Source organism: Prinia subflava, chromosome 17 (assembly GCF_021018805.1).
Source record: "Prinia subflava isolate CZ2003 ecotype Zambia chromosome 17, Cam_Psub_1.2, whole genome shotgun sequence".
NCBI classification, from domain to species: domain Eukaryota; kingdom Metazoa; phylum Chordata; class Aves; order Passeriformes; family Cisticolidae; genus Prinia; species Prinia subflava.
This window is the reverse complement of record NC_086263.1, coordinates 2,943,864-3,054,271: the sequence shown is the minus strand read 5'-3', so window position 1 is coordinate 3,054,271 and position 110,408 is coordinate 2,943,864. Positions and strand designations below refer to the sequence as shown.

General features: G+C 50.3%; 7 protein-coding genes across 9 annotated transcripts; 6 read left to right on the top strand and 1 right to left on the bottom strand.

Moving 5' to 3' along the window:
- The first annotated feature begins 8,497 nt into the window (after positions 1-8,497).
- MPG (N-methylpurine DNA glycosylase) lies at positions 8,498-22,983 on the top strand. The gene is given in 4 exon segments (XM_063414825.1): positions 8,498-8,604; positions 13,316-13,541; positions 16,505-16,709; positions 21,624-22,983. Coding segments are annotated over 3 exon segments (822 nt in total). The 5' UTR covers positions 8,498-8,604; positions 13,316-13,319; the 3' UTR covers positions 22,019-22,983.
- A 943-nt stretch (positions 22,984-23,926) lies between these two features.
- NPRL3 (NPR3 like, GATOR1 complex subunit) lies at positions 23,927-65,246 on the bottom strand. Of its 2 annotated transcripts, XM_063414823.1 has the most exons (14): positions 65,076-65,246; positions 63,516-63,585; positions 58,565-58,603; positions 55,061-55,190; positions 51,814-51,888; positions 49,628-49,781; positions 48,754-48,835; positions 42,506-42,643; positions 41,557-41,713; positions 39,666-39,772; positions 38,370-38,499; positions 30,733-30,922; positions 29,417-29,609; positions 23,927-24,615 (listed from the first exon to the last, which is right to left on the bottom strand). In XM_063414823.1, the coding sequence occupies exons 1-14, from the start codon at positions 65,191-65,193 to the stop codon at positions 24,450-24,452; spliced, it is 1,749 nt and encodes a 582-aa protein (XP_063270893.1). In that variant the 5' UTR covers positions 65,194-65,246; the 3' UTR covers positions 23,927-24,449. The 2 variants fall into 2 exon arrangements, with proteins under 2 accessions (XP_063270893.1, XP_063270894.1); XM_063414824.1 differs by lacking the exon at positions 58,565-58,603 and having other exon boundaries at positions 23,928-24,615; positions 65,076-65,245.
- A 5,331-nt stretch (positions 65,247-70,577) lies between these two features.
- Positions 70,578-72,502, top strand: LOC134559612 (hemoglobin subunit pi). Its single transcript, XM_063414532.1, has 3 exons — positions 70,578-70,672; positions 71,589-71,793; positions 72,338-72,502. The coding sequence occupies exons 1-3, from the start codon at positions 70,578-70,580 to the stop codon at positions 72,464-72,466; spliced, it is 429 nt and encodes a 142-aa protein (XP_063270602.1). The 3' UTR covers positions 72,467-72,502.
- Positions 72,503-74,832: 2,330 nt separating this feature from the next.
- LOC134559552 (hemoglobin subunit alpha-D) lies at positions 74,833-75,769 on the top strand. The gene is made up of 3 exons (XM_063414420.1): positions 74,833-74,991; positions 75,104-75,308; positions 75,591-75,769. The coding sequence occupies exons 1-3, from the start codon at positions 74,900-74,902 to the stop codon at positions 75,717-75,719; spliced, it is 426 nt and encodes a 141-aa protein (XP_063270490.1). The 5' UTR covers positions 74,833-74,899; the 3' UTR covers positions 75,720-75,769.
- A 2,551-nt stretch (positions 75,770-78,320) lies between these two features.
- Positions 78,321-79,159, top strand: LOC134559530 (hemoglobin subunit alpha-A). Its single transcript, XM_063414366.1, has 3 exons — positions 78,321-78,480; positions 78,626-78,830; positions 78,932-79,159. The coding sequence occupies exons 1-3, from the start codon at positions 78,386-78,388 to the stop codon at positions 79,058-79,060; spliced, it is 429 nt and encodes a 142-aa protein (XP_063270436.1). The 5' UTR covers positions 78,321-78,385; the 3' UTR covers positions 79,061-79,159.
- Positions 79,160-86,525: 7,366 nt separating this feature from the next.
- PGAP6 (post-GPI attachment to proteins 6) lies at positions 86,526-103,670 on the top strand. Of its 2 annotated transcripts, none has more exons than XM_063414141.1 (13): positions 86,526-86,697; positions 90,711-90,888; positions 92,385-92,592; positions 92,703-92,803; positions 93,159-93,424; positions 94,558-94,877; positions 95,583-95,676; positions 96,257-96,380; positions 97,043-97,179; positions 99,034-99,212; positions 100,008-100,154; positions 100,535-100,651; positions 101,080-103,670. In XM_063414141.1, exons 1-13 carry the CDS (start codon positions 86,610-86,612, stop codon positions 101,374-101,376), a joined length of 2,256 nt encoding a protein of 751 aa, XP_063270211.1. In that variant the 5' UTR covers positions 86,526-86,609; the 3' UTR covers positions 101,377-103,670. The 2 variants fall into 2 exon arrangements, with proteins under 2 accessions (XP_063270211.1, XP_063270210.1); XM_063414140.1 differs by having other exon boundaries at positions 92,670-92,803.
- A 652-nt stretch (positions 103,671-104,322) lies between these two features.
- Positions 104,323-107,722, top strand: MRPL28 (mitochondrial ribosomal protein L28). The gene is made up of 5 exons (XM_063414142.1): positions 104,323-104,664; positions 105,326-105,478; positions 106,130-106,264; positions 106,847-106,933; positions 107,351-107,722. The coding sequence occupies exons 1-5, from the start codon at positions 104,377-104,379 to the stop codon at positions 107,432-107,434; spliced, it is 747 nt and encodes a 248-aa protein (XP_063270212.1). The 5' UTR covers positions 104,323-104,376; the 3' UTR covers positions 107,435-107,722.
- Positions 107,723-110,408: the final 2,686 nt, after the last annotated feature.

Sequence of the window (110,408 nt, the reverse complement as noted above, 5' to 3'; positions counted from 1 at the left end):
CCTCAGGCAATAGGCAACTGCTCTTTGAGTTCCACCGTGGGCAAAAAGAGCAGATTATCTGTGCATTCTTTGTAAGAAAGCTGTAATCATCAGGCTTGTGAAAGATGAACATTTCTGCTGGAGCAGCAGTTGCCTTTTTGATGAAATCAAGAAGGAAATCATTGCTGGTGGGATTTTTGCAGTAAAGGGCCTGCAAGCTGCAAATTTGTGTGCTTTGAGTTGGGCAAAGTGGTGATTGTGACTGACAGCAGCAATGGACTGCTTGATCCTTAAGTCACACAAAAAATTTACTGAAGGATTTTGGTGGCACAGGAGCTCTGGAGGTCTCCTCTCCAAGGTCTCTTCCTCCAAGAAGGACTGGCTGCAAAGCCAGAGCAAGTTGGTCAGTGCCTTGCCCAGTTGAGTTGAAAAATCCAGGCCCTGTCTGGTGCACAGCAGTCAGAGTTTCCTTGGTTACTACCAGTGGCTTCCTGCATTTATGAGGTCCTTGTAAGCTCCAGGAGCAGTTCAAGGTATGAGGTCTCCCTCCCTCACCTCCTCCAGGGTCCAAAACCACTGTCCCAGTGGCCACTGGACTCTAACTTTGTCCTTGTCTCTCCAGTGCTGGTTGGTTTACTGTTCAGAAGGGTGGAGAGAGAAGTGAAACAAATGTGTTGACTGCACTAAGGCAGTTTAATTTTTTTTTCCCTCTGTAGACATGCTGAGGAATTCTCTAGCAGTTCAGATCAAAAAAGAAAACCCCAAACCCCAATTCTGGTCATTTTATTTACAAAGAGGAATGCAGGAATTCTGACTTACTCCCAAGTATCTTTGGTTACCCTGTGTCACTACAAATTTGTTAAGAGTAGAACTAACCCACAATCCCACTAAAGACACAACTCCAAGTTTTAATTCAAATAGCTACTGCAGCCCACAAAAGTAGCAAGACACAGCTCCTGCTGTACTTTCAGAAACACATCAGCAGAGAGAAAACAGGTAAGTAGGAAAAAGCCATGAGCTAGGCAAGTGTGATAAATTTTCAGGAAGCAGGAAGAAATAAATTGGGAGTTTAGCTCTTTGCAAGTAATTCCTATTTTTTCAGTGAATATTTATATTGGCTCTGTGTTCCTATCTTTCCAGTCAAAATTCTGTTTTCTCACCACGTGATGATGTATTTTAACATGAGGCCAAAAGGGATTCATATTCCAACTAAAGCAACATAGATGTGCACATTGTACACACATGATTTGCCTTCAGTGAGGCTGCCCAGAGAAAGGCAAGAAAGTTTCAGATCATTGCAAGCAGATGTGGTGTCGATCTCAATCAGCTCTTAGACCAGAAAGGGAAACCAAGCTCTGATGGGCAGCAATCTGCAGTAGGGAAAAGGGATTCCTGCCTGGAAAGAGAGCACAGATTACATCCCTTATGGAAATTCACATATGCTGCTATGGGAATCAAACCTGCTTCTGATGCCAGTTCTCACATGTCCTCTTTGGCCACCCATGGCACTGGGAGGACAAGCAGATGGGGCAGAGGCAGACTCAGCAGCAGTGGTTAAATCAGCTGCTTCATGTGTGTCAAGACCTTTGGTTAGGGTGCAGATCTGCCCCAGGGAATTGCTGATTTCAGTATAAACACCCCCACCTGCACAGGAATGCCAGGAAAGGCTGCCTTAGCCATAGCTCTGCTTGGCAGAGGTGTTTTGGACTTAATCTTGGTAAACTAGACAGGGTCATCTGAAAGGTGGTTGCAGAGAGGCTTGGATGTCCCAAAGAGCTGGAGCCCAGTCACCACCTTTGCCCAATTTCAAGAGCTGTTGCTCAGCAGAGGTGATTCCTTAGGCACTTGATTTACCTCCACAGCTGGATAAAAACCACTTACACAGAGATCAGGCTTATACTGCCAAGAAGCATTCCTGGTTACTTTGGAGGAATTCGTACCTCAAAGAGAGTAAGATCCCTTAGCAAACGGACTCATTTTTCATTATCAATTACATTTGTGCTGGGGCTTTCCCAACATGGTTTTATTGGTAAGGATATGATCTTTTCTTTTTTATTTTTTTTTAATTTATTTTTTTACATTTCTAAGACAGAAGGAGAAGACAACTTTGCTGTGTTGCAAAGCTGCAACACAGACCCATCCTGACTGAAGCAGTGGGTGAGGATGGAGATGTTAGAAATGAGTGAGCACTGCAGAAAGCATTAGTGATTTACATGCAAAAGGAAACTTTACCTATATTGTATTTATGTCCCCAGACCATTTTTTTTCCCTGGGAATATGTGAGTTCCCATCTCTTCAAAAGGAGGAGTTTGTTTTCAGTGGCAGTTCTTGGAACTGGAACACTAAGTCTGATGCCAACCATAAAATTGATATGCAGAGGGTGCACCCTGCTGCTTTCCAGTTACTTGAATTCTTACCCTGGAGCTCTGGCTGCCTGTGCTTTTCTGGGAAACAAATAATCACATCAAACCTAAGGGATTTGTTTGAAGACAGATTTGAGGGTTCAAGAACGCTTTTGTTTAAATGGGGCCTGAGACAGAAACTGGAGATCCTTCATGTTTAAGTTGCTCTTTGAGGAACAGAACAAAGTACAGTTTCCTAGACTCCTCATTCCCGTTTCCTGTCCCTTCCTTTCCACAATACCCTCTGTCTCCTCTTGCTTTCCTGAGGACCTGGTGATGCTGACAGTTCCCCTGTCCCCAGCCCTGCCACATCAGCCACTCTGTGTCCCACAGGCTGGATGCACTGGCTGGCCAGCTCTGATCAGCCAGAACACCTCAAACAGTGTAGGGAACTACTGAGCACATTCGTGTTTCTTTTTGGAAGGAGGGAGGAAGATTCCAGATATTTTCCCTCTATCCAGAAACAGGTTTTATTACAGAAACAACAGGAACCCAACCTGCAGATTTAAAAGAGAAAGAGATAAACAAGGTGAGTGTGTAAATTTTCTTACCCTGAGAAATAAGGTTAACAGTGAAATGTAGCAGCAATTTTAGTTACAATAACTAAACTTGAAATGCAGACCCCAAGAGAAGCAGTGTCTGTCTTCTGCTCTGCCTTGTGAGTTTAGACGAGCTTGTCTCTTGCAGTGTTTTAATTTTTCTTTTAACCTAGGAGGACAAGCAGGATGGAGTTACAAATTACTCCAACTATAATTAACTTACAGTGTATGCAGAGCTAATCTTTGTGTTGCCAGCACAGATACAGGCAGGAAAGCCTTTCTCAGCCTTGGTCCTATGTGCCAACAGTTCTGGTCAATGATTACCCCTTGCAAAAAGCCTGTGACATACTCCCTCCAGTCACCTGTTTACATCCCAAATGTTCTCAAGTTCTGCTATTTCAAGCTTAACTCTTGTGACCTTACTCCATGATATTCAATCCAAGTCTCTTTACCATATCCTGCAAGGCAAACAACTTCAGGTCAGTTTTAGTAACCAGTGCTATGTCATGCCTGTGGTCAATGACTCTAAGTATGCCCACGCCCATACGTTTCCTAAATTTGGATGTCTGTGATAGCAAACACCAGGGGCTGGGTGGGCAGTCCTGTTTCACCAAAGAATTTGAGGCATTTTCGCTCTTTGAGCATTCTCTTTCACCTTTTGAGCATTTCCTGGATGAATTCAGATTTACTAGAAGTCATCAGCTAAGCAGGATGAGCAAACCAATTGTGACTCCTGCAAAACGTTTCTAAGAGGTGAATGAGTCAGATAACAGATCCACAGAGCAGAAGATATCCACCCCCTACAGCAGCCAACTGTCAAAGCTTACAGACAGTATGAAAACAGGTCAAGTATGGGGTAATATTTCTCCTAAATTCTCCACCAGACCCAGTGGTTTGTGGCTCAGGGACTTCCTGAAGCAGAGATGCTATGTCTGTGTGTAATAGCCTGGGCAGACTTTCCTTCCTGGTATTTCTTCAATGGGTTCTTGAACCCAAACATTTTTGTACTGACAGTGTCCTATGGAAATAAGATCCTCAATCTATGTGTGAATTGTCCTTTTCTTTTTGATTCTGGCACTTTCTAGACCACTTTCTTTCCTTTTCAGTCTTTGCTGACTCTCCATGCCAAGTTTTGTAATGAACCTCTAAGACAGAGAGTGAGCAAGTCCCACTCACTACTTAATTTCTGGTCTGCTTTGGAAAATGCTCTGATGTTTTATCCCAGGGGAGCAGTAAGTATGCGACCAATTTTTTTCCCAGTACACTCATACACATAAGCATCACCTTTGAAAGTTCCCACCCAGCAGCACTTCTGTATTGCAAAAGGTACAGGATTACTCCTGTAAAAACAAATTATCATCATCAGCTCAACTGTATCCCAATTTGCACAATTTTCATCTGTTAGGAGACACTGGTGGAGCTTATCTGAACTGCTGCTATGTGCTGGCATGCTGACATTGTACAGGATGCAGAAAAATGGTGATTCCTCTGTGTATTACCCTGAGCTCAATTTTACACCCCATTTCTGCCTGTTTCTGCTCTTACTGCTCCAGGCCACCCATGCCAAAGGTGAGCTGCTGCTCAGTCCAGAGGGCACGGACACGGCAGCAGCAGTGCAGGGAAGGGATGTGAACCTCCTCCAGTTCAGGGAGCTGGTTTAAGCACAGCTCTGCACGTTACTGAACTGGTACCGTGGAGATGAAACTATTCTGAAGGAGAGGCAAGAATAAGTGGTTAGGGGCAAGGAGCCAGAGGAATTTCTTTAATTGGCTTTTTCCCTGCATCCAGCACATTCTGAGCACTGTCAGCAGAGGGGCAGAGCTGGAAATGGCTAGCAGCTCTCAGGCTTGCAATGCTCTGACTGGACAGACATAGACATATTTCTCCACAAATCCCTCCAATACTCTCATGTATACTTGTTCTCTGTTCTGACTGATTTATAAGCATGCTTGCATCTTGATCTAGAAAACACTGAATGAACTGTCTTTAACCCCTTCAGAGCAGGAAACTACCATGTTTAAAAAAGCTCTGTCCCATCCTTCCTCACTTTCTGCTAGTTCAGCTGAGCCTTTGGTCTCACTCTCCAGTTTCCCATTGCTCCTGTGCAGCTTGAGAGGCTCCCAGGCATGGCTGTCCTATGGTACCACCAAAACCAGTTTTACCAGGGATACCACGTAAGTATCAGTCAGTCCTACAGAGGAGCAGAGCCCAGCAGTTTGCCCTGCTCACTTGGATTTTAGCTTTTTTGGTTTTAATGGTTTGGGTTGGAAGGAACGCTGCAGCCTGCCCAGTTCCACGTCTGCCATGTGCAGGGACACCTTCAGCTATCCCGGGTTTCTCCAAGCCATGTCCAACCTGGCCTTGGACACTTCCAGGGACAGGGCAGCCACAGCTTCTCTGGGCACCCTGTGCCAGGGCCTGACCACCCTCACAGGGAAGAATTTCTTCCTAATATCTAATCTATTTGTTTCTCTGCATTGAGCAATCCTGTGAAGCCAACCGTTTCTGTCTTGTCAGAGAACAAAAATGTCTTTCACACAAAACAAACAAACAAATAAGACTCAGTAGAATCCATTAATAGGTTACTAAATAGGACTTGCCTGTCCTCTCTGGTCCAGAGCTGAGGCTCCCAGAAGCTGTATTGCTTTACTGGGTTTTCCCATTGCTTGCAGTGCACTTGGAAGGATTCTTTGCACCCTGAGTGCAAAGCAGGTGGACTGGTACCTACCATGGATACCCCCAAATTTAGGATAATACACACACATCTGCTTACATAACGAATTGAATGGACTTGGTTCACAGAACTGGACATTTGATCTGTGGCTCAGCTTGGGTGTGGGAGATACCAAAGTAGCCATGAGCACCTCTCCCTTCTAGCAGCGGGTTTGTTCTGGTACTAACTGGAGTGCTGTATGTACCTCAGGCGCTGGCTGGAAATAGCTCTGGATAAGACACACTGGCAGTTGTGGATAAGTAGGAGGCAGCAGCCAAGACTGGATGTCAGGAGAGGCCAGGAGGGGATGTCATAAAAACTCTGTGCTGTTTGGAGTGCTTTCATCCACGGGAATTCTTCAGGAGTTGGCTCATGAAGTGCTGCAGCTGTCCCACACTGTTGGCAAGAGCAGCGTGGCCACGTGAAGTGTCCAGGCCATGGCCGGTGGGGAATTCCGTGTCTCCTCCTAACGGGACAGAGGAGGCTTTCAGCAGGCGCTGCTGAAGCTTCATTTGGCACCTTACAAAGAGAAAACTTGAAAATCTGCCCCTACTGCTTTGTCCTGCTTCCATGCTGCTCTGCTGTCCTGGCTGTAAAAGGATGGTAAGTCAGGGCTCTGCACAGCCTGGGAGCTGCAGGGATCCACTCTGTGAACAGTTTTTGCTCCAAGAAAAGCCTGGCACACTGTACGCAGCCATTGTGCCGCAGACCCCAGGGTCTCCACCAGCCAGATTTTTTAACCGCAGATTCCAAGCCATTCCTCTCACATTAAAAAGTTTTTGCCCCACAGGGAGGGGAACTTTAAACTCCTCAAACAGATCTGCTTTTACAGGAGGCTATTTTAGGCACTGATTCTGTAACAGTGAAGTTATTGGACAAATGAAGAGCATGGCATATGATGCTGCTTGGAGCAGTTTGCATTCCTCAGGTGCTAAAGGTTTTAAATACTTCCTTTGGGCATGAAATAGATCTGCTGCCAAAGAAGCCAGCATTCCTGAGAGTGCCTGTCCCACAGACTCCCACAGGGGAAAAGTCTGCAGAGCTGAACTAGTCTGACCCCAGGAAATCCTTCCCACAGCTCTCATTCTTGCTCAGTTTCTCCTTTAAGTTTCATAATTCACTGAAAGATCAGTTTGATGTTTGGTTACCTTCCCTTTCACGCACTTTCTTGGTCTTCCTCTTTTTTATTAATACCACATTAAAGCTGGGATGTGAACCATGCAAGTCAGGAAGTCCGAGATGCTCTTTCAAAGACACTCAGTCAACATTGTTAATCATTTGAAAACGATTGTTGTCTTTGCTAATACACAAAGGGCTTGTTCCAGACTGGAGCTAAACACATCTGTGCAGCCAGGAGGTAACATCCCTCCAGGGATTCCTCACTCTTGTGAGATTATTTTTATCTATTTTAACTAAAACATCATACAGAGATCTCCAGTATCAATACCTTTAAGATTTATTCATGTTTCCTTCCCCTTTATTTTTTTTACACCATTACAGTAGCAGTGCTATCATGCTTTACAATGATTTAAGGGCTTTTCAGTGCATTCTTGAAGCTGCTTTGGGTTCCAAAGTATATCAGCTGTTTTTTCATGGTCAAAAAGAATGAATATTGTATGACAGGCTCTATGTCTGCTCCATTCATGGTTTGTGTGGGTATTTTTTTACACCTTCTTATTAAACTGGAATCGTAACATTTGGAAATTCTGGGCTCCTTTCATGGTTTACAGCAATGTCAGAGTTTTTCATCTGCCCCACTCACATTTGAGCATGACTCCATGCTCACATGAACTGGTCCTTATTTCTGCCTCCATAAGAACCTTTAGCAACTCCTACTCCTGGCTGCTCCTCCGAAGCTGTCAATGTCCCCTAAAATTATAGCCAGTAATTTATCCTTCTCCCTTCCAAATTCAAAAAGGGGTAGACAGTAAATGCCTGTTCTCTGCATCACTGGGTCCTAGCTGGTGCTATTCTGGTATGAGTATTTTATTACACAAATGGGAATAAATCCACTTGGATTCATCAGACATTCCCTCATACCCTTTGTGCAAACACTTGTTTATGAATCAACGGCCCCAACTGCATGTCCCCAGAATGGTTGTGAGGAAAATCGTATTTTGACCCCATTTTGTCCATATGCTCCATCTGGATAAAAGCTGAAGCCAAGAAATTGTTTCTGCAGGCCAGACACTTGTTATTTGGGGAACTGAGGGAGTAATTAATGTAGCTCTCTATAAAGCCAGCTTGTGACCATGCGTGTCCATCAGAATGTGTGTTCACGACCTTTTTGGAGTAGAATCACAAAATAATTTGGGTTGGAAGGGACGTTAAAGATGGCTCAGTTCCATGTCCTGAAGTGGGCAGGGACACCTCCCATCATCCCAGGTCCTGTCCAGCCTGGCCTTGCACACTTCCACGGATGGGGGTGCAGCTGTGCCCCACTTCTCCGGGCAACCTGTGCCAGGGCCTCAGCACCCTCACAGGGAAGAATTCCTTCCCAAAATCCCCTCTCCAGTTTGAAGCCATTCCCCCTTGTCCTGTCACTCCAAGCCTTTATCCAAAGTCTCTCTCCAGCTCTCTTGAAGGCCCTTTAGCCACTGGAAGGGGCTCTAAGGTCTCCGTGTGTCTTCTCCAACCCAGACTGAACACCCCTAATTCTCTCAGACTTCGTATTGATGAATTAATGACTAACATGAAAGACCGAGGAGTGGATGCTGAAAACCAGCGAGAGTTCAAACGCTGTTTTACAGCGGGTCTGTGATCCAGAAAACAACACCCTCGACGAGACACCACTGAGGGAAAAGAATCCGTAAACCGGGGCCGCTGCGAACGCCGCGCCACCAGCGGCGCCTCCCCCTCACGGCCGCGCCTCTCCCGCCGCCCCGGCCCGCCCCTCACGGCAGCTGCGGGGCTTCCGCGGGGCCGCGGCAGGGGCTGCGCGCCCCGCCCGCCGCGGGAACCGGCCCGGCAGGTGCGTGAGGGGAGCCCGGGAGAGACCGGGAACGGCCGGGAACAACGCCCGGGAGAGACCGGGAACGGCCGGGAACAACGCCCGGGAGCGACCGGGAACGGCCGGGGCGGGCGGAGGAGGGAGCTCGGAGCTGGGGCTCGGCCGCGGCCACAGCGCCCGAACGGGCCCGGCCGGCCTTGCCCAGCACTGCCGGGCACGCCCCCCGCTGCGGCCCAAATCACGAGTGTCCTCAGCCAAAACGGAGCGTAATTCTGCTGTGGAGGCTTTTTTGTTGTTTGTGTTTTGGGGTTTTTTTTCGTCATTGCTCGTTGTTTACTTTCTTTGTTCTTTACAGAAGGATGAGTTAAGTTTCATCCCAGAAAAGCTCAGGTGCCCCATAGGGAGTAGGAGCGAGGAATTGCAAGGAAATGAGATCCCCAGCACTTAGTAAGGTGAATAAAAGCATCCCTTTTGGCATGTTTCTGAGGTATTAGGATTGCACGTGCTGTCGGATTCTGTCCGTGGAGAAATTGACTGTATGGTTATATTGGCTCATGCCTGCACTCTTTTTTTTCAAGGTTGGTTTATTTTCCTGCTTCTCACACTGTTGTCCAGAAAACTATACATGATTAACTTACTTCTGGTTACTAATAGGATAGACTAGACAGGAAAGGCAGGGAGACATCATTCATGCTGAGAACTCGCTGAAGGATCTGCCTTAAAATGTCTGTTTAAGAGGTTATGGAACAAAAAGACAGGAATAACAGGCAGGAGCAAGTTGCCAAACTGGCAGAAACAGGCAGGAATAAACTACCAAACCAGATGCAGCCCCCAAGGACAGTGTTGCTAGTGATGGTTTCAGCAACAAATGTGTCACTAATTTTTAAACGGGATTCTAGGGGAAAACCAAGGACAGCAGAGCTGGAAGTTGGACCACCAACAAATGAATTAATAGAAAATGTAGCAAGGTAGGATTATATAGGATTATTATTATACTATTTCCCCCTCTACATACTTACTGCATAAGTATCTACGGGGAAAAAATCCATGTGGCTTACAAGTGATGCCTTAAAAAATGCTGGAATTTTCTGCAGGTCTAAGTAAGCATGTTGAGATCTAGCTCACAGTCTGTACTCAGATTTCAGGGAAGTTTTAAACAGGAGCCCTTTACCTGAGCAGCCTGGACATAATAAGGGAGTTCCCCTGTCATAACTACACAGTTGTTACAGAGATAGGAAAGAGGATGTGAGTAAATGGGCAAATCTCCTGGTGGCTGGAGGCCACCGTTGGGGTGCTGCAGGGAGGGTATGTAGGTGACATGGAAAATCAGTGTTTCCAGCTGGCTTTGCCTTATTTAAGGTGGTAAAGAAGAGGGCTGAGGGTGGAGAAGTGCAGGTGTAAACTGATTCATATGGGTGGGGAGCAGTGCAGTATCCCCACAGAAAATGAGGGAGGTTTTGGAGCAGTCATAACTAACTCTGTGAAGTTTTCTTCCCTGCTAAAGTCTCCCTTTGGCTACTGTCACAGAGGTTCAGGGGAGACTGTGCCTGCCTCAGAAGGTTCCAGTGCAGAGAAATGGAGGATGTTTATTCTGTTCTTCCCCAGGCTCCTGCTCTTGACCTGGGCTGGAGAGCAGGATGCAGGGAGAGGTATCCTTTGGGCTGACCCAGCATTGACCTAGCATGTGCTCCCACTTAAAATCTGTACAGCTGGGAATTGCTGTGAGGAATTGTCTCTCCAGAAGTGGCACTGGTTTTATGTACTCTTCTTTATTATTCTGTCTGAAAAATTGATGTACCTGAGGAAGCTTTTGCAGGTATCTGGATCTGGGAGCCAAAAGTACATGTAAATTACTGGTGGGGTTTTTTCTTTTTTTTTTTTTCCCTTTTTTTTTTTTTTTTGGCCTTCTTTCCATAAAAACTCATTAAATACCTAAAGAAATGCCTGCAAATGCAGTCTTGTTAGAAGGATTAAAGGATCCTCTGTAGACTCTGTTGTGCCTTGACTACAAGGGTTTATCTGCTGCTGAGCTGGGTTTGACACAGACTTACAGTGTCTCTCCAATTCTGGCTTGCAGGCTCCGGAATCACTTGCCTGAGATTAGCCCCACAGCCCTGAACACTCCAGGCAGTTGTGCTGACTGATTCAGCCCTTGATCTTCTTTTTCTGACTTCCATGCCTTTTTTTTTTTGGATGTGTTTCCCAGATGTGCCTAACAGCTTGTAGTTAATTTGGTTACAACAGGATTAATAAAAAGTGATTAAACCCACAGCTCATTATTTGAGGCCCAGGAGTAGAATTTGTTTATTATACAAGCAAGAAAATCTAGATAGAAATGAAGAGCTGTTGAATTTGTGTGTAGACTTAGAGAAGAGGTCGAGCCTCTTTTTGCTTCCCAAATACACAGGGCTTGTATCCATGGTGTGTTGCCTTCTACAGTGTGGTTTTTCTTGGGCAAGAAGAGATTTATATTTACAAGCAACATCCTTTCCAGAAAGTGTAGATGGCCTTTGAGGCATAGAGCTGTGTGTTTCAGATCATGCTATGAACAAGCAGAGGGACAGAGGGTAGAATGTGGGGTTTTTTCTGGGTTTTGAAGCTGGTGTTGCAGCCCCTCACTCTGCACTCGTGTTTCTGTAGTGACCCATTTCTCCTGGCTAGAAGCATTTCCTGCTGCTGTTTCTGCTGGAGGTGCTGAGCTGTGTCAAGGATCAGCCCACAGCAATGAAGTTCCAAGTGCCCCGCGGCTGCTGCTGTGACACGTCAGTAAGAGCAGTAGCAGCTTTCAGGGTTGATTTAATTGGGAGTGCAGGAGGTGCCAGGCAGCTCAGATCCTGTTTCTGATGTCGCATTCCATAAGAGCACAAATTACCCAATGAGTTAATGCTCCACTCGAGTCAGCCATGTTTGCAGCATGTCTTTATGTGTGGCTGATGAGCTGGAAGTTCCAGTTAACACTGTCAGAGAGGTCTGGAGGTTTTGTCTTCAGTGGAAGTCCTGCCTTGAGTGTTTCAGAGGGTGGGTCTGAAGTGGTGAAGTGTTCCTTCTCTGGCCCCTCCTTCCTGCAGCACTTTCTCCTAGACAGGACTCATTTGCCCAGGCCACCAGACAGTTTTGTCAGAGGCAGGCTGATGAGTTCTGACAAAATTTTTAAGAATTCCCACCAGCTAAAAGCCACAGTTCAGAGCAGAGTACCTGGCATGGAGCTGGTGGTTCTATGGCAAGTCTCTGACACCATCAAACTATTGCAATAATTAAGTGTTCAGGAAAAAAAACATCCTACCTCTCTGCCAGTCATGCCAATGTGATTTGATTTTTTTTCCTGTCTATTTTTATGTTTGTGTCTGGATTCTTCTGTAGTGAAACATAACACTGTTGGGGAATTGACACTGGTGATTCAGATTGTAGCAATGCTGAAGTTGTTTCTCTGTAGTGAAAAGAAACTGTTGCTGGTGGAACTCCATTGTAAGAATCATCAGACCAAGATGAAGATTAGTTTGGATGTTGAAAGTTTTTGTAGCTTTAAATGCTGATGGTCTGGTGAAAATTAGCAACAGCTAATTACTGATGTATGTACTTGCTTGCAGATTCAGCTGTGTAGAGGACTCTTTCTCCATTTCTAAATCTCTATGATGTTGGACCCTTGCATCTATATGTGGTTGAATTTAGAACTGGTGTCTCTGCATTCTCTTGTAAAAGTCTTTTTTTTTTGAGGCTAACCCTTCCCACATTTAGTGCCAATGGGGGCATTTCAAAAGTTTTGTTTCAGCTTTCTGTGTATTCAGTATAGGGAAAATGCATTCTCCCCTGAATAACAAAGCTAAAGAGCATCTCCAGCACTGCCCATCTGGGAGATGGGCTTTTTCTGGACCAACAGAAAACTGCAAATTATTCTGGAATTTGATCTAGTGGGGCACTCCTGGTATCACATCTCCAGAATCTCTTGGCCTCTTTCAAAGCACTTTATCCAGGGACTGAATGGTTGTACCTGTTCAATAGGTGTAAGGACTGCACTGAAAACCAAACTCTGGCTTTTGGAGTTCACACAGGAAAGTGGTGATGAGCCAGAAGAACAATTGCAGGTGATGTAGGTGCCTCAGGTCCATGCTGTGGGCTGGAACAGTAGGTTGAATCTTTCTCATAAGTTGAATCATTCTGGGGAGATTCTAGCACAAACACTTTTACAGCACAATAAACAAGTTTGTGACTGTGAATAGAGCATCTCCAAATTTCCTGTGGAGATTTAGATTCTGATCCAGTTGCATTACCTTTGAAAATGATTGATACACAACTTCTGTTGGCTTTCTGAGGCAGCACAGTTTTTGAAGTGCTTGTTTTCTGTTTTCTCTGTCTGCTTAAAAGATTATGTTAGCTTTAGGTAAAAAGTACATACTACTGGTTCATCTTTGCTTTTACTTTCTGAGTTTTCTAACCTAATGAGCAAACTTATTTTCAATACTTAGTGGAGTAGAATTGCTTTTATCTGCAGTCTTTAAAAGATGAATATTCAAACTGCTGTTTTCTGTTTGCTCATCAGTGGTGCCCAATATTTGCCCAGCCTGGTGCAAACAGAGCTCAATCTGTCACCTGCTGCAGTCTGCACAGGTTGTCCATGTAGCCATAGCTTTCATGTGCATTGTTGTGGAGAGACGTGTAAAAACAGAAGTTTGTGGAAATTAGTTGCTTTTAAATTAGCTTTATAATCCTAATTATACTTCTATCCATTTTCTAGAACTATGCCAAGAAAAAGAAAGCTGTTGGCTCAATTAAGTGCTCTTCAAAACAGCCCCAGCATCCCTCAGATCGATGCCGTGAAGCAGCTGAACACTACACCTGGAGCAGATCCTTCTCCAAAAAGCAGCAAATATTTTGTGACAGAGAAAAAAAACTCTCCTCAGCTACAAGAAGATTTTTTCAACCAGCCCTGAGTTAGTCTGGCCAAGTCCTTTCTGGGACAGGTAAGGCACGAGCACTGAGATTCTTGTACTGAGCACGAGCTCGCTAATAACTTGGTGTAAAAGGATGAAATTCTGGTTTTGCCATTTGACTCCTGGGCTTGGCTATTTTAGGAATACAGCTCTCATTCCTTCTCTTGCTAAGTGCAGTGCAATTTAAAGACCAGTAGCCAAATCTATTCTAGATGAAGTCAGAGGAATAATTTTTCAGGTTTAGTCTGTCACATTTTTAATTGGGGGTTTTTTGGTGGAGTTTTCCTTCCTTTTTTCTGTTTTCTGTGCTTAGCTGCTTGTGGTTTGAAGGCTGTTTCAGGCCCATTATTTTCCTTTCAGTAATTGTATTACTTGTTTTTGTTTCTTGTTTAGCCCAGTGGAAAGTAATTGTCTGCAGTGAGCAGCATCTTCCTTGCCTCCATTTTACTGTCTTGTTATGCCAAGGATTGCACAGTCCCACAGTTAAGCTCTCTTCACTCCAATTATTGCTGTTCCTATCTTTTGTTTCTGAGTTTCCAAGTTCATGCAAGGACTTCTCCCTTAGCCCATTGCATAAACTTTGAGGAGTCTTTGGACTGAAAGCTTTTGGAAATAAATCAGAGTGGTGAAGAGTCACTTTTCTGCTTAGTGAGCCCCTCAGAAAACTCTGGCTGTTTCCAGGGAAGGGAGTTCCCTCAGCGTTTTCCCTATAAAAAGTCTGGGACCTTCTAAACTCAGCTACAAAATGTGTGTTCAGTTTCACTGCTGTGGTCTTATCTTCTCTGAGTCTTTTTATACCTTTATTGTCTGCAGGGTGAGCAGACTCTCTGGGTTCTCATGGCTTTAGATAACTTCAGGAATTTGTTCCACAAACTGTTGCTTTTGGCCTGTTTAGCTGCATCCAGCCTTTTTTTATTTTCTGAGGATATCTTGCTTGTAAGTGACGCCTTTGCTCTGCTTTTCAGCCCTGCTGGGTTTCTTTCTGGTCTGCCTTCACCTCTCCACATGTGTTGCTATCTTTGCAGACATCCTGCTAGAGGTTTGCCTTTCAGGCCTTAACCTTTGGCTGCCTCTAAAGTTCTCCCCAACAAACTCCCTCACTTTACGTAGTTTCCTCTTTTTGCTGTAGGCAGGGCTCTGATAGATTATTTTTGGACTTTCATGCTTGTGAAAAGACACTGAACTTCATCCTTCCCTTAGTCACGATACTAAGTTGTTTTTCAGGAATAAGTCTTTGGAAAAGGCTTTGTGTTTTGCTCCAGATCTGAGAACTGAGTCTTTTCTCTGGAGGTTCCTGATTCCTCGCTCTGCACAACATTTGATGGTGACTAAGAAAACATTGCACATGTCTGGGTCTATCTGAGAGTGCCTGAAGTCTCCCATTACTGATACATTTTTGTTTTAATGCCTCCATCACCCTCGTGCCTTCAGTTACTCCAGGCAGATGATTTTTGAGTCCTAATTCTGTATTTTTCCTATTTAGGCCTAGTATTACAAACCACATGATTTCTGTCTTAATTTTACATTTTCTCTAAAGTATACCCCCTAGTCTCTCATGACCCAGCCTGTTCTCTCATAAAGGTAATTTAGTGTTTCCCTCATTACCCGCATTCTACCAAATTTTGGAGGCATCTGGTATATTAATCTTGCTTAGAAGATACCTGAGTTCTTGGGCACAAAAAAGATACATGCAGTAAATGGCTTTTTAGAGGGAAGTGCCATAACATCAAGGTACATCCTCAATGAGAAAAATCACATTTATGAAATGACTTACTGTAAGGTGTTGGGAATTATCACGATTTTTCTAGAATATTTGGTGTGTCTGAAGACAGGGAAATGCCTGGATGCTTTTAAACTTGTAAACTAACTATTGCATTTCATCATACAGAGGGAGAAATGTGGCCACCTGGCTCTGTCTTTGGGGTGTTCCCAGGCACCTGCTGAACACCAGTGATTTTTTTTCATAAAAAATAATAGATTATTTTCAACTATTTGACAAGTGCTGTATGGAAACTGTGGTGCACTGGAGCTGCAGCTTTGGAAACCAACTCCTGGAGCATCCATTATGGATCAAATCAATGTCTGCATTGGAAATCCAGCACAAACATCTGTTAGGAATTAAGCTTTGTTTTCTGAAGGTCATTTTTGAATGGCTGCATAATTAAAGTGTTATAATTAAACTGCTAGTTGGTGCCCAAACAAGACCCTGCTGGAGTATTTCATACGCATTAAGCAAAGCATGAAGTTTAGAAATCAGGTCAAACCACAAATTCCTTTGTACAAAGTTTAGTGGTTGTTTTATTTTTAAAGAGAATCTTTTGACTGTCATGTTTTGTTTCCCCTGCATCTGCTTTGTTTTATTTAAGGAGGAACCAGCAGCAAGAACACACTGTAATAACAAAGATCTGTTCTTGTCTGCCTGAAGCCAATTCCCAGGTCTCCTGCACTGCCCTTCTCTGTGGTGCAGAAAATACTGAAATAGCATTGATGCTCTCTCCAGAGCTGATTATCTCTGTGATTTGGGACTGGGACTTGTTTGAAACATCTCTAGGGAGAGAAACTGTCTAATCATAGCAGTTATTTAATTGTGCCAGTGTCATATTTCTTCTGATCTAAAGATTATACATTCATGATGCTTCAAGGTTGATATCAGTGGTGAATTTTGCCTTAAACCTGATGGATTGGAGTGGAGAATACAGAAAATAACCACAAAAGCAGCTCCATGAGCTTTAGTATATGTAGGATCATAAATTGATTCCTTTTAATGCTGCTTCATCTAGACACTCCAGGCATTTTGTGGGGTTAATGACAGGTAGGAACTGGGCTGTGGCCTGAGCAGTGGAAGCTGAAAAGGTGTTAGCTTACAGACTGCTAACTGGAGAAGATTTAGTACCATCAGGTCCTTTCTTTCCAACTTCTCTGTTTCCACAGCTCTTGCTGTGGTTATTTTGTACTGAGGGCTGGTAACTGATGCACTCTGACCTCTCTCTCAGATTTTAGTTCGCAAACTTCCTGACGGCAGAGAGCTCTGGGGCAGGATTGTTGAAACAGAAGCTAATCTGGGTGGGGAAGATGAAGCTTCCCACTCCAGAGGTGGGAAGCAAACACAACGAAACGCAGCCATGTTCATGAAACCAGGAACTCTGTACGTGTATCAGATCTACGGCATTTATTTCTGCATGAATGTTTCCAGCCAAGGTAAGCTGAGGCTGAGAGAGATGCAATGCCAGCAGGATGGGGCTGACATTTCAAGCTACACTGGGGCTGCGAGTCACTTGTGAGCTCTCTGTGGGCTCTCTGATGTCAGAGACTTGCTGTCATCATCCCCTGGGACCTGGGCTTTGCCACTGTGAGCAGGGCGTACCTCTGCACAGGCAGCACAGCAGGCAGGGCCCATCTCCAGCTGCCCAGTTTGTCCCAGCTGGAAGCTGTGGGAGCTGCCAGGCACACAAAGATTGAGAAATGAGGGGGAATCTGGATAGGATGGGGCTTTCAGTTTTGATGACCTGGGCTGCTGCCTCAGTCTTGTGATGCAGTGAACCTTGTTCCTCAAAAGTGGTGATGTAGAGAAAAATTGGGAGTGACTAATGACAGCCTAAATCTTGGTGTCTGTTGCCATGGCAGGAAACTCCTCTGTCTCCTACCTTTATCTTCAGAGGCTGAATAAAATGTTGGGGAAAACAAAGAGTCTGAGATGTCCTAAGCTTAAACAAGAAGTCAGTTAGGAGCATTTTAGCTGTCTAGCTGTATCTAACAGCCAATAAAACACACCCACATTGTTGGGGATTGTTACAGAATCTTTAGACTTGTTTTATTATTCTCAAGAAAAACAATCAAGATTTAATTAAATTATTATGGAATTTACTGAAACTGTCCTTCCACATTTGAAGACTTAACAAGTAAGTGTTACTGAAAACTTCCTTTTTTTCCTTTCTTGTAAGAGTGACAGTGTTTGCCTTGCAATGAAGCTGTTGTTTAATTAAGACACCTTGAAATGGCTGCAAGTGTTTCCCAGGTAACTGCTCACTGTTAGAAAAAATCTCAAACCCAATTTACTTTCTTTTTCACTGTTTCAATGATAAAGGTTAAAAAGCTTGTGTATTCCTGAGTGGAAACCAAATGTAACTGTGGCCATTAATGCTCAGGTTTTGGCCCTTGGACAGAAGCCCAGCAGAAAAACAGTGCCAGGTTACAGTGTGGGGGAAGAGCCTGACTTTCAAATGTGGGGCTGGAGTCTGGGGCATGGACACACGTGAACTTCATTACATTGGCTCTACCCGGTCTGTTCAGATAATGAAAGCACGTGGTTCATTTGTCAGGATGGCATTTGAAATACTAAGAATAATAGTTTTTACTAAAAAAAAGAAAAATATGTTTAGCCTTTGAATTCTAGAAAGGTTTTTTTGAAATACACACTTTGGGAAATTTTCCTTATATACCTTATATTTTTCCTTATATATTTCTTTATATTTTTCCTTATAGATGTGTTTAGTTTTGTAGCAAAGCAGTAAAAAGGATGATGATGGAATTCATTGGATTTTTGTTACAACTCCCTCCCCATCACCGTGTCACACCAGTGACACCAGGCAGAGCTGTCACTGCCAGCTTTGTCAGGGCACTGCAGTCAATGCCATGGCTGTGCACGCTGTGCATCACTGATGCAGCCACAAAACAGGAGCTGCTCCCTCCCACATGCAGGAGTGTTGAAGAAATCTGGGAGGAATCACACCCAAGATGTTTTTCTCGTTAGAGGGAGGAGGAGTTGTTGGATTGTGCTGTTGTTTAGTCTGAGGGAAGGATTGAGGGAGTCATCTTTGTGGTGGCACCTGGGCAGAAGGCAAAAGCACTTCCTGCTCTGGATATGGGATAGATCTTGGAAACTTTGTTTTGACTCTGACTGTGAAAAAACACAAAGAAACCCTGGCATAAACCATTGCTTGTGGCACAGCTTGGTCCCTCTTCATAGCATAGACCACACTCTGAGGGCAGGCAGCTCCAGGAGACAAGTGTGTCCTGTGAAGCAGTGGAGCTCTGACTCTTTAGGGATCACTTGTTTTGATACATGAGCTCACAGCCTCTGACTCCAGGTGGAATAAACCTTCTCTGTTTAATGGTTTATGCTGGGGTTCAGGCTCCAGTATCACTTAGGGGTGGGAAGAGTGTGTAGCCCACAGCTCTGTGTTCATAAAACCATAAAGAGATGGGGGAGGCTCCAGTGTTCTTTGTCAGTGAGGAGGGGGAAATCTTTGTGCACATCACTGAGATAAGGCTACATCCTGGGGAATTTCACTGTGAGAGGTCCTCCCATCACAGAGTGAAATACCGCAACTGCCTGAAGCCATGGCATCACTACATTTGGAGAAATCATGGGTGGTAGAGGAGAAGAGCTTATAGAAAAAATACAGGCAAAGTCTTTTAGTGTGCATGAATCCTGCAGTACATCCTGAGCAGCACAATAATCTCAGTGTAAGAGCTTTTCCTAGAGTTAAGAGAGATCTGGGGCTTCCCTCACCTTAGGGAGAGGATAAATGCCAGTCATGCTTCTCTTTGACTTAGCTGTGATCTGTTTCTCTGGGATTTGCCAACGTCTGTATTTTGCTGCCAGATCTAAAAGAATAACTTGTAAAATTGAGAGCCCAGTGATGCTCAGCACAAGGTCACACTGCAGGGACTTCTCCCTAGGATTCTCCCTAGAATCCTAGACTAGGGTTTTGAAGGAAGTATTGGGGAACACTGAGTCAGGTGGGTGAATGGAGGAGAAAATTCTCTTCTCTCCAGTGGCCAAGAGCTGTTTCCAGTGGGGGCTGGAGCTGTTTCTGGGAAGAGGAGGAAGCTGTGCCATGGGGCTGCAGCACTCCACAGCCCTGTTCTGATTCCTGGCTGCTCAGGGATGGAGTTGGCCTCTGCAGTGTTGTTAGATCCCAGCTTTTAGTCCTAAATGCTGCTCATTATATGGAGTGACTCCTAGCAGGGGAGATAAATGCTCAGCATCCCCAGCTGGCCCTGCTGCTGCTGGTGTGTGCACACTGGGCAGATGCTGAACCCAGGTGACCCTTGAGAGTGAACTGCTGCAAGCTGGGAGGGGGAGGAAGCCAGGCTGAAGCATTCTAGAGTTGAGTCAAAAGGATTCAGCCACTCTTTGGGAATTAAAACTAACTTTCTAATGTGGAAGTTTGCTCAGGAGGACCCAGAGGTGTGAAAGGAAGGAGGCAGTAGCTCATCGTGGCATCCCTGCACTCTTGCCCTGCCTGCTGTCTCCACCTCTTCCCAGGGCTGCTCTCTGTGCAGAGCGTTGCACACAGCTAGAAAGAACCTGGAAACTTGCAGCTGGAAATGCAGAAAGAGCAGCCAAGACAGAAATTCCCAGGACCCCCTGGCTGGGCTCTGTGCTGCTCCGGGAGCACCTGCAGATTTCCAAGTGCTCATCTCTCTTCATGTGAACTCCCAAGGACTTGGTTCAACTCAAGTGTGACCACAGTCTCCATGTGCACTTGAGATGGATGAAAGCAAGTAGTGTAATTAGTGATTGCTCAGACTCCCACAGTTGTTCCTGGCAGGGGAGGCAGCAACATGATGAGAAGGATGTTTCTTTGTTCATCGATAAAACACAGAATTAGGACATGAAACATGTTCTCAAAATTCTAAAATGACCTTTGAGCTCCAAATCACTGTGAGGCCAGGGAAGTGGCTTTTGGCTGCCAGATTAGCATCAATCCCCCTCCTTGGAGAAGGGAGTGCCTGGGAACAGATTGCTGACAGCTGTTGGAATTCAGGCTGTTGACTTCACCGAGCTGTAGTGGGGGCAGCAGGGGCTCCGAGATGGTTCAGGGCAGCAGGCACACCTCAGAGCCAGGAACCAGGACCTCACTGGGAACCCAGAGGGGTAATTTAGTGTGGGATTTGTACAAAAGATGAGAGGGATTCTATTTTGGGACATCACAGGTCCTCAGAGATCTGCCAGTGCCTACAAAAAAAGCCCTTGCCAGGCATGAGCATGGCTCCAGATGTTTGAGGCTGGAGAGAGAGAGGGGATTCTTGGATTCTTGGGGAGCAGCACGGTGCAGATGCTGCGGGAGGAAAGCTGTGGGTGGCCAGCACAAGGGAACCTGTGTGGGGCTGCACACAGGCCCTGTGCCAGTGCTCTCCTCACCCACTCAGGGGCAGGAGGAGACCTCCCTGCTGGCCACTGGAGAGCACCAGGGAAATGTCTCCTTGTCAGACAGAGAATGTCTGCTCCAAGCTGTGTCTTTTCCTCACTGTCACTTGGCTGCAACAGCTGGGAGGGTGGGAGACCTAAGACTTCTGAGGGTGGCAAATCACATTTGAGAAAAGAATTTGTCAGTTTTTTCATAGGAAGAATGAATCTGCTAAGTGCTCTCTGCTGAGTGCTGCTCCCACATTGCATCCCACAGCCAGGCTGTGCAGCCCTGTCCTGCCCCAGGTCCCTCCTTGGGAGAGCTGGCCTGGCACGTGTCCAAATCCCACTCTGGGAGCTGTGCAGTGACCCAAGGTCATGCTCATCCCACCCCTTACTCCTCCAGAGGGAGTTCAGATTGGTACCAGCTCGGGCTCCCTCTGCAGTGTCTGCTCCCAGTGCCTGCAGCTCCTTCCCAGGCCTCTCTGTGCAGCCTCACTCTGCCTCTTTCTGCTGGCAGCATCCACACTCATTCCTCCTCGCCTTGTTAGCCAGAGTTCTTGTAATCAGAGTTTATTAGAAATCCACTGGGTTTGGGAGCAGCTTTGGACACTTCTGCCAAAACTGAACCAGATGTATATTTATTCCTGAACATTGTGCTGACGTAAGAAAAAGCTCTTGCCCTCTGGCAAGCCTTGGAGCAGCAGCCAGACTTAGCAACATCAGGTGGAGCTGGGAAAAGCAAGTCAGCACTGCAGAATGAAGGGCACAGAGCTACAGGACACTGGAGCTGTGGAGGAGGGAAGGGAGAGCCCTTGGAGCAAGGACAGGCCCCATGGCTGGGTGCACCAGGCCATTCCTTCCCCTATTGGGCTGAGCCACAGGCTCAGAGCTGAAGTGCTGCTGGCAGAGGGCTGAAAGATGAGGAATTCCCAAGGAGCAGCCCCACACTAACACCGGGTTCTTGTTGTGCACAGGGGAAGGGGCTGCAGTGCTGCTGCGTTCCCTGGAACCTCTGCAGGGCTTGGATGCCATGAGGGAGCTGCGCAGGGCCTCCAGGAAAGCGCCCAGCAGGCTGCTCAAGGACTGGCAGCTCTGCAATGGCCCCTCCAAGCTGTGCCAGGCGTTTGGCATCGACAAGGCCTTTGACCAAAGGGACCTGAGTCAGGACGCTGCCATCTGGATGGTGCCCGGGCAGGAGCCGCCGGGGGAGCAGGACGTGGTGACCACCACCAGGATTGGCATTGGCAACAGCGGGGAGTGGGCACAGAAACCGCTCCGGTTCTATTTACGAGGAAACAGATTTGTGAGTGTTGTAGACAAGAAAGTGGAGAGAGAGATGGCAGCAAGGGGACACTCCCCTGGCAGCTGACAACTCTGACAAGTGTCCCAGGAACCAGGACTTGAGCTGTGCTCTGTACAATGGCCCCGAGCTGCATCGTGGCAGAGAGGGGCTTGGGGGGTTTTAACAATAAATGTACTTTGTCAAAATTAATGGGGCAAGGTAAAGCTTTATTTGCAGGAAACTGGCATGGACTTCCCAGCCAGAACCAGAGGCTGGTTTTGGACACATTGGACACTGAAGGCCACTTTCTCCCTTGCCAATGGATCCAGGCTTAATTAGGTTGGGTGAGAGGAGAAGGGTCACAGCTCTGGGCTGCTCCCATCACTTCAGCCCCCAGCAGAGGCCAGGGCTTGGTTCTGCAGGGAAATTGTGAAAAAATTGTGTGGCAGCAGAGCAGACTGAAAGGATGGGAGCTGGGAGAGAAGGAAGTGGAGGGAGGATCTTACTGTTGTCTGCCACTACCTCAGGGGAGGGGATGGAGAAGACAGAGCCAGGCTGCTGGCAGACAGGATGAGAGGCAATGGGCCACCAGCTGGAAAACAGGAAGTTCTCATTAGCTCTGTGGAAAAAAATTTCCCCGTCAGGGTGTCAAACACTAGGACAGGGCCCCAGAGAAGCTGGGCCATTCACCCCTCCACAGGACAGGGTTCTGAGTGACCTGAGCTAACACCTTTCCTTTGAGCAGAGACCCCTTTCCAACCTCTGCCTATCTGTATCGTCCAGCTTGGAGGACAGGAATGGGGTTTGTTCATTTTCCCAGCTACTTCTGAAACCAGTTCAGAACTTAGCACACAGAGAAAGCACTGGCGCAGCAGCCTGGCTTGAGGTACAGAGAGGAAAAACCTCCAGGATTCAGGGCAGGACCTGCAGGACTGCAGCCACACTGGGTGGGTGACAGGGACACCCCCCTACCTCCATCCCCACCTTAGGGTTCACACACAATAAAAAAGCTCAAGTCTTTAAACACACTTGTCCCCATTCCATGCAAGAAGTGGGTTTGGCCCCTTCTGGTCAGCCTTTTTTCTGATTGCAGTAGCTCACCTTGGTGCTCAGGTGCTGGGGCTGGTTGAGACAGGGCCTACAGTGGCGCTGACCCGATTTTTAGGTCAGATACGGTTTTTTGCTCTCCTTTACCATCCCTGTGGCAGCTGCAGGGCCAGACTCGCTGAGGGGAGCCCAGAGAAGCTGTCGTGGAGCAGCTCCCCCGGCGGCTGCTGGAAGGTCAGGCAGCTAAAGCTCCCAGTCTCACCCAGTTTATGTGGGCAAGTGGAGCTGCTCCTGAGAGCCTGCAGCTCTGAACAGCTCCAGCTGCCGTGTGCTGTAAGAGGAGGTCTTCAGAGGGTGCCTGACAATCTTCTAACAACAAACCCCCAGAAGCCACAGCACCACAGAGGTGAAGTTTCCCCTCCCTTCCCCTGCAGCACAGAGCAGCTGTGAGGGACAGTGGCCTCACACAGGCAGGGGTGAGCTGGCACAAGCTCCTGCTGTCCCCAGGCCCTGGCATGTCCCAGGGCTGTCGCCTCTTGTTCTGGCCCTGGTGTGGCTGGAGGAGCAATCCCAAGCCAGAGCAGGAAATGTAGCCCTGTATCCCATTTTCCTGCTGGATAGCTTTAACCCAGGCCAGGATCCATATCTGGCTCCCTGCAGCCACAGCCCCAAGTGGGAGGGGGACTGGAGGGACAAAAGAAGCCCTGGGGGACAAGCCCGAGTGCCCTGAGCAGCAGCCTCTGGGTGGAACATGTCCCTGAACTGGCAGCTTGGCCAGCACCTTCCAGTCCTGCTCAACAACCCAGCTCCCACCCCCAGGCACAAAGTGGGAAACATGGGGACACACAGGCTCCTTGGTGACAGCCCTGCTCCAACAGATCCCTGGGAATAAGGATATTGGGACAAGGAAAGAATGAGCTGTGACACAGTGACTGAGTCATTCACTCACAATTTCATGTTTACTTGTGATACTTTGTCTTCCCCCCTCTGTCCTCGCTGCTGTGAGATCAGACAGAATTCCTGGGTGCCCAGGGTGATTTCCCCGGGAGCCAGGCCAGCTCCCCTGTGCCCTGGAGCAAGGCCACGCATGCTGTGCCACGGGGACAGGCCCTCGTGGCTGAGTGTCCCCGCAGTCATGCTGGAGAGCACAGGAAGCACTCCCAGGGCACCAGTGTCCCCCAAAGGTGACGTTCTTCCAGCAGCGCCACAGCAGAACCCTCCTGTCCCAGCCAGACCATCCTGGGGAGCAGCAGGGCCAGGGAAGGGCTGTGACCGTGGCAGGGCAGGAATCCAGGCTGAGCAAGCACGTGCTGTCCTGCAGCAGGCCCTGGACATCGAGGCACGGACGGGGACAACCCGCTGCGTGCCACGTGGCAAGGAGGAACTGAAACCACCTCCTCCAGTTTCAGGCGTCTTTCAGACTCTCAGCACGGAGAGCGTGGCAGGGTCCCCCTGCTCTGAGCCAGCAGGGTCACTTGAGGAGCGACTGGAACACGGAGATGACGGGGTCCTCGTGGCTGGTGACCACCAGCACACTGCGGAACTTGTCGAACAGCATCAGCAGCTGCGAGCGCCGCATGTTCTCGTTGTACATGATCTCCTCCAAGTGGTGCCGGCCTCGGAAGTAGTGCAGCAGCCTGCAGGCAGCACAGCAAGGGAGCAAAAGCAGCTCAAACTCACACCGCCACCCCCAAGGTGTCCTCTCCCATGGGATGCAAATCAGAAGGTTGTTTGGGTTATGTCCCTCATTTGCATGAAAAGGGAATTAAATCATGCCTAGCACAGACATTCCACAGAAAAGGATGGGACTCGCCCACTGTGCAGCTTTGCCAAGGTCCTCCTTGGATGAAGAGGTTTCCCAGTCGGGGGTATTTCCCAAGACTGGCAATTTTCAACTTAGTTGTAATTTCAGAATGTAAACAAACACAAGTGCCAACGAGCCTTGAGAAGTCAGGACATGGCAGATTTATTCTGTGCTCTCTTAGCTAAGCCTACAACTGCCCTTTGTCAAAGCTCTGCATCAGGGGCCTGGGTACCTGCACTGCCTTTCGGAATTAAGAGCAGTTTTCTCTCACAGCAGCCCAAGGGGCTTTGTAACTACAGGTCCTGCATGCAGGGTTTGGGCAGCTTGGGTTGGGTGGAGCAGTCACAACAGGCAGATGGAAATTTTGGTGGTAGGCACCACAGAGAAGCTGTGGGAGTTACAAATCCCATGAAGCTCAAGCTCACCATGCTGGCTTCTAAAATTCCCTATTCTCTTTACACAAAGACAGCACAGATACCCCTGTGCTGCCCACCAACCTGCTACAGCCGTCAGAAAACCTTGGCCCTTCACAGTCAGCCACCACAGGGTCCATGACAAACAGCAGAAGTCCCCAGTGGCTGAGGGCCCCTCCCCAGAGCTCCCTCTGAGCCACAACACCAAGCCAGGCCCCCCACAAAGCCTGAGTTTGCTGCTCAGCCTCCTGTCTGGACACCCTCCCAAGTGTCACAGCCATGCTGCACATGTGACTCAAACACTCCCCACCCAAAGCTAGAGTCCCTCCCCAGCTCCACAGCCAGCTGTGCCTCCACATCACACTCTGCTCCAGCAGCCTTTGCTCATGTTCCATTACCCATCTGCAGCTTCATGCCAACTGACTGTACAAATGAGTGCAGATGACAAGATCTGTTTCCCAACCCATTCATACAGCTCCCATGCAGGCACGGCCCTCCAAATACACCCAATAACCCCTGGAGCACTCCAGCCTGATTTGGAGGATGGAGAGGCTTCCCCTGCAGGACCAATGCTTGCCTGGCTGCCTCCTGCTGCTCAGGCTGGGCACTCCTGTCACCCACTGCCCTCCTGGAAAAGTCACTGTGCAACAAGTGTCCTTCACATGCCCCACTGCAGAGCTTTCACCTCTAGCCCAGTGCCACTTGTGTCCCTCCTCTCCCCCACGAGCTCTGTGGCTCAGAGCAGGACCCTCACTGGCAGCCTGAGGCTGGGCAGCCCCAGCTCGCTGCCAGCTCCCTCCTGCTGTTCCTCTGCCAGCTCCCAAGCTGGCACCGGTATGGAGAACACAACTGCTGCCTCTCTGTCCCTGCAGCACAAACTACAGAGACCAGCCCCAGTCCTTCCCGTACCTTGGCTGTGCATCTGCCTCCTGCACTGCCTCCCACTGGGGATTGACAGGGGGCTCGCTGGCCACCTCCCCTGGGCCAATGGCAACTGTGTGCACTGAGGAGTGGCCACTCGCTGGGACAGGATCAGTTCTGGGTGTATTACACTGTTCCCGCAGGTATGAACAGAAACATTTGTATTTCACAACTCATATCACAGTTCACAAAGTGATTTTGGGGACTCCCTCCCCTATGCCAGGCTCTTGTGCCTATGGGCCTATACCCTGGCTCAGCTCCTTTCCATGCAAATGGTACCACCTGCCTTTCCACAGCAGCACAGACTGAGCAGTTTGCCAATAAATAAATCCATCTTTTGTTCAGAAAGTCTGGATTTGTAACTGGTCAAGACTAAATACTTTCCACTCCAGTAAAAGCTAGAGAGGATATTAAAGAATACCACAAAAAAGCCAGCTGGAAGACACCCCCAAACTCTAGCCAAGCATCCTGCCCAGCAGGACTATTGCTAATGCTGTGGAGCTTTTTCAAACCCTGCAGAGATGGAGATCCCTCCACAGTCTTGAGCAATCTGTCCTGACCTGCACCACCCTCCCAGGGAGGAGGTTCTCCCAAAAGCCCAACTAGAATCTACAAGGCTGTCCTTGGGGCTCACAGCTCCAGAGAGGGTGGGCACTGCCTTCGCCTTTTTGGGCAATGAACACTCATGGGACACAATCAGCATGAGGTGGCACTTCCTGGGGCAGTGACACTGTGTTTGAGTCCCTCTGAGGCTGCACAGGTGTGCCTGCTGACAGATGTGCACATCCACATGCAGTGATGGAAGATCACTGCTTTCCATTGCTCATCACTGTTTTCCCCTCCTCAAGCTGCAAGAGCTGCCCCTCTAACAGCAGTGGAGTGTTCCTACACACTGAAAAGAAAAGAATTCTCTCACACTAGCAATTCAAGTAGAATTAGCTTATTTCTGGCCAAGGAGATGTCCCTGCCACAGCACTGCTTGAAACCAGAGCAGAACTGTCCACAGCTCAGTGCTGCCAGCGAGCATTCCTCACTGCAGGGAAGGATCTCACCTCCCAATCTCAGAGCAAGACAAGCCCTGAAAGCAACTCCACACCCATGGCTTGGGAGAGAAGCCAGGAGTGAAGCCTCCAGCTTTTTCAGGCTTCAAAAGCACTGCCTAATGTGCACTGAGGAAGGCTTAGTGTCCATTACTGAGGATCTAGCTCAAAATGAACTTGTCTCTGTCTCCAGCTCCCTCCTGGAAGGACATGCCAACCCTCCTCTGGTGGCACCTCAGGAAAGAACTTGGATTTAAATTCCCATTCAGTGTTATGAGGGTTAATGCAGCCAGTGCTGGAGCCAAGCTTTAGTAATTGCTCACTTCCCCTCAAGGTTTCTGCCTCCAAACACGGGCTGTGCACAGCCCTGGGCAGGCACCAGCACTCTGAGCTGTCTGTGTAACACGGGGCAGGCCCTCAGAGGCACCAGCACAGGAAAATGTGCCAGGCTGAGCTTTATTGCTGTGCTGGAAATAGCCCATCCCTCTGTGTGCACCAGCGTCCTGGGAAGGGCAAATACCCCAGGGTATTTAGGGCAGCAGTTGTGCATTTATAGCACTTTGCTCTGAGAGCAGAGCTGCTGGGCTGCAGCAGCACCTGCACGAGGGTCATGAGGGGGATCAGCTCCTTCAGGCAGCTTCACCGTGGCTTTTCCTCTTTCATTGAGAGCAACAGACTGACTCACTCATCTCTGATGGTTATGACACAAAAAGAGAGGAAATACACCACAACCTACAAGTTGTGGTGTCTCACAAAACCAGCAGTAACCAAGAGGGTCTGGCATGAACATTCCTACATGTGCACTGCAGCATCTGCCCTCAGGACCCATCTGCTTATTGTTTATTTATTGTTTCATCTGTTTGTTCCTCGCTGTTGCCTCAGAGCACTCTGCACTTGTCAATTCAATCTGTACTAGACTGGAAATTCTGACCTGGTAAGGCCTGGGGATCTGCTAAAGAACCTGGGGCAGGAGCAAACTGCACAATAAACATCACTCAGCTGGTTTCACAAAGAAATCAGAGTCATTTCTTGCATCTGCAATTCCAAAGGTCCAAATGGCTTTTACCCAGCTGAGGGCAGGAGAGGGAAGCAATCACAACACCCTTTCCTCTCACTAGGATAACTAAGAATCTTCATCACCACTAAACTGGTCCAAGGAGTCCCCCACAAATTCTGTGTTAAGATATTAAATATGATTTTGTTGTTACTTTCCTTCCTCAGTGGTTTTGTAATGACTTAGCTGGTAATAAAGAAAGAAACATTTCAGAGTTCTCAAGTGGCCAATGTTGCCTCCCAGTCAGAGCATATTCTCTGAGGAGTTGCAGAAGATGAAGGAGATGAATAATTCAGAGACCAGTAACTCCCCACAAGTTTTGAGAGCTCTGTCAAAGTCCCTGAGCTGTACTCTGCACAGACAAGGAAAGCATCTTCCTGTTACAACAATTTCCCTGGGCTACCTGACTGTATCCATCCCAGGGCAAGAATAAGGTTTTCAGGGGATTACCAACTGCATCCACAATATGGAACAGCTGCAGTCCTTGCCTCAGGTGGTTTTCTGCTCCACAAATATGAAAACCAGTGAAAGTTACATTCCAGTGATGCCACTGAGTTTTGAAATCCTTTGGAAGAAAAATTATTCCCCCCCTCCCTTCTTCCCAGATGGCTGCTTAGGAAGTCATTCTGCAGAACCACATAGTGCCTGGTTTTGTTGAGTGCAAATTCGTAATAACAAAATGTGTGTTGCTGATCACACATCCTAATGCCCTTAGCTTAACTAACCTAAGCAGTGAGCTCTCATCACTACCAAACACACCTTGGGACACTATGAAAGTCTTCAGGCTGGCTCTGTGTCTCATGTTTCCAGGAGTTTACAAACTGTAAAATGAAGGAGAGCTGGCTTGGAAACACCAATGGACACAAAATGTCAGCATCAGCATCCCTGGGTCTCTGCCCCGCCTGCTTACAATGGCTTTTTAGGCTGTGCAGTTTTGTGTCTGCCAGGTGTGGACAAGGAGAACTGTCAGGCAAACAGTGAAGTCCAACCACCCTCCCTGATGCTCCTTCACACACCCAGGACTCTTTGTTACCAAGTGTTCTTGTGCCACAGATACTGGTTTGTATTACAGTTGAAATACAGGAGCAAACCCAAAAGAATTTCTCCCCCAAATCCCCAGGCTAACAGGATTTGCTCAGACTCCACAGCAATCCTCCCATAAAGCAGGGAGGCTAAGGAACAAGGGCTGCATCCTGCACTGCTCACCTTGCAAACATGCGGAGATCCTCTGGGTTCTGGGCAGCTGGGACGTTCAGGATGGCTTCCCGCTCGTGTTCCAACAGGCTGGCCAGGAGATTCTCTGTCATCCTCTTATTTAGGGGTGAGTCCCCACCAGGTATCAGCTCAGCGCTGGAATTATCCATGCTAGGGCTTGTCAGAGTCATGTCATCACTACTGGCTAGCAGGGCAAGAGAGAGACACACACACACACTCAATTTTTATATTCCTCAGCATAAGGATGCAAAGTTTATCAATTCAGCCTCTTTCTGTGCAGCCTTTCCAACTAATCCCTCTTCTCTGGAGAGCACAGAAAGTGGCTCTCCAAGTGCTCCATGAATCTGCAATTAGTCATATGACAACACAGCGATTTTCTCAATGGGAAATTCAAATGTTTCAACAGAGTCATCAATTTGTGTGGAAAACTGTACTTCTGGAGACCATAAACAGTCCATAAAAAACATTTGAAAAGAGAATTCCCAGACAGCTGTGCTGGAATACCGTGAAGTGGGAACATGAAAAGCCTAAGAGCACAGAAGGTGGGAGCAGGCAGAGAGGCTGAGAAGCAATATCCTCTTGTGAGGGAGCCAGAAAAAGCAGATCACAGACTCATCTGACTCATGTGCCAAGATTTCTGCCCTAATTCATGACTCCTGTAAAGCTCAAAGTTGTATAAAGAATCTCTCCGCACATCCAAGCCCAGTGGTGTTCTGAGAAGGCTGCCCAGAACAGTAAAGGCAGGAAAGTTTGGTGATTTCAGCATCTTATCTGACTCATCCTCTTGAAAGAATGCTTTCCTGGAATCACCCTGAAGAATGGCACTGGGGAGATTAAAGAAATCAGGGGACACAAATCAATCATTTGTGAGAACAAAGCCAGCTCTGTGTCTCCTCAGGTGGCTCTAATGTCTCTACAGCAAACAGAAACCAATGCTGCTTGAACAAATTCTCACATTTTCTTTCTGTCCTGAAAACCAAAATCTGCCAGAGGAACACAGTGGATACTCCTCAGTGCAGCAAGGGAGGACGAGGTTACTTTAAAAAAAGAAAATCTCTCACGAAAATCTTTTACATGACCAGATGAGAATTTGGCAAATTACAAAGCATTACTTCTGTCTAAAAAAACGTCTAATAGCCCCTAGGACTTTCACCAATGCCCAACTAAATTTAGGAAAGGCTGGACCTAATTAGCAAGTACTGCAGCAGGAGATGTCTCATTACCAAGGCCTGATGGCCCTTGGCAGCACTAAGCGGAGCTCTGGAAGAGAGGTGAAGTCTGAACAGCAGAGAAAAGTGTGCTCATACTTGGGGAGCCAAAGCTGAGAGCATTGGGGGTGCTCAGACTTCGTCCCCCAACCCTGGCAGTGAAGGGCATGTCCTCGTCCTGGGCTCGGAACTCCTCCTCGTTGGGGGGCACCATCAGGCACACGTAGGTGTGCAGCTGGATCAGGAGCCGGTGCTGCAGCATCCAGATCACCATCTGGATCAGCTGGGTCTGCAGGGGAGAAACGAGGGGTGAACAGCTGGGAAATGACACACAGGAGGAAAACAACCCACAAAGGCACAGCCGGGGAGCCACGAGTCCTGTGGAGAAATGCTTCTTGCCCCACACAAGAGAAGCATCTCTTTTCCAACCACAAAGAGGTGACCAGGCACAAACCTTCATCACACCAGGGCCTCTGTGGGTGCTCAGGCTGCAATGCAGCCTTTCATAACCCACATCAGCCTCGAAGGAACCTGCCCTGCCCTGCCTCAGATTGCTGCTTTCTACACAAGGCACTAAAACAAATCACCGCAGGGTTAATCCCAGCTGGTCAGGCTGAAGTGCAGGCTCCTCTAGAGAGGGCAGGGTCATGGGGCAGAGCTGAAGCAGCCTGGGGAGGTGGCCAGGAGCAGGAGCCCTTTGCTGTCAGATGGGAACTGCTGATTGCCATGGGAGAGGCTCTGGGGATGGGAGCCTGACAGGGCTGGGCAATACAGGAGCAGCACCAGCAGCAGCACAAGCCCTGGCAGGGGAGAGCAGCCTGAGCTGTCAAGGAGTCCCCATCCCTCATTTCACCTCCCTCTGCTGTATAGGGCCAAGCTAATAAAGACACCTGGGTTTTCAGGCAGGCAAGAGACTCAAAAGCAATGAGATGTATTAATAAACATTGCCCAGCACCTGCTGGAGACCCACACCAAGGGCAGAGAGAGGGGAAATTGTTGTAGGGTCTGCTTTCAGAAGTCTGGGAGGAGCCTCCAAAATGCATCATTGTGTCTTGATTTCTGCATGAAAAGCCTTTTCATATCACTGCAGGCAACTCTCGTAGCAAAGGGCTCAGAACACAATCACTGACAAGGCTGTTTGGGGATTTCATAGCAACCACCACTGTTTTGGTGAGACAAACACAGGCAGCATGAGCTCAGGCTCAGAAGGAAGCTCCCTCTGCTGCATTAATCATCAGGGTAACAGGCCAAATCGCAGTAAAAGCCCCAAACCCAAGCTCATCAGCCCACATAATTTTCCTTTTTCCATAAATCTGGTAATTCTCTGTTCCTCCTCTGCTATCAAATCACAGAAGAAACCTCTTCTGTTTGCAGACAGACCCACACCCTGTCTTTTCAGGGATTACCACTTCTGGGGGCTCAGTGGGTTTTAATCTTAAAACATGCTATCTGGGATCGCCTTCAAACATCAGTTTTTGGAAAAGCCATCATTCATTTTACATGTTTAACAGAAAATCTACAGAAGAGGAACATTGGCAAAAGACACCAAAGACATGATGCTTTGCTAACATCTGAAGCCAGCCTGGAAGAGAGAGGTTTACTGCAGTGATTACGTTGCTGAAATCCTTCCTTCCAGATGCAGGCCTGGATGGAAAGATGGTTCATTTATTTTACTTAAATTTCCAACCTATTGGCACGCAGCGACGTCTGATTAGCAAATGAAAGAGGTCTGCACGTCTCAGAGCACGAAACAACCCTGGAAAAATCCAAGGAGACAGGAAGACAGGCCCTACCAGACCTAGAGAAGCAGTGGGTCGGGCCTGACCCAGACATGCCCACCCTGGGCACTCTGATGGTTCCATGAATTACAAAAACAGCCAATTTCTTTGTTGCAGCTCCATGTGCATGGAGAGTCTCTAATCCTGCATGTGTACCATCACCTCCACACCCTCGTAGAAATACCTAGAAAGCCACCCTGAGCCAGCAGCCATGGCCCAGTGGAACAAGAAGTCAGTGGTGTTACAGCTTTACACCCACAACCTTGTGCCAGCAACACCCAACAAACACCTCTGTGCCATATCTGGGTGGGAGACCTGGAGTTCCTAAGAACTCGAGGAAACTCTTCTTCCATCCTGAAGTAAACTTGATCGTCCCTGGAACAGAGACTGATGATCCCTGACATTTTTCTGTACTAGCCAAACTTCAGCAGGAATTTGGTACCTCTTAAAACCCAGTCCTAGTAAAAGCCCAAGTGCTGCAGCATCCTGCATTGGCCCCTGCCCATGTGATGAGCTTTGTGCCACCACTGCAAGTGCCTCACACCTTTCTCACTTCCTCCAGGTTTAGACCCATTTCTTAGCAAAGGCAGAAGTGTTTTCACAGATCAGCTGTAGCAGAGGCTTTGCTAACACATTCTGCTGCCTGTGCTTCTGGACACCAGCACTGCATTTCCATTCTCCATCTGCTCCTCCCCAGCTCCCACGGAGCTCACACAGGGCTGCAGGGGCAGAGGCCTCCCTGCACCATCTGTGCTGTGCTGGCTGGAAATGCTGCTCCTTCCCCAGAAGTGCAGGGTTCTCTCTGTGCCTGCTCTCAGGGCACTTCATTAGAGCTGGGCTCCTTCCTGAAGCCAAACAGGCTGGGAGCAGCTTCCCAGGCAAGGATATATTTTCATCCCAGGACTGCTTGCCTCAGTCATGCTGTGGCACAGCAGGAATCCAGAGCCAGCCTTTTCTGGCTGTAACACCAGGATTATGATGGAAACATAAAGCGGCATTTTCTGTTGCTTAATTTAACTACCAATTCAATCTAAATTTCATCCATGTTCCTTTCATGCTGCCTCTTTCCAGCCTGCTCTGAGGGGGTCCTGTCTGCTGCAGCAGCCACATCTGGCGTGTTCCTGCTGGCATTCCCAGAGCAGTGCCAGGGTGCTGTCGTGCAAGGCACTGGTACAAAGCCCTGCTCTGTGCTCACTGCCACAAGCAGAGATGCTGCTCTGGCTTCCAAAAACACAGCACTGCACTGTGGGATGGCCAGAGGAAAGCTCAGCCCCAGGTCCTGGAGGGACAAGATCCAGCATTTCTTATTCTCTGGGGCTATTTGTACAACTCTTGAGAAATGCGTTAAATTTCCTGCAAGGATTCTTTAAGGCTGTTTTCTTTCCCAGGCCTAAAAAGTAAAGGATAACTGGGAGTAGCAACAGGTTCATGAAAGGGAAGGGAGAACAGCAGCCTAGAAGCACTCAATCCCAGCTGGTTTCTCACTGTTTCAGGAGACAGTGAAAACACAGCTTGTTTTGCCTGCTGAAGCACACACGGCCCCTTTCTCCAGCCTGGATTATCCAGTTATTTGATACAAATCCTCGTCAAGGTCTGACTGGAGAACTGAGGGCTGCCGTGGCTCAGGATGATGACACCTTCAAAGCCACTGGGCTGCAGGGATGTTTGCTGAGATGTGTTACCTTCCTGTAGCATTCAAACCACGCTGTTCCATGGAAAACACCTAAGCTATGAAAACTTCTCCCTGTTTTAAAGGAAACAGACTCTGAAAACTCCTGCTGATGTAGGATGAAACATTTACTGTTTAATATTGCCATTTTAATCACCAGGTAACAGCTCTGAATTCTCAGCTTAACCATTCCCTCCATTCAGGCCTAGCATGACATATTCTTTTAACTTACTGTGCCAAACCCCTGATTTTATACCCAGTCCAACTGAATAAAAGTGCATCTTAATCCCACTTCCCTAATTCTGCCAACAAAAGCTGCAGTGGCTCCTAATGCCTTCCAGCAGAGCAGCCCCATGTGCAGCGTGGCTCCCTGAAGACACAGCTGCCCATTCAGGGTGTGCAGGCAGCTCAGCTCCCCTCCCACTCCATCCCTGACTCATTTTCCTGCCTCCTTTTCCATGAGCCCTGCACAAAGCTCGGCACGTTTTCTGCAGGCACAAGGCAGAGGCCTCATCTCCCTGTGCCTGACTCCCAGGAGGATGGCCCAGACTGACTAAAACAAAAGTGAAAAGTTAAACAGATTTTGTTCAGCAGCAGCTGTCCTGCTTTCCCATCTGTTTGGGTTTGTTTGGGGTTTTTTTTTCTGCAGTTGTCCACATCCCATCAAAGGAGAATTAAAGAACCACAATAATAATGACAATGTGCATTATGATAAAGGAGATGCAGGAAGGAAATGAGATGTCCAATTCACCTAGGAACACTCCTTACAGCTGAGAAGATCCCTCCTGCTAGTCCGTGTTTGTTCAAGGTGGAGCAGAGAGGTGTTACAGCTTCTGAAGCACAGAAATTGGCTGAGTGCAGAGGAGGGGAAGCCACAAACATCACCCCTAACTCTTGGTTTGCAAAGCAACTTCCTGCAGAGTAGCTGGGTAAAGAAATTTTATGCTGGACAAAGACATCCTTGCCCTGAACAGCAGATCAAAGCCTTGCCCTGCACCAGCAGCAGTGCCTGGTGCAGACCCTGCCAGTCAACACGTGCTGCTGAAGGCTGTGGCTCACCAGGTGCTCCTGTGCTTTCCCAGGAGGTTTGAAGGGGTGTGCACCCCACTGAGCACCCCAGAGCTCCACCCCAGTGTGCCCTGCACTCACAGCAAGGCTGTGGCACAACAGCCACAGGCAGCAGAACAAGGACAGCTTCTTTGGGGTCGGGGCAGAGGAGATGCAAGCTGCTTCTTTTCCAGCAAAAACACCAAAAGGCAAGGTGAGCTCCCTTTTGTGTGAGCTCACAGGATCTCCCCAGCCCCTGGCTGCACCCTGGTGAGATCCAGGATGAACCCAGGCACTGCAGCAAGCCCTGGTGACATTACAAGTCACAATGGAGCTAAGGAAAAACTCACTGTGAAATGGGGAGAAGCTTCTGCTTCCCTCACCCCCTCAGCAGCACAAGCTCTGCAGAAATCACCTCCCTCACCCTGTGCCAGCCTGGAGCTCACTGGATCTCCCTGAGTGCATTCCACCAGCTAACCTGGCAGAAAACTTGTGCAGCTGAAACAAGTTAAATGAACAGAGTCAGGCTGGACAGGAGCCAGAGCTCTAGGAAAGGGAGGAGGGAAGGGACGAAGGCTCCTGTGTGCACACACCTGGAAGGGGGAAGGAAAAGCAGAGCCTTGGCCCAACAGCACCGAGATCTCTTGAGGTGAGCTGAGCTGAGGGCATGGGCTCATCCTCACCCTGCTGCCCTCCCAGGGAATCCAAGGGAGACACAGAAAGGGAAGCAGCAGGGAGCACTGCATGATACCAAAACCTTCTCAACTGACAGATACACACTGTCCAGGGCTCCACTGCAGTACACTGCTCCTCTTCTCAGGCAGGAAAAGAGATCAAGGTGACACAATCAAGAGTTTCAGCCTCTGGCACAGCGCACAGCTGAGAGCACTGGCAGGCCTGGCACTCACCTGACACCTCTCCTACTTGACAGGAGACAGAAAAAGCAGAGCACAGCCATGCACTCCCACAGCAGTCCTGTCCTTGCTCAGGTTGCTCATATCTCCTACCAGCCAAAAAATACCACAGCACACAAAGTAGAAAAATGAGTGTCAGGTTTTTTTTCATCTACCCAAAGGAATAGAGGAATTCCACTCATGTAACTGTAACTGAACAAAAATAACTTTGTCCCCTTTCAAATCAAGCTATATTTTTGTATAAAAAACAGGAAGGGCTCTGAGAGCTCTCCTGTTTCCTATGGTGGGCTCTATTAATGGCTTTTGTATTCTTTACGCATCCAGAAGCACATGCCAAAAGCAGGGAGCCAATCCCATGCCTAAGAGAAGAATCAAACGGGATGGATGCCACGGATGCCATGAGGCCACAGCAGTTTCTGCAGAAGATGCAGCCCCTCCCACAGAACTGACCCTCAGCACAGTGACCCTCAGGAGCACAGACAGTGCCCTCAGCCTGATGAAATGCAGGAGATAACAGAAAACCACCTGAAATTTTTAAAGCTAAAAACCTCACATCCCCTCCTGTGCACACAAAGAAAAAAACTACTACTACAAAGTCCCACCTTTGCTAATTTTTTCAAAGCCAAAGCAAATGCATTTTGGCAATATTTACAGTTCAGAGTACAACATCTTTTATCACAGCACAGCGGAACAAAAACCCACCCACTTTTAATCACATTAATTGCTGTATTGATTAGATCTTTGTTAATTACAACTGGAGCCTGACCACTTCAAGGCAGGGATTGGAGTCTCTTAAAAGACTAAAAAACAAAAAAATAATACAAGAAGTCCTCCATAGGTAAATCAAAGTAGAAGAAAATGTACTGATACAAAAATACATAAAAACTCACTCTAATCTAAACTCCCCTAAGAACTGTCACTCTTTGCTTTATCAAAAAGCCACAGCTTTTCACAGCATCATCCCTCATCCTTCCAATAAGGCTGGAAGGATGATGAAAGCAAGCTGTGCTGCTGACCCTTAGGAGCCCACCACAGACAAAGAGCAGCAGAGGGAAGGTACAAACTCTAAAAAACACTTCAGCACCCCATCGGCTCTGGCAAGTGTTTAGCACACCCTTGTTTCAAGGAATAACTGCAGCAGTAAGTGGCAGACTTTTATTCATGTATTTTAAACAAAAGTAGGACTTCAGAGAACAACCAGAACTATTGGAGGAGAAGCATTAAGGCAAGTAATTAATTTTAAAAGGATTACTGAGAACATCTCCTGAAGCTACTGCAGCTAGAATAAAATTAATGCTATGACTTCAGCTTCAATTTTCAGGACACTTATTTGTCTGTAACTACAGTGGAGTCCTGCTCTTCCCCTGCCTGCCAAGGTGGCAGCTGACCAGTGCAGGCTACTGGAATTACATGAACATCATTACTTATCTTTATCTCTGATCATCATCTCTGCCAGCCTGTAATTACAGCCAACTCTTCCCCCACAGCTGTGCTGCAGTGCCCTGGTGATGGTAATCTCAATATCTGAGCAGGGGCTAAACCCATGGAGCCACCAAGGCACCCAAGTCTGAAGGCCAGAAACAAACACCACGAGAAACCAGCCAAAGAACCCTGCCTGTGCTTCCTTTGCCACACTGAGCCATGGTCAGAGGTCCAGGCTCCTCCATCTGGGAACAGAACAGTGTCAGCCAGGAGACCTCACATTCCTGAGCTCCTTCCTGCGTCCCACCAGTTCCCAGAAACGCCACAAGCCATGATCGATGCACAAGCAAAGCAGCTCACAAATCCCAAATCCATCTTTTATTAACACAGATCTGAACACTAAGAAGCTAATGCAGTGACACATGGACTGCTGCTGACCCCATGCTGAGCCTACTTCCTCCAAAAGCCTTTAAACAATTCCAGTTTTACAGCAAAACCAAGCAAACAGACAGATTGCTTTTAAAAACAGATTGTGAACTTGGAGCAGATGGAAGAGAATAAAATCAAATGTGGTTGTGAGGAATCCACACACTTGATTCAGCCCTACCAATTGGTGACAGTTTGGAACAGACCAAATGGAGTTTGCTTTCCCTCCCACATCACTCCAGGAAAAGAAACATTCTAATACCTCTTTTAGGACTGTGCTTTGCCAGCACAGAGCATCCTCTCACCTTGAACATCCCCACAGCTTTTTGGCACGGGGACATGAAGCAATAAATCATAAGGCTGGAAACACAGTAATTGAGGACTTGCAAATGTGCAACGGCAGGTTCCTGACCTGCTCCAGGAGCAGCAGCACCCCTGGGAGCAGCAGCACAAGCAGCTGTTGGGCAGGGCCCAGCTCACCTCCTGCACGGGCGGCGCCAGCGGGTTCTTGAACTCGGACAGGGACACCGGGAGAGAGAACTTGGCCAGCATGGAGGGCAGGTTGTGACCCCGGAACTGACAGGAGAAGGCATCTGCCAGGGGAGAGTAACTGCAGGAGAGAGGCAAAGGCACACGTCAGCTCTGTGCTGCTGCTCGGGCTAACTGCGATCCAATCAGGCATTGCACAAGTGCCAATTCCCAAATGTGGCATTCCCTGTGATCTAGAAAACCCCTGAGCACGGCTGATGGCGAGTTGTGTCCTGCAGCAGCCAGCCAGAAGCTCCTGCACTTTCACCTCAGCCTTGCATTCAGCTCCAGCATTTTGTTCAAGGTGTGGAAGGAATCCAGAGGAGAAGAATAAAAGCAATAAAAAGTCCAGACCTGTGCAGCCCCTGATCAAAGGGACAGAGCCTGGGCAGGGCTGGGCAGGACACACACACAACCTCTGAATGTGCCAACTGCAGCTGCAGATGGGGCTGTGCCCCCTCCCCGTGCTGACAGGACAAGAAATGACTGAACAGGAGTAAAGGATAGTCAAGTTAAATATCAGAAAAATTGTCTAAGCATTTGCATCTCCAAAGGTCTTCAAGAACAGCACTGCCATATTTGACACAGGCACAGTTGTTGCTGAATGACCTCAAGGTCCCTTCCAGCCCTATTTTTATACTTCCATCACCAAAGTTTTGATTTAAAACTATTTTCCTATAACTGAGTTCCAACACAAAGTCTAAAAGCATCTCAAAATCCAACAGAGGAAGGGTTGCCAATCTTCAGCAGAGCAAAAATACCCACCCCTGCCTCCACATCTTCCTTGCAGTGGCTCTGCCTGCTCTCCAAATGGCCATGCTGCCTTCTGTCTGTGGCAAGGCACATGAAACAACACAGTGGCAACTTCTGCTGCTTTTGATTCGTGTCAGGTGTGCCAGCTACACACAGAGCCCTATAAACCACTCACTTAACTTAATCATAAAGTATTTTGGTTTGTGAATGTTCCCATATTGGACATTCAGTGAGCAGGACTACTAAAAACCCTGACAGCAGCTCCACAGGTAAATACTGCTTCCAGGGCCACCACCACCACAGAGGAATATTGATCTGCTCTGCTGCTCCTCCCTGCCCACACGGCTGTGCAAGTTCAGGCTCATGCAATGCTTTGTGTTTTGCAGTCTCAATAAACCCATGAAGAAAGATCCCACTCTGTATCAGCCAGGGAAGAAAAGTGCATTTGCACTCCTCAGCCCTGTGCTGCCACCAGCACATTTCTCTTCTACTTACAGGCAGACACTGGCATTTGGAGAAAGCATGTAGACATTGTTTTCACAAAGAGGATAAATAATAATTGCTTTGCCCCAGTAAACAAGATGTGCTGCAAGCTGGAAAACCTGTATTGAAAAAACAGGGAAAAATTAGGAGAGAAAAATCAATATACAAACTCTCAGCAAACGTTCCATACAGCAACAAAAAAGCCTTGTTTGAGCTGAAATGAAAGAAAAATGTTCCATCCTTTCACTCTGCCTTCAGAATAAATTCATGGTTTAATACAACATGTGGCAGATCAAAAAGCATTTGACAAGGTTATGAATTTCCAGAGATTTGCTTCACATTTCTAAGCAACTTAGTATTTCCTGCCTCAAAGGAATTCCTTCAAACTGTATCTATAAAAGTTCAGTTCCTTTTCATGCCCCCAAAAACTATTTTCCTTTATGCACAAAGTGTATTGTGTTATATATGAAAAATAAAATATGTGAAAAATAAAACAAAAGAATCAGCTCCTGCTACGACAGAAACATAAAGGAAACCAACACTGCCTTTTTACTGCACCAAGGTATTTCAGTAATGAGCTACACAAAGTATTTTAATGTGTTAAACAAGTCAGTGGTTGCTAGTGGCTCTGGAAAAGCCACATAAATAGTGTCTACAAGACACAAAACCCAGCCTGTATCATTAGATGCATTTAACTGTGCTTTTTTGTGGAGAACAAAACTACAGAAGCAGTAGGGAATTTCCAGAGTTCATCCCATAGCCAAGTAACACCACAGAGCACTGCAGGCAGACCTGGAGTGTTATTACAAAGCAGGACCTTTCCCTTGGAACAAGAGGAGGCACTGACCTCTGAACAGGAGAACATGTGAGGATGAGCTGTGCTTCCCATCACACAGAGCACAGGCTGTGTCCCTGGGTCTGGATCGACCCTCAGGAGCACGGGGTGGCCCTTCCCTCCCTGGAATCATCTCATACAATCATCCCAAATGATCACAGGCATCCACAGGGGTCTCTCTGGGGCCTCACAACTCATGTGAGTGCCAGAGTCTCATCCCTCCACCGGCACAAACTTCCCTTTCCAAGGGCTCATCACATCACCTCAGCAGTTCAGATTTGAGAGCTGGCTGTCACTACTGGAAAGGCATTTGGGAAGAGCTGCTGGCTTGGGGAGACTTGGGGAGGCTCAAAATCTTTGCCCAAGCCTAAACTAAATCTTCTTCCCATGACTTCCAAGTCTGTGCACCAATGGACTAAGGGAAATGCATGGGAAGGTTTGTACAAGCATTCACAAATCTTTGGTAGAAAAGATCTTGGCAGCTCCAGGAGAAACAACATATTTGACCACGGCAGCTGTAAACATTCCCTTGCATTTTGGGTGCTCCATTTGCATGTAGACATCAACGTGGCAGGACCAAGACAGGCCCTGTGGTGTCAGTCAGGAGCACAATTTGCCCTGGTTTTATCTACCAAACAGGAGGCACAGTGAAGACAGAGCCCCTCTCCTCAGAGGGACACAGGGACAGCTCCTGAGGCAGCATGCCTCAAGGAGAACAATGGGAAATTCCCATTAGATATGAGGAAAGCTTTCACTCTGATGCTGGTCAGGTGCTGGACAGAGAGGCTGTGGGAGGCAGCCCTGGGGGCACTCACAGGCTGAAGAGAAGTTTTTCATCAGCCTGTTTTAATGGACTTGTCCTGAGCAGTGGTGAGGACCAGAGACCCCCAGGATGTGGCTGCAGGGCTGCCCAGCACTGCCCCTGCACCCCTGCCCTTTGTTTCTCCAGCCTTTCCCCAGGCTCCAGGGCTGGTACTTTATCTCTGCTCTCTGCTCACACCGAGGGAGCTGCCCAGGGGCACACAGGAATTTAAAAGGCTCTCAGCAGCTGCTGACAGCTCCCCGTACCTGCAGCAGTGCCAAGTCAGCATCTTGAGCCAGTTGCTGCAAATTCTTCACAGCAGAGGTAGTTTTAATTACTCTCACCAGGGCAGGAGAGCAGTCCAACGGGAGCTCATTAAGCAGTGACTTCTCATCATTTAAAAGTAATAAGGCATGGTAAGGCCTGCAGAAAAATAGAATACATTTGCACAGTAAACTGCAGCTTTTCCTGAAGGCTTTGTTATTCCCACACCACGATACCTGGGGTCAATGTAATGGTAAAAAAGGAATTTCTAATATCATCCTTTTGCTCTAACTGGGTTCAAAATAAGTTTATTTTTATGTCACAGCATAAGACACTCCCTGTAAAAAGCAGACAGAGGGCTATATGGTAACTGGATACCCCAGCGACAAGGAAAAAAGACTGCACTGGATTGGCACACAATTGAGAACAAGTCTAAAAACTGCTCATCTGCATTACTGAAATACAGAATGGAGCAGAAGAAAGGAAGAAAGCAGAAGTTAGTTATTTTTGCAGGTAAACAAACACAGGAAATAAGGAATCACAGGACCTGGGCTCTCTTTCTTCCAAAAGCAGAATTCCTTCTGGGTCAACAGATTAAAATGAACACACAATTCCTGGCTGCAAACAGTGCAGGCCACTCTTGCAGCATCCCCTCAGTACAACCATCTAAAGTGAACACCAAGGCTGTGGCATCCCCCCATGAACCCAGCAGCAGCACAGAGCCACAGCAGCAGCACAGAGCCACAGCAGCAGCACAGAGCCACAGCAGCAGCACAGAGCCACAGCAGCAGCACAGAGCCACAGCAGCAGCTCCAGCCTGAGCCCAGGGCCCCTCTCCTCCACAGCCCAGTCACACCTTGCCCTGCCTGTGCCACCTCACACATCTGCAGCACCACCCCTGGAACAGGAGCAAGGCCTGGCCACGCTCTGAGGGGCAGAGCTTGCTCTTACCTGATAGATTTCAGACTTCTCTCGATGGCTTCTGGGGGTATGAAGTTGGTGGCAACATAGTGGATTTTGTGAGGAAGGCAGAAACTCACTTCCAGCCAGTTGTTGATGTGTAAACGAACCACCCCTGTCGTGCAGAGACTAAAAGAGGAAGGCAATGAATCCATACAGCATTTACCCTGTATCACAAATAAAAACAGTGCTCCAGGGTCACCCCTGCACAGAAATCAGATCAGGACAAAAGCTGAATGCACCCTGTCTGTTCCCAGGCTGGCTGAGGACCAGCTGACTCCTAACAGCAAGGGCCTCCTTGGACTTACAGAGCACCATCCCCTACAGCATTTTGAGGGGGATTTGAAAGGCTTCACCACTGACCTTCCGCTCCCTCTGCTCTTAACATTGCAGCAGTGTCTCAAGTTAAAGAAGATTATTCAAAACCTACTGCAAGGCAAAGGAAAATTCTCTAGGCCAAACCTGCAAAGGGCAGAGATGAACTGGGCACACTGTTTTCACCTCCAATTTCCATCTTCCTCTCCAAGAAAAGAGAAAAGAGGATGTCTGTACTGGGCAAGGGCTGTTCCCAGCAGCCCATTTCCACAATATCAGCCTCCTTTGGTTCTGCTTAGGTTGTTTGTTTTCTTACTAACCTGTTCCTGTTTGTCACACAATATCACAAACGTGCCTGTTACGTGGTTTCTTCGTTCTAGGAAACCACAGGGTCTGAGCTAAGCCCTTAAGCTGACTCCAGACAACAGGACTGGAGTGGAAGTGATGGATGTCTCAGGAATAATAAAGATAATAAATCTGACCGTGGCATTCAGCCTGAAAGCAACAATAAGCCTTTTTTACTGAAAAAAACCCAGAAAAGCTGGAGATTAGAGCCAGGAACATCATTCAGGTGCTTTTACAGAAGTCTGCAGATCTAGACAAGAGGTGGAATACACCTCAGGAGGGAACTACGTTTACTTAAAATGGGTAATGTACCATAAGGAGCTAAGCCAGCACCACCCTGCAAACCCTCACAATATTCCCATTCCAAGGGCAGGGAATGCTGGCCCAGGAACAGCTGTGCTGGGAGGAAGCAGCAAGGCCCACCACACCTCTTCATGAGTTAGGAACACAAACTTGCTGATCAGTCTTCAAGCAACAGCTAATCTTGTCTACACCAGAAAACTGAATTTCTCAATGCCCTTCAATTTTAAACTTTCTTCCCAAACAATGCTTTTTGGCTTATAATCAAATTTCAAAGTCTGCACTCTGAAAATTCCAGCCTGAATTTTACATTCCAAGTGTGTTGAGACTCACAATTTGACTTTTGTGTCAATAACTGCCACAGATTTCCCCCTTTACACAAAACAGATTAAAAAAACATGCCAGGGATAGACCAGGATTAAATATACATCTTGGAAAAGTCTTTACGTAGTGATTTAACCATTTATAGGTTCCAGATTTATATATATGCAGGTCACTACCTAGCATGCTCTTTTTCAAGCTCATGTGGCTGTGTAGAGTTTGGAGAGAGCTGAAATTGCAGCTTTAAACAACAACATTGGGTAGCTTTGGCTGCTGGTGCAACTACTCACCAAACCACAACAGAGTGGTGAGGGAGCAAACACCATCCCCTCCCGCCTCGGACATGATCAGACTCATTGGGGAACATCTCACTGCAGACAGCGCTTTTCAAAAGGTTTTGTTCTCAAATCACACATTAAACTCTGGAAAATGCCGATTTTTCAAGCTGCAAATGGAGCAGATACTGTGTGTTTCCCTCTTTTTAAAAGGAGCTGAGCGGGTGAATGCAGAGCCTCTCTGGCCCCACCAGCTCTCATGTGCTCAGAGGCTCCCAGCCCTGAAGGAACATGCAAAGCACAAACACCTCTGCTTCAGTTCATTAAATGCTGCAGCTCCAGTAACACTGCTTATCCCACCACAAAACAACTGACTGATAGAGCTGGATTCCCTCAAAATACCTCAGGGAAAAGGGCTAAAGCTGTGGTTATCCACATCATCCCAGGCCAAATCCTCACCAGGGGAAACATGGCAATAGAGGAATGGGACAAGCGAGTTCAGAGACCACCTGAAAGCTCTTGGGGTTGTAAAAACAGATTACCCAAGAGCAGCAGAGATACAGGAAAGCATGAAACATTCGCAGGGACATTTTCCCTGCAGAGTTTAACATTCAGACAAACATCCAGTTGGTTCATTTCTTTCTTTGGTCCAAGTGCACTAAGGCTTTAAAAAAAAGCTTTAATTACATAATTACACTCTCCCCAGTACAATTTTGTCTACAGTGCACTATACAACAAGAGCCTAGAATTAAAGACAACAAGAAAACCAGATTTTCAGTTCTGATCTGGATCTTAATTTCATTCTTCTGCATTTGCATTCAGCTGTACAATTTCCAGCCTTCATTATAGCTTTATGCACACAATTTCTCCTTCACCTGCCCCTACTTGGATGGAAAATAATTTAAGTGCCTGTAATTTGACAAGGAACAAGCTACACCCTCCAGCAGCAACACTTGCAACTGCCAGACAGCACAGTTAAATAATGTCCCCAATACAGGCACAAAGATTCAGGCAATAAGACATTAAACTCTCCAAGACATTTTATTCCATAAAAACTTCATTTCAAGTCTTTCTTTTTTTAATCTCTGGTTTGATAGTACCTGATGAGCAATCTGGGGGATACATAGGCAAGAATGATCAGATAACAGAGTTTAAAATTGAGACAGGGAGAGGCAAACAGGAAAAAGCTGTTTAATGTCTCTCCATCAAAAGGCCCACGAGATATCTCATGATACAAGAAGGAGCAAAGTTCAGAAGAAATAGAAAGAAACACAGAAAGTAGTTAAGCCATGGAGCTCCTTATCAGAGGATGCTGTGGCTGTTAAATATTTACTCTGGCTCCCAGGATTGTGGGCTAATTCCGGGAAGTGAGATCAGCTGAAAGCTGCTGAGTGTACAGAAACCCCTCCAGAGCTGCAGGAAGCTGGGGAATATTTCAGGGACTATCACTGCTCCTTTGCTCTATTCTGCTGTGTCCTGAACTGTGAGCTACTGCCCCAAAATGGGAACCTGCAAGTTTGCCAGTATCTCCCAGAACTGCAGCCTTTTCCATAACTATTGGCAAAACAAAGAAATCCCACTTCACGTTTATAAAAGAGTTACGAATTTTTACATGTACACACCTCATATCACATCTATCCTGATTATATCAGAAATTAACCCCATGTTTGTGAGTGTGGTGGAGGTGAGCTTGTAGCTTTGGAATTTGTTTTACCTAGAGGTTGTGACTACTCAGAGCTTTGAAATTATTTCACATTTCCTTACAAAGGACAAAGGGCTGTCTTTTGATAAATAACTGTAGTTGGACTATAGTTTACAGCACAACCACAGAAATCACATCTAATAATTCATTAAGTCTCACAGAATTATTCCCTGAGCTGCTGATATGGGCTAGATCTACCACTCAGGTCAAGTCCCAGTAGGCTAAAAATTTATAAAGGCTCTTCCTGTAATAAAAAGAAGAAACAAACAATTTAAACCTACCCAAAAACCTCTCCATCCTTTCACTTTTATTCCAATGCAAAGCTAAGAGAAGTTTGCTAGAACCAGACAGGCAGTTAATAAGTATCAAGCTCACATATTATCTGCAGTTGCAGATAAAACTGTGTGAAAGCTCCTTAAAAGAGACACATATTGTAACACCAGTAAGTTTTTCAGTTTTTCAGCACTGGAAGTCCTGAAAACTTTCTCAGGCCTACAAACCATTGCCTTCTGTTCCACACCAATGCTTCAGTTTGGGGACAAGATGAATGAAGACTCTCAGTTTTCTGAATTAATCAAAAAGAAACATTCTAGTTGTCTCCACTAGAGATGAAATGTCCCAGGAAGTAGATGCTGAAAGCCTCTGAGCTGTCAGTGTAATAGCACTCCATTTCCAGTCAAGGTATCCTGAGTACTGATCCTGCCTTGCAGAACACAGGCAGCTCATTCAAAACCATGGAACACTTTGAATGACAGGAATATTCCTCTTCTGGTGGTTCTGCACAAACCAACTTGCTCAGGGACTTGTTGGGTCTTGCCTGAAATACCTCAGCACCATCTACAGGAAGCCAAGGGCTCGACAGCACCTCTGGTGCAACCCTGGAAATTGGAATTGCAGAAATCAGCAGGCACTTGGAAATGCTGGTTGGAGCAAATCTCAGAGAGCTGGGCTCTATCTGCAATTCAAAGTGCTCTCTCCACTCCAGTGGCTGCTCTCCTACAGCCAAAGGCTATGCCAAAGTCTGTAAATTTAGAACAGCACATTGTCACTGCATGCATCTGAAGGTTTATCCTTCCAGCAGTCCTTTCTCCTTTAAAAGCAACAGAGCAAATCTTTCCATCTTCCCTCTGAGGTCATTCACACTCCTCCACACTCTCTAGGTGGCCTAAATCCCTCTTGAAATGTGGTGTCCAAACTGGATAAAATATTCATTACAGCCAGAGTTCTACAGCTGTGAGCAGGATTGGTGCCTATCTTACAGACAGACTTATTTTATGCATTCTTGTCTATCTGCTTTTTTTTTGTAACCCCATGTCACTTATGACTAACCCTCACTTCACAGAAGACCACACAGACTTCACTGCAGAGCAGCTGCCACACAGGAATAATTAATTCATCCTGGACTTGCAGAAAAAATTGTATTTTTAGAGCCCTTCTTCTACCTTACTAAAAAATAATTTTAAATCTATGCCTGCCTGGCAAAGTGCTGCAACTCCTCACAACTGATCTGACTGCAGGTATAACAAGCATATTTCCTATGCTCTCATATGAAGTATTAATAGAAAAACCCTGCAGAACATTTCCTTATCACCCAACAACACTGTCAGCTCCTTTTCAAGAACAACTTTCCAACCAAGCACACAGGCACTTCAGATTTTTCCCAACACCTTATTTCTTATATTTGCTTTTGACAGTGTCATACAAAGTGTCAAAATCCAACTTGCACCATTTCTTCCCCACTCACAATGTCTAAATGAGGGAGAAACTGCCTTGTTTGACAGCTGGGGGCAGCACCAAAGTGTATTTCTCCATGGCCTGTCTATTCCTCATATCTGGGAAGGCTCATATCAGCACAGTCCATGAGCTCAGGCTCTGTGTTGCTACAGTCACAGCTAAATGCCACAAGATGTCACTGTGTCCCTAAAATGTTTGGAACCATGATCAGGGTTTGCCCAGTCATAAATACACAGCCCTAGAGGAACAGAAAAATATAATTGCAATATTAGAATTACAGGCTGCATAAAAACTGCCGTACTTAAAATTCAGTACAGGTTTTGTGCAAGGTGTGTGGAACCTTGTACCACATTCCTTCAAACAAGACAAAATTCACAGCTCTTGAACACAAAGAGCAGCTTAGCAGAAGTTTTCTGATGCTCTTTGCAACCATTACATTATTTAGGCTCCCAGTGCCTTACTGGGCTCTGATCCCCTTTGTGGATCACTGGAAGCCACAATCCAGGGAGCATAAAGGCTTCCCTGAGGAACTCCAGCCTGATTCCCTGAATCCCTGACAAACACCCCAAGCAAGGGGCATCTCCCCCCCATACAGAGGTCCTGTGTCCCTCTGTCCAGGCCTTTCCCCAGGCACATTTCCTGCCTGCAGGAGCCTCTGAGCCCCGCGAGGCAGCACTGAGGCACGGGCTCCTGCTCAGGTTCAACACCAGCCCCACACTGCTTTGAAACCTTTGCCAGAACTTCTAATCCAGTCAAGAAACAGCATGTAACACTTTCCATTCTGCTGGAAGTCTCAGCATCTCATTCAAATTTGCTGTCCAGACATGCACAAACAGGGTCAGGGCAGTACCTGACTTGCCATCAGAGCTCCTGCAGCTCTTTCCCCTTAGCTGCAGGTTTAGAGCACTTCCCCAGTGTTGTGATATCCCTATTATGACATTTGTCAGTTCAACAGTTCACTTGTTATTAGGTGCCCCTGTGCTAAAGAAGAAAAAAAAAACATTCTTAAAGCTGTGGCAGACATCATCAACTTTTAAGAACAAGATACCAAAGACAAACCAAGGTAATGATTAGGGTAGCAGTTCTGCAAACATTTCACCTATCAGGCTTCACATTGCTCTGCCTGGTTTAAAACCCAGGTCCCAATGATTAACAGCATGAGGAAGTGTATAATATCCTTAGGAACAAAGCCAAGAGATTTCAGTGAGAAACAGCATACTGTGAGCTAGGACTAAAATCCTCCTTACCTGTCATATGTCTCTTTGAGATCTCTGGCCAGTTTGCACTTGGGTAGGATGTGATGAAAAGGTGACTGGGGCCCTTCTGTGGCTATGGAAAGATTGAAAACAAGAAAGCAAATAACTGATTTCAAAGCAAAGAGTTTCCTCTTCCCCACTGGGTATCAACCTGTATCTTAGGGACAAAATTTGTATCATTTTAATCTAAAATTATCTTTCAAAGCTTTTACAATAACTCGAGTTAACTTTAAGATAATAATAGTGAATTATTGCCAACTTCTGCTAAACCCCAACTCAGTTAAGCACATGTAACCAAATTTGACAGATGATGACTTTAAATGCTTTGTTTTTCTAGATGTTAGCTTTAATTTTTAATGCTTGCAGCAAGATGATGCATCACTGTCAGAGTTCACCTTAAATAGTGCATGTTGTAAGAGTACATTTTCCAAGTACAATCTATAAAAATGCTCTGTAACTGTTTGCTAGCCAGGTAACAGCATGTAAGAGCACAGGGAGGCTGGTGACTCAGCAGACAGCATTAAAGCATGCAAAACTTGCTCTGGGTTGAGTGAAGCAGGCCACACAGGAGCTCTTCCATGTCAGCCTGACAGGGAGAGGCAAACATGATGGCTCAGTGCACAGCCTCCAGGGATTGTGTTGACCTTAACTATCAAAGAAACTCTTTTTCACCTTTAAAACTCACATCTCTGCATAGGGATAGTGGACTTGGCTGAAGCAAAATGCAGGGAAAAGCTGTCAGAATGCTACAGAGCACCAAAACCTGTTCACAACGGTCCCGGGCACAAGAGAAGCAAGAAGGCACAGTCAGCACCTGTCCGAGGGAGCGCTCCTGGACAGAGCCACTGCTGCTGGAAGCACTCACCCTCTGCCATGGCAGACACCTCGTCCTGGATGGCCAGGATGAGCTTGGCCTCCCTGGTGAGGTACTGGCAGCGGCGCTCCTCGTGCTGCAGGACGATGGCGATCCTGCGCGACAGGTTGTGCAGGCAGCTGATCACCGACGGGTCTGCGTTGGCCTGCGGGGACACACACTGAGCCACGGGCACACGGAGCTGCAGTGAGCATGGGGAACGGGCAAAGGGCTTTCCATGGTACCAAAAATCAGCCTCTCGACTGGGAAAAGAACAGGGGTTTCTCTACCAGCAACCAAGCAGGGATGTCCAAATGTAATTGGGATTTCTAAGCTTGTCTATGTGCATGGAAGGAACACCACACCTGGAGCAGGATACTGCTACCTGGTTTGTTTATCCAGTTGTTAATGGGCAGTCTACTAGCAGAGAGCAAAGAACTCCACACAGCTAGACAAAAAAGTGTCAAGCTATTTGAAAAGGCAGAATATCCCAGTGTTCAGGTTAAACTCACTGGCAGCACAAGGGCTGCAGTGCCTCTAACATGTGTCACTCACTCCACGATGCCACACTGGTGTTTGTCGTACAAGGTAACAATTACCAGCTCATGACCAACATTTTCATCCCAAATCTGAATTAAGTCACACCTACACTCCCAAAAAATTCACAAATATGGCTCATTACTAACACTGCATTTATGAAAGTCCCATAAAGAAAGTGCTGGAAAAATCTATCACATCAGTACAGCAGCCAAGAGGGGTGAGGGGGAATTCAGTAGCTCCAGCATGAGTCAGCAGCTACTTCATGTTTGTTAAGACATTTAAAGGAATTTAAAGTTCTGGCAAGTGACCACTTGGCACAGAAACCAGCAAACCATGACTCATCGTTTTTTTGACTCCACTGTTCTTGCTGAGTCACGCCACGTTGTAGCCCTGCAGCTCAAACACAGCAGGATCAGGGCTGATTATCACACTTGGGCCTTTGCCTGCTCTGTCTGCCCCCTGCAGATGGACACTCATCTTTATCTCTGAGGGCCTCCACCCACCTCCTGCACTGCACTGCTCCATCCTAGCAAAAAAACTCCACTTGCCTCTTGCCCAACACTTTCCAGAAGCCTGACTGCTCCCTGTCAGGGAACTAAGAGTGTCTCATTTGCCAAATGGATTCAGTGCTGCATCACACACACAATTACATCAGTATCATCACATGGCTGAAGGGCAAAGAAAGAGAGTTTTCCTAGAAGCACTAGAAATTAGGTTCCAGAAAAATGTGGGCTAGTCTTCACTGTGAATGAAAGAGCATTGGTTTCAACACTTTTTCTGATGAAAAAAGTGTGCATCAATCTGTGTGATAGAAGTTGCATCTACACACACCTCCCTGCAAACAAAGCACAAGGCTTTAACAATTCACCAAAACAACATCTCTTAACACATGAAATCTAAAATCAACTCCTCCATTGCAAATTCAGCACTCCCTGATCCAAGAGTGTCCTCAAGCACAGGAACACTGGATTCCCAGCAGAGCTCTGTAAACAATTTATTGCTTGATTCAGGTAATTGTCTTGTGTGAAACCTTGCTCCTCGTCTGAGGACAAGCCATGCAGGCTGGGGCCATATCCATGTCAGCACTGCAAAGCCAGTGGTAAGAAAAGTACTAGTGCTAGAAAAAAAATTAAGTTCCTTTCACAAGCAGGGGCTGGAGGTTTTTAAATCATGACATTACATCCAGTCAAGCAAAAATCAACTATTTCCATAAAGACAACTATTCCAGTTCCCTCTTTTATTTTTAAACAACTTGTAGACTGGGAAAAGAAAGCCAGAGCTCAGAAATCAAGTAATGCTTGACCATAATGAAATTTCTAGGGCTTTACAGACCTAATTAGCCAAGCCAGGATCCCTTAACACCAGTATCTAGTTAATAGAGGAAGCCTGAAAAAAATTCCAGGCAGAAACTACGTATTTGTTCCAGGTTTTTGCTGAGCATTGAAACCTCTTTATTCTCCACTTGTACCTTCTTCCCATTTAGCTGCTCAGCTGCTGCTCCCTGGCACTTTCCCTTCACAGTGACCTCACTGCTGAGAGGAGGCAGCTTTCAAACACTGCCCATTAATCATAAAACAAGCCTGGAGTGTGAGCCTACTGCATTCCCTCATGCATCCACAGCACATCCCACTGTCAGATGGAAAGGAGACAGTCCTTACCCTTAGTGCAAACACCACGTTGAACAGAATCATGGTGGGCATCTCTCTCTTTGGTGAGGGGTCAGTTTTGGATACCTGAAAAATATTTTTTAGAAAATCCCATTGGCTAGTGTCAGTTGGAGACAGTAACAAAGGGAAAGTAATTTTAAAAAACTAAATAAAAAGGCCCCAGTTAAATAACAAGCTGAGAAAAGAGAGCAGACAAATTCATTTATAACACCAAATATGACTTCCAAAAAATAGAACTATGATTTAGTTTTTTATTGGAGTGTCACAGTTACTCTACAACACTGCCTTTGCTGAGCAGCTGTGAAGACTTCAACCAAAGCCTTTTGGTCACAAGCACAGAAATGAGTGTCAGTTAAGACAGCACTCTTAATTAGTACCCTTCTTATTACATTGAGCATCATTAGGGACCTTAGGTTTAAATTTTTTAGCACAACTGTCAGAAGAACTCTCCAGATTTCTCATCTCAGGCCACACCTATTCCTTCCTTTCCTAAAATCCCCATTCAAGTTGCATCCTGTTACAAGCTGCTGCTTTTATCAGACAAAATATGCTTTAGAACAGCAGTACTAAAATAAAAGGTTTGATTTTTCCCTTACTGTAGAATTTCAAACACATTATCCAGCCCCTCTATTCTCTTTGTAGCAGAGAGCTCCATCCCTAAGGCAAATTCAAACTTTCCAGTGAGAAGAAACAGCTGAAGCTGAGACAAACAAGTGGAATTTGAACAGCCAGACCAAGAACTCCAAAGGGGGCACAAAATGCAGAGGACATTCCCAGCTCCCCTGCAGCTCCCTGCTCAACGCCCACCCAACCCCAAGTGCAAACAGCTGGAACCTGCCAGGCTAAACAAGAGCTGGTCTCTACCCAAAGTATGTGCAGCACCTGAGCCAGGGCAGACACAGAGCAGCATCTGCCCTTCCTCACAGGTTCCAAGCACCAGCAGTGACCTGCTTGAACTACTGAACTCCAAAATCTGACTGCTTTCATTCAGGACTCTCAAAATTTAGAAAACCAAGAGGTGATACATATTTCTGTTGGTTTTGGTTTGGGTTGGGTTTTTTTTCCTAAAGTGAAAATTACATTCTGTCAAAAAGGCAGTGATGGGAGAATAGCAAAGGCAGTTCACTGTGTTTATCTGCTCTGGAGTTACAGGTTCCAGGACATCTTGTGAATTTCCAAGTGTAAGGACTGATCCTGTTCCTTTCTTAAAATCAGAGAAACGACCATCACTAACATCAGTTGGGATGCAGGCTAGATTTCATATCGCCTCATGTCCAGAAAAAAAAGAGGACTGAGCTGGAAAAGAAAATGCTGAAGGAATTTGAAGAATTCAGAACATTGCTACATAAAAAGCAATCCGGCACACAGGACTAAATGTTTGTGCTCTTGTAATTCCTGAATCTCATCAGAGTAAGAATTTGCTGAGCTGTCCTGTGGATTCATTTACTGCAGTATGAACTCAGAGGAAACGCAAAGCAGAGGCTGCTGGGTTACTCCAGACACTGCCTGAGCTCGTGGAAAAGCAGCTCCATCTGGCTTCCTCCTAACTGCAGGAGGGTCCCAGATTTAGACTGACACAAACCAGCAGAGACAGCTGCCACATCTAGAAGATTCTGGCCTCTAGAAAGTTCTGGGGTGCCTCCTGGGGTGATAAGACACACCCAAAAAGAAGATCCTTCAGAAGTAACAAAAAAAGTGTTTACAGCTCTTTATAACTTTATTTGCCCAAATGCAATTTTGAGACAAATGGAAATGAAGTGACATTTTATGCAATTAGGATTAAACTGACTGGAAAGAATGTACAATAATAAGTGGTGAAAAAAAGCAAATACAAATTTTCAACCTCGTTTACAGCACATTTAGGGAGCTGGGCCTTTCAGACAAGATTAGTAAAATAAAGGAAAATGATCTGAGGGAGAACAGGGCACTGCTGTCAGAGCCTTGAGGGCACCAAAAGGTTTTAATGGCCCTGGGCAGTCCCAGCTGGGTTCCCACACACACACACACCCAGTCCATGACCTGGGAGCCCCAGTAAAGCTCAGCCCAGGGCCTGGAGCTGTGCTTGTCCCCAGGAGGGACCTTGGATCTGTGCCTGTCTCCTGGACAGACCCTTGGCCAAGCACATCCCACCCTTGTCCTGTCTCCTGCTGCTCCTGGCTGGGGTCCCAACACACACCCTGGGCCTGGTTCACCTCTTGTCTTGTCTGGGGCTGCTGATGGATTTGCACAGCCTGGGCACACTTGAATCCTGTCCTCCAAGATAGTTTAACCTTTTCAGCACTGAGTCTTGGTGATCCTCCGTGACATTTCCTGTAGACTCACAACTGAGTTCCCAAAGTAGCATCTTCTGATGCTTTAGGCCAGCTCCTCGCTGGGATTAAAGCAGCCTGGTCCTCTAAATATCAAGCAGCAGTTACCAACAAGCTGTTTCCACCTCTAATTATAGCTACAAAGCAGGCTAGAATTGGCAAGCAGACTTCTTTTTCCCCTGAAAAAAGGAATGACTTAGCAAATCTGATGAAAAATGAGACCAAAGCAGTTCAGTGACAGGGATCGGTGTTGGATTCAGAAATTACCAAAGCCTAGGTCATTCCTACAGTTGATCAGGAACAGGGAGCAGGACAGGGAGTATTTGGAACACAGAAGTGCATGAATTCTTTCCTGGATTTAAGCAGGGCCTTTTACATAGCCCAGGTGGCAAACTGCTCTCCTTCTAAGCACCTAAAACATTGGCCATGGAAGAAGGTCTCAACACAAACAGCAGCCTGACTTGGTCCACAAGAAAATTTTAGATCTCTTTCAATATCCTACATATTCCATCTAAGACTTGTGGATGATCTTCAGCCCCAGGAAAAGTTAAAAGCCAAACAAGGCTGACGCAGCTTTTAGCATTTGTGAAGGTTTTTGGTGGTTTTTTTAACTGCCACACTAATTAGAGGTGCTAAAATCTAACTTGCAGTAACTAAAATAGTGAGAAACAGCTTTTTGAGTTGGAGTGCCAGTTTTGCTTCTCTTTACTCACACTGCCTCCCTACAGTAACCACAAGAGTTTCTGTGATCGCTGACAGCTCCCTCAGGTTGCCACTCACTCCACTGACTCAGAATTAAATAAAAGCTTGGAGGTCAGGGAGTAAAACCAGGATCAAAAGGTAACATGCACGTCCTGAATTCCAGGTTTCCTCCTAAAGCCAGGCTGCTGTGAAGAAGGCAGGTGCCCAGAGGGGATCTCACACCGTACCTGCCCGAGGGCGTGCTGGAGCAACGTGGGATGGCCAACAAAGCGAACATTATCAATCTTCAGTTCAAACTTTTTGCCACACATGTCTGACTTGGTAGCCAGAATTGTTGCCAGGATGACATCCGAAAACCTTGAAGAGCAGAAACAGAAGTTAATACAGTTTTCAAAGAGCATACCCCCAAAATATTCCTCCAAATACAGATATATTTAACTCCTCAGTTTTTAAGCCATTGTAAATTGTGACTAGATTGCTGTACCTGGAGCACCACCAATTATGTAAAATTAAGGACCCCTAAATTACATCCCTCAGATCATCACAATTATAAAACAGGAAGCATTCACAACAAGACTGCAGGGTCATGCTCATTTAATTACATGCTCAGCAAAATACATTGAAAAGATTAGATGCAGTTTGCTTAAATATAAAAACAGCTGGAGTTAGCCATTGCCTGGATTTAGCTGCAGGTTAATGAACTTACTAAGCAACTACAAATTGACACAGCCTGTCACTCAAGCACAACAGAGATCTTTAAGCCACTCAGTATGGCAGAGGGGAAGGCAAGAAAGAGCTGATTCAATGAGAAGAAACACAGCCAATGCTTGTCCTTCCTTTCCCAAAGCTCATCAGTGACATTCCAAGTTCCTCAACAGATCTCAGCCTGTGCTCAGCAGACCACTGGCACCTTCCAAGAGCTGCCTGGCCTCACCTGGGCTTTCTCATTTGATAAACTGCATTCATGACAGGGCAGGCCCTTCCCAAAGCCCAGCCATGGGTTACTGGACTGCTCTGGATTGGTGGGGGAAGGCAGCAGCTCTGAGACAGGAGGGCAAGCACCTACAAGGGGTCTGCCCTGTGAAACACAGCCACTGCTGCACAAACAGCTAAAATCCAGTGTGACAAGGGAGGAATTCCACAACTGCTCTCTCCCATGGCCTCGCAACATTGGTCTGGTTTCTACCAACACTTGTTTTCCTCAGGGTGTCCCCTGGGACAGTGAAGCCCAAACCCACACTGAAGAGGACCTCAGATGCCAGAGTAAACTTGTTGCTCCAGAATAGGAGCAGTGCAAGGCTTGTTATTAACAAGTTCTCATCTGATTTCTCAGAGGCTCCTATTTAACCAAATGAATTTCAAACCCCTTTCTGATGAGAGTCAAGAATGAAATGTTTATTTCATTTTCTGTATTTACACTCAGGGATGTGTGTCCCTGCCAGACCATCCCCCTGCAGCAGGCAGGTATCCCAGATAACCCAGTATCACTCAGAGAGGAGGGCAGGCATGGGTGTGAGCTGTGTTCACCTTATCTCTTGGCCACAAGTGAGCCCTCCATGCCCAGAGAAGCAATTAATATACCTTAGTCCTGCTTCCCTCTGAGTCATGGACTACTACAGAAATTAAGACAAATGCACTCAAGGACACAGGGAATTTCTTCTGTTTACAAATACTGGAGATGAATGACCACACAGGTCCAAACTGCCAAAGCCTCTGGGGCTTGTACAAACAGGTCACCCTGACCACAGCACGCTGCTTATGTTTGGTTTATGGAAGGAGCAGCTGTGTACAAATTTCCAAATCCATGACTGCTCTATTCCAAGCTAAGGGCAAGCAGAGACTAGCCAGGGACTCCTGGGGCCACTGAGCCCATGCTCCTCAGCCACTGGGCTGCACAACTTGGGAAGTTTGGGAGGAATGGGCAAAGTGACCTGGAACAGGACCTGGACTGACAGTGCCTGGAGATCACATTCAAAAGAGAAAAACAAAAAAATCATGATGACAGCAGTGAGCTTCTCCTCCTCTTTTTGCCCTGTTCAGCTGCTTGTTAATAGGCTCGTCATGGAGCCAGGAAGATGGGAAGAGCAGTGGATCCAAAAGGAGCATATGTTTTGGGGGGCGAAGGGAGAAGGAGGGCAAACTGGAAAATGTCGGCTTCCTGGTAAAAATTAGTTATGCTTCCCTCCTCCAGCCTTGGCAAAGGATACCTGGGAGCTGATAAACTGATCACTCTGATAACTTCCACAAGAAATTACACCAGCAGATCCTTTAACAGATAAATGTGGTGCTAAAGGTGGGAATTCAGCAGTTTCCCAGGAGAGCTCTTGCCACCAACAGCCCTGTCTGCGCTACCTTGCATGTGGCTCTTTGGGGAGGAAGAGATTAAAAGGCTGATTTTGGAAAGTCCTCAGGATCTTCACACTAGCAGGAGATTCTCCATCTGGGAGAGTACTGGAACTACAGCCAGAGGACATGCTCAGGGGCAGATAATCCTGACACAGGTGCACCTCCTATCACCACAGCCTCTCCTAAGAGTCACCTTGACTCCAGCCCCATTCTCCTCCTCTGACAGCCTGGATTTATAGTTTTGCAGTTTGGTTTTGTTTAACCCCCAGTGCTCTACATAATTTTGACATTTCTTAGGCCTCAGGACAGTAGGGAATTGGAGGAACAGCAGATGTGTTATTCCCATTACTTCAATTCATCACCTGACCTTAGAAAATAACACTTTTACTTTGAATATTTCAATACACATTTTTCCATCTTTGGGGTATGTTAAGATGACCTAAAAACACTGACTTCTCAGAGCCCAAGAGTTTGTTAGAAACAGATTAGGTTTTGCAGTTGGGCAATAACCCTTCTCCTTTTATGAGATTAGTCTGAGCATTGTGAATTCCAGGGGGAAGCAAACCTCTTCTGTTCTAAGGAATTTAGCAGGCAGAAAGAATATACAATAAACAAAAGCTTTGATTTGTCCAAAATATTCTACTGCTCCTCTCCTGAGCACAACACAGCAACAGCACACTGAAAAGAAGGGGGGAGGATTCAAACAAAGAATTTATTTTTCCCCCAAGAATGGATCGTAACTTTTTATATGCCACAGGAATTCAAAGCAAGGTTTTTATAAAGATTTTTTTCTTTGAAGTAGTTTAGAACAGGATCTGAGTATGTTGGTGAGGTTTATGTTAAGCAGGGACTAGGGATGCATTATTTTTTCCTTCTGGGGCCCTGAGTTAAGCACTTCTCCCTCTACTCTTGTAATCATCCCATTTAGCTGAGTGGGGCACCAAGAACAAGCAGCAACAACCTGCTCAAACCTGGGTCCTCTAAAGAGCTCTCCCTGGAATTAAATAGTTTACTCACTGATCTGTACATTCAAATCATTTCTCCTCAGAAAACAATTTGATTTAGGACTTGTTGGAATAACTACAATGCCAAGGCTATACTTGTTGCACTCCCAGAGCCTCCCAGCTTGTCCCAGCTCACAGAAGGGACAGTGCCAGACCCATTCTGGATCCCCTACAGGAAGCACAGAAATGTTAGTAGGACCTTGGTAATTATCCTGGCACAAACCTTTAGCAATACATTTCCTACAGACACTGTGATTTAGCATTTAATTTTCTCATCATTCAGTGTAAAACAGAAACCAGAAACAAAAGCACAATTAAAAGGATGGTGAGAAAAGAAAGCCATTCTAGACAAAGGTGATTGTTTAGAACGTTTGGTCTTACCCTGAAACCAATTGCTCATCAGTTAGAGGACATTGGTCTCTGAAATGGGAACATGGCCATAAACACAAAACAAAACACAACAAAAGAAAATAAACGAGGCAAGTACACAAAATACAAAAGAAAAAAAAGAGATAATATTAAAAACTAGGATGAACCATTAAAGGTTAAACTCTTGTAAAGGAAATACAACTGTTGAGGAGAGTCAAAAGTTAATGGAAGGTGAATTCCAGGGATACATTGCAGGCTGTATGACAACATGGAGAAAACAGGCTAAGGTGATTTAGTCCTTGCACTAGCAGTGGCTGCTGCCATGTGTCTTCCCACAATACACAGCATTTATGGAGCTGATTTCCATGGCACTTTTTAATTCAAGCTTACCTTAAGAGAAACAGAAGAGGTTGCAGCCTGATTTAGAGCAGATTCTAAACCCCAGTTTCCTGCCTAGACTACTACTACCATTTCCACCAAAGAACCTCCCATGCAGCACCAAATGACCCACAGCTCCTCCCAGCTGGTTCCAGTGCTTCCATGCCCACAAGACTAAGGAAAAGAGGATGCCAAGTGCTTATTGTTGCAGGATTCAGTGCAGGGCCTGGCACACACAGCCAGCACTGCTCCTGCAGGGATGCACACAGCAGGCTCAGGGCTGGCCAGGCTCAGAGCTCACACACAAAGTCCTTCTCTGCCCCTCTCTGAGCCCCAGGAAATCACAACTTAGGAAGTGCAGGCTGAAAAAGCTTTGAAGGCAAACAGTCCTAAACCCTTCTTTAAACAGGTGTACAGAGCAGGACTCTGTTAGCACTTCTGTATCAGAAAAATCTGCTTCCATTTTAACAGTTAGCTGCCACATTTTCCCCCAATTAAGATTTAAAAAGAACTCGTTTCCAGAAACAGCTTTATAAATGTACTGAAAAATGAATCTGATAAAAGCTTTATGCTATCCTACATGGGAAAGGGGAGGCAAACTGAAAACCTCAGACAATTATTTAATACAAAACACAGCAGATTTCTGCCAGTCACATTAAAAAGAGGACCTAGAGAACCTAAATGACAAATTACACAATGGGGTGATATTACAGGAGGGGTGTTTCAAGGAATGAGTGAATGAATAGAAAAGCACAGGCTTACAGAAAGGAAGCTTTTCAAAACAAGTACAAGAACACTGGAGTCCAGTGAAAGAGGGACAGAGGAAACAAATGTTATCACAGGAGAACTACTGTTTGTTAGAAAGGGACATTCAAATCCTTGTTTGTCAGTAACTCTGGGTTTTGTAACAGAAGCGTTTGCTAAATTTGCTAAAACTCCTTCAGTTAGTCAGCTCTGCTACTAAAAATGCAAAGTCTGCTGTAACATATGTTACTATATGTGCCTCCTCATTAGAATATTTGCTAGCTGGCTATACCACCTTCAGAAAAACTACAAAAAAACCTCATTCAAACCAATTTAACATAGCCTTATCTTATGCCTTCAAAGAAGTAATTGCCTCATATTTTTTCAGGGCAAAGAAAAAAGACTGGCAGGCATCTCTATAAACACTGTGGGGGGGTGTATTCCTGGTAAAACACTCAGAAACTGAAGGATGTTTTTGAAAAGTGCAAATGATGAAAGGCTGAGAAGCCAACAAAGAGAAACATTTGACAAGCAATTTGTTTTGACAGTGACAGTCTTCTGAATACCTTTTTGTTGCATGGCCACCATCAACACACCTCAAACACTTTTGCTGCTCAACTTGCTTTCAGAAGGAAGTAAAATATGTATTCTGAGGACTCAAACACAGCTCCATTGAGCAGAAATTAATACAAACAAACACACCCCAGTGACCTGGAGGAAGGATTATTATCAATAGGCTGCCATTGTCTATAAAAAACCCAAAAAGCATAACAATGACCAGGAAATTGAGCCTGGAGGCTAAAAGAAATCCAATTATCTATACAAATATGCTACATAGAAATGGAGGTAAGGCACCTAAACTGATCTAATTTTGCCCTCCCTGAGAGCATTTAGAAATACATGCACCTCAACTGCTCTAGGAAAAGTCAGCTGCAAAGTAATTCACCTGGGTTCCAAAAGCTCAGGGGGAAAAGCATCAGTAAATCTTACCTAGGACACAATTTGTGCTAGATTGTTAATAAATTAAAGACAGCCATCCAGTTTGAAAAAGGATTACTCCAACCCTCTTGGGAACTATTGCAGCTACAAGGTAAATCTGAAATAACCTTTGTACTGAGCATGCAGTGGGAAAAACCCAACCCTAAAACATTACTGAACTTGCCTTACACCACCAACTACCAGTCTGCCCACTCCACAGCCACCAAAAACACCCATGGGTGCTACTGACACGCAGGGATTGAAGGGAACCTTTTCCAACTCTTTCTTGATGAAATCTTCCAAAAATAGTACAAAACCACTTCATAAATTACTTTTATTGTGGACAATTTCAGACAGAAACTCGTCACCACCAGAAAACAGACTGCACTTCATGCTGATGAGCTCTGTCCAGGACTGAGTGCACCGAGTGCCCAGCAAGGGAACTGCTGGACTGCACAGGAGGATCTTACAGGGATGGAGCTGCCACTGAAGGAATGGCTCTCTCAAAACCAGCTGCTCCATTCCTGGTCTCTACAACCTGATCTTCAACGGAAACACACAGACTGAAGAAAAAATTCATAATGCTGGTGAGGAAAAATCAATGATGATATTGGTTTTGTGCCATGTGAAAGTTAAACTCCTTTCCCAGCTTACAAAGCAGGTGCATCTCCCTCCCTTCCAGGGGATCTGCACTTGTCTGCCTCCACCCTCCCCTTAGAATCTCTTCTGTTCCAAGGCACCAACTTCTGTTACTTCTAAAATTGTCTGATACAAATCAAAGTTGGAGCCATCTGTTGCACGGTTTTGAAGATGCCTTTTTGTCTTCTGCTGGAAGAAGCATCTGTGTACTTAAAACTTGCAATTTTTTCCACCTGTATCAGTCAGTGAAAAATAAAAACTTTGCCAACAAAGCTCCCCTTGTCTAATTTAAATTAACAGCACTCAGTATATAAAGAGCATCAGCATGTTCTTCTACTGGCAGGTACCACTGAAGAGGACACATTTAACTGCTACATCAGTTGTGTGCGATGCAGGGGACCTAAGAGTGATGATTACACTGCTGCTGGGAAAAAGCTTTCAATAATCAAACTGGAAACAAACACAATTTTGAAAGGGACTTTGAATTTCAGAAAGCAGATGCCCAGCCATGTAAGCAGCACCAGCCCTGTGCTGGACTCCAATATCCAGCATCTAGAAGAAATAAACTTTCAGAGCAACAGAAATGCTGCTGCTCTTCTACTACCCCTTTATATGCATAGGAGATTTAGACAGATCTGAAAAAAATTCCTTTATTAGTAACAAATACCTGACCAGGAGATTAAGCATGAATTTTCATGCTCAGTGTTCTGGACATCACTACAATGAAACAATCTAAGTATTTGTTCAGTGTAGGTTACATGGCAGCACATTCAATTTAAAAATTTGTTTCAGGAAAACACCAGCAGTGTTCTCACCTGACCATCATTTGAAACGATAAAAGCTTTTCCTACATCACTGCAGTACCCACACATGGTCTCACACTAATTCAGCAACACAGGCAACACATAATAGGCACAGCTACACATTAAGTGCTTTGTCCAACCTACCAAAACAGCAGGGGCAACAAGAATCAGTGTCAGACAGAAGCTGGTATCATTAATCTTAATTCTTAATCATTAATTCTTAATCTGTGTAGGGAAATTCCAGAGCCAGGGGGTTGAGCAGCCACCAACAAAACCCCTGGGATAACCAGCAGACGTGCACTGAGCCACAGCCCAGTCTGAAATGCCAGTCACCACTTCCCAGACATACAAATGGTTTGCCACCCCTGGAGCTGTGCCCTGTCGATACTGCACTCACTGGACACACAACCAAAGGCTGCATTTTAAGGTTTCAAAGGCATCAGAAGAGCCAGGAGATACAAATGACCTCAAGCAAATGTGTTTTTGTACGATCCCAGTCCTGGAAATTTAATGGAAACCGAATTAATGGATGATGTTTACAGTCAGGTGGGTGATTTTAATTTCAACTAAACTGTTCTCTGTCATAAAGTTAATGACAACCTTACATTTTTGGGGGGAGGGCAGTGATGATTAGTTCCTTAGTACTCTTATAAAAGAGAAGAGTAGCAACACCCTCTTTTTTATTAATATTGGAGATTAAAATACATATCACAAAAAAGATCTGCAAGTGAACTATGGGCCAACAGACAAAAAAACTTTTTCTCTCACAGATTTCTCTCGCATCTAGTAGTGATAAATTAAGAATTATGCAGCAGATTTCAAATGCTCAACAAAAGCTAATTAGAGGGTCCATCCATCCATACACACGTGCTGAACACCACACCACCTATTTTCAGTGCATTTGTTACCCTCTGATTTCCTGTACTTAAAAAACTCTCTTCAAGTCTCAGTTTCCTTCTGAGCCACTGTGTCACTCCACTGACACAACAGCAGCTCTGTCTGGAGAAACAAAATTAGTTATTCATTAGTGCACAGCGAGTCCATACGACCATTACATCAGCTAGGGAGGAGGTTGAGGCAACTGAAAAATATATCCAGTTAGAAGTAGGCAGGAAAAGAAAAGTGGAATTTTGCCAAAGAATTAATACTCCTAGTTTTGAAAGGGTAACGTTGCCTTTCTAATGAGCACAGAATAGCTGACCTATACCTTGCCCATAAAACAACAGAATCAGCAGCATTCCCTCATGAGACAGTGCTCTTTACAAGGACTAATTTGCTCATAACTTGATATTAAAGCATTTTTTTCCAAGTTGTCTTCTATGCAGTCCAAGAGGATGTGCCCAGGAATTAGGAGGCATGAGAGCAGGAGGCTGTCTCTCCATTTCAACCTGTTAGGCCAGAAGAAATATTTCCCCTCCTACCTGGAGTCCCCATCTTGATCTTCTGTGGTGTCACCAGAGCCATTCACAGCATATCGACTCCTTGGTTTGTCTGAAGCAAAGAATAAAGATAAATTCGCCCAGGAACAATCTGCTTAATGTGTGTTTGTATGTTTCTCTATTCTCACTCAAAAGAACACAAAAAAATAGGAGAAAATTTTTATCCTTCAGGGGATGAAGAGGAGAAAGTGAAACATTCACAGAAACCAACACAAGTAACAGTTTGCAATTCCAGAAGAAAAAGTAAAATTCTGACCAATGCTATTTCCCTCCTCATTGCTAAGGTTTTGGCACAATTATAATGCTCCCATAGTCACAGGAAGGGAAATCCTTTACCAACAAAAAGCAGGAGGGGCGTGGCAGGGAAACAGTCCGCAAAAAAAGAAAACTTTTCAGATTTTACCTATAAAAATGGAAAGGGAATTAGAGATGACTCTCTCATCCTAAACTGACTCACAACCAAAGCAGGGGAGTCAAACTTCTCCTGACACACAGACATTAGCACACAACTCAAATCACACAGCTTCATCACCCGCAGCACCCTGATACTGGTCCCAGTCCAGCCACAGGCACTGTCCCCAATCACATGCTCTAAGTAAGAGATGCAAACAGTGCTGGCATTTGAAATCCCATGGTCCTGTTTTCCAGGAGAAATTAAACCTCCCCCAGCACACTATTCAAGACCACAGACTAAAGTTTCATAATTTCTACCCATTACTGATTAAAGCTTATAGTGTTTATTGAACCCTTTCTTCTAAATCAGTGCCTTCCCTTTCATCCTGCCTCCTCCTTCCCCTGCAGCTCCCGAAACCCACGGGATTCACCTGCCCTGGGGACAGCAGTAAGGCAGCAGGTGGACAATGACACCTGGCACTAACGGGATTCAATTGGGATGGGAGGGGACCCCAGGGCACCTGGGGGAGTGAGGGCACCTGCAGGGCAAGGGTTGAGAGCTGCAGAGTCCCATGGGGAGTTGTGAGGGGTGTCAGGTCCTCAGGGACAGCGTGAGTGAGGGGTGCCAGTACCCAGAGAGTGTGAGGGGTGTGTAAAGGATGACAGGTACCCACAGACAGTGTGAGGGGTGTGTAAAGGATGACAGGTACCCACAGACAGTGTGAGGGGTGTGTGTGAGGGATGACAGGTACCCACAGACAGTGTGAGGGGTGTGTAAAGGATGACAGGTACCCACACACAGTGTGAGGGGTGTAAAAGATGACAGGTACCCACAGACAGTGTGAGGGGTGTGTGTGAGGGATGACAGGTACTCACAGACAGTGTGAGGGGTGTAAAGGATGACAGGTACCCACAGACAGTGTGAGGGGTGTAAAAGATGACAGGTACCCACAGACAGTGTGAGGGTTGCGGAGTGCCGGGTACCCACAGACAGTGTGAGGGGTGCCAGGCCCCCATGGACAGTGTGAAGGATGTGAGGGGGCTGTGAGGGGTCCGTGTGGGGTACCAGCCCCCCACGGGAGGATGCCAGGCCCCGGCGGAGGCTGCTGCGGGCGCGGGGCAGCCGCAGCCCCCGGCGTCGGCACTTACTGTCCTGCGCGGCGGGGTGCTCGGCGCCGCGCTGGAACGGGAAGCGGAACAGCAGCTTGTTGCCGCGGCTGCCCGAGCTCACCAGGATCACGCTGATGGGGCTGGTGCTCTCGCCCATGCCGGCTCGGCTCGGGCTTCCCGCAGGAAAGGCCCGGCCGCTGCGCCTTCCGCTTCCGCCGGCACTCGGTGCGCCCGGCGCTACCGGCACCCGGCGGGGACAGCGCGGCCAGGCCGCCCGTGGGGCCGCCCGTGCCCGGGGCCGCTGCTGCCCGGGGCCGCCGCTGCCCGGGGCCGCTGCTGCCCGGGGCCGCCCGTGCCCGGGGCCGCCCGTGCCCGGGGCCGCCGGTGCCCCACAGCCCGTGCCCAGTGCAGCGCAATGCCCGCAGCTCTGACCAGCATCTCACACACAGCCCAGTATTCCCAGTTCTAACCAGAACCTCGTATCCCATGGCTCCATCCCCAGTACAGCCCGGTGCCTCCAGCTCCGACCAGCACCTCACATGCAGTCCATCCCCAATATAGGCAAGTGCCCCCAGTTCTGGCCAGCATCTCATGCCCCCACACAGCCACATTGCTAGTTAAGACCAGCACCTCACACACAGCCGCTTTCCCAGTACAGCCCAATGACTCCAGTTCTGACCAGCTCCTGACGCTTGCTTTCTCTCAATCCCAATGTCCCATAGACACCACTCCCTGCTCCACACACTCCCAGTTTATTCCAGTGCTTCACATGCATGCAAGCAGCAAGTTCCAGCTCAGGCCAGTGCCCCCAGCACGGCCCAGCACCCCCAGCTCAGCCCCGTACCCACACAGGGCATGTTGGATCCCTCCACAGGGGCTGCTGGACCCTGGACTACCCAATGCTGTTAGTTGGCCACTCTGGGTCATTTGTGGGCTTTCAGCCAGTTCAGTCTTTAACTCCAGAACTTTTCTGAGAGCTGGCAGCAAAGAGCAGCAAGGTTCATCATCTCCCCCACACCCAGAACCCCACCGGGTTATCATCCTCATGGAAAGAGTGGACAGACACTGGAACTGCCCAGGGCAGCTGTGCAATCACAATCCCTGGAAGTATTCAAAAAACAGGTGGATGCGGCACTTTGGGACATGGTTTAGTGGTGGGCTTGGCAGTGCTGGTTTAATGGTTGGACTCTATGATTGCAGAGGGCTTTTCCAACCCTAAGGATTCCGGATACCTGCAGGGGTGCAGCTGTGGAAGTCAGACCTGTGGGCTCTCTGTGCTCATGGAAAGGCTGGCTTGGGCTTGTTGTTCATGTTCACTTCACAGCTCTGATACACCCTGCCTCATGGTTCCTGTGCTTTTACGCCTGCCTCTGGATTAGGAAGAGTGACTTTACTCCCTTGGCAGCAGCCTTGGTGCCTTCATATTTTTTTGTGTTTAACCGAGATCAGAAGTTGTCAGCAATTATATTTGAGGATGCCCATAGGTTTTATGCAAATACTTCTGTATTTCATTGCATTACTTAGGTGCTTGGACACTGAGATATCCCCACTCTAGGTTTTGCTCTGCAGCCCCCCAAGGGGCAGAGGTGGGTGGCTGAAGAGGGAGATGAGCAGCCCCAGCAGGGTGTAATCTGCAGAGCCATTCTGCACGAGGCCAGCGATAACAATTGAGCAAGAGAAGGCGATGCTGAGGGGAGAGAGAGTTGTCCTGGGGTGATTAAAGACCAGTCGTGTTATCACAGCAGAGCACTCCTTGTACACCAGCACTAGACTCTCACGTTAAAATTTCAGTCTGCCTGCTGCAAAATATCATTTTACTTTCTTAAATAATTAATTATAGTCTTATCTGTCATTCCCAGCTCTCGGACATTTAGTTGTAGTTAGCTGTGTCATTTAAAGCAATGATTGCAAGTTCTTCAAGCCCTGGGAGGAAATTAAAGAGTAAAGCCAGGATTTAGACTCTACTTTATAGACTTTCAAAATTTAATATGCCTCAAATATTTTAGTTGGAACAGATGCATGTGCCCACTTATCCACAGCATCCTCCTTGAGGAGATGGCAATTCCTGTGGATAATACAGGATCGTGGGGAAAGTTATCCCTGATCTCACAGTGATGCCATCCAATTGGATTTACAATCGGAGCTGTTGGAAATTAGAATTCCACTTTTACAATTAGCTAATAGGTCTGTGGCTTGCTTCTGCTGTTTAAAATGAGAAACTCTAGTAGCCAGCTTTTGGAAAAGATTTTGGATTAAAAGATACCTACATTAATTAAAAAAAAAAAAATCCCATTTGGTGATTCCATGGCCTGCCCAAGGGTGGACATTCTGCAGTGGAGCTGTAGATCATCATGAGAAGCAGCAGCAAGAGAGGAGGGCAGGTTTGGTGGGGCTTCCCAGAGGACATGTCTTCACCACTGGCCCTGGGATATAGGAACAGCAGTGATCATGTTGTCCAGCTCTTTGCATTCCTGAGGCCAGGACCCCCTTGTCTCACTACCCCATGGGTAGCTGGAGCACTAGAATGAGGAATTTATCTGAGAGGTTCATGCAAAGCCAGAGACAGTCATTTTTCACGTCATGTTGTGTTGAGGATCAGACTTCTCCCACCAGGTTTGTTCCTGAGGAGTTCCCACAACAATCCCCAGCACTGCCCTGATCCTGAGTGAGCAATGACCTCCTTCTAGCAAAACACTGTCACCTTTTGGCTGCTCTGGGTTTTGTGATAGTGCAGGAGTAACTCTCAGAAAAGGAATTCAAATTCCATAATGATTTCAGTGACTATGAATCCTCCTGTGGAGACATCACTCTGTGTGCACACAAATCTTAATGCTGCAGTCACAGAGGAGCAATGCCCAGGTTACACAGAACAGGAAGGAATCCTGATGGTCTGTGCCTTATCCCTGTGTTTATCTGGGTCACAGCTTGGTTGAGTAACCCCTGATTAAAAGCACTCTCACTGAGGAGAGCTTGGAGCATTGCCATGCAACACATCACATAAGAAACAGCACTTTGGGGAGGAGACAAAAACATTATGTAAATGGATATTTCACGACACCATCTATATTTTCAAAGTAATATTTCTATGGGAAAACTGCAAGTTTTGGAAACGTGTGTAGCAAGGGATGATGAAAACAGCTTCTCCTGGTGCTTGCCATCCATTTAAGTTGTATAAACTGAATACCACGTTGTCCATGCCCTGGCTCTGCCTATGCTGTCAGTGGCACTTTGAACAGGAGACTGCACTGCTCTGCCTCTGTGCAGCCAGAGTGAGCTCTGGGTTTTCAGGAGATCTGTATGGCACTATCAGAGGGAAGGTATACAAAGAGCCCTCTGATTATACTCCCTGTGGTAAAGCAATTGTCCTTCTTGGGTCTCAGATGAGTCCACTTTTATATCCCCTCCTAAAGTTACCCAGCCCATGGTCAGGAGGACTGAGGAGGAGCTGTGGCACTGAACACAATCTGAAATTTAATCCCAGAGGAGTTGTTTGCTTCCATAGAGGGGGTGATAATTCAAGATCCCCAAACCCAGACAGGCTTGCAGACTCAGAGGCCCCAAGTGCTTTGTGCCTGCCTTTTGGGAAAGCCCAAGGTTTATTCTAATTTGTGTGACAGATGGCATGCAAAGAAGCTTAAATTAGAGCCCAGTGCAGAGTACAAGGGGTGAATCAGAGCTCTTCTGCAAGTGCCACTTGCCCCAGCAAAGTGGGGACACCAGAGGACACTGAAGTTGCTGTCTGACCCCATCCCTGGTTCTGACCCTACCACTGGTTCATTCCCACCTGAGCCCAGGATGCAGAGGCAGAGGCACAGCCCCGGGAAAGTGGTGTCTCTTTGTGGTGTATGGATCAACTCCTGCAGGCTCTGGAGTCTACCCAGAGAGAAGAGACCCAGAGAGGTCACATCCCCATGTGACAGCACAGAAGAGATCCCTGCCATACACACACACACGAGGGTGCCACCTCAAACCCAGCACCTCTGCAGCAGCACAGCCCAGCTCCCTGTGGCTCCTGAGGGCCTCCAAGGCCAGTGCACACTCCTGTGTGACACCTGTGCTTGGTACAGGTATCCACAGGCTGGACATGCCCCAATCCATGCACCACCCAAGGATCATTAGATCCCTAGAAGAGCTTTCCCTTTGGCAGGATGACCATGGCTAGGGAACACCCTCTGTGGCAGTGCACAATGCTGCTGTCACATGAAAACACATCTCTGGCTGGTTTTTCTATGGGAACCACCACACCAACCTCCTCCACACAAGTGTGCAGGGCTGCTGGGGCAGAGAACATTATCTGGCCCCTCTGATTGTGCCAGCCAGTGCTCTGTGCACAGCTGCCAGCTCTCAGTGGTGATGTCTGAGGCTGCTGTAGTTTATCAGCATAGCAAAGAGATTTACCTCTGCTTTATGTGCTGGCAGGATATTTACTCCCAGAGGTTCTGCAGCAACCATCTCCAGTAGGGTATTTCTTTGACACTTTGCCCACTTATCTGTGATTACAGACCTGTGCTGGTCTTCATTTTGCTTGTTTGGTCCTTCACCCATCCAGGGCCCGTGCCCTGATGGTACCAACTATCTGTTGTGGGACCAGGAGCTCCTGTGCATGTGCAGCACATAGCACAACACAGCCAGCACTAACTGGAGTGCTAAGGGCTATTTTACAGTGCAGGGGGCAATTAATAGTAAGTTCATGCAGTTAGAAATCAAAGGTGTGCAGTCTGAGGATTACAAAAAAGAAATCTGACTGAACTTTCTCACACACACACTTTTTTCTAGCACCTTTATTCAATTTCACAAACTCTATTCCTATATCCAAAGTCATCCTTACTACCAGTACTGCTACAGGCAGCAATTGTAAAGTGGTGAGTAATTGTAAAGTGAGTCCCTAAATCTTTGCAAGAGGCTGGCAAAGTGAAGTGCTGAAGCAAATGGCAAAATCTGCACTTACTCTTAAAAAATCAGGATTTTGTTTCTCCTCTGAACTACACTACAGATCTCCCAACCTTTCCCTACCACTATCTATAAAGCATTTTATGTGAAATATAGCACATAATGCAGCCACATATGCTGGAAGTGGCTGGGTCAGAAAGGGACAAAGTCTTGTGTTCACATCTGTGAATCAAGGGAAGAAACCAGATTCTCTCCAGGCTCCTTACCATGCTGGAGTCCACATGCTCCTCAGCTTAAAGACGTGTCCTAATGCTTCATCAATGGAATTTTGCAGCATTATCTCTCTGCTCATGTATCAATACGTGTCCAGACAATTTCTTTGGACCACACAGCTGTCAGGTTAAGAAGCAAGAAGCTGATAAGGCGGGCAGGCCAGGAGGGCAGTGTGCAGACCCTGGCCACAGTGGCCATTGTTTCTCAGGAGATAAGCGTCCCCCACTCCATGAGTGGCCTCTGGAGTGACCAATGAGTGTGGACAGGCACCAAGGTCTGCTCCCCCCTTCCCCTTTATAACCCGGGCTGCCAGGGTGGTGAGCCCAAACCTGCTCCCAGCCGTCACTGCAAGGGGACAGAGCCAGCACCTCCTGCACCATGACGCTGACCCAAGCCGAGAAAGCCGCCGTGGCCACCGTGTGGGCCAAGGTGGCCCCCAAATGTGATGCCATTGGGGCAGAATCACTGGAGAGGTAAGGCCTCAGCAGGCCTCCAAAGAGGGCTTTGCCATTGGGATGCATCTCATGTAGAACTTGGGGGAGTGAGAGCAGGCTGGGACCAGGGACTCTTGATGAAGAGTTGTGCTGTTGGATATGCAATCTTCAGGAGTTATATCCGTGCTACTAAATGCTTCACAATCTAGCAGTAAACTGTGGTTTTTAAAGACAATTTAATAGGGGTATTTTTCTCCTTATAGCCATATAGAAGAATTCATAGCCAGAAGCACTGGTGAGAAATTCAAAGTCATTCATACTCAGTGTCCTAAACACCATTATCCCTGTTCGGGGATAAACTTAAAGTGGTTTATTGTACAAGTGATGCACTTTCTCTTACAATTTTTATGCATTAAGAGAATAGCTGTCCACTAAATTCACTGGATGCTCAGGTTTCATTGTTCCAGTTGGTAAGTAACAAACTGTTAGGAAACAAGTGTATGAAGCATGGCACAGTAATTCAAAGTCCATAACAATTAAGCAAGCTGGCATAAAAGGGTCTGGAAATTGTCAGAAATTCTTATGTTATTCAAAGTGATTTAAATGCTCAGTATAAAATATTGTGATCCTCCTTTCAGGATTTGGAGTACCATTCATATCAACTCTGGTTTGTTCATTTTAGTTTGAAGGTCCTGGAAACTTGGTTATCATATAATACAGAAAATTTGGTGACAAGTTGGGGCTTTATTTATTAAAAACAAGACCAGACAAAACCAAACCCAAAACTACATTAAGTTTTAAATCTTTTTTAACACTTAATTCTTCTCTAGTACATACAGATAAACCTGCTGTCTAATGTGCATGTGCTGCAGAAGGTTTACACTGCACTTGTTCTGAGGTTTTACCACCTCATACCACTTCTACTGCTGACCCTCTTCCTCATGTTCTCCTCCAGGCTTTTCCTCAGCTACCCCCAGACAAAAACCTACTTCCCTCACTTTGATCTGAGCCAAGGCTCAGCTCAGCTCCGTGGCCATGGCTCCAAGGTGATGAGTGCCATTGGGGAAGCTGTGAAGCACATTGATAACATCCGAGGGGCTCTGGCCAAGCTCAGCGAGCTGCATGCTTACATCCTCAGGGTGGACCCCGTGAACTTCAAGGTGAGTGAGCACAGAGGCTTTCAGGGGTGGAAACTGCCACCACAAAATCAGAGACCACAGGTCATGTGTGCTAATGGCAGCTTGATCCCTGCACAGCCTGCTTCTCATATGATTTTTAACATGACACTGGGTCTTTTAATGGAAGTTCTGGTCCAGTACAGGCAAAGAACTACTCAGGGGGCTCCTGTGGTGGTTTGTCTTAGACAGACTTGAATCTGCTGTTTTTGCTGTGATTCGTGAATCTGCCTCACACATCAAGCCACATCACCTGTCTTGAACAAAGTTTTAATAAATTATAAACAGTACCACTTTGTTGCACTTGGGGGAGGAAGGGGCACATGGAAGAGGGAGAGGGATGAAGCAGTGCCTTTTCCCTTTACAAAAGACAACCATGCTTCTGCACTCCCATCTCAGGCAGCAGCACTGTCTGGTTGGGACAAGCAGTTGTCATCCCCGAGCACACTGGGCCCAAGGTCCTTTGCAGACCCCTGCACTGATACCTGGTACTCATTGTGATGGATTTCATGCTGCTTTCCCTTTACAGCTGCTTTCCCACTGTATCCTGTGCTCCGTGGCTGCCCACTATCCCAGTGACTTCACCCCAGAAGTTCATGCTGCGTGGGACAAGTTCCTGTCCAGTGTTTCCTCTTTTCTGACAGAGAAGTACAGATAAATGACCTCAGCAGAGGGTGCAGGGGGCCCATCTACAGCCCAGCCCTGCTGCCAGGCTCTGGGGTATCATCCCTACCTGGGCAGCTCTTTAAATCCCCTCTGCAGGGGCTCAGTCATCTGTAAAACCCAATAAATAATTCAAATGTGAGCTATGGTCTCTGTGCTTTCATTTCGATGTGTTCTGCCCACACCTGACTGTTCAGGCAGGGCTGTTCTGAAATGTCTACACAATATGGAGGGGGAAATACTAAACTTTATAAACTCATGTACTAATTCATATACTAATGAACTCATTTAATTCATGTGCTGATTCAGTGGGGATAACATAACATTCAGTGGGAGCAACATAGCATTGAGCAGAAGCCCAGAAGGGGTTGGAGCCCTGGGACTGCAGCTGCTCACCAAGGTATATCCACCACAGTCTGCTTCCAGGCTGACCAGCAATGAGTCTTTTACCCTGCTAGGACATTGAATAGACCCAGGCTTTTTGCTTGACCTATCCAAAACCCATCCCAGCCTGTTGGGAACCTGCATTGCAATGCAGAGCATTGTCCTCTTGTGCCTCTTTCCATGGGGTATGGGTGTGGTATCTGATGTGTTTCTTCTGTGGGTTAACCCCACCGTGCAGCCACTGCACCCCAGCTGCCCACTCACTTCCCCCCACAATGGGATCAGGTGAAGGGCAAAGGAAGATAAAAGCAAGGAAAATTGGGGGTCAAGATCAAACAAACAAACAGAAGTAATTGTTTAGTAAGTGAAGACTAAGTGGAAGCACAGGGAAGAAAAGAAAACAGGGGATGCAAAGGCAGTCCCTCACCACATCCCATGGGTAGGCTGATGTTCAGCCAGTTCATGAGCAAAAACCATGGATAACCCCCAAAACTTCCTCAAATCCCTTCTTTCCCCTTTGATTGCTGAGCATAGTGTCATATGGTATGAGAAACCTCTTGATTAGCTGGGCCTATCTGCCTGGCTGTGTCCTCTCCCAGCACCTCAAAATCTATTCCCTGGGTGGGGGCAGAGTGAGAAGCAGAGACAGCCTTGATGCTGTGCAAATGCTGCTCAACAAAATCTGGAACATCAGCCTGTTACCGGGGCCAGTTTGGCCAAAAACCTGAAGCACAGCACCATGTCAGCTCCTGTCTCAGAGACTCCTGGCATGAAACAGTGTGGGCAAAGCCTTCAGCCTGCTCTGATGGCCAGCCTGAGCCAGCACTGCAAGTGGCAGTCCTCATCTCATCCATGGAATTTAGGGACTGTGTTTGGACAATGGGGAGAAAGGTGATGTGGAAGCTGTCAGGCCACAAAATAGCTCTAAACATGTCACCACAGCAGCTTTTAAAGCATTCTGCATCCATGGATGTCAGGTAACCTGGAGGTTTAAATCCATGATTTACATGCTAGGGCAGCATCAGCTGTGTCCCTTACCCCGTGTTTGCACCAACTCCTTCCTGCAGAGGCTGAGAGAAGGATGTGAGAGTCAGAGGAAGTTGTGCCAGGAGAGGCTTAGGTTGGATATTAGGAAAAATTTCTTCACTGAAAGCATTGTCAGGCACTAGCACAGGCTGTCCAGGGCAGTGGTGGAGTCCCTGTTCCTGAAGGCATTTAACAGATGTGGCTCCTGGGGACCTGGTTTAGTGTTGGCCTTGGCAGTGCTGGGAGAATGGTTGGACTCAATGATCCTTGACACTTTTGCCAACATTAATAATTCTATTATTCTACAACTCTGTGTTTGACCAGCCACCATGTGCCCTGCAGGATCTCCTAGCATTTATGGGGAGAGGCAGGAGCACACATTGGTATGGGAAGAAGGAAAGGAGTCCAGGACTGACAGGTATCACAGGATGGACTTTGGGAAGACCATGAACCCAAAAAGGAGGTTGTTCCCTGCCTGGGTTCCTCTGGGAAGGTCTGTCCATGGCTCCCACTCAGAGGCCATGGGGCTCTTGGGGCAGAGAGGGGCTGGATGTGCCAAAGTCTGGAGGGGACATGGGGGACTTTGTAGGACCTACCTCAAGACCCTCAGAGCCAAGGAGGACCCTGGTCCATCTGTGGGGAATGATGGATCACAACAGGAAGTTTGAGGACATGCCAGCCAGGGTGGACAGGGCTGTGACACCCATGGGACATGCCTGGGGCTGCTGCTGTCCATGGAGCAGCCTGGTAAGGTGTTGCCCCCTGCCCCAGTCTGGTGTGAGGCTGGTGCAGTGGGGCAGGACAGGCAGCTGGGCCCCCCAGGGGCCTCCTTAGGGCAGGGCTCCCTCCGAGGCATCCGGGGCCCCCCAAGGCAGTGCTGCAGCCGCTCCCAGGGCCCGGCCATCCCCTCGCCCCTCAGTGTGATAAGATAAGGCTGGGTGGAGGTGCCAGCGGCTATAAGAGGCGTCCCCTTGGCTGCGGCTGCCACCAACTCCTGCCCACTCTTCCAGCCGCCACCATGCTGACCGCCGAGGACAAGAAGCTGATCCAGCAGATCTGGGGGAAGCTGGGTGGCGCCGAGGAGGAGATCGGCGCCGAGGCCCTGTGGAGGTAAGGCCTGGGGACTGCATGGGAGAGGGGGCGAGGGGGTGGGAGCCCCATGGAGGGGCCGGTGGGGTGGGTCTGGCTGGGTTCAGCACCACTGACTGTCCCACTCCTCCAGGATGTTCCACTCCTACCCCCCAACCAAGACCTACTTCCCCCACTTCGACCTGTCACCAGGCTCTGACCAGATCCGTGGCCATGGCAAGAAAGTGGTGGCTGCCCTGGGCACTGCCATCAAGAACATAGACAACCTCAGCCAGGCTCTGTCTGAGCTCAGCAACCTGCACGCCTACAACCTGCGTGTGGACCCCGTCAACTTCAAGGCAGGCGGGGGACGGGGGTGGGAACGGGGACAGAGTTTGGGGACAGGGACCAGAATGGGGGGACAGGGAACAGGGGATGGGGAATGGAGACTGAGGGACTGGGAATGGGGGACAGAGATGAGGATGGGAGCCAGCAGATCGAGGTCAGGGGATGGGGGAGGGGGATCAGAGTGGGGAGCAGAGGATGGGGTGCAGGGGTGTGGGACAGGGGGTGTGGGACAGGGACTGGGATGGGGACATGGGGGCTGTAGTGGCAGTGCTAAGCCCCGTTTTTCCTTGCAGTTCCTGGCGCAGTGCTTGCAGGTGGTGCTGGCTACCCGCCTGGGGAAGGAGTACACCCCCGAGGTGCACTCTGCCGTCGACAAGTTCATGTCGGCCGTGGCCAGCGTGCTGGCCGAGAAGTACAGATGAGCTGTCAGCCGTGCCTGTGTACCATCAATAAAAAAGACTCTTTTGCTGCAGCAACGCGTCTGTTTGTGCTGGGGCCGGGGGCTGGGGTGGGCTGGAGTGTGGCAGTGTCCCTGCTGGAGGGAGGGGGTTCCAGTGTGACAGATGTGCCACAGGAAGGGCAGCACCAGCCCAGTGCCCCCAGGGCCCTGCTTGCTTCCAACCCTCCCCAGCACAGGATGAAGCTGACAGCAGGACCCAGGGAATGAAGCTGTGCCTGCATTCCATCCAGGGAGCAGGCCAAAGGCTGCGCCAAGACAAATGTGATCCTTGCACTCCCTTGAGGGATTCCTGGGGGGTTATGGGGCTGTAGGATAAATCCTGCCTGTCTCCATCTATCAAGATGGCTTTTTAGGACTTTATCAGGAGTGCTGAGGGAGCTAAGTGCTTGCATGAACTCCAGAGGCAATCTGAGAATTCATGGAGTGAAAAGAATCCACCACAGATCATTTAACACCAAGACTGTTCTGGGACTCGAGCTCCTGAGGCACAAATCCCAGTCAGCTGCCAGGGAAGAACCTCCACACCTGCCCCAGGTGTCTGCTCTTCCCCTGGGACCTGGGCAGAGTAGGAATGGGATGGGCAAATCTGCAGTCCAGTATAGGGACACTGGTTTCAGGACTTTGGAGCCTGAATTTATAAAGAAATCAGTGATCACAGGTGGTGGGCTATGAGATACCAAACTAGCCCTGGGTTTGCTCTGTGCTGTGACACGAGAGGGAGGAGATGCGATCCTGCAGGTGCCTGAGTGTCCAGGTGCAGGCAGGGGGCAGGTGGGGCATGCAGGGACCCTGCCTGGTCACAAACAGGCCTGGCAGTCCCTGACCACGGCAGCCCCCGCTCCTGCAGATGAACCTACAGCGCCCATGCTCCACCCTCAAACACATCCCATCCACATCCCAGTGTGTTCATGTGCATTTACACCCATTTGTTTTTGAGCCACCAGTTTGAAGGGCTCTGCTGCCTTGGCAGCTCCCCCCATGCACACACATGCAGCAGACACTGCCCTGCTGCTGCTTCCCAGAACATCAGCCCCCCCTGGCCCTCCCTCCCCACTCTCAAGTGGTGCCAGACCCAGCTAATCTCCCCCAAACACAAACGATAAGAACCTCAGCCACGGAGGAAACACGGGTGTGAACTGTCACTGCTGGTCTGCGCCACCTGCCGAAACCACTGAGAGCTCTGCAAGCCCCCTCACCCTCCCTGTCTTCCTCACCACCCTCATCTTCCTTGCCCTTGTTACATTCCTCATCTTCATCTCATCGTTTGGAGCACGCAGGGCTCACCACAGACCGCTGTGGCCCCTCGTGTTTTCCCAAAGCGCTTGCAGCAGTGCCCAGCGCTGATCCTGTGGCTCTGCCCGGTGCCCTCCATGCCCAGAATTCAGGGTCCCCCAGCGCCCCACAGTACCGGGGCCAGCGCAGGAGAGGGGCTGGGGCTGGAGATGGGGGGCTCTGTGAGCAAACAGACATGGCCGTGGTTCAAGGAACGGGGCTGAGGAGGGCACATGCCGTGGGGTGGAGTATACTGCTGTGGGGTACACAGCTGTGGGGTGAGGTACATTCTGTGGGGTGGGGTACACTGCTGTGGGGAGGGGTACACTGCTGTGGGTGGGGTACATTCTGTGGGGTAGGGTACACTGCTGTGGGGTGGGGTACACTGCTGTGGGGTGGGGTACACTGCTGTGGGGTGGGGTACATTCTGTGGGGTGGGGTACACTGCTGTGGGGTGGGGTACATTCTGTGGGGTGGGGTACACTGCTGTGGGGTGGGGTACACTGCTGGGGGGGTACATTCTGGGGGATGAGGTACATTCTGTGGGGTAGGGTACACTGCTGTGGGGTGGGGTACACTGCTGTGGGGTGGGGTACACTGCTGTGGGGTGGGGTACACTGCTGGGGGGGTACATTCTGGGGGATGGGGTACATTCTGTGGGGTGGGGTACACTGCTGGGGGCTGTCCTGAGGAGCAGGAGCAGGGAGGGCAGTGGGGCAGTTGTGCACAGGGACCGCGTTGGAGGGCAGAGGGCTCTGTAGGGACAGAGCGTGCAAGGACGCGTAGGTGTCAGCTGGCAGTGGGTGTAGGGGCAGTGTGTCCTGGGGAACTCCAGGGATATGTGCAGGTTCTTAGGTGGTCAGTCTGTCCATGCAGGTGCACACGGGGCTGTGGGGCACAGACGCTGCTGTCCAACACCTGGCCAGAACCCACCCAGGCTGTGCCAGAGCACCCACCCAGTGTCCCACCCCATGCCAGGGGACACACATGGGCTCCTGTGCCAGTACAGACCCTAACGACAACCCATGCCAGCGCAGGCACTACACCTAAACCTCATCCTAACCACAAGCCTAACCTTCAGCCTAACCCTGCTGTCATGTCAGCATGAGTCCGTGGGGCAGAGCCCACCGACCCGCTCTGGAACAAGCCCTGACCGTAACGCCGAGCGCACCCCGCGGTGCCGGTGCCGGTGCCCGGGCGGAGCGGGGCGGGGGCGGACGGGCGGCGGCCCCGCCTGGCCGGGCTCCAGCACCCCCGGGCCGGGACCGGGGCGGGCGGAGCCCCAGCACTGCATATAAGGGCGGCGGCGGCCGGCGGGGACACCCGTGCTGGGGCTGCCGACTGGGAGGTGACATCATGGTGCTGTCCGCCGCCGACAAGTCCAACGTCAAGGCCGCTTTCGGCAAAATCGGCGGCCAGGCCGAGGAATATGGCGCTGAGGCCCTGGAGAGGTACCGCGGCTGTCCCCGGCGTGACCCTCCCTGCTCTCCAGCCTCGACCCCCTCGCACCTGCCCCCTCTTCTCCCCACCCGCAGCCCTCTGTCCTTTGCCACCCCGTGCCTGTCTCACCTGTCTCTGGACTCCTCTGTTCTCCAGGATGTTCGCCGCCTACCCCCAGACCAAGACCTACTTCCCCCACTTCGACCTAGCAAAGGGCTCAGCTCAGGTCAAGGGTCACGGCAAGAAGGTGGCGGCCGCACTGGTGGAAGCTGCCAACCACATCGATGACATTGCTGGTGCCCTCTCCAAGCTCAGCGACCTCCACGCCCAAAAACTCCGCGTGGACCCTGTCAACTTCAAAGTGAGTGTCTGGGAAGGAGTGACCAGCCCAGCCTCCCTCCTGCACCCCTTGGCTCCCCCCTTCCCTCATTCCCTTGCTCACCACATCGTTTTGCCTTTCAGCTGCTGGGCCAGTGCTTCCTGGTGGTGGTGGCCTGCCACAACCCCGCTCTCCTGACCCCAGAGGTCCACGCTTCCCTGGACAAGTTCCTGTGCGCCGTGGGCACTGTGCTGACTGCCAAGTACCGCTAAGACGTGTACCGTGGCCAGAGCTGGAGCCAACACACCACCAGCCCCCCGACAAGCAGCAGTCAAATGTTCTGAAATAAAATCTCTTGCCTTTGTGCTGCAGCCCTGGTGTCGTGCTCTGTGTGCTGCCTGTGGGAAGGGAGCGGGAGGGATGTGCTCTGGGGGTCTGAACTGCAGGTCTCCCCACCAGGTGGGTACACAGGGGAAATGGGGTCTGGTTTTGCTGTCGCTGAGAGGTGGCAGTGTCTGGGGGATGGTGTCCAGCAGGCAGACACTGCTTTGCTGCCACGGGGCTCTGGGACCAGAGCATTCCTAGGCACCAGCGGGAGAGGAGAGACTCATGGAAGACCTAGGGCTCCCTGCAGCCCCAGGCTGTCCCACCATAATTCTGTGCTGGGATCTCCTCTTGCACCATGAGCCCCATGCACCCTTGTTCTGGACAATGTTGGAGGGCATCTCCTCCTGGAAATATTTGCAGGAGACACAGGAGTACAGGGGCTCCTGGCACCTGTGACCTTCTGCTTGGTGGCAGAGTGAGAACAGCCTGAGGATCTCCCTGTGCCAGGACATCTTTCTTTGCACACCCAGCACACAGGGCTGTGCAGTGGTGTAAGGCTTCTTCTGTCTCCACTTAATGGCCCATTGCTGGGGTGTCACTGTGCTGGGGTCCTGCAAGGGGACCGGATGGGGCTCAGCTCCAGGTCCAGCAGTGTGGGGCAGTGTCAGGGCACAAAAAGGAGCCCAGGAGTTGTGCTGGTGTCTGCACTCCCCAGCCCTTATCGCAGCCCGCAGCAGGGTGGCCGTGGTGGGACGCTGATAAAGGAAAGTGTGGGCTCTCCTCCAGCTGTGGGTGTGGTGGGAGACTGGGCAACAGATAGTCCCAGGAGGCTGCAACCTGCCAGGTGCTGAGTAAGGGCTGGGAGGTCCTTAGTGCAGGGGGGGGGAGGTTCAGGGAAAACCCAGGGTGGCTCACAAAGCCAGGCAAGGTTGCCACAGGTTCCTTTGATCCTTGGCACTGGCAAGGATGGACTCTTCCCTAGTCCCATGGCCTCCAGGCACTGTCAGAGAATGCACGGAGACAGGAGAAACTCCAATAATGCCAAAGAGAAAAGGAGACCCTTCAGGGTCTATTCTGCAAAGCACCACAGGCGTCGTGACCCCACGTGCCCACTGTTCCTAGGCACACTGAGGAAGGGAGGAGAAAGCCAGCCAGGGCATCACTGGCCAGTCTGATCTGCCTTTGTATAGAGCAGGTGTTGGAGCAGGTTCCACTTCTCCAGCCAGGAACATCACCCAGGCAGAGCTGTAGGCACAGCTTCCTGGGGATCTTGTGGAGAATCTGGATACGGTGGGAACTCAGGGCACACAGGTGTGCAAGGAGGTGTGAGCTGGTGTGGAAAGCATTGGGAAGAGCCAGCATCAAATCCAGGATGGACTTGGACTCCTGCAAACCCAGCCACTAAGGGCCCTCATGGTCCCAAGCACAGTGGGCACATGAGACAAGGTGGAAGAGCAATTGGGGACAACGTGTATGTGAGGGGTGAAAGCTGTTCCCAACTCGCTTTAGCTTCTGACTGCTCCCAAGCCGTGCTGTGACCTCGGGCAGGACACGTCGGGTGGCAGTGGCAGTGTCCTGCCCCTGCAGCACTTTGCCAGCGCTCTGCCTGGCCGCAGCACCGCCGAGCCTGTGCTGTCCCAGCCGTGTGTCCCTGCTGCCACAAGATGGGGACCTCAGGCCGTGGTGCTTTATCGGGGCCGGGCGGAGGGTGCGAGGGCTGGGACAGGCGGGGCTGCTGCTCCAGGGCTGCCAGCCAGCCGCGGATCCCGAGAGCTTTGGGGACGCCGGTGCCAGGAGGGGGGTGCAGACCCTCCCCGAGCCCCCCGTGCCCCCCGGCTCACGGCACAGGGCTCCCTTCGCTGGGCAGCCCTTGGTGGCCGTGGCTGTGTGTGACCCGGGACAGAACCTGCCCCACAGACACGCTGGGCTCAGCCTGGCACTCCCTGAGCTGGCATCCCTGCCCGGCTGCCTTGGGAGCCACCAGCCCCACAGCAGCCCTGCTCTGGAGCACAGCAGGTCAAACACTGGCCCCGCTGCTGGCCCGGGCTGGTTCTGCAGCTGGCACTGCTGCAGCTCCAGTGCTGAGGAGAGAGTTGGAGGCATCTTCTGCATTGCCACAGCAGCCTGCAACAGCCCCAGTGACTCTGAGGAGGTGGATTTGGACAGAAACCCCCCTGATCCAGGCCATGGCAGCACTCAGGAAGTCAAATCACACCAGGCAGCTTCAGCAGAAGAAAGGAGATGAATATCTCCAGGTCATGCCTGTTCTGATGTCTCCACTCTGTGCAGGACTTTCTCAGCTCTCATTTATTCTTGATGGACAAAACACCTGGGGTTCAAAGATACCCCAGAACACCACAGTGTCCTGTTCTGTGGTGTCACCAAGGCAAGTGGCATCTCAGAGCTCATTTTTATTGAAGGAGGAATTAAATTAGGAAATAAGCTTGATGGTAATTACTTACCCGATCACAGGACTTTCACCAGTGTCTTGAGGAGCTGCAAACAGCGTTGTCCAGATAGGCTGGATTCTAACTTATTATGTTGGCTAGATAGTCATGTCCCTAGAGAGTGAGTCCTGGAAAGGGACACAGAAACACATACTTCTGGAGGAGATCCTAGGGGAGTTTAACAGGAATTCTTTATGAATTTTCTCTCTTCCCAGCAGCAAGGGGGACCTAGCAAACAAGCAGTGGGAAGATAGAGAATTAATTCCTCACTGGAAGCTGATCTTAGGAGAGTTGACAGATCCTCTTGCTGGAATGAGGAGGGAAAGCATTGTGTATTTTACAAACTGTTCTTGTTTATACATCCCATATTGGAATTCAATATGGCCATAGTGTAACCCACGAGTGGTGTAGCCAATAGGTCCTCTGCTTCTTTGCTGTGTGTTTGGACAGCCATCCTTTCCTAAATGTCAGATTTCCCCTGCTGAAATGATCTCCCTGTTTTGTCTGTGTCCTTTTGAATTTTAAGCCAATGCTTGCAGCACCTCCAGCTCAGGAACATCTGAGACCTTAATAAGGACATTCTCCAGTAAAACACAAGTTATTGATGACAGAACAGTAAATAATAATGGTAAACAAAGAACTGGAATCTGTCACGGAAGGAAAACAGATTCATCTGAAAGGATTCATTCTTGGCAATGGCCATGATTATTACTCATCTCTTTCTTTGATTAAAAGCCCCACTGTTTATTTTTTTTACTTGAAGCTGACTGGTTTGTAGTTCCTTGGTTTCCTCCTTTTACCCTGCTAATGATAAGAGACACAATGGTTTCCTTTCTGTGACCGCATCCCCCTCCCTCTTTTCCCAGAGACTTTGGATGTTTGGAGGTGGCTTCCCTCAGTTTTTGAGGTGAAGGGGATTTTTTTTCAGGCAAGCAGTCTGAAAATAAGGAATGATTAAAATACACTTTAATTCAAACTTTTTGGAATCCTCCCACCTCCTCCACTGGCTGTTCTGCCAATGGAAAAAGGAAAAGTGGTAGAAGACAGAAAATGAGCATTGATTAGATTTTCAGTACAAAGATGGAAATTGAATAGAAATGCAAAATCCTTCTTCCTGCTGGTTGCTCTGTCTTCCTACCACACAGCAACCACCTGGGAGATCTGATTTTGCTTGGCTGAGATGATAGGCAGTGCTCTGCTGGTGACATCAGTGCTTCCTCTCTCCCTGTGTTGTTTTTCTGTATTTTTCAACAGCAGGAGATGCCATCTGGGGAGGGCACAGCTTGGTTGTGTTCCTCCAGCTCCCACACAAGCAGTAATAGCAATTCCAGAGGCTGCATTCCTGCCTGTTGCCTTCAGCATCTGTCTGTTAACCTGCTGCTGCTCATGACTTTGCTCTACCTTTTATAAACCTGCTGATCCTATTTGTTTCCACAACCCCCTGTGGCGGTGAGTTCCAGAAGTTCATTCTCCCACCTGCTCCAAATAAAGTCCTTTTTATGCATTTGAAATCAATCTACCAGACCGATTGATGGACTTTAACCCTTGTCAGGCACCAGGTCCACGTTCCCTTTATGATTTTGTAGGGATGGCATGTTTTGCTCCCCCTTCTCCAGAGAAAAATCCCCAGAACCTCCTCGTATTGCAGCTACCCCATCCCCTTGACCTCAGCTACCCTGGTCAGGGCTCTAAGTCCACAATGTTCTTACATCCTAAGATGCCCAGTTGTGATAGGACAAGGGGTGATGGTTTCCAATGAAGAGGTTTGATTCAGATTAGACATAATCTAGAGAATTAGATATAATCTAAAAATCTTCACCATGGAGGTGGTAAAACATTTGCATGGGTTACTCAGAGAGGCTGGGATGCCCCATCCCTGGAAACTTTCAAGACCAGGTTGGATGGGGCTCTGAGCAACCTGACCTAGTGGAAGCCACCCCTGCCCATGGCAGAGGAGATGAACTAGACAACCTTTAAAAATCCCTTTCAACCCAAATTATTCCATGATTACAGGATTCAATGATCAGAGGCCAGACCTGCACAGATGTGGGTGCACCAAGCTGTTACACAACAGGCAGGAGATGCTCTCTTTGTTATTTTGCAAGCCCAAGCCCTTCCTGATGACATCACCATTTTTTGTTTTGTTTTTTCCTGCACATCAAGGCTACAATTTTGGCAAACCATCAGTGAGGACTCCAGCATCTTCTTCCTGAGCTGTAATCGCCAGTTTAAGTTCAGCCTCCTCTGTTTTAGATCATATTTCCTTATCCAGGCCACCCTTTTTATCTACATTGAAAGGATTGACCTTCTGTTTTTCCATTTGTGAGTAACACTGAGAGCTGCACATAGCAAAGTTCCACAGAGTACATCAAATATCCTTTCAGCAGTCTCCTGCAGTGATGGAGCATCATCTGACTTTTCTGTCAAAAGCTAAAACTGTGCAACTCTAACAGCAGAATTTTGGTCCCTAATCCTGAGGTACAGTTCTTCATCATACTCTTCCTTCCCCTGTCACAGTGACTTCAAGTCAAGCTGCAAGGTGGACACAATTCAATGAAGATCTAGCTGAAGATAGTTAAAACAGAGAGTTTTCCAGTCAGTGCCACTTTTTTACTCCTTGCCCTAGGATCAAACAGAGATAGGGGAGCAGACTGTGCCAGCTCTGTGCTCTCCAGAGACTTCTGCACATGGCCAGGAGGATCCCAGCTATGGATTTATGGAAAGCAATGCAGCAAAATGTACATTGCAGCTGCTCATCCAGAAAGCTTTTAGACATCCCTCAATAGTTGAGCAGCTCAGTGCTTTATTAATAGTAGAAATGTATTTATCAAAATTCATGGGTCAGCACTGTTAAAGCTCCATAAATCCAATTTGCACAGGCCACCATTATTTATTTTTCCAGGTTATTGCCTCAAAGAGCGATACTTCCAGTATATAATCCAGACTTCTCCACAGGCCTGTTTGGAGCACTGTAGGAAACACAGCCTGCAGAACAGGGTATTCCTCTTTTGTCTGATTTCCTGATGAAGGGCTGCGCTCAGGGCTCAGGGACCAAAGAGCAAGAGGCAGAAGTGGTCAGCCCTGGCCATCACAGGGACACCGACACGGGGACACTGACACAGGGACACCGACACAGGGACACCGACACCACATTCAGACTGTCACTGACTCAGACAGAACTCTGGCCCCAGCAGGGCCATGGTCCCCCAGCCTTCAGCACAGACAGAAACCCCACGTGGTTTTCTGAATCCTGGGGGTTCTTGATGTCACACAGGGTGAGGCAGATGCCACTGCAAGTGCATCTTCTGCCTGGCTGAGGGTCTGTGATCCACCTGCAGGACTGTCTGTGCAAGTGGAGGAAGCTTCAGCTTCTCTAGCTCCAGCTCTGCAGCCAGGAGACCCTCCCTGGGCCAAACTCAGCCCTTCTGAGGCTGCAGGGCTGCTCAGCCAAAGGGAAAAGGAGCAGCCCAGACAGTCACTAAGCCAATGACAACATTTTCATGTCCCCATGTGTTTGGAGCAGCTGTCAGTCTGGAGGTGCCATGTCCTACAGCATCCATCCACAACTACAGTGAACACTGGAATGCTTTTCTTGGGAACAAACAACTCCAAGGGACCCAAGATGTGAAAAAATAGGTATTGTAGCACATTCTGGATCTGACTCTGCATTGTCTTAGATAAGCTTAATTTGTGCTCTGGTCTTTGATGCTGAATGTCTTTTTTTCTTCTTCTTCTTTTTTTTTTTTTTTTTTTTTTTTTTTTTTTTTTTTTTCTTTCTTTTTTTCCCCTCTTTTTAGAGGAAAATAACTAGAAACAGCATTTCAAATAAGTAATTTATAAGGGCTGATTGGAGATGAGCTGATATCTTTAAAAGTGGAGTTGAAGGCTAAATTAATGTAGAATGGAGGCAGAAGGCTTTATTTGTTTTCCTCTGAGAAGGAGAGCTCTGAAAATCCAAGGACAGTATCACACAAGGGCAAACAGAAATGAACAAGCAGTGAACAAATTGAAGCTGGAGATTTGCAGAATAGTCCTTTCCCATCCCTTGAGCTTTATGTGCTCAAGCTTCTGGGCTGATTTCAGGGAAGTCTTCTCCTAAATCAGATGAGAACATTGCCGGCTTTGAGCACACAGCCTGCTCTGACTGGGATTTTGGTGATGTCAGAGTTCCTAGAAAATGACAGGCACTTCCCCAGGGGATTTCCTTCCCATGCCCCAGGAATTTATTACAAATAGTAACATCTTATGAGAGCAAGCAGCAAAGATTTTGAGCTCCAGAAGTAGAAACGCCATCACCAGGGAGCTTGTGATTGACTAAAAACAGGTCTGAAGTCCTCAGCTAAGCTGACTGGTAAGGGAGTGGTGGGATTTTTGCCTGAGCAAGGACTCTGAGACTGTCCCCAGGCTGCATTATTTCTGCTGGGGGACACATCAGAGGGTATCCCAAGGAAAACACAGGTAACAGAAAATCCTTGACTCTTGAAATCAGCTGGAAAATCAGAGAATGAGTTGACCATGCCTATGAAAGCCACATCTCCCGTGAGTCCTATGAACGTGGCAGATACGTGAGAGCAGAGGAAGCAATCGGACTCTCCAGGAACGAGCACTAAATCGCCCATCAGCTGAAGGGCTGAGCCTCCCCAGGGATTTCCCGTCCGGACACAGCGGGCTGTCCGGTTATGACCGAGGCACGCTAATATTTGTGATTCCAGGTTAAACTGATCTCAAATCACCACCTTCCCCGGCCTTCCCCGCTCTGAGCAGCTCCCCCGGGAGCACCGCCGGCTCCTCGGGACGCTCAGCCCCGTGCCCGGGATGCTCCGACCCGCGGAGGACGGAGCGGGGCGGCGCGCCCGGCGGGGAGCTGCGGGCCCGTCCGTGGCTCCCGTTCGTCCCTCCCGCTCCGTGGCTCCCGGTGCGGCGGGGGGCGGGCCCGGGGGCCGGGCCGGGCCGTGCCGGGCCGTGCCGGGGCGGGGCGGGCGGCGGAAGCGGCGGCGGCGGCGGCGCTGCGGGGCGGGCGGCGGGCCCGGGGCAGCGGCGGGCGGCCATGGCCGGGGCAGCCGCGCCGCCCCTGCCGCGGCTGCTGCTGCTGCTGCTGCAGCTCCTGGCGCTGCCCGCCGGCCGCGCCGGGCCCGGTGAGTGCCGGCAGCGCCGAGAGGGGCGATCCGCGGGGCCGGGGCACGGCGGGGCGGCCGGAGGGGTCTCAGGGGGCGCAGGCGGCGGTGGGAAAGCGGAGGGTGATGTTGAGGGCAGCCCCGGGAGCCGGCCCGGGGCTGGCGGCTGCTGGCGGGGTGGATCTGCGGTGACTTTGGGGTGGCTTCGTGCTTTGCCGAGGGAGTCGGGGGCTCTGGAGCATCCCCGGGGAGCAGCGCTTGTGCCGGCCCTGCGGAGCACTGGGAGGTCAGGCCACTGGCCGAGGGTTCTGCTGTGTTTGCAGCGGTTGTTTTCCTTGGGTTTGCCTTGTTTTCGGGTTACTTTACTTGCAGCGCATGCAGCCGGATGGATGGATGGGAGCGGGGCTTTTGGGAGAGCGGTGGGTCCGGGGTCCCGCGGGGACCGTGCCCGCCCCCGGGGCTGCTGTGGCCGGGGAGGGTCTGGGGAGGTGAGGCTGTTCAGCGGCCCGGCCCGGCCCGGGGTCGGCTCCCTCTGCCCGCGGGTGTCCTGGTGATGGTGGGTATCGCTACTCACGGTCCGCAGAGCGTGAGCTCCTCGGGGAGCCTCGGGGGAGATGGCCCCGTGCCCCAGGCCCACCCTGCTCTGGCATCCTGCTCGCTGGGTTCCCAGCCCTGCAGAGCTCCCCTGCCCTCAGGTGTGGTGCTGGGATTGTCCCGGCGCCGTCCCGCCGCCTGTGGGAATGCCTCTGTAGGGAATAAATGCCTCGGTAGGGTCGTACCTGGGCGCTGGCAAAGATCAGCTGCCCCCAGGGGAGCGAGGGGTCCTTGTTCTGCAACATTTGTAGGTGGATTTCAGACCCGGGATAAGGGAGCATGATTTCTGTTACATTGTAAGTGGGAAAACATCCTGCAACACAGCCCAGTCTTTCTTGAGTCAGGCTCATCAACTCTGTAGCTTTAGACGGTGTCTGCTTTGAAATGAGGGCTTCATCCCTTTGATGGGGCGCCCTGCGAAACCCGCAGTCAAAACTACCATGAGATCATCTTTGGACAAACAAACCCAGGCTGTAGCAGGTGACTCCTTACTCTGAAATTGAAATAATGTGTCTCTGTGCATCACGGATTCTACCACATTCTGGTCCTTGTCTTAAAACACTTCTGGGTTTTGCACAATACGTTTGAAATCTGCTTATGTGAAATCTGTATGGAAGAGGATGGAAAAGAGCATTTACTGGATGGGTCTCTCGTTCAGTTTAAAGCTTGTTTCACATCATGGAATAGTCAAGTGGGACTTTCCATGCTGGTGGGGAACAGAATAGATGGGGATGGACACAAAGAGAGCACAGCACATGCCAGAGAACTCTCTCTTGATGCAAATGAGCTGCCAGAGCACAGCTTTGGCTGCAGTGACCTGTCTTTCAGGCTTTTCTGTGCTGATGTTCCGCTTATCTGTGGTATTTCCTTGTCAGCCTGGGCAGAGGAATCACATACCAGGTTCCTGGTGCAGCTCCAGGTGCCCAGCACAGCCTGTGAGCAGGGGCTCAGCCCTTGTCCCCACAAGAAGCTGTTTGTCAGTGGACTTTGTCCACAGCCACAGCTGGTGCTTACCTGGGGACAGGCAGTGCGTGGGCAGGGCAGGGCTGCCTGCTCTGACCTGGTAATGCTCTTGAGCTCGCTCCACATAATTGACCACTCCTTACTGAAGAGCACCACTGATTGCTGGAGTTTTTAATTTTGCAGTTGGCCTGACCTCTCTTCCCCCAAACCCACAGAAATGGATCTTTGGCTTCGTGAGGACGTGCAGGATGGGTGGTGGCTGACAGCTGGTGGGGTTGGGGCAGGTTGTAGTTGTCTGATGGGACCTGTTGCATGGAGAAGGGCTGAGGCTCTCCCAGCTCAAATCACGCTTTGTGTCCCTGCCTACCCTCATCCTGTGCCCAAATATCTCCATGGACTGCCAGAAACGAGTGTGCCAAGTGCGTGGGGAGTGTGCTGGGGGCACAGACACCACTGATGAAAGCCTGCTCCTTTCCATAGCCCCGGTGTGGGAAATGTCCCTGGGCTTGCAGGGATCACAGCCAGCTCTTGTCCACAGTACCCACGCACTGCGCTGGTGTTTCAGCCAGGGATCTTGGTTTGAAAAGCCCCTTTTGTGGTCCCTGCTCCTTGCTGGCCGGAGAGCAGAGTGATCCCAGCATGGGGGCTGCCCTGGGACAGCTCTGCCCAGGGGCTGTGGTCTCTTGGCTGTCCTGCTCAAGGCTCACAGGGGACTTTTCCCTGTGGCCCTTCCTGACTTGGTGCTCTGCTCCCTTGGCTGGCCCCGTGGCTGCGTGGCCGGGACAGCCCCTGCGGCAAGGTCAGGCAGCAGCGCTCTTCCTCCAGGAGCAAATCCTCCAGCTGCCCTGTGTGGCTGGTATTTCTGGCTTTCCTGTTTCCTCCTTTCCCTGCTGGGCTTGCAGGATGCCCGCAGGCTCTGGCTTGGTGAGTTGCCAAGGAGTTAAACCCATGATTACCGTTCCTGTCTCCTTGCAGTGCCGTGGGTGCAGGCGGCAGCGTCCTCCTTTGGGGCACGAATCGCAGTTCCTGCTAGGATTAGATTCCTCCCGGCAGGATGTCCCAAGGATCTGCTCCTGCCTGAGCATTGTTTTCCTCTTTCTCTGCCGTCTGTCTTACACACAGTTGGGTCCTCTGTGTTTCCAGCACGCCCTGTGCAGCTTTGAGGGAAGGCAAGTTAACTCACCCTCACTGCTATCCTCTGATAGAAAGGAGGAGTCAGCCTCTGAAAGGTGCCACAGTTTCTCCCCACTCTGGGGATTCCAGAGTAGGAAAGGAGCATCAGGAAGCACTCCACAGACATGTGAGGACATAACCTTCTACCCTCCTGCTGAGTGTTACAAACCTTGGGTTTGGATGGCTCTGCTGTCTCCGTGCAGTTTATCCCTTTCTCTGCTGGTGTGATGCTTCTTGTCCAGCCCTGAGCTGCACTCTGGCTGGTTTGGGTAATGTATAATTGTGCTGGGGGTGATCTGTAGGTGTATGGCTGGGCAGAGGGATGGAGGATCTGGCTCATCCTGAGGGCACTTTGACTGAGGAGCTGCTGTCCTCTTGCATGCCCTTTCAGCCAGCCCTGGGGCTGTTCTCACTATCCCAGCAGCTTTTCTTCCAGCTAGGAAAATCTTTAGGCTTTAGAAGGTGTGTCTGAAAGAGTCACATTTGCTGCACATGAATTTTCATAGTGTTGTGTGTCCCAGGAAGGCAGTACCTGTGTCCTGAGCTGGGTAAATGGATAACCACAGAATGGCTTGGGTTGGAAGGGGCCTTTAAAGATCATCTCATGGGCAGGGACACCTTCCACCAGACCAGGCTGGTCCAAGCTCTGTCCAACTGGCCTTGGACTCTTCCAGGGATGGGGCAGCCACAGTTTCTCTGGTTAGCCTGTGCCTCTCCACCCTCACAGGGAAGAATTTCCTCCTAATACCCAAACTAAATCTCCCCTCCTTTAGTTTAAAATCATCCCCCCTGTCCCTTGACTCTGTGCCCATGTAAAACATCAGCCCCTGTGCTCAGCAGAAGACAAGGGCACAGCTCTTCCCTCTTGGCACCGTGAGCTGCTGCTGGGGCACAGGGCACCCCTGTGCTGCCTGCACCCATCTGCTCTGCGCCGTGCCCCAGGGCTTCCTGCTGCCTGTTCCATCGCCTTTCCTTCTGCCACCAACCTCTCCTCCTGACCTTTTCCTCCTCCTTGGGGTCTCTGGTGATCTCTTATCTTCAGGGCACGTTCCTCAGAGTGCAGTTTAGGCATCTGTTAGTTCATCTCTGGGTCAGGGTGATGGTTTCATAGTAGGCATGTGGGTGGTTCTGGCTGGAGGTGCACGGATCACCACGTATCTAATGGGACTGCAATGAGAAATCAGGGACACTAAGTGCACTTTTCCAAGAAACATTAGGCCTCCTGTGTGCTTCTGTGGGTGGATAAAGCTCTGCAGCCTGCCCCAGCAGCTCCCCCACCAACTGCTGTGCTCCCTCCCTTGCAGACTCCCTGTATGTCTCCGAGTACTTCTCCCAGAGTGCACAGAAGCTGTCCTTCTACAGCTGGTACGGGAACGCCAAGCTCTTCCACTTCCACGTGCCCGAGGACACCGTGCTGCTGCGCTGGCTGCTGCAGGCATCCCGGGGGAAAGGCCCCGAGTGCACCAGCATGGAGATCACTGTGTATGTATGTCCCCGTGCCAGCCTTGTCCTTGTGGGCTTCTTGTCCCCTTGTCCTGGTCACTCATGGCTGGGACTGGTTGGTTGTGGAGGCTGGGCAGTTCCTCAGCTGCAGGAGCTGTAGTTTCTTCATGCAGCAGAGCTGAATCTGTGTTTAAAGCTGTAGGAGTGTTTTGTGGTAATGTTACCAGTGGATGTGGGGCTGCCTGTCAGGTGTGGTGTCCAAGAGACCCCTTAGGACACTGCAGGGAGCTTCACAGTGAGGCAGATGTGCTGCTCAGAAGTGTTCCTGGCCCAGCAGAACCTGCACGTGGTGCCAAAGGATGTGGCAGGACTACAAGGGGCTTGAGCAGACCCAGACTGGTTGGAGATGGGCAAACTGCCCAGTGCAGAAGAACTGAGGAGATTTGGGGGCACTTTGTGAGGGGCATGGCTGAGCATGGAGCAGAGGCAGCAGAGGAATGTGGTGTCGTGTGGATCCAGGAGCATGAGAAGATTGCAAACTCAATGTCAGTGAAAGAAATGCTGCTTAAAACAGTACGTGACTTGTTGAAGGGTTTGAGGTCCAAAGCTTGCCAGATTTTGAGCTTTATCTTTGGAGGACACCAAGCTTCCTCAGCAGGTTGTGCCCATGGAGTCACGTGGGTCTCTGGCACCCCTTCCACAGAGATCTGGGAGTGACTGAAGCTGCTTGGCTCGTTCTTCCCTGGTCTGTCCTGAGGAGACTGACACTCTTAGTTGTTCCTGAGCAGCCTGGCAGAGATTATCTTCCTGCTTTCTGCTTCCCAGAAAGGTTTCCAGTGGTTTGGGGACATGAGGGACAAGGCAGTAGCTAAACAATAATCCAAGAAGTGATGGCTAAAGCAGATAAGCTCCAAAGGGTAATAACATATCACCTGTCACGTCTGCTTGCTGGACCTGTTGCAGTGCAGTCCAAAAGCAATCAAATTAAATGCCAAATTGACCGAATAAACATCTCCCATGTTCCTCAGCTGTGTGTGTTTCTGCTACTTCAAATGCTTATCTGGAAAGCAGAAGTACTCCTGTACTGAAGTCTGTAACATGGAACACTTGCCTTGGAAAGTGTCTTTTCAGTCTGTCTCTTTGCCTTCCTTAAAAGAGGAAATGGGAAGATGCAGATCTTAGCTAGGAAATGAAAGTTCTTTGTGGACGATTTTCCCTGTATGGGGAATTTGCTGATGGTTATAAAGCACTAGTCTGTGGGTGGGGCTTAGCCTTAGCAAGTGTTGGAAATTTGCTTCCAGGCTTGATGGAACCATGTAAATCTTAATAAGCTGCCAAGTTAAACCAATCTCTAAATAAATCCCAGATAAGCTAATAGCAGCCAATCCCCACCAGATAAAAATGATGACTTCACTTGAAAAATGCGGGGTTTTCCAGCCTGCTCCCTTCCCAATCCCAGGAAGGGAGTTTGTACCCCGGTTTGTCCTGCCAGTGCCCGTGCACCGCTGAGTTTCTCTCCCGGTGTTTCCCTGCAGGCACTTTCGGCACGGAGCCCCTCCCGTCATTAACCCTCTGGGCACTCGCTTTCCTGCCAACGCCACCGTGCGCCCCTCCTACAACATCAGCATCACTCTGGGCAGCGCAGTGCAGAACACCACCTTCGTGAACATCACCGCCCCCGCTGCCGGCGACTGGTTCATCGCCGCCCACCTGCCCCAGGCTGCCGGCAGGATCGAGGTCAAGGTGAGCGTCCCCCCCCTGCCCCGCCCCGGCTGCCTCGTCACAACCACACCTGACCCCTGTGCTCTCCCCTCCTGCAGGGATTCTCCACTCCATGCCCCTATATGTTCCAGGCAGATATGTTTGTGCTCAGACTCACTGATATGCCTGTCCTGGAGCCTGGTGTGCCCATGCCACACACCGTTGTCTCGCCTGCTAAGCCACTGCATGTCAAGTGAGTGGGAGCAGCGGGTGGGCAACTGAGGGCATGGCGGGGTGGGATTTAGCACACCAGCTGCTATGGGGAAGCCAGTGTTGTTCCCACGTGGGGCTGGAGCCGGGGGGTCTCTGAGCCTGTTGCTGAGCTCCCTGCAGCAGTGGTGGGGTCTGCACGGGGAGCACATGAGCACCCTTCTCCAACTCTTCCCAGGCAGTCATAGATTCAACTGCAGGAATTTTAGTTCTTCCAGATGTTGGGAAGGGTTTCCACAGCACCAACCAGGGCAGTCTAGCTCTTGTCACAAAGCCCTGGGGACCTGGCTTGTGCTGGGAGTACAAGCTCTGCAGGCTGCTGCTCCCTCTCCCCGCAGGGTCTTCATTCCCAAGCACGCTGCGGGGATGCGGTTCCAGCTGAGCAGCTGCGTCACCAGCCAGCAGAGAGCCTGCGCCGTGCGGGTGCTGCTGGGCTCCATCACCCTGCCCCAGTCCTTCCAGAGGAGCCTCACCTGCACCGGGAGCACCAACTGCAGCCTGGCCCTGGAGTCACCCCCCTGGGAGAAGTGGCTGCAGATCACGGTGGAGAGTCTCGGCACTGCCAATGCCAGCGTGTCGGTGGAGATGCTGGCTTCTTTCACAGGTGGGATTCCAGGCTCTGCAGCTGTGAGGGAAGGACCAGAGGGAGCTCTGTGTGTGGTGTGTCCCCCTTGGGTCTTTGGGTGCCTGGCTGTGGTGGCCTATGCTTCCCATCAGGCTGGTTGCCTCTACTTGGACGCCCTAGTTTTTGCTTTGGGGACAAAACTGAAAACTCCAGTGTTCACCCCAGAGAGGCTTTTGCTAGAGCTGCCTGTTTGGAAACACCTGAAAAGTTCAGTGTTATTTTTCTAAAGGTTGTTTGGGAAGCAGTGGCTGGCTTAAAATTTGGTGGGGAAAATAGTTTTCTGTGGTACACCAGACTAAAGCTGTGTTGACTACTAATTGGCCAAGAGCAGGCTACAGGCAGGAAACCACCTCACAGAGGTTTACCTGGGGAAATGTCTGGGGTTATAGTAAGGGCATGTCACCATTTCCAGTGACACCGTGTGACTCGGGTGGTCACAAGGTCTTTGTGGCTGCAATAAGCACATTTGCACCTATTACATGGCCATAATCCCTGTTTGACTGCTGGAAGCTCACCAACTAGGTACATTTTTAAACTTTGCTTCTGCTGGGGGTTCTGCCACCTCCCCTTCAAAGCAGAGCCTCATCCTGTGTGCTGGAAGACCTGGCACTGGCAGCAGAGGTGTTAGAGGGTAGCACTGGAGTCTCTGGGAGCAATGGACAGTCTCCAGCAGTGGGACTCCAAGTGTCCCATCCAGCTCCATCTGCCACAGTGTGCCCATAGCTCCACTGGGCTGGCTTCTCCCTCCTGCTCAGCTTTGTTTGCTCACGTCTGCGGAGCTGGGAGAGACTTTTGAAGACATTCAGGGACAGCTGGGTGCTGAGCTCTGCTGCTGGGGAGTGAGCACTCCTTGGGCACCCTGATGGTGCTGTGTTATCCCTTCTTCTGTTCCCCTCCCCTGCAGCTCCAGGGTGCTTTCACCCACTGTAGCACTGTCAGGCTCCCAGCAGTGTCCCAGCTGGTGGCTGCTCCTCCTGCAAAGATGGTCCTCAGGGACAGCTCATGCGGGGCAGGAACCACCTGAAACCCCCCAGTTTGTGCTGTCCCTTGGGGCCCTGCCTGGGTGAAGTGCTAGACCTGGCTGTGCCCATTCCTCTCCTTTCTTGTTCTAGTTTGCAGACCAGGGAGCACCAGTCCCTTCCTTAACTTCATCAGCCTAAACCAGAGCCAGGCTGGTGCCAGGCCAGGAGCAGGAGGCAGCTCTGCTCCCGCTGCAGGAGAGGCTCCTCGCAACGCGTCCGGCCGCCAGATCTCCTGCCTGCAGAGCCAGCCCGTGGTCAGGGAGGACCTGGACGTGGTGTCCGTGCGCTACCGGCTCCTGAACGGCCCCAGCGTGCCCGTGAGCTCCCTGTCCCCCACCCTGCTCCTGCTCAACCTGAACTCGGGCATGGACAGCGGGGGCTCCCTCGTGGTCAATCTGCTGCTCAACAAGGTGCGCAGGCCCAAGGACGGGCTGTGTCCCCTTGGCAGGGCTTGTCCTGCTCCTGCCTGCCCTGGAGGATGGAGGTGCCAGTGGGACTATTTCTCTTTTTGTTGTTACAAAATACTCGGAGCCTTTTTTAGCTGCTTTCCAGCATGTCCCACCTGCCAGCTCCAATTCAAATGCCACAGCCTGCGGCATGTGGCGGTGGTGACGCAGAGGAGACAAAATGGAAAGCAGCTGCAATGCCATCTTCTCCATGGGAGCCTGGCACCTTGCCAGCAGGAGAGGAGGCTGAGCAGGGGAACCCAGGGATGTTCCTGTCCAAGGCACTGATTCCCAGGCTCCTTCAGGACATTCCCCCCACCACCACCACCAAAATCAGCACCCTGAAATTCCATGAAACTTCTTGAGGGCTGGGCCAGGGCTCAGCCCAGTTGTTCTGCAGACTCTGACTTGTGTCTCCCCTGTGCTGGTGCTGAAATGATGTGTGGGTATCCCAGCTTTGGGGCAATTCCCCTGGCAGGGTCCCCCACAGGGGTCTGTGCCTCTCAGCCATGACACAACACAGTGGCAGCACAAAGTCCAGTGAAACAGAAACCTGAACTGATCGGTGACTTGACCTGAAAGATTTATTGTCCCATGGGCTGGGGGAGGAATAGTGCAGGGGGGTGGCATTGGGGCACTCTAACTTGGGACACTGCTCTTTTTGCACAGACGTCTGTGAGCCTGGCCAATGCCACCGTGGCAGCCTGTGTGAATGCTGCGTCACCAGTGCTGTCCCTCAACGCCACACGGAACTGCAGCACAGGTAGGAGGGATGCTGGCACTGCCACCAGCTCAGCTGTGTCAGCTCAGGGCTCTGCTTTTAGACCTGGCCAGTTGTTAGCTGTCTCAGGGCTTCATGGTGTGTCCCAAAGAAACTGATTTTTGCACAAACCCTCTTGAGGTCTTTGTGCTGGCACATTCCCAGGGAGCTGGGGTGCAGGTGGTGGTCTTGGCACCGTGGGATAGCCTCCACCAAAGGAAGGTCTGGTTACCAGCTGGGGCTCTTCCAGCTGTGTTGGCAGGAGGTTTGGGGATGGTGAGGGTACTGCTGGTGTGCAAAGCAGCTAGGCTGTGCACTGGAGGACCAGCCAAGACAACAGGCTGTTCCTGGTGACCTGTGCTGCCAGGATATGTACCAGGAACTGAGATGAAAGGAAAAGTTGAGATCTCAAGAAAAAGGGTCTTGAGAAAAGGGGTCCTCTCCATGCCCCTGGTGCCTCCTGAGCATGGGAGCAAGGAGCCACAGGAGGCAGCTGATTCCTGTGTGGTCGGTGCCAGCCTGGGAGCGCTGTGGGCCCCTCTCCTCAAGCCCTGGCACACCACAGCACCCTCTTTTCTTTCAGCATTTTCCCAGGGCTACCCTCTGAGTGTGAGCACGGCCTCTGCGGATGCGATGCTGATTGTCCTGTACCCACAGACAGATGACTGGTTCCTGTCCCTGCAGCTCCTCTGCCCCAAGGGACAGGGGTGAGTCTGATGTCATCCCACTACATCCCACTGCCCCTGGCTTGTGTGAGCACACCTGACCCCCTGTCCTGCTGTCCGGGCTGTCCTCTCACCTGGTGGCAGTTGCACTGTGGCTGCAGAGGGACAAGGAGGTGGGTGGCCCTGCTCACTTGCTCCTTCGTGAGCACCCAAGCAGCCTGTTTGATGCTGAGCTGGCACAGTTCATGTGGACTGCAGATGGCAGAGCCTGCCTGGGTGAGCTTCCCCTTCTCCAGGTGGATTCAGATGTGATAAACTCAGAAATAATTGCTGCTGTTACCCCTGTGGGAGGTCTCTGAGGTGCAGGCAGCTGTGCCTGAATTTCTGCAGTTTGCCTTCCTGCTGATTTCTTGTGTAAGGAGCCAAGTGCATGATGCAAAACAGCACTGGTGACACTGGTCCTGGGGACAGTCATGGGCACTGGGGTCTGCCAAGGGGGTCTGGGCAGAGCTGACACCCACCTGCACCTCAGTTTGGCAGCCCAAGTGGCGATGGAGCAGGCCATGCTCCTGGCGCTCTGGAGGGATGGAGCAGATCCTGAAATACCGGGGAGTTTGCACTCGGGAGCGTGGCCTGGCCGCTGGGAGCAGGGCCCGGGGCTGCCCCAAGGGCTGTGGCACCAAGGGGCCGTGCTGTCCTTGCAGGGAATGTCCCAGCGCCGAGGCCAAGGTGACGGTGTTCGCGTACCTCACGCCCTGCTTCAACGACTGCGGGCCCTACGGGCAGTGCAGCCTCCTGCGCAGGCACGGCTACCTCTACGCTGGCTGCAGCTGCAAGGCTGGTGAGTGCCTGCCCCTGGGGAGCCCTGCCACCCTCCCCGAGGGGACAGCACAATCTAAAATGGTGCTGTTCGAGGGGGGCAGCCTGGGCTCGGCCGTGGCTGGCAGTGTCACAGCGCCTGGGGAAGCAAAGCTCTGGGAGGCACCCAGGCAGCCCAGGGGTGATGGGGAATTGGGGTGAGGACAGCTTGGAGTCCCCCAGGGCTTGGAGAAGTGCTTCTGAGTGTCCCCAGAGAGATCAGGGTGCCTGAAAATGCCCGTGTCAGAGCCTGTGCCTGTCAGGGAGGTTTGTTGTGCAGGTTCTGGTACAAGGTGCAGTCAGGCCGGGCTGCGGTCCCTGCGTGTCTCCTGCCAAGAGCTCAGACTCAGAGGTGCCCCTGGAGGAGGAATATCTGTGTCAGCTCCTAATTATCTTAATGGCCTGGGAAGTCTGTGGTGTGGGGAAGATGAGCTCTGCTGTGCTTGGGTGGGTTTGTGCACCTGCTCTCAGCAGAAGGACAAGGCAAGATGTGGTTCCCTGCTGCTCTGGGCCGGAGCCAGGAGCTCCGTGCTGCAGTGCTGGTGGTGGGTGAGGAGTGGGATGGAGAGCACCATCCCGATCTCTCTGACAGCTTCCAGGTTCTGGGAAGCACAGAGCACCTTAAGGAAACTGGGAATCAGGCTGAGGACAGCTTTCTGCTGAATCACCCCGAGCAAAATGCCCCATCTGCATATTCATGACCCAAAAATAAAGCAGGGAGAGTAGGTTCCCTGGGCTCTGCCTGGCAGGGAGCCAGCACACGGAGCAGAGCTGCTGCTGTGGCTTCCAGTGACTCTGGAGTGGGATGGATGCTACTGCTAACTCTGCTTCTTGACCATGGAGTGCCTGCACACACCCTGGCTGCCCAGTGGCTGACCTTATTTCAAAAGGGGGGCATGGGCACCCTAATCTTTAATTAAAATAATTGAAATAATTTTTTAAAAGAGATATGTTCAGAGAGATTGCCTCAGCTCAGTCCTTGGTATCCAGTCAGAGGGTGAGAGTTGTGTTTTGTGTCAGGCACTGTCCTTCAGGAAATGTTCACTCCCAGTCTCCTGTGCAGCCCTGGATGTCACCATGGGCTGAGGCAGTGGGTTTGTTCAGCCTGTGGGACCAACCACACTTTCTGCTGCCCACGGAGGTTACAGGGACCCTGGGGCCAGCTATGCAGGGTGAGCACAGGGAAAGGGCAAGAGGCCACAGACATTGGCTGCAGTAAGGATATTTTCACCTAAATTGAAGAAGACACATTTTTTCTCCCTTCAGAGCTGTTCATTTTGGCACAGGTTCCAGGTCTCCATCGTTGGAGATCTTCAAAAGTCAGTTGGGGAAGGTCCAGAGCAGCCTGACCTGGTTTTGGGTCTGCCCTGCTATGACAGCTGGTAGGAGAGGAGCCCAGTGGCTTCCTCAGTGCTGGGGATCGTTCTCCACCTGACTCCTGGGACCTGTAGGGATCTTGCACCAAATTTACACCACCACGTGAAGCATCTGGACCTTGAGTGCTTGATGTTCCACCAGCAAGCAGCATGTGTGCAGAGTTACTGCAGGGATGGAAAGCACCAGTCTGGGTGTAGGATGGCTTCTGCTACACGGGGACAACCTGGGGAATGTCCTCAGGGCAGCCACAAGGCTCTGCTGGGGTTCCCCAGCTTCCCACAGAGGAGCGTGTGATGAGTAATGAGACCACTCTGAGAGCAGGAGAGGAGAGGCTGATGGAGAAGAGGCTCAGGGACAGTCTGGGTGTGGGATTGCTCCTCAGGCACCCCAGGCTCCTGCTGGTTGCTGTGGGAGGACAAGGCAGGGCCCCTGAGATCCACAGAAGTCTCTCTGTCCACAGGTTGGGGCGGCTGGAGCTGCACAGATGACAGCAAGGCCCAGAGCGTGGGCACACAGAACCTGGCCACGCTCCTGCTCACCCTGAGCAACCTCATGTTCCTGCCTGCCATTGCAGTCGCTGTCTATCGCTTCTACCTGGTGGAGGCCTCTGTCTACACCTACACCATGTTCTTCTCCACGGTAGGGACTGCCTGGTGTCCCCTGACACCTCCCCCTGAGCTCTGGGAATGCGGCACCAGGATCAAGTCCTTGATGGAGCAGCCCATCCTGGAGCTCCACAGGGAGCTCCTGGGATCATTGGATGAGCACCTCCATGGGCACATTGCAGTATCCAGGAATGTTAAGGGGTTGGAATGGACCTTAAAAATCACCTAGTTCCACGGACAGGGACACCTCCCACTGGACCTGGTTGCTCAAGGCCTTACCTAAACTTGGCTTTGAATACTTCCAGGGCTGGGGCATCAACAACCTCCCTGGGGAACTTTTTTCAGTGCCTCACAATAAAAAAATTCTCCCTAATATGTAATCTAAAATTCCCCTCTTTCAATTGGTACCTGTTAGTCCTTGTCCTATCACTGCAGTTCCCGAGAACAACCCTCCTCCAGCTTCCTGTGGCCCCCTTCAGATGCTGGAAGGTGCTATGAGTTCTCCATGCAACCTTCTCTTCTCCAGGGCGAGCAGCCCCAGCTTTCTCAGCCTTTCCATAGAGCAGGTGTTCAGTCCCCTTATCAGCTCCACGTCCCTCCCCTGGACTCACTCCAGCTCTGCCCTGCCCTTTCAGCAGTGCTGGGACAGTGCAGGGTGCCTGCTCCCACCACCCGCTTTCCATAACACCACACTGGTTTGGTGGAGCTTCCCGGGGCCACTGCAGGAGAGCTCCTGCCTGTGGGGCGAGCCCTCTCCTGCCTCCCCTCCCCAGAGAGCCCTGGGTGGTGCTGTGGGCTCACACTGACCTCTGCTCTTGTCCCGGCGCAGTTCTACCACGCGTGCGACCAGCCGGGCGTGGCGGTGATGTGCATCATGGACTACGACACGCTGCAGTACTGCGACTTCCTGGGCTCCGTGGTGGCCATCTGGGTCACCATCCTCTGCATGGCCCGCCTCAAGAAGGTCCTGAAATACGTGAGTGCCAGGTGTCCCCACGTGGCCCAGCCACACCGAGCCACGTGTGGCCACGCTGAGCCCTCTCACCGCTGTATTTTAATGACAGCTGGATGACAAGGCCTGTTTGTCACCCAATGCCACCCTGGGTTGCTTTGTCCCAGCAGTTTGGCTCGTGAGCCTGCGTGCTTGTAGGGCGTGAGCCTAAAGATTTCCCCTGAGATTTGGGGTAAAGGTTCCTGGGTTCTGTGGTTTCTCCTTCTTGAAGGTGTTTTTCCTGACTCTTGCGTGGATGGGGAGCTGGGAGGGCAGAAGAAGAGATTCTCCTTGCCTCTGGCACATCTGGCTGTACTCTCTCAACAGATGAGCTCCTGGCAGCAGTGGTGGTGTCTCTTTTCCAGGTGCTTTTCGTCTTGGGGACCCTGCTAATTGCCATGTCCCTGCAGCTGGACCGCAGAGGGGTGTGGAACATGATGGGTCCCTGCCTCTTCGCCCTCGTCATCATGGTTACAGCGTGGGTAAGTGAGGGCAGCCAGGCAGGATCTGCTGCCCTTTGCTCCCCATGGGAATGGTGGTGGTAGAGCAGACCCATCCACAGGCATGGCTTGGAACCCTGAAACATCCAAGTGGAGCAGGCAGGGCAAGGATTCACCTTCCAGTTGTGCAGCAGCTGAGAAATCCCCTGGTTCTGTGTCTCGGCCCTGGAGCTGCAGTGCTGTCCCAAACCATGGGCTCTGGCTTGGCCCCAGGCAGGAGCTGTAGCATCTGTGCTGGGCTCTGGGGCCACAGCTCCTGGGGGGCTTTTGCACAGCAGTGATGGGCCCAAGCACCGGGGGGGGCTGGATTCCTCAGGGACAGCAGTCACCCTGGGAGGTCTGTGGGTGCTCTGGGCTCTGTCTCCCCCTGCCCCAGCCTCTGCTTAACCCCGCTGTGCTCTGGCCCCCAGGTTCATCACGGAGCAAAGCGCAGGCACTGCTACCCCTCCTCGTGGAAGCGCTGGGTCTTCTACCTCCTCCCAGGGATCACCTTGGCTTTCATTGCCATCTCAGTGTACGCTTTCATGGAAACCAATGAGAACTATTACTACACCCACAGCATCTGGCACGTGCTGGTGGCTTGCAGCGTCGCTTTCCTGCTCCCTCCTCGGGACAAGCATAAGAAGCCCTGGGCCTGGTCCCAGAAGCTCACGTGTCGCTATCAGATCTGCCAGAACGACCGTGAGGAGCTCTATGCAGTGACCTGACCCGTCCTGGTGGCAGGGGTGGAGGGATGGGGAAGCTGCTCTTGGCCGTGGCTGCCCCTGGCACGTCCTCAGCCCTCTCTCGTGCTCGTTCCCTGGGCAGGAGGGTGCAGCGTGGACTGGGTTTAAAGATGAAGATGGTCTGGGCTGGTCTTGTGCAGGCAAGTTTGAGGCCACCTCTGCTTTTCTGCTGGGGTGGGGCAGGCTCGTCACGGTTCAAGGTCTTGTCCCCCACCTCCCCATAGCCCTGGGGGAAATCGCCAACCCTTCTTCCCCCGCTGCTGCATTCATGAGGCTTTGGGCTTAGCCCACACTGAGCTGGAGCCAAGGATTTGGCTGCTGGGCTCTTCTCTGCACCCCGTCCTGGTAGAGGATGTGGGACAGGGACCTCCCCTGCCATCCTGCAGTCAGCATTTGAACCCAAGGGAAGAACACATTTCTTCTGCTCTGGGGAGCAAATGCTGCCGAGTGCCCTTGGTGCTGGTGGGGAGGGAGGGAGCTGATCCCAAGACATGCTGGGCCCTTGGCTGCCATCTCCTTGGGGGTCTGGAGCCTCTCTCCCTCTGAAACAGGTGCTGCTGCTCTTCCCTGGTCCTGATTCTGTGGGGGAAGAATGAGGCTGGGATTTGGGTCCTGGCAGGAATGTGAAAAACCCCACGTGGGGACATGCAGGAGGCAGCAGCAGCATCTCAGCCAGAGCTGTGGAACCCACAGCAGTGCAGGGTTTAGTCTGAGTTTAACTTCAGCTCTGGAAGGAGCCAGGCTGATGGTGTTCAGGGATTCACTGTTTTCCTCCTTTTGGGGGGTTTGGCGTGGGCAGGGCTCTCTCTGGGGCAGCGCAGGGGGCTCGGGTGGTGCCTGAGCTGCTCCTCCAGCCTGCTGTGCCTCGGAGCCTGGACGTGCTGCAGGTCCTGAGGCCACAGCAGTGTCCCAGCCCAGCAGGAGCATCACCAGGGGCTGCCCAGGTGGCCAAGGTCTCCTTTGCAGCGTGTCTCACCTTAGCCTTACTCTGGGGCACGCACAGAGCAAGGGCAGAACCTGGCAACCAGGGAAGTTGTCTTTGCCCATCCCTCTACAGACAAGGGCTCAACCACCTCGTCCCAGCTGTGTCAGCCTGGTGTGTGCTGCTGGCAGCCCCTCCTCAGGTGGCTTTGGGCAGGAAAGAGCTTTTAATGAAGGATCTGCCTCCTCGGGGTTCTTTCTTTGCTTTGAAGAGCGCCCAGCTCAGCTCCGCACTTTATCCCTCTGCCTGCCCCTCCTCAGCCAAGCCCCCCTTTTTAAGCAGGCGCAGGACAAGTGGAGGACACTTGTCCTTCCCAGCGGTGTCATCCCCCCGTCACCCGTGTCCCCTGCGTTTCCTTGTGCTGCTGCCACCCAGGGCAGCACGGCAGGAAGGGGGACACGGGGCCCTCAGGGCTTCCTCCAACTTTTACCACTTTTAGGCACTTTTTTTTCCCCATCTCGGTTTGCACAGTGGTGCTGAGGCCCCAGCACCGTGGCAGGCGACCACTGCTCCCTCACAGCCGTGCCGTCCATGCCGGGCCGCCGGCGGGACCTGGGTGCCACCGGTGGGACACAGGTGCCACCAGCCTGCTCTCGGTGCTGCCAGTGGGACCCGGGTGCTGCCAGTGAGACTTGGGTGGCACCAGCTTGCTCTGGGTGCTCCCAGTGTCACCCAGGTGCTGCCAAGTGGGGCCTGGGTGGCACCAGTGTTACCTGATTGCTGCCAGTGTGACTCGGGTGCCACTGGTGTAACCTGGGTACTGCCAAGGTGACCTGAGTGCTTCCAGTGTGACCCAGGTGCCACTGGTGTGACTCAGGTGCTGCTGCTGTGGCCCAGGTGCCACCAGGGTGGCCCAGGTGCCCCCAGTGTGACTTGGGTGCTGCTAGTATGACCCAGGTGCCACCAGTGTGACCTGATGCCACTGATATGGCCGGGTATTGCTGGTTATCATTGAAAGCAATAATTCCTCATCAGGCCTTTCCCTTCAGGGATTTCCATGCTGGAAGCAGGAGAAGCTTTGGGGCAAGAAATCCCGCTGACGTGATTGTTTATTTTGTGTTTAGTTGTTAATTTTTGCTTTGCCCCCTCCCTGCTGACCTGGCCTTGGTGCCTGCAGGAGGAAGGGTTAATTATTTTGGGTAAAATCTGAGCAAATTCCTGTGTCTGGGGAAAAACACACACACAAAACAAAAGGTTATTTTTTCTTTGCTGTTAATACCTGTGATTATTTTATACGGTAAATTTTAAAGCTTACGGTTTTATAATTTAATAAAGGTGATGGTATTTGCGGGCAGACGCCTGGTGGCTGCAGTCACACAATCACAGGGCTTGAAGGAGATCATCCCATCCAGCCCCCTGCCCAGGCAGGGTCACCTGCAGCAGGTGACACAGGAACGTGTCCAGGCGGGGTTTGGGGTGTCCCCAGAGAGGGGGATCCCACTGCTTCCCTGGGCAGCTGTTCCAGGGCTCTGCCACCCTTCCTGTGAAGTTCTTCCACACTGAATATCCAGAGTGGGAAGTGACCCACAAGGATAATCCACCCCAGCTCCCGGCCCTGCCCAGACCCCCACCAGCCCCATCCCGTCCATCCCTGGAGCGCTTCCAGCCCCTCCTGGAGCTCTGGGGCCGTGCCCATTCCTGGGGCAGTGCCAGCACCTCTGGGGAAGCGCCTTTCCCTGATCTCCAGCTGCCCCTGCCCTGGCCCAGCTCCGGCCTGTCCCCCGAGCGCACTGAGGCGGATCTCCGGCGGTCCCGTTCGTGCCCGTCCCCGCTCCTGCCCGGGCACCGCCGGGAGGAGCCGCCACCATCACCTCCAACACCCCACGGGCCCGCCGGGCGCGAAACGCGCGCGCGGCGTGGCCCCTCCCGGCCGCCGTCGCGCTCCTTCCGCGCCAGCCAATGAGCGGCGGCCGCGGCCCCGTGTGCGACGGCGCGGGGCGGAAGCGGAAGCGGCGGCGGGGCCGTGCCGGGGCGCGGGGCCGGGGCGCGGGGCCGGGGCGATGCCGCTGCACCGCTTCCCGCCGCGGCTCTGGGCCGCCATGCGCCTGCGGCAGGGCATCTGCGCCCGCCTGCCGCAGCACTACCTGGCCTCGCTGCAGGACGACACGCCGCCCACCCCCGTGCACTGGGAGCCGCACGGGCTGCGCTACCGGCGGAACCCGCGCACCGGGCAGCGCGAGCGCGTGCAGGACGTGCCGGTGCCCGTGTACTTCCCGCCCGCCGCCAACGAGGGGCTCTGGGGCGGCGAGGGCTGGGTCCGCGGCTTCCGCTACGCGCGCAACGACAAGGTGAGCGCCGCGCCCTGCCCGCGCCCGGCCCGCCGCCCCGGGCAGCCCCTGAGCCCCGGCAGCCCCTGAGCCCCGGCCCGCCGCCCCGGGCAGCCCCTGAGCCCCGGCAGCCCCTGAGCCCCGGCCCGCCGCCCCGGGCAGCCCCTGAGCCCCGGCAGCCCCTGAGCCCCGGCCCGCCGCCCCGGGCAGCCCCTGAGCCCCGGCAGCCCCTGAGCCCCGGCCCGCCGCCCCGGGCAGCCCCTGAGCCCCGGCAGCCCCTGAGCCCCGGCCCGCCGCCCCGGGCAGCCCCTGAGCCCGGGGCAGCCCCTGAGCCCCGGGCAGCCCCTGAGCCGCGGGCAGCCCCTGAGCCCCGGCAGCCCCTGAGCCGCGGGCAGCCCCTGAGCCCCGGGCAGCCCCTGAGCCCCGGGCAGCCCCTGAGCCCCGGGCAGCCCCTGAGCCCCGGGCAGCCCCTGAGCCCCGGCCCGCCGCCCCGGGCAGCCCCTGAGCCCCGGGCAGCCCCTGAGCCGCGGGCAGCCCCTGAGCCCCGGCAGCCCCTGAGCCGCGGGCAGCCCCTGAGCCCCGGGCAGCCCCTGAGCCCCGGGCAGCCCCTGAGCCCCGGCAGCCCCTGAGCCCCGGGCAGCCCCTGAGCCCCGGCAGCTCCTGACCCCCGCGCCGTGCCCAGCTCTCCACCAGGCTGCCCAAGACGTGGAAGCCGCAGCTGTTCGAGCGGCAGTTCTACAGCGAGATCCTGGACGCCACGCTCACCATCACCGTCACCATGCGCACCCTCGACCTCATCGACGCCGCCTTCGGCTTCGACTTCTACATCCTGAAGGTACCGCACCCCCGGGGCTCCCGCCGGGCAGCAGGCACAGAGCCCTGGAACTCAGGCACGGGAGATCCCGAGTGGGAATAGACCCACAGGGATCAGCCAGTCCAGCCTCTGGCCCTGCACAGACACCCCAACAATCCCACCCTGGGCCTGAGCATTGTCCAAGTGCTCCTGGAGCTCTGGCAGCCTCGGGGCTGTGCCTATTCCCTGGGGAGCCTGGGCAATGCCAGCACCTCTGGGGGAAGAGCCTTTTCCTAATACCCAGCCTGACCCTCCCCTGGCACAGCTCCAGCCCTTCCCTGTCCCAGAGAGCAGAGATTGGAGCTGCCCCTCAGGAGGAGCTGCAGCCCCTGCTGAGCTCTGCCCTCAGTCTCCTCCAGGCTGAACAACTGCTGCTGTTAATGTTTTAGCACACAGGTCTAATGCTCCCAGCCTTGAACACTCTCGTGACTGGAGCCCTTGATATTAAAACTCAGACTTGTGATCAAAATGTCTCCAGAACAAATCCAACAGATCTTTCCCCTTTCACAAAGAGTGTCCTGAGAGCCTGTGCTGTGTGTGGATGAACTGCCAGTGCTGCCAGTGTGCTGGGGCCCTCCTGTGCCCCCTGGCAGCTCCCCTGGTGCAGCCTCACCCCAGGCTCCCTGTGTGCAGACCCCCAAAGCTGACATGTGCTCCAAGCTGGGGATGGATCTGAAGCGGACGATGCTGCTGCGCCTGGCCCGGAGGGATCCCCAGCTGCACCCCCACGACCCAGCCAGGAGAGAGGCCATCTATGACAAGTACAAGGTGGGCTCTGGCTCGCAGTCCCTGTCCTGGTGTCAGCTGCTTGGGTGGCCACTCATCACTGGTGTTGGTGCTCCTGGGCTGAGGGATAAGAAAATACAAACATCATCAGGTTTTTCTTGTCTCTCTGCGGCTTCTGATTTTTATAGTCATCATTCAGGGACACAAAAAGCAGCATTTTTGCTGTGATTGAGGTCAGTGAGAGTCTGCAATAAGAAACAGAAAGAATTTGTTTACCCCTGGAGGGAGGAGCCCAGAGTGCCCTTGTGCTGTTCAGTTTGTGCAGCTGGTGGGGGCTGCCAGAATGGAAACAGCACCAGCACCCACAGTCCATGGAGCTGTGCTGAGAAACGGCCCCAGAACTACTTAAAAGAATGGCAGGAGCAGACACAGCTGATCAGAGAGCAGAACCCCTGCTAAGAGGAGAGAAGGGAAGTGGACCTTGGATGTTAGAAATGAGGGAACAGGCCTTAAGATTTGTCCATAGTAATGTTCCCTTTGGATCACATGTTTGTGTCCTGGGCATGGAGACGATTTGCATCTTGGTCACGTGCAAAGACTGTGCTACCTTCTTCTTTATCACAGGAATTTGTGATCCCAGAGGAAGAGGCTGAGTGGGTTGGCTTGAGTTTAGAAGAAGCCATAGAAAAACAGAGGCTCCTGGAAAAAAAGGTGAGTTCCTGAAGCAGTGCTCAGCACTGAGGTGTTGTGTCTGCACATCCAGCTTCTTCATGGGCCACGTCCTCCCACATGCTCCAGTACACACTGATGGCAGGCTGTGTGAGGGGGCAGGGAAAGGAAAAGTGGGAAGGGAGGGGATCCTTGGCATGATTCTCATCTGCTCTCAGGACTGGGGAAGCTGCTGAATGCCCCACACAGGTGCCTGCCCTCTCTGAGGGAGGGTTACAGAGCTGAGCAGCAGCTGTGGCACAACAAGTTCAACCCCTGGGTAAAACCCAGTCACATCCTCTCTGCTGCTGCCAGCACTCTCTGGGCTCCCCATTGCACTTCCCCTAGCTGCTGTTCAGGTTCACCCCTTTCACGTGGTTTATCCTTTTTTCACATGGTTTATCCTCTGCTTTGTTGCAGGACCCTGTCCCCCTCTTCAAGGTGTATGCTGAGGAGCTTGTCAGCCAGCTGAAAGAACAGCAACAGGCAGTGCAGAAGCAGTAGAAGAGAAACCTTGGGAGCAAAACCCCTGCTGCAGATAAAGCAGTGGGTTTCAGGGGCTCTGCTGCCTGAACCACACCAGTGGGGAAGGGGCCACGGGAAAACCACGTTCCTGAAGTGTCAGGACAGCCCAAATTCAGTGAGGAGCTGTTCCTGTGGGCTGAGGAGTTTCTACATCGTGATCTGAGAGTTCCTGTCAGACTGACTCACTGTGGATGTTCAGCCTTTACAAGCAGTTGGCTGCTGTTGAGATACCTGTGATACAAAATACACATTTTGGTATTAATAGTAGTATATTTCTCTCTGATACTTGTTTTATTACTGTGGTGTAGCAGGGACTGTGAGACACAATGTAACTTAGACCAATCTCCAGCTTCATCCAGCCCAGATGGTTGTACCCCAAAAGTGTGACCTCAGACTCCTCAGCAGGTGGGGCTGAGCTGCCTAACCCCACGGTTACAGCCCTGTTTCTGCTGTAAGTTGGTGACTTTTAAATCTTATTTTGTAAAAGTGTAGTTGAAGGGGGTGTTGGAGTCTTTGCTGCTGTCTGGCTACAAGGGACTGCAAGCACTTGCCATAATTGCAGGCTGATGAACAGCACTGGGAGTCCCTGGTGCTGTCTGGAAGCTTTGTGGTGGTGCAGTGAGTTTCTGGGTGGATCAAAATCAGCCTCTGCCCTTTCCCCCGCAGCTCTGGGGTGAGGGACAAGCACAGAGCCTGCAGGCTGGACCTTGTGTTCTCTCTGGATCATTCCTTGCCACTGGAAGGACTTTGCCTTACCCCTGTCTTGGGCTTCCCCCTCTCTGGCAATCAGGGCGAGTGCACTGCCTTGGTTTGTGAGCCACAGGACTGATGAGAAACTGGGCTTGTAGAGCAGAGTGTGGCTCAGCCCCTCAGCACTGGAATGGAGTAAGAGCACAGGGGAGGGGAGATTGCCAGGGCCTTGAAGGTTTGGGGGAGAGGTGGTGCAGGAGCAGTCACTGGGTGAGCACAGAGCCTCGGCAGGACCGTGCTGGGGGTTGGCTGAGGGAGGTGGAAGAGTTGAATGGGATTTAAACAACAGCATTTCATGAAAACCAGACTTCTCTGCTGCTCTTTAGGACAGAGAAGGGGCTGGAGTCCTCAAGAGGAGTGTTTGAGCCTGCAGAGGAGCCTGGCAGGGCTGGCTGGGGCTGCCAGACAGGGCTGTGCTGTTCCTGCAGGGGCACAGGGGGAGCAGGCTGCGTGGCAGAAGCTGGGATGTTTCCAGCCTGCCTGTGTGTTCTGTCCCCAGCAAGTGCAGGTTCTCAAGAGCAAACTGGCACTGAAGGCCGTATTTGCCTAATTAATGATCGTGCAGCTAGGCCAGCACAATGACATTGGGTTATCTTCCCTCTCTGCTACAACTGAGCTGAGTAGGAAGCTGCTGCCCAGCTCCTCGGGGACCCTGACACTCTGCCCTCGTTAGAGATAATTAGCTGGGACAAGCTCCTCGTTTGACAGCTCTGCTCATCATTAGGGCCAGCGCAGCTCATGCATTTTAATGCAGCTCCCAGCAAAGCTTCAGCCCGTGCCTGTGTCCTGGCCCCCCTGCACAGCTTTGCTGGAACGTGCCCAGCCTCCCGAGCCTGCCCAGCTCCTGCCCAGCCCCGTGGGGGTCCCCGGTGCCTCAGAGCCCCTGGGCACTGAGGGAGCTGTTGGAAGTGCCTGAGAGGACAATGAGCAGCTGCTGCTCTGTCCCAGGGCTGGGAGGTTCTGGAGGAACTGAGGCTCTGCTTGTGTCCTCCCAGGCTGGAACTGCCCAGCCTGGACCCCGACTGTTCTCCAGAGCTGCTCATTGGGCATTGCAGGATCTGCTGCCTCGGGAGGGCTTGCTGGGGGACAAGGGGTAGCAGGAGCTTTGGGGGAGAGCTCCTGTCCTGCTGGGGGTGAGGGTTCTGAGGGGGCACTGCATGAGCACAGCTGAAGCTGCAGGAGGTTCTCTGGGGGAATCTATTTTGGATATGGTGAATCCTGACTTTCTGTGATCCTGCCTTTGCAGAGAAACCTTCCCCTTGCTCCTTTCCTTATACCCCTGTTGGATGTGGCCCAGAAATGCACTCTCATGGATTACTCTGCTGCCTTGAGGGAAGCTGCAAACTGTGGACCAGGGGTGCTGCAGCCTCAGGGGAAGCAGAGTTGGAGCACACAGGGCTGCTGGGCACAGCAGCAAATGTCTCGAGGTGGGAAGGGATTTGTGCAGCATTTGGGGTAGTTTGGGCTCTGACCCCACCAGCCAGGGTATCTTGAGGAGGTGGAAGAACAGCTCAGGGCGCAGTGTTAGACCTGTCCTGCTTTTACAGAGCTGGCTGCAGCTGGAGAGTTTGGTGCTGCTTGAGGGATGGTTTTTCTCTGTCTAGATGGACTCAGTCTGGCAGATAATGGATCCTTTGCTGCCCTGACAGGGGGATCAGGAACTGGTATTCTCCCATGACAATGTGTTCTCAGGAAGCCACAGATGGCACAAACCCACAGGTGCAGGTAGGGTGCTGCCAGCTTGAAGTTGAAAATCCACCCCTGGACAGGGGAAGGGCCTGTCTGCCAAGCACAGCTCAGACCCCAGCACTGCCTCAGGCTTCTGCAAAGGTCACCAGCCTCCTGCTGCTGGCCCAGAGCCAGGCACAGGCACGTGGAGCACTGGGAGGATCCAGCACTGGGCTGGCAGCTGGCAAGGACGTGACAGCTCCCAACAAACTGCCAGAGAGCCCTGCCCAGGGTCACCTTGGATCTGGCAGCGTTAGACCAGGCTGGGAGAGCAGTGCTTGGAAAGGGGAATGGTGAAAAATCATCTCATCAAGACAGCAGTGAAAGGATGATGAATGAGAGGCTGGGAGAGGCACGTGTGCTGTATCAGACAGCACCACTGGGAATGAGATGGTCAATCCAGGACTGAGGGATTCCTGTTTAATTCATTCCTCAGGTATCAAAACCACACCACTCTCTTTAATAGTCCCAGCAA

What these genes read in the sequence shown, in the direction of transcription:
- LOC134559612 (XM_063414532.1), top strand. Translation starts at nt 70,578, where the DNA reads ATGACGCTGACCCAAGCCGAGAAAGCCGCCGTGGCCACCGTGTGGGCC. An exon ending in GGGGCAGAATCACTGGAGAG is followed by an intron (nt 70,673 to 71,588) that starts GTAAGGCCTCAG and finishes GTTCTCCTCCAG; the next exon opens with GCTTTTCCTCAGCTACCCCC. An exon ending in TGGACCCCGTGAACTTCAAG is followed by an intron (nt 71,794 to 72,337) that starts GTGAGTGAGCAC and finishes TTCCCTTTACAG; the next exon opens with CTGCTTTCCCACTGTATCCT.
- NPRL3 (XM_063414823.1), bottom strand. Translation starts at nt 65,193, where the DNA reads ATGGGCGAGAGCACCAGCCCCATCAGCGTGATCCTGGTGAGCTCGGGC. An exon ending in GCACCCCGCCGCGCAGGACA is followed by an intron (nt 63,586 to 65,075) that starts GTAAGTGCCGAC and finishes TCTTTGCTTCAG; the next exon opens with ACAAACCAAGGAGTCGATAT. An exon ending in AGAAGTCTGAAATCTATCAG is followed by an intron (nt 41,714 to 42,505) that starts GTAAGAGCAAGC and finishes ATTTTTCTGCAG; the next exon opens with GCCTTACCATGCCTTATTAC.
- MRPL28 (XM_063414142.1), top strand. Translation starts at nt 104,377, where the DNA reads ATGCCGCTGCACCGCTTCCCGCCGCGGCTCTGGGCCGCCATGCGCCTG. An exon ending in GCTACGCGCGCAACGACAAG is followed by an intron (nt 104,665 to 105,325) that starts GTGAGCGCCGCG and finishes CGCCGTGCCCAG; the next exon opens with CTCTCCACCAGGCTGCCCAA. An exon ending in TCGACTTCTACATCCTGAAG is followed by an intron (nt 105,479 to 106,129) that starts GTACCGCACCCC and finishes CCCTGTGTGCAG; the next exon opens with ACCCCCAAAGCTGACATGTG.
- PGAP6 (XM_063414140.1), top strand. Translation starts at nt 86,610, where the DNA reads ATGGCCGGGGCAGCCGCGCCGCCCCTGCCGCGGCTGCTGCTGCTGCTG. An exon ending in CCGGCAGGATCGAGGTCAAG is followed by an intron (nt 92,593 to 92,669) that starts GTGAGCGTCCCC and finishes CCCCTCCTGCAG; the next exon opens with GGATTCTCCACTCCATGCCC. An exon ending in GATGCTGGCTTCTTTCACAG is followed by an intron (nt 93,425 to 94,557) that starts GTGGGATTCCAG and finishes TTCTTGTTCTAG; the next exon opens with TTTGCAGACCAGGGAGCACC.
- LOC134559552 (XM_063414420.1), top strand. Translation starts at nt 74,900, where the DNA reads ATGCTGACCGCCGAGGACAAGAAGCTGATCCAGCAGATCTGGGGGAAG. An exon ending in GGCGCCGAGGCCCTGTGGAG is followed by an intron (nt 74,992 to 75,103) that starts GTAAGGCCTGGG and finishes CCACTCCTCCAG; the next exon opens with GATGTTCCACTCCTACCCCC. An exon ending in TGGACCCCGTCAACTTCAAG is followed by an intron (nt 75,309 to 75,590) that starts GCAGGCGGGGGA and finishes TTTTCCTTGCAG; the next exon opens with TTCCTGGCGCAGTGCTTGCA.
- LOC134559530 (XM_063414366.1), top strand. Translation starts at nt 78,386, where the DNA reads ATGGTGCTGTCCGCCGCCGACAAGTCCAACGTCAAGGCCGCTTTCGGC. An exon ending in GGCGCTGAGGCCCTGGAGAG is followed by an intron (nt 78,481 to 78,625) that starts GTACCGCGGCTG and finishes TCTGTTCTCCAG; the next exon opens with GATGTTCGCCGCCTACCCCC. An exon ending in TGGACCCTGTCAACTTCAAA is followed by an intron (nt 78,831 to 78,931) that starts GTGAGTGTCTGG and finishes TTTGCCTTTCAG; the next exon opens with CTGCTGGGCCAGTGCTTCCT.